Below are 144179 nucleotides of genomic sequence, written 5' to 3'. Positions count from 1 at the left end.
CCTGATCTCCTCAATGTGGATGTTCCCTTCGATGATACAGATTGCAACCCATCCGTGCCTACATATCCTCTGTGACTCTTTTCCATGTTCTCTTAAAAGCTCACCACAAGGTACTCCACCAAATGTACAATGGCCTTCCTTGGTTTCTCTTGACGTTACACATACCAATGGTTCACATGGGTTGTCCACCTGTTAGCAGTTGACACATGACCAGCCCACATCTTTTTCAGTGTCACATATCACTGACACCACCCTTTATTCTAGTTCTTCTTTTTTACTTCTTCATTTATTACGTGAAGCCGACTACACAAGAATCTCATTTCCCTAGCCCTGTAAAAACTGGAAAAATATTTGGCATTTGCTGATAGGCCAGCAGGGTGCAGTGTGACCTTATAGATAGAGCCCTGGATTGAGCCAAGAGATGGCAGAACTTTGCTCCCAGGACTTTGAGAGAGTAAACCACTTGACCCTGCACAGTTCATGTCAACTCTGTATGCTACCACCCTCCTGTGACCAGAATACTAGCCTCCTAATCAGGGCAGTTCTTAGACAGCCTCGCAGAATGACAGTGCTGTATTCTGAATTTTCTAAAACAGTCCAATTTTAAGAAAAGCCAGTGTACTTTTTAAAGGCTTTGCAAAAAGCATGTCTTTCATCAAACCATGGGTTCTGATCTTTGGTTGGGAAATTTTGGTCACTGCATATAGAGAGGAAAGGCCCTGTTCAGGGAAACCCCTTGTCTGACTGTTTCGCTGCTCTATGTTTGTCTGATGGACAAACCATTTTTATGAGCTTATTAACAAAAATATTCTTGCACCTTACCCCTCAGGGATGTTTTTATTCTTGGTTTTGGTTTGCAGCCTACCCACTTCACCTGCCAAAAAAAACCCCATGGTCCCTAGAGTTTTCTGGCATTGTCTACTTCCCCTTTGGCAATGCAGAAACAACTCAACTCTTTTCTGAAACGAATTAGTTTTCCTTCACAAAAATTTACCAATAGATTTATGACAAATAGAAAACAAAATGACATTTTTGTATAAACATTTTGTATAAAAAAAATATTGCCTATAGGCCTATAGGTCCCAAGAAACACTCCAGGAGTTGGACCCCTTCCAGTCATATGACTTGGAGCTGGGTCCCTTCTGGTCCCAAGCTTCCTGATTCATTACTGAAAGGTTTGGTACTTCGGAATGACCTAGAAATCTCTCAATTCCTATGATCGCATCAGGGAAGGATACCAAAGAAAATTAGCACCCAGGCAGGAAAAGCCACCTCCTCAGTAGATTTTAAAAGGAGCTCTAGCTCCTCATGAATATCACAGAATCTGAACTGGCAGCCACCTCAGAGACCAGTTAGTCTAACCTCTGGCTGAAAAGAAATCCAGCTTTACAACATTGTGGGATGACCAATTTTGATAGACTTAGTTCTTCTCAGCAATCCAAGGATCTAAGTCAACTCCAAAACACTCATGATGGAAAATTTGAATGCAGATTGAAGCATACTATTTTCTCTTTTTTTTTATTGTTTTTTGTTTTTTTCTTTCTCATGGTTTTTCCCTTTTGTTCTGATTCTTCTTTCACATGACTAATGTGGAAATATGTTTAATATGATTGTATGTGTATAGCCTATATCAGATTGCATGCCATCTTGCGGGGAGGAGGTAATAGGAAGAGGAAAATTTAGAACTCAAAATCTTATAAAAATGAATATTGAAAGCTAAAAATAAAATAATTAATTAATTAAAATGTTGAGATAAAAAAAAAAGAAATCTTGCTTTATACAACATCTCTTACCAAGTCATTTAGTCTCTACTTAATGACCTCCAATGATGGAGAACTCACTACCTCTTTGGCTATCTCTAACTATGAAGTAGGTTTTTTTCCTTACATCCTGGGTTGTGGTGGTAAACGGTTAACAACCAGCTCTCAGTGGGATAGAGAGTATACATTCAACACAATTTTAAGTTTAAACTGCATTACTAATTTTTTTCCTATCACTTTCTTAAATCCAGACTGGGGCCAAATCAGGCTTATTGTTAGTTTGTATGGCCAGGTAGTTAAGAATGGTTTTGACATTTGTTAATAAAGTTTTATTGCATTTCAAAATGTCAGAACCATTCTTATTTCCCCAGGCTGTACAAAAACAGATGGCTGGATTTGAACCCATGGGTTATTCTTTGCCAACCCCTGGTCTAGACAATCAACAAAACAATGAATCAAGCCCTGACTTGTAGCATTTGGCTATTTCTGAGATGGAAATGTTTATACCAAAAAAGTTTAACAATCAGCTAGTTCAGCTGGCTCCAGCATACCTCTTCTGCTGACATCTTATTTAAAAATGCACCTATAACTTCTACCACCTGCTTCCACTTCTGCCTTCTGGGACCAAATGAAAAAAGCCTCTTGCTCTTTTCATAACAGAGCCCATTAAATACTTGAAAACAACTGGCACATTTTCCATTCCTTTTCCCCATCCTGGCTTCCCTATCCTTTGACGCTGAGTATTCTTCGTCTTGGTTGCTTGGAAACCATGTTAGCATGGTGGCCGACTGGTATACTTTCTTGGGGAAGGGTCATATGCTCAAGGATGTAGAGCTAGGAGAGACACCAGGGCCCAGACAGGCCAAACCCTCCCTCTTACAAATGAGATAACTGAGGTTCAGAGAGGCTCTGTAACTTCTTAAGGTCACACAGGCAAGTGTGGAAGTTTATAGCCCTGAGACTGTAGTTGAGTTATAAAAATTAGGATTCATAGTATAGTCTTGATCTGAAGTCTTGTCTTATGGTCTCCTGAAGTAGAACAATTAATCAAAATGAGGGATGTAGTTAATTCTCCAAAGGAGAATCTGAAGAGGTTGGTTAATTAGAGTGGTTAGAGGTCAAGTGATTTGATCTGGGTCACACAGCTAGTAAGGGCCTAAGGCCAGACTGGAACTCAGGTCTAACCTTAATTCTAGGTCCAAGGCTCTATCCACTGCACCACCTTGCTGCCTCACGAATGCAAATGTACGTGTTAATGTAAGTTATGTCTATTTCCTAGGCTGGGTTTTTTTTATGAATTCTGTACAACTTCTATTTTTCTAGGATTCTTTTAGAGACTGTAGTATTAGCTGAAGTTAGTAGACTTTCCCCTTTGGGAAGCTAGTACTACTTATTATCTTAGATATTTAGAGGGTGTTAATATTCTCCTAAGTCTTTTAGGAAGATGAAGCAGACAATAATTATAATGATAATTATTATCATCATTAATTATAATAATCATTATAGTTATATTATACTATCATATAGTATATTACATTGTGTTATATAATTATCATTAACTATAATTATATAATGATGATGATAAATATCATATAACAGTTAGCATTTATATAGCACTTACTATGTGTCAGACTGTGCTAAATGTTTTGCAAATATCATTTCATCTGGTCCTCATAACAACCTCTGGAGGTAAGTACTATTATTATCCCCATTTTACAGATGAGGAAAGTAAGGCAAACAGAGGTTAAGTCACTTGCCCAGGGTCATACAGCCAATAAATGCCCTGAGGCCAAATTTGAACTCGGGACTTCCTAACTCCAGGCCCCAGTCTCTGTTCTGTGTACTTTCCTAGAGTCTTAGAATTTGGGGTGAATGAAGGGGGAAAGTGAAACTATTTTCTGGCACCACATATGGCTCAAGCCCTGATGCCAGTGTGAAACTAGGTGTCTCTAGAATCAATTTGGTTCTAGATATTCAGTTATTGCAAAAAAGAAAATTAAAAAATCAGAAACAACCTCAACAATGTTCTCCAAATTTACAATTCGCCTCCTCAAGGCAAGAAGCCTGTTCACATCTCTGCTGAAATTTGATTCTCCATCTTTGGTAATACTGCCAGCCCTCTGCTTGTCTAGTCACTTCTGGTCTTTGCCACAAAATGGGTCCCCTTGACGTGTCTGCCCCATGGTCACCCCTCACCCATGATAGTATTTTCTCAGCACCAGCAGTATTTCATAAAGTTAGGCCCCCTAATTTTGCCATCAAGCCCAATTCTTGGGACCTGGGGACTCGAAGGAAAGATGGGTCCTGGTTAGCTTTGTGTGGGCACCTTTTGTCTCATCATTTCTTTTCATCTTCACTTCTTGAGAAGTATAGAGTCCCCCTCATGTGATTCTTGTGACAAAAAAAGTGACACTTAACAGAGAAAGAGGAAATAGCTTTAAGGGACAATACTTTCCATAGACCTTCATTTCCCCTATGCAAAATGAATGACATAGGTGTATTAGATTCTAGACTAGATTATGGGTGGACAGATTCCTAATCTAGGATACTACAAACTTGTCAAGGAAAACAGAGGGAATATTTGGTAAATAATTATACCATCCTATTGAAATATTCAAAAAGTTGGTGGGAGAAAATATTATATACCAAATAAAATTTTGTGAAAAATTAATCTCCATTTTCATGTGCATGGTAAATTCTAGAATATATTTCCTTTCATATTGAATAGGAGGTAGGGGAAAGAATATAGGGACTGAAAAAGTTTGATGACCCTTAAACTAGATGATTTCTCTGAAGCTCCTTCCAGGTTGTACATTCTATCCCTTCAAATGTAAGCTTTTATAAAGGAAGATAGTAATAGGGAAATCGTTTCACAGTTCTTAAAGTAAGAATTGAAACATGAGGAGCTTGGTCATGAATGCTGAACCCCCATCTTCCTTCACAACCCCTTTATGATTGAGCTTCCCCAAAGAGTTGAGGGAGATATAAATTTTTATCATTGGACAACAGATATAGAACTGAAAGGGTTCTTAAAGGCCAGGGAGTCAAATCCCCTGTTTTTACAGATAAGGAATTCGAGACACAAAAAGATTAAGTGTCTTGCCCCACATCACACAGCTAGTAAGTATCTGAGGTAGGATCTGAACCCGGGACTTCCCAACTCTCTCCTTATTATTCTATGAACAAGACAGGAACCTCAGTTCCAGGAATTCTCTCTGGTTGTTCCTCATGCCTGGAATGTTTTGCTTCATCTACTGGCTTCCCTGTTTCCTTAAATTTGCAACTAAAATCCTATCTTCTACAGGAAGTCTTTCTCAGCCCCTCTTAATTCTACTGCATTTCCCTCTCTTATTTCATATTTATTCTGTGTATAGCTTGCTTCGTATTTATTTGTTTGCTTGTTGAGATTATAATCTCCTTAAGGGTAGGGACTGTCTTTTTGCCTCTTTTTTATCCCCAGAACTTGGCACAATGCCTGGCACATAGCAGGTTCTTAATGTTTGTTGACTGACTAACTGACTTACAATCCCCTGGTCTAACAACTACTGCAAACCATCTCTCCTTAAAAATGCTTTTTCATAATTCATCTTTGTTTGACTTACTTGTAGTGCTGTTCTCATTAGTGTTATTGTGGTTCTAATGTTCCAGTTCTGTGAACTTTGCTCTCAGGTGCGTCACCTACTGCTTTCCTGAATTTCTCATATTTGTCATTTTTTACGGTACATTTACATATCATAGTCTGTTCAACCATCCCCCCCAACTGATGTGTAACCACTTCGTCTCTACCTTTTTACTACCAAAAAAGTGTGTTACTGTGCATATTTTAGCTTATATGGAATCTTTCTTTGTATCTTTGCCCTCTTTGGACTATATTCCCAGTAGTAATAATAAGAACTAGCTTTTATATGGGACTTTAAGATTTACAAAGCACTCTTACGTGTGTTGTTCCATTTGCCTCTCACAACAACCCTATGAAGTAGAGCTATAATTATTATTATTCCCATTTTACAGATGGGGAAATTGAGTAATTTGCCCAAAGTCTTGCACCTGGAAAGTGTCTGTGGGAGGTATTGAACTTAATTCTTTGTAACTCCAAGTACAGTTCTCTATCTCCTGCAATACCTCGCTGCCTCAATAGTAATTCCTGCTTTCTTAGAATTACCCTAAGCATGGTAAATTTTATCGTAGCCTCTAAAAAAAGTTCTAATCTGTATCAGTGAGCAGGACCAAGCCAGTTTCTCTGTAGAAATACACTTTACTGTTGCTTATTCAATTAGTTGTGTCCGACTCTTTGTGACCCCACTTGGAGTTTTCTGGGCAAAGATGCTGGAATGGTTTGCTATTTCCTTCTCCTGCTCATTTCACAGATGAGGAAACTGAGGCAAACAGGGTGAAGTGACTTGCCCGAGGTCACCCAGCTAATAAGTGCCTGAGGTCAAATTTGAACTCATGCCCTTCTGACTTTAGGGCCAGCACTCATCCCCTGCACCACCTAACTGCCCACAAACGTACTTCACTACTGTACTAAAAAAGGTGCATACCAAACATATTTTTTCAGGGATTAGAGTGAAAAATCTACTTGAGAAGATGTTTTATTTCTTCCCTCCACCTAAAAAAAGTCAGCATTTATGGGTTTAACCAATATTCTTGTGCCCAGGGACAGTCCTGTTGCATTGGCCAAATCTTTAGATTGTTATTCTGGCATGCGATGAGAGAAATAGAGCTTAGGGAAAGAGGAGATAGAAAAGGGAGCAGGGAGGAAAAAATGTGTAAAAAGAGAAAAGGAAACAAGAGAAGGGGAAAGAAAAATTAAAGGAGATACAGAGAAGAGGAGGGGGAAAATAAAAAGGAGGGAGAAAAAGAGGAAAGGTCATGAGAAAAAAAGTGCTATCCTTAGAATCAGCACACAATACCCCTTTTTCCCACCCTTCATCACGCTACCCCTTACCAACTTTGTATTCCTGTTCAGGACCAAAAATGACTCAAACCAGGTCATTGATTCAAGCTCAAAACAGAAACAAAATAAAATACATATATACCATAAACCATTTTTTAAAAAGAATCTTAGCTTTAGAATTAGAATGGAAAGGATATTTAGCAAAGATACTGCATGGAATCAAATGAGTGTAACTCCTGGTGCCTCTGCATTTGCCATGATGGTAGGTCCAATCAGGAGAGTGCATTGACTCATAGGGCAGCTGTCAAAACTGACTTGATGAACAGCAGAGAGACCCTTGAGCCTTAGTCCCCTGGATTAAATGAATCTCCTGAATGAGTGGTTTCATTACCTTCTTTAGGGAAAAACAAAACCTAGCCTATGGGGCAAGAATTTTCTAGTCTTAGTATGTGTCATTCCTACTTTAATACCTAATTATGGAGTTGTCCAACCAGATGGCAGCTGGCTGACATCAGGCTAAACCCAAAAACTTGTCCAGACTCCAAATAGAAACTCCCCCTGGTTCCACCCTCTCATTCACATCTCCACGTCTTCTTGAGTTACGATTTGTGAAATAAACATTGAACAGTCTCTAACAGTTGGGTCAACTTTACTGTTAAAAGAAATCGCTTTGAGGTCAGGAAGTGTTTTAATTTTTATATCCTAGGAGCCTAATAGAATGCCTGAAACATGGTAACTACTTAGTAAGTGCTTGTTAAATTGAGTTGAACTGTTTTCTAATAACAGTTCACAGAGCAACAGGCACTTTGGACTTTTTGGACCCTGATTTCCTTTTTATGCTGAATTAGTAATCAGTATCAATAAATATAGCATAGTATAGTAGAAAAAGCACTGGATTTGAAATCAAAAGATGTAGGTTGAAATGCTGGCTCTTCCAACTTACTTTCTGTGTGGCAGGTAAGTGGCACAGTCGATAAAGTGCTGGGCTTAGATTCAAGAAGTTCTGAGTTCAGATCCAGCCTCAGACACTTACTAATTGTATGACCCTCTGGGCAAGTCACTTGACATCTATCTTCCTCAGTTTCCTACTGTAAAATAGGGATAATAAGAGCACCCACCTCACAAGGTTGTTGTGAGGGTCAGTCAAATGAGATAATATCTATAAAGTGGCTGGCACGTTGTTGTTTAGTCATATCCAACTCTTTGTGACCCCACGGACCATACATTTCTTGGCAAAGATACTGGAATGATTTGCATTTCCTTCTCTAGTGAATTAAGGCTAACAAAGGTTAAGTTACTTGCCCAAGTTACTTACAGCTAGTAAGTGTCTGAGGTCAGATTTAACTCAGGTCTTCCTGACTTCAGACCCAGCACTCTGTTCACTGAGCCATCTAGCTGCCTCTATGACACCTAGTAGGTGTTTAATAAATGTTTACTCTCTTCTCCTTAGGCAATCACCTAATCTCTCTGGACCTCAGTTTCCCAATCTATAAAAAGGAGAAGTTAGATTAGATGATTTTTAAGGTTCTTTCCAGGTCTAAATCTATAATCCTATACTCTTCCAGTGTGTTTGCCATCCTCTGTCACTCATTGACTGAGAGGTCAGTTAGCAATAGCCAACCAATTAAAACTTGCTTTGATTGACCTGATACTGATTACCAGTTTCAACAGTCACTGATATTTAAGGGGAAGGTGTTAGGGCATTATCTTTTCCATTTATGTTTTTAGGTGCCCCATAATAATTTCTGGGGTTTCATTAGAAAAAGAATTCCTACATCCATCCCTGGTTTGTCCCATCCTACTCTTAGAGGAGTTGGGGTTTCTTAGCCTACTCATAGATGAGTGCTAACAATAATAATTTGAAGCTAACAATAATAATTTGAAGCTTAATAATAATAATTTGAAGACACAAAGGATGTAGAATTTTTTCAGCAAAGGGAAATTCAGAACTCCCTCTACCAATGCAGGTTGCAACCCAATATAACAACACCCAAGATAACCACTGACCCGTCTTCAAATTTATTTGAAATGCTTGATAACTAGTCAGCTCCTATTTACAGATTTTTTTCAAGCCCTGCAACGCAATACGACTCAAACATTTCTTAGAACCCTCGAATTTTAAAGTTGGAAAGGACCTTAGTGGTAATCTAGTCCAGCCTCTCCATCCAGTACAGAAATGCTTTCTAGGCCATCCCTGACCTTCTCAAAAAGTTAATTTTGCTTGTGGGAAGAATCTTGAACATTCCCTCCTCACTATGGTCATAGCTCCATTCTCAGCAGCTCCAAACTATATAAAACTCTCCCTCTTTAATACTATCTACTCTGGAATCCATGCCTCTGCTTATTGGAGAGTCTGTCATGTGAACAGAATACAGATGTTCAGATGAAATGATTTGACTTTATTCTTGGCTGATGGCACATCTGGCTATACTTTAACAGCTTTTGCTGAAATTATGCACCATGGTTATAGCTTCTTTAATTAATGTTTCATGCTGCCAGATGGATTTGAAAAACACTCAATGTATGAAAAATCTGTGAAGATGCTAATATTTTTACTTTAAGCTAAAAATAAAATTTAGCTTTGACCCAGCAATAGCACTTCTAGGGATGTATCCCAAAGAGATCATACAAATGGGAAAAGGACCCACATGTACAAAAATATTTATAGCAGCTCTTTTTGTGGTGGCAAAGAATTGGAAACTGAGAGAATGCCCATCAATTGGAGAATGGCTGAACAAGTTGTGGTATATGCATGCAATGGAATACTATTGTGCTATAAGAAATGATGAGCAGGCAGACTTCAGAAAAACCTGGAAAGTCTTGTATAGACTGATGCTGAGTGAAGTGAGCAGAACCAGCAGAACATTGTACACAGTAATAGCCACGTTGTGCAATGACTAACATTGATAGACTTAACCCTTTTCAGCAATGCAAGGATCTAAGACATCTCCAGAAGTCTCATGATAGAAAATGCTATCCACATCCATAGAAAGAACTATGGAGTTTGAATGCAGATCGAAGCATACTATTTGCTGTTTTTTCTTCTGTTGTGTTTTTATCCTCTTTCTTGTATTTCCTCCTATTGGTTCTAATTCTTCCTTACAACATCACTAATGTGAAAATATGTTTAATAGGAATGTATATGTATAGCCTATATCAGATTGCATGCCATCTTGAGGAGGGAGGTGGTGAGGGAGGGGGAGAAAAAAATTTTAAACTCAAAAGCTTATGGAAGTGATTGTTGATAAATCAAAATAAATTAATAAAAAAGATACAGAAAAAAATAAATCCATCAATCAATCCAAAACACAAAATAAAATAAAATTCAGATCCTCAAATACAAATGTCTCTGCAAAAAATTGGACAAGACAAATTTTTGTTTTGTTTTGCTTTTCTAAGAAAGCCAGATAAATGTTATAAGACCAGACTTCTAGGGGGTGAGGTTTCACAAGATCTACACTGCCCTGTAAAATTGAAATAGATCAGATTTGCAAATAATTTTTAAAAAACTACCCAGCCAACTTCCAGCAAGGTACCAAGAGGTTCTATACAAGACCATCCTGCCTTTTATCAATTCAAAACAGATAGAAATGTGCTAAATAAACTTAAACAACCTCAACAATATGGGAGGAAATGGCAGGAATCCCCTAGATATGATTGGGTTCTCAGAGGTCAGAACTCTGCAAAAAAACTAAGGAAATGATCAGATGAAAAAAAGCTCATGACATAAGCAAGCAATTCTATGGGGTAAGAGAATGCCAGCATAAAACTTCAAAAAAAGAAACAATTTTGTTATAACCACATCTGAAAAGTGACTAGAATGAACATAAGAACCCCCAAAGTTATTGGAAGTCCTAATGAAATAACTGAACAAAGAGATGAGGAGTAGAGTGAGAGCTATTAATCAACCAATATGTGAACACACATTTATTAAATGTTTACTCTATGCCCAGCACTGTGTTAAGCAAGGAGGATACAAAGAAAAGGCCAAAAACAGTTCCTGCCTTCAGGGTGCTTACATTCTAACGGAAAAGATAAACCTAATATATAAGTAAGTATGTATAAGACACAAAGTGAATGAAAGGAAACCTTACAGGGTAATAATGTACTAGTATCTGGGGAGACTGGGAAAGGTCTCTTGCAGAAAATAGCATTTCAATCTTGAAGGAAGCCAAGGATTCTAGGACATGAAAAGGGAGGCTGTTGCAGAAATGTGGGGCTGCCAATGCAAAGGCACAGAAATGTGAGATCAAACATTATGCATGAGAAACAGCATATTCACCTTGACCTCTTAAAATCCCTGGACTCTTTGAAGATTCAGCTCTACCACCACCTTCTATAAGAGGTCTTTCTCACTGTCCCCAGCTGCTAGAGCTCCAAAGTCACCTTCCATCTACTGTGTATCCATCTTTGACATATCTAGCTATTTTCATGTTGTCCCCTCCATTAGGTTGTAAGCTCCCCGAGAGTAGTCATGCTTTTTGCCTTTCTTTGTATCTTCAGTGCTTAGCATAGTGCCTGGGACATAGTAAGTGCTTAATAAATGCTTGTAGGTTGGTTGATTGATTGAAAGTAGGCCAATACTGTTTGGAATACATGGAGGGGAGTAATGTGTTAAAAGACTATAAAGATAGGAAGGGGCCAGGTTGTGATACATTGAAATAGCAAATACAGGTGTTTATTCAATCCCAGAGGAAACAGGAGTCATAGCAGTTAGCAAATAGGAGAGTGACATGTTCAGATCTGTATCTTAGAAAGATCATTTAAGCTACTGTGTAGAAGACAGATTGATGTGAGGAGATATTTGAGGTGTAGGGATCAACTAGAAATCTTTTACAATAGTCCAGACAAGAGTTGTTGAGGGTCTGAACTAGGGAAGTGGCTGTAGGAGTAGAGAAAATATGTGTGAGACAGATTTTGGACAAATGTTTTGAGATTTGATTTGAGATTTGTCAAAAAGATTTGACGGCTGATTGGATACGAGGGGTGAATAAGAGGAAGGAGGAAACGATAACATCAAGGTTCCAAATCTGGATGACTGGAAAGATGGTGGATCCCTCAACAACAATAGGGAAATTTGGAAGAGTAGGTTTAGGATGGAAGATAATGATTTCGGTTTTGGACATGTTGAGTTTGAGATGCCTATGAGCCATCCAGTTCTAAATATCCAACAGATAGTTGATGACGTGGTCCCAGAACTCAGGTGATGAAATAGGATTGATAAATAGACCTAGGAACCATCTGCATAGAAATAATAATTGAACCCATGGGAGCTGATGGAATCACAATGTAAGATAGTATATAGATAAAAGAGAATAGACACTAGAAACAAATAAGTGGTACAGTGGGATAGAGTGCTGGATGTGGGGCAGGAAAATACAAGTTCAAATTCAGCTACAGACACTAGCTTTGTGACCTTTGGTAAATCACTAAATCTCTGTTAGCTTCAGTTTCTTCATCTGCAAAATAGGGGTAATAGTAGCACCTACTTCTCACAGTAAAATGTTTTGAAAAATTTCAAATGCTATATAAATGCTACATTATTATTGTTATTGTTATGATTTCAGGGCTTTGGGGAATATCTACAATTAGTGGGTTTGACATGGATGAAGATGTAGTAAAGACTAAAAAGCAATTCAATGGATAGAAGGAGAACGAATAAAGAGTTGTATCATTAAAGCCGAGAAGAGAGAACGGTCAGGAGGAGCAGATCAACTTGCTTTAGAGAGGTTAAGAAACATGCGGATTGATTTTTAAAAGGCTATTAGAGTTAGCAATTAAGAGATCATTGGTAACTTTGGTGAGAGCAGAAAGTTGAATGAAGTCAGAAGCCAGACTGCTGGCTTTAAGAAGGTTATAAGGGTTATAAGAGGGTCATAAGACAATGATAGGAGAGAAGTAGAGGTACCTAGAATAAATTATTTTTTAAAAAAACACAGGAGAAGATGAAATAATTTGAAATTTTCAGTTTAGGACAAAAGGCAGAAAATCTTAGAAAAGCAGTGAACACCCTAGGAAAAATATTGGAGGAGTTAGAACTAAAATATTCAATCATACAACAACAAAATTATCACAAAGTAAAAAAAAATTAGAAGAACATATGTAATATGTAATAACAGAAAACAATTGACATAGAAAACAGGACTCAGAAAGCTATTCTAAGAATCATTGACATTTCAGAAAAAAAATATAGAGGTTATTGTTGTTTGCTTTTTGTTCTCGAGGAATATGGAATTAGGGAGGTGATACCATGACATGCAAGTGAACTGGATTTAAGTGAGGGAGGGTTGTGCGAAGTCACCAGCCTCACTTTCGCCCCAAGAGTCATCTGGGTCCAGTGGTGAGATACAGATCAGGATGACTGGAGATGGCCCAGGATGAAGTGGGAGACCTTGGCCTTTTTAAGCTAAAGTCTTTAACAGGTCTCAGTCTGACTGAGGTATATCAGGAAAAAATTAGGAAACAAAAAAAATCAGAATGCCGTATTTCAGGAAAACAGAAAAGAAAGTTCCTCACAAGTTCTAGAACTTGCAGGTATAGTTTAGCAAAATTCATAGGGTGCCACAGAGAGGAACACCAGGTTTAGTTCACTCAGAAAGGTGATTGACTATCAGATACCAGCGTTTCCAGATCAAATTGGTGCTATTTTAGGTCCATGGGGGTGAATAAAAAGAAGTGATCTATTTTCCCATTCATATTTCCCTACCATTTAGTAACAAAGGTTCTAAATTAATTATTATTATAAGTATGATAAAGAGATGTCCACATTAGATAAGGAAAAAGTACAAACTTACAAATTTAAATGAGGTTATTGAAGGATATTCTTTGCAGATGACCAAAGTCTCATGAGGGCTGGAGACAAAAGATGCTACAAGTCTTCACACCTTTGCCTCTGCTCTGACCTCCACTTACTTTTTTTTTTTGGCGAGACAATTGAGGTTGAGTGACTTGCCCAGGGTCACATAGCTAGTTAAGCATCAAGTGTCTGAGTCTGGATTTGAACTCAGGTCCTCCTGAATCCAGGGCCAGTGCTCTATCCATTGTGCCACCTAGCTGCCCCTTGACCTCTACTAACTTACTAGAGGATTGTTAATAGTGTCAGACCAGCTTGTGGTAGGAAGGAGAAGAGGAAGATGATGGTGGGATAAAACCAAGGTAGTTTAACAGCTTCCTCTTTTTATACAGAAAAGGTCCTGATCTCTGATGTGTGTCAATAATGACTTACTAGTTTTTACTCATTTTCTAGGGGTTCTAAGGTGCAAGAGTTATTGGTGGAAAGAGAAGCTGTATCTGTTATCTCAATTCCCAGATCTATGCTTTGGGATCTTTGAAAATTGCAATTGGTTGAAAGGGTGAAGAAAAAGAAAGTGGGAAAGAGTCTAACTTACCTTATGGCTAATTCTGCTAATTGATTTGTCTTGCCTCGGTGAGATAGCATTCACCCAGAACTAGAAGAAGCCCTGTAACATAAGAGAAAATATTACAAGTAGCTAGGATGCAGCTAACTTAGTCCTTTGAGTTAAATTTGTTTCCTGAAGACTTATTAACACAAGAGAAAGATGAACAGCATACATCTAAAAAAAATCTAAAATCAACAAACTAATAATCCTCTAAAAAGCACAAAGGTATGAATTTTAAAAATCAAAGTCAAGATTTAAAAAATGGAAAACCAAAAAAAAAACCCCACAAAACAAAACTTAAGCTGATCAACAAAACAAAGGTATTTTTAACTAAAAAAGACCAACAAAATAGATAAACAATTAGTTGCTTTATGAATAAGAGAGAGATAAACTAAATTGTCATGATAAAAAACAATAGTTAGCATGTATATGGTGGTTAAGGTTTGCAAAACACAATTATGCCTGCTACCTCATGTAGCTCTCAAAACAACCCTGAGAAAAAAGTACTATTATCCTTATTTTACAGATGAGGAAACTGAGTCAGACAGAGGTTAAGTGACTTGCCCAGGAAAGGGGAGAATTTCACAATGATGCAAAAGGAAATGAAGAAATTTTTTAGAAATTACAATCCCCAATTAAATGCCAACAAAACTAAAAGTTTAAATTAAAATGGACACATATTTTAAAAAAATAATAATACAGGATGTCCCAAAAGTCTTAATGCAGATTTAAGCCATTAAACCCTGTATTTTTATAAATATTTATCCATTTCAATTTTCATTTTTATTGGTTTTAATAGATTAAAATTACACTAAGACTTTTGGGACACCCTATATAAAATACCCAAATTAGCAATGCAGGAAATAGAAAATCTCTCAAAAAAAAAAAAAAAAGAAACTGAGTAAACCATAAGTGAACTCCCAAAAGAGAAAAAAAAAATCAACATTAGTCCAGATAAATTTAAAAGTACATCCTAGCTAGGGAGGTAATAGCACAGTCTCTTCTACTGTGAAGACTACGGCTGCTAGATCACTAGAGTTCAAGAGTTCTGAACCGAAGTAGTGCTAATGCCGATCAGCTGTCCACATGAAGGCTGACACCAATACGATGAGCTCTCAGGACTGGGAAGCTATTGTGCTGCCTCAGGAGAAGTGAACTAGCCCAGGTCAGAATGGATCAGGTCAAATTTTCTGTGCCAATCAGGCCTATGAGTGGTCACTGCACTTCCAGCCTAGGCAAGATTGGGGAACTCAGTCAGAAAGAAAGAAAAGGAAAAGGAAGAAAAGAAAAAAAAAGAAAGAAAAATGTATCAAGCATTGAAAGAACAAGCAATTCCTATTCTACATAAACTTTTCCCAAAGATAAAGAAGGCCCCTTACCAAATTCCTTCAGTGAAATAAATGTGGTCCTGATTCCCAAACTAGCAAGAGATAAAAACAAAGTGGAGGGAGAAAACTGTATACCAAAAGCAATAGTAATTTTTTTCTTCTGCTCTATACCTGTGATTTCATTAGTTTAGAGCAAAGGTATCAAATTTGTAGTCTGCCCCAACAAAATTCCCCAGTGCAACCTAAGCTAGATTAAAATGTAATTGGAATCTGTTTAACAAAATAAATAAAAATAGAATACAACATAGATGATGTTAATTTGTGATTTTCTAAATCAGTAGGCAGGGTTAGGGATCCTCTTTTATTTAAGTTGACACCAGTGGTTTAGGGAAATCTTGGTGCAGAAACTATTCACTAATAAAGATGTCTCTCTGTTCTATACTTAAATTGATGTTGAAACAAAGTTCACTCTATGGCTAATGACTTTAACATGTGTTTGGGAAATGTCTTATCTGAGGAGGTTCCTCAAGGTTGTCCTTTGCTCTCTGAAGTTACATTATTTATTATGTTAAATAAACAATGAATACAAGCAGATCTTTCATTCGTCACACCTGCCCACCTACAATGACCATGAAGATGCGGTCTGTTATAAAAAGTTTTTTGGAAAAACCTGTCTTTTTCTATCTCTTTTTTTTCATCAGAGATGCATTCAGTGTGAGTGTAGACCATTCTCATACAAATGAGAGAGTAGGTATTTGGATCAGTAGCTGCTGATTTCTTCTCAGGCCTCTGTTGTTCATTATCTCTTACATTCTTTTGGAGTCTTCACCTCTTTTAAACATCCTCAGAATCACTTCCCAAATGCCTTTAAAATTGTGTTGCTTCCTAAATGGACTTCTTTGGTAAACATTTTTTTTTTTTGGTTCCAGCTGCCTTTATCTTCTCATGTGCCATTTCCACTTCAACACACATTCAGTTGTGGTGATTCCACTGACACTAACGATGAGAATAAATTGCCATAGACATTTGGGCTGACCTGTTTCATTTCACGTCTATTTGTTCTCCACTGATGCTCTCCACAATCCCAGGATGCTTAGGCTTAGTTGACATGCCAAGCTTTCTTGAGGCTCATTTTTCACTTCACTGCTTTTAGCTGCTTTCAGCTGCTTTCTAAGGTAAAGCAATTTATAATTTTCCAAAATCCTCCTCCCTCTCTAGTGTTTTATAAATGAGATCACACTCTAGTCTCATGCTGCTCATTGACATTTGGCAAGAAAATCTGAAGACTCCACCTCAGGAACCAATAATTTGCTTCTAATAGTTTAATATCATGAATTAAATTTTTAAAATAGATTTGATTTTTTGTTTTTCAGATAGATTTGATTTTTAGGATATAGTCAATTTGATTTTTCATAGCATTGTGATGCTATTCTGTCTATAAGCAGTCCCTCCAATTCATGATATGCATTTCCTATTTCCAAAAATTTTCCAACATATTTTGCTCTGTCCTTTATCCTTCCATTTTCAATCTCCCATTCACCAAGTATGAAGGCATATATTGACTTGCATGCTGTTGTGGTAGAAGCAACATCTACTAGTTCCTTGACTATTACGATGAGCTACTTTTCCCTACAGGGTGGGAAAGCCATCCTTGTGATTTGATTTGTCGAAGGGACTAGGGCTTAAGTCAATGACACAGCTACCTGTTGGCCTAAGGCCTGAAGTCCAACTTATGAGGTATCAGGGCCCCCCAGACATAAAAGATGTTTCACTTCTATTCAAGCCAGCACACATTAGTCATCTATGAGTGAGCCTATGTCAACCTAAACCAGAACCGTATCTTTGCTGTACGTCATGTCCATGCTCTTGCTAAGCAAGCTTCTTTTTTGTTCAATGTTAGATCCTGTATAAGTGTCTCATTTCATTCTAGTCCCAAAGCTGAACAACTAAACCAGCCCAGCCCAGAACACTCTCGTAGCTAGAGTGCTACGTCCTACGGTCCTTCCTAGCTGTGTGACCCTGTGGGAGTCATTTAATTTCTCTGATCCTCACTTTCCTTATCTGTAAAAATATGGATAATAACACAAGGGTGTTTGGGGGACTAATGGAGAAAATTTTTGCAAAATGCTTTGTAATCTTTAAAGCAACAGTAATTATTATTGTTGATTTGAAGGATCATTGCAGGTTCTTCATAGATTGTCTACTTTTTAATATTTTGAAATAAATATTGTTAAATACACCTCAATTGTTTTGCTTATATTCAATTTTGTTTGCTTATACTCAGGAACAGTGCAAAGCAAAATTATCAAGTCCCCATGAAAAAAATGTTTCATGTTACCTCCATGTACATTCATGAAAACCAACCCTTTCACCAACATCCTTTATTCACTTCTTTTAGAAGAACATGGAACCATCCTTCCATTTAGCATGAATTTCTCTATGTCTTCTGGCTTCATTCCTACCAAGAACGTTAGTATAAATGTATTTCCATTCTTCTAGATCAAGATTCTTCACCTTTTTTGTGTCATGGGTCCATTTGGGCAGTCTAGTGAAACTTATGGACTCCTTCTCAGAATGCATGTTTCAAATGCATGAAATAAAATAAATAAGATTATAAAGGAAATTAATCTGAAATAGTTATCAAAATATTTTTTTAAAAAAAGGTCATGGACACGAGGGAAAAGACTCCTGGCAGTCTAGTGTCAACTAAGCTGTTCATTGGACAAAGATTTTGGATTAAGACTACTACTAGTTAAATTAATGTTAGAAGGTATTCTAAAAACCATGTTATTTGTGGTCCTCTACCCTCTTTTTGTCACCATTCCTGCAGAAGTGAAAAGGATTTATGTAGGCCTCAGGATCTTGCATTTTTGTCTTTACTCTAACAAGTCTATGTGAGAGCAATATTTCAGAATTTTTTTAAAAGTTTTCATAGAATTTTAATAGACTATTAAACAAAGAGCTGTTAGCAAGCAAAACCACAAGATTCTTTACCTGGTGGCCACGCTGTGGTGATGCCTCTGTACCGAACTGTGCTGGTTCTCCAGCAGCAGACACAGTCTGTTGTTAGGATTACAGTTATCCCTTCCACATCACAACTTTCCCCATTGCAGTTTCAATATATTACGGGCCGGCATAAGACATTAAGTAGGAATTTGGGGGGAGTTTTGAAGAAGCCACAGATGACACATGAAGGCCAGCAAATGACATGGAAAAAGTTTGAAAACTCAGAACTGCATAAAATATATGTATAGTATTATATAATATCAACATATTTTATTTTTTAATACCATAAAAACATACAATTTCTTTTTTAAAGTTAAAAGATGACCAAATAACCCAAATTTTACAATAAACACCCATAAAAGAAAAAGAAAAGATTCAGACTTCTTCTTTGGTACAAAGGGAGAGCCAAAAAATTTTACACAGATTTTCCAGATCGTAATTCCTGCAATTTGGAAGGGATATGTATACTCAAAGCCTTTCCAGGTAAGCTGAACCTCCCGGAACTCATGACCCACTAGCACAGCCTCTAACAATTGCAGGGTCACCTCCACGCCACGATGAGACATCAGAGTCTCATTACTTCGCAGTGCCCAGTTAAAAATCTTTTTATTATTCTATTTCTGTAACTTAATACAAATTAGCAACTTTATAATTCTCTCATATCTGAAAATAGTCTGAACTTTTAGGGAAAGTATGGCCTACATTGTCAGGGTCCCCAGAAGATGTCAACCAGTCCTTCTCTATATTTGCTCCAGAAAGTTGACCCCTGAGAAGGACGCCAAAGGTACTGCGTTTGAATATGCTGTGGCTATCTTTGGTACTTCCCCTCTGAGTGGGGATCAGTCTTCTAGTACTGAATAAATGTGTAATGATAAAGCCTTCCTCAGACAATTTAAAACTGAGTTTCTGATATGGCACCAGTCTAAGACTGCACGTATCAACATCATGGGTTGTTAGCAAGCCCCAGATATGACATCTAGTCCTGGAACCTCTGCCTTTGTGGTAGCTACCCAAGACCCTATGCCAAAGCTCTTAACCCATACCTGCTTGCCTGGACCTCTGCCAACTGCCTGTCTCTGGACTTCTCATGCCATGCCTCTGCCTGCCTGTCAGCAAACCAGTATGCTTCCAGGTCTCCTTGATTCTTTTGCATCTTCCTACCGAGCTGGCGGGTCACTTTGACTACCTAATGTTGAATTTCCCTGATGCCTACTAGCTGCCTTCTAACTTTTCTAACATCTCACAGACCTGTCTATACCTCCTTATTTTAACCATGGCGAGGACATTCATTCCTTCACTGACTGTCTTACTACTCTGATGTTTTTTATCTGGTCTTAAATTCTAGTCATCCCAAATCTGGTCCATCCTACTTCCATCCAATATATTCTATAGTATAGGATTACACAGTAATAATACATTATAACATAATTTATCTATTAAGAATATTAATAAAAGGATTTGTTCTGTGAAATTAAGGGCCACACTTAAGGACTTGGAGGGTTACATGTGGCCTCAAGGCCACAGGTTCCCTACCCTTGTGACCTATACTGACATTAATAAACTCAAATAAAGGGAGGCTAAATTAGGCAAAGGAAGGCTCAAGTTGTTGGGGGTTTTTTATAATGATGAGGCACAGGGTTGAGAGGGTTATACATGCTAATAAGCTAAGTCTATTGATAGAAACAGTTGAATGGTCTGTTAAAACAGGACTTTACTGTAAAGATGAGAATATTCTCTCTCATTTGTTTGCTTTTCTTCTTTTTTCTTAATGTTCAAATTTCACTTGTTATAATAATTATTTGTCTTTAAGGGTTCATGGTTTCATGCCAGATAACATCCCTAGCAGCTAGCACACACACACACACAGGGCAAGTGCTTAATAAATATTTGTTGAATTGTTACGTTTGCAGGTTGTAGCCCTCACCCTTCAATAGGCATGACTATACTGCCACCTGGTGTCACAGAGTATATATTACAGGTGCAGATCGTTCCAAATCCAAATTGCAAGAACCCAGAAATCCAAAATTGCATTGCAGATTAACCCACCGGCCACTTTTGACAAACAGAAACCACCACAGCAAATTAGAGCTAAATATGGGGTGAATGTATGTGAGATTTAGGATAAAGTCGGCTTTATACATACCCAAAGAGTTTCCCTTACTGGTTTTAAACTCTGTAGGAGACAGAGGCAGCTAGATGGCTCAGTGGATGGATAGGGCTCTGGCCCTGGAGACAAGATGACGTGAGTTTAAACCCAAGTTCAGGCATTTACTAGATATGTGACCACAAGCAAGTCACTTAACTTCTGTTTGCTTTAATCCACTGGAGAAGGAAATGGCAAACCACTCCAGTATCTTTGCCAAGTGAACCTGATGGACGGCATCAGTGTGTTGTGGTCCACAGGGTCACAAAGAGTTGTACACAACTGAACAACAATAATAACAAGGGAACAGTCAAGAAGACCTGAATTCAAATTCTGCCTTAGACACTTATTGGCTGTATGAGTGTGGGCAAATAATTTAATCTCTCTAAGCCTACATTTCCTCATTTATAAAATGAGGAAACTGTACTCAATGACCTCAGAAGTTCCTTCCAATTCTAAATCTATGATTCAATGATCCAATGGTATCTAAAATTTCATTAGGCCTTTTTTCTTCTTCAGGGATTAAGGAATTGCTCTTTATTAAAATGCAAAGCTCTCAGGAAAGGGTTACATAGTAAGTATGATGGTTCAATGATACCTTAGGTCCTTAGTTTAAAGTAGGGTTGTATGTCATAGAGAAGATAGTGGAGAATATACCTATGCATTATCCATCTTGGGAAGAATTGCACCATAGTAAGGGAGAAAAGATCATTTTATGGGGGTTGCAGGGCACACCATCCCTCTACTCCACAATGTTGTTTTGGGCAGTCCTTGTTGGATAGTCTAGGCTGGCCTATTCTCTATTCTCTATTTTAACCATTGACCATCATATGAAGACAGCACCGTAGATCCTTAGAGCACAGAAAGAGGTTTGCCCTAAGACATATCAGAATCAGGAAGCCATAGAATTTCAGGGTTGGAAAGGGAACTTAGAGACCATCTAATCCAACCCCCTTGTTTTATACCAAAGGAAACTGAGGCCCAGAGAATCCGAGCACTTTGTCCAAGGTTATACCTAGTGGCATATCTCCTGATTCCTAGTTGAAAAGTGTTTCAATTATGCAAATCCAGTCTAAAAATTTTAATCTTAAAGAGTTCCCTAGGATACTGAGAAATTAAGTGACTTGCTCAGAGCCACGTGGCCAGCATGTGTCAGAGGCAGGATTTCATCCCAGGCTGAAATCAGCTCTCTATTTATTATTACCACACTGGTGAAAGAAAGAAAGAAAGAGAGAAAGAGAGAAAGAAAGAAAGAAAGAAAGAAAGAAGAAAGAAGAAAGAAAGAAAGAAAGAAAGAAAAGAAAGAAGAAAGAAAGAAAGAAAAGAAAGAAGGAAGGAAGGAAGAAGGAAGGAAGGAAGGAAGGAAGGAAGGAAGGAAGGAAGGAAGAAGGAAGGAAGGAAGGAGAGGAGAGAGAGAGAAAGAAAGAGAAGAAAGAAGAAAGAGAAGAAAGAGAAAGAAAGAAAGAAAGAAAGAAAGAAAGAAAGAAAGAAAGAAAGAAAGAAAGAAAGAAAGAAAGAAAGAAAGAAAGAAAGAAAGAAAGAAAGAAAGAAAGAAAGAAAGGAAGGAAGGAGGAAGGAAGAAAGAAAGAAAGGAAGGAAGAAAGAAAGAGAAGGGAGGGAGGGAAGGAGGGAGGAAGGAAGGAAGGAAGGAAGGAAGGAAGGAAGGAAGGAAGGAAGGAAAGAAGGAAGGAAGGAAGGAAGAAAAAAGAAAGAAGGAGAAGGAGGAGGAAGAGGAGGAGGAGGAGGAGGAGGAAGAAGAAGAGAAGAAGAAGAAGAAGAAAGAAGAAGAAGAAGAAGAAGAAGAAGAAGAGGAGGAGGAGGAGGAGGAGGAGGAGGAGGAGGAGGAGGAGGAGGAGGAGAAGAAGAAGAAGGAAAGAAGGAAAAAACACACATAAATGTGTGTCTTTTGTTGTTTTTGTTTAGGTCTAGACCTTTGATTTCATCAGTATAGAAATTCTCTCCACTGATGCAGATCAATTGTTCATCTGTGTTACTTACAGTCTTAGAGACTGGCACAGGGTACTTAGAAGTGACCTGCCCATGGTAAGGTAGCTAGTATGTCCCAGAGACAAGACTTGAATCCTCTGGTCTTACCGACTCCAAAGCCAACCCTGTGTCCCCTAACTCTACATCATCACATGCATTACACATAGACAATTTAATAAATGGAATTGAATTGACTCATTCACATACAAATTTTCATGAATTTATCTCAATTTTTAGCTTATATTTTGCTCCCACCTGGAATTTCTTCCAGAAAAATCTTCAAATAAAGCTAGCTATTTCTTACTGAAAGAATATTTTACTCTTACCAAGAGAACTAACAAGTCCCTCCAGGGAGCATTAGGAATTTCCCCCACTCCTCCTTCTATTTCACAGTCATGGAAGGGTAGAGTATATCACCCTCCTGGCTTTAGGTAATTCATCAGAGGAGTCAGGGTCAGGAGCCAAGATATTTCTCTCCAGAATCTCTGTTCAGTGGCCAGTCATACCATTTCCACTGCTCTTCCTTTTAGACTAAGTTCCAGCAAGTAAGTCTATGTGTCTCCATCTCTTTCTCTCTCTGTCTCTCACTGTTTTTCTGTGTGTCTCTCTCTTTCCCTCTCTCCCTTTTCTCATCTTTATCTGTCTGTCTGTCTGTCTCTCTCTCTCTCTCTCTCTCTCTCTCTCTCTCTCTCTCTCTCTCTCTCTTCCTTCTCCCCTTCTCTGCTCTCTCTCCCTCTCACACATACATCCTTGGTGGCCATGACCTCCAACTCCAAGATATTCAAGAGAAGAATAAGGAGCTTGTCTAGCAAGTAAAGTGACCTCTGCCCAATGGCCTCTCTCCCATGACAAGTCAAGTGGTTTGGTGTGACTGACTCTCTGTACTCTTATCCCACATTGTGGTCTGGGTGGCTTGACCCCACCAAGGAGTAAAGTCCTTCTTTTTAATTATTTCTGCTTAATATGGCAACTTTTCACTTCTAGGTACTTCTTCACCCTCTGATTACACTCCAGAGTGTAGAGGTCCAAACTAGCAAGGAAAGCCTGACATGTTCCAGGTACTGTGCTGAGCTCTGGCCCAGACGGAAACCAGAGGGATACAGACAACCATAACACATGGGGGCTACATCTACAACATAGACACTATAAAGTACACACATTGATTGCAATAAAAGCTAAGTGCTAGGAGCAGGACTAGAACCCAGTTCTCCCATCCCCTCATCTAGTGGCCTATAAGCCACTGTGGTGGCTCAGCTGACATTTTTATTTCAGTCCTTAAGAGCTTTTTATGTTCTGACAGCTTGACAGGACATCAGGAAATTTATAGGCAGCTTCAATTCCCTCACAGTTCAAAGAAAGGATGCCCAGCATGACATGAGCAGAGGTAAGAGTGTGGATATGTGCTCCTGTCACTTCATCAAGCCTCTTTCCTTTCCCCTAAGGACTATGTGGTTAATCTGACTGTGTACCAGTAAAGTAGATTGTGTGGGGGAAGGAGAAAGAGGGGGAGAGAAGAGAGGGAGGCGAGAGAAGCAAAGGAGGAAGGGGAGAGACTGACAGTCAGACTGACTGACTGATAGAGAATTAGCTTAGTTTATTAAAAGGGTTTGTCTTACACCAAAAATGTGAACGTAAAAAGAAAGCCTTTCCAAAAGTTTACAAAAGCAAGAAATTAAATATTTTAACTGCTAAATGATTTCATCCTAATGTTGTGAAACTACCCATCTTCATAATGCTCCTTAGGCAACCATAACTCGTTTCGTGTGTATATATGTGTTCTGACTTTTTTTAAATTTTATTTTTTTTTTTTTATATTTTTTCCATATGCTTTTGAGTTGAAAATTTTTCTCCCTTTTCCTCCCCCCCCTTCCCAAGACGGCGCACAATCTGATATAGGCTTTACATTTACATACCCATTAAACATATTTTCACATTAGTGAAGTTGTAAGTAAAAATTAAAACCAATAGGAGGAACCATCAGAAAGATGAAACAAAACTCAACAGAAGGTAAAAATAAGTGACAGCGATTCTTTCTTTGGATGTGGACAGCATTTTCCATCCTGAGGCCTCTGGAGATGTCTTAGATCCTTGTAATGCTGAGAAGGGTTCAGTTTAACAATATTAGTCATCACATAACGTGGCTGTTATTGTGTACAAAGTGCTCTTGGTTCTGCTCACTTCACTCAGCATCAGACCATATAAGTCTTTCCAGGTTTTTCTGAAGTCAGCCTGTTCATCATTTCTTATAGCAATGTGTTCTGACTTTTTAACCAAATAGAAAACTCTTCAAGTGAAGTCAGCATCTCCTATTTTTTCCAATACTCCCACAGTGCCTAGGATAGTGTTCAGCAAACAGAAGGAGCTCAACAAACATATGACCAATTGTCTTTGGCCATACAAAAAATTTCCCTTGGTAGCCTGGCACCACGGTCCACTTTGTGTAGGTGATCAATGCTAAGGCTTTCTCAGGAGAGAAGGATAGTCCTGGGTCTCAGTGTATAGAAAGAGATAGTGATATATGACTTGCTCACCCTGTCACTTCCCTTCCTGACCAAAACCAAATTGAGTATTCATTTCTCTTTTCACTGCTCTGAGCAAAGGCATAGAAAACATTGTGTCAAAATCATAAGTCATAGAACTTATATTGGGGTCACCCTGCGGGTTATATCCACAGCCTAAATTCCCTTTTCCAAATCCTTTACTGATCTAAGAAAATTTGCAGTTAGGCGATTACTGGTCCACACTTGGTGTGGGTGAGTTCCTAGAACACCTATGGAAGGTAGCATGTGGGATAGAGAAAGACACCTGAGACATTAAGAGAATCTAAAAAGATGAAATTTTAAAGGTTTAACATAAAGTCACACACAAAGTGTAAAAAATCGTCTGTACAAGCAAGTCCAGGTTAAGGAAGGTATGTCTTTTCCACTTAACAACTCAATAACCACTTATTAAGCACCTAGAAAATGGAGAGCCTTCTCCAATGATTCCTCATTGTGGTATAATAATAACTAGACCTTCTATAGTATTTTAACATGCTGTCAAAATGATTTATATATATATATATATATACAATCTTATATGATCTTCATAGAAACTCTTATCATCTATGCTCTTATCATCCCCATTTTACAGATGAAAAAACAAAAAGGTTAAGTGACTTGTCCAAGGTCATGCAGCCAGGAAGTAGCTGAGGCTGGATTTGAACTCAGGTCTTCCTGATTCCTGACCCAAAAGTATCTCCACTGTGCCACCAGCTGTCCCCATGGAAATGGCACTGAGTTCTCTAAGACTATGCCAGCAGAGTGCAAAGTATGCCAGGTTCCAACACACCTTAAAGGCTTTGAGAACAGGCTTAGCAATAGACTGAGTCTGATTTCTTTAGGACCAACTCACTAAGTAAAGACAGACTCCTCACCACTAGTCTATCCATGTGCTGATGAATTCTTTAGCCCTACCAACCCTTAAAAGAAAGAAAATCCTCAATGGTTCTCAGTCCTGTGCACCCCTTTCTGGCTGATGCAGTGAGGGAAGGGTAGTAGAAAGTGGTCTGAGGATACTAAGATTCACACAGTCTTTAGACCATCTATAATGTTTATCTTAGCTGTTGGTGTTTAAATGTGAGTCATCTTCCAATGGCCAAGTGGACTTAGTCCTGGAGGAATTGAATCGTATGAAACTTGACATTCTCCCCACAAATGAAATAAGAAGAAGGAACTTACTACTAAATGGGGGGGGGGGGAATGGCACACAAGCTCTCCTCAAAGAGACAAAGAAAGGGGCTGGCAAAGTTGTCTTTATCAGGAATCTAAAGACAAGAAAGGTCATTTTGTGTGGCATTGGGTCACTTTGTATGGTAGTGAACATGTTAAGTATTTTCAACAAGACCACCTTGAAAATAATTGTGGCTTATGCACAGACTTCTGTTGTGGAGGATTAAGAGGGGTAGAAATTGTCTGAGGACCCTGGTGAGACCCTCCAGATTACATTGACAGATACTTTGATACTTGGGGTCTCCAATGCAAGGGTAGGAATAGGGAAATGTGTGGGAAAATATGGATCAGGAAAATGGAGTGAGAGACGGCCAAGACTCACTGGCTACACAGAAGCCTATACATCATGAGTACTTTCTTCAAGAAAAAAAGTCAGTAGGTGCCAGACAGCAAAAATCAAATAGCATCACACAGAAAAATGAAATTGATTCTTTTTTAACTGGCAGGAAATGTCTAATTACTTATACGGGAACCTTCTCAATCAGTTCTCTATAAATCAGGGCACTGACTTGTTAGACCAAAGATCAAAATTAGTAGAGAGCTAGAATACAAATGAGGATGCTAGGCAATTAAAACAATTCCAATCTGACCTATTTAAATGCTGTTGATTTTGAAAATGGGATATAGACAGAAGAAAAAACATAGAAGGGGAAGGAAAAAGCATTTGTTAACCATCGGCTATTAGCCAGGTACTATACTAAGTATATTTTACAAATATTATCTCATTTGATCCTCACAAAAAACCATGGGAAGTAGGTGCCATTATTCTCCCCATTTTACAATTGAAGAAACTAGAGGCAGAAAGAGGTTAAATGACTTGCCCAGGGTCACACAGCTAGGAAGTGTCTGAGGCTGGATCTGAACTCAGAACTCCCTGACTCCAGGCCCAGTGTTCTCTCTACTCTCTGTGCGACCTAGCTGCCTGTAATAGACACTGTTGTTATTGTTATTGTGTCGTTCAGTTGTGCCCAACTCTTAGTGACCTCATATGGGGTTTTCTTGGCAAAGATAACAGAGCAGTTTGCCATTTCCTTCTCTAGCAGATTAAGGCAAACAGAGGTTAAGTGACTTACCCGGGGTCACAAAGCTAGTAAGAGTCTAAGGTTGATTTGAACTAGGTCTTCCTGACTCCAGGCTCAGCGCACTATCCATTAAGCCATAGAGCTGTGCCTCTCTAATAGACACTACTAAATGACAAATACAAGAATTGTGTGTAGAAGTTTAAAAAGAATAAATCAATTGTCACAATTAGAAAACCAAAAGCCCTAAAAAATGCTTCAGTCACTAAACACTTAACTTTCCCAACACTTAATAAATTGTTTCCATTACCCCCCCCAAAAAAAAACCCCAACAGTATAATGTATACTCTCCATATGTCTCTCAGACACAAATCACAGGAGAGACTATATACATGTAGGTTATATGTGGGATGCAAGCATGGAGGAACATCTCTTGTCTCAGATAAAACAGGGCATCTGAGTAATGGTGTTGCTCTTTTCCCACCAGACCTCCCTCCCAGTAATGACTCAGGTATGCAGTCTCTTTCAAGCCCCCTCTACCCTTCTGTTCAGGGACCTGCAGTCCAAGACATAATTTGTGGTGAGAAAGGGGGGCCCTCTACCAAAAGAGCCCTCACACCGGAAACTCTAAGTTACTCTATGTTCATGAGACAGCATAAGAAGAAGAAAGTTAAGTGGCTCTGAGCAATGCACTTAACCTCTCTCAACCTCAATTTTCTCATCAGAAAAATGGGAATAATGATAGCATCTCCTTCACAGGGTTATTGTGAAAATCAAATGATATAGCATATGTAAAGTTCTTTGTAAACCTTAAAGTGCTATATAAATGCTAGCTAGTAATTATATAGATGAGTATAGTATATAGATATATATTGTTATATATGTAGATTAGTATAGTATATTGTGTATATATAGATTGGTATATATACAATCCAAATAGTATATGATGGTGATGATATAACTACTAATTTATATGCTATATATCTATATAGTATATATAGCATATATATACACTATATATAGGTATATATACTATATATAGTATATATACTATATATTTATATAGTATATATACTATATATAGATATACATACTATATACTATATAGGAAGTATATATATACAGTATATACAATATAGATATATAGTATATATACTATATACTATGTAGATATATAGTATATATACTATATACTATGTAGATATATAGTATATAGATCAGTAGTTATCATCATCATCATCTCTGGGCAGATAGAGGAAGTCAAAGTGTTTAGGAGACAGGACAATGTAATTGCTAATCTATATGAGTTTTCTTAGGCCAAAATTTCCTTCCATTCAAGATTTCCTACTAAGGTGCCTTGGGAAGATGGCACACAGCAAATGATCATTACAATCCCTACTTCAAGGGACAGCTGGGACAGAAGTGGATAGAGCACTAGCCCTGGAGTCAGGAGGACCTGAGTTCAAATGAGGCCTCAGACACTTGACACTTACTAGCTGTGTGACCTTGGGCAAGTCACTTAACCCCGATGGCACCCCCCCAAAAAAAAAACCCTACCTCAGACATTGTCTTCATAAAGAGACTGACCCATTTCCCAGATGGGAAAAAAGGAAAAATTAACATAACATAACATAACAATTGTCCCTCCAACTCACAACATAGTCATGTCAGCAGAAGTATAGGCACAAGATCCTGTCCAGACTCTGAGATGGATCTTACAACTGCATCCTGAGTGGACTGATCCCCTATTGAAAGTTGCTTTTATTCACAGGAGATGTTATGGCCTTAGAAGGAGAAGAAAAATTTGAACTCTGGCTAGCACGTGCCACTAAGATGCTTTTGGAGTGGCAGATGTCAGAAACACAGATGCAAAAATGACTGCTGGAGAGTCGCACTGGGCCTGTATTTGATGAACATGAGACGTCTGCTCTCTACCCAGGGCATGTAGCCAGCATGTGACAGGACTTTCTTAACCTGTCAAACCTGATAACCTCTACCTACCTCCAGTGATTCATGTGGACAAATGATACAACCAGAAGAAACCTAGAGAGTATTGCTAAGGATTATGAAGTCGAAGGTGGGGAGGGAAGGGGAAAACAACTGAAGACTTGGAGGGCATAGATAGTGTTTTTATCACTATTGCTAGTTGAAAGAGAGAAATTCAGAAGAGAAAGGCAGATGCAGGAAGTGAAAAGCTGATTAAGAAACTGGTACCTGAGAATAGGATTTGGATTTCTAGACCAGAGCTTAAAATACTGTGGGGAGGGGGTCTTGGCAAAGGATAGAGTATTTCTTTCAAGGGTGAATTAAAACATATTTCCCAGAGCTTGGTGAACTAAAATAGAAGGCTTTAAACTGAAAGTGGAGTGGGAAACAGAAAACTTCCCACATAGATGAATGAATGAATGAAAAAGCATTTATTGAGTGCTTACTATGGGCCAGGTACGCACTGAAGATGCAAATACGAGGAAATAGTCCCTGCCTTCAAGGAGCTTATACTCTAAGAGGAGGAGACAACACATGTAATGGCAATGGTGGCCAGGGAAAGGAGATTTGTTTGAGGGAATTGTAGGGCTGGTGAATTGATGAGAAAGGCAGTCAGGCAGCATAGTGGATAGAGCACTGGGCCCAGAATCAGGAAGAACTGAGTTCAAATCTAGCCTCAGATACTTATCTGTGTAACTGTAGGCAAGTCACTCACCCTCTATCTGCCTCCATTTCCTCAACTGTAAAATGGGAATAGAAATAATAGTACCTAACCCCCAAGGTTGTTATGAGGGAAAAATGAGATATCTGCAAAGCACTTAGCACAATATCTAGCATATAGTAGGTGCTTAATAAATGCTTGTTTCCTTCCTCTCAACTGGTATGACCTTTCTTGAAGCAACTGTAATATTGATTAGATAACTATCACCAGAGCAAGAGAGAGAAAGCTAGGAGGAAAGGGGAAGTAGAAGGCAAGATGGCCCGGGGGGGGGGGGGAGAGATACCTGAACGGATTGTGAAGCCTAGTGCGGTTGTGAGCTAGTTCAATTTGTATTTACTGAGTCCCCAATCAAAATGGCTCAGTCCCAGGGCAAGAGCTCCAAAGAGAGGGAAATCCTTCCATTTCTGGACATCTCCAGTTGTCAGGAAGTTCTTCCTGACATCAAGCCTAAACTTGCCTCCTTACAACTTCCTCCCACAGCCGCTGGTTTTTCCTATTGTAGTTCAAATATCTGAATCCAACTATCACAGCCTCCCAAAGTCTTTGCTTCAAAAGTCTGCACATCCCCAGACCCTTTAACCAAGCCCTCATAGGACACAAACTTTCCAACTTAGTAATGTTCTTCTTAAACTGTGGTGCCCAGCACTTAGCACAGTGCCTGGCACATAATAGGCACTTAACAAATGTTTAATGACTGACTCACTGCCCACCCATGTTTGAACACAATACTCCAGAGCACAATGGAACTATCACATCCATATTTTCAGGAGCTTTTTTGGCTATCACAGACTGCTGGTTCCTATTGAGCTTACAGGCCACTAAGACCCCTGATTTTCACCTGAGCAACTGCTGTTTAACCATGCCTCCCCCATCTTGGACACAATCAAATTTAGCACACCTAGAAATGTGATTGCCAAACTCCAGGTCTACCAGGTGAAAGAAAAATTACTGCAGGCAAAAAGTCTAGATTTGTGGATGGTGGGAACACCAAGACAATGAGAGCAACAATGTAGTAGCAAAAAGAATTTCATTAAAGCAATTGAAAAGTATAATGAGAGAAGGGAAGCTTGTGCTTTAAATACCAGGGGAAAGCCTGGGTAAAACTCATCCTCTGCAGCCAGTGAGGGCCTTCCAGTGTCATGAGCTTGATTTGGGTAGAGGCTTCCCTGAGTCAGGGAAGACAGGCCCTTTTATGGGAATCTGAGCTCTTTGTCAAGAAACCGGACAATGCATCAGTATCTGGGTATCCCATAAGACCTAAATATAAATCAGGAAGTTTTGCTTCTTAGGTTAAGGTAGTGATCACTAAATGCATGAAACCAAGAGACTCCCTTATTTCAGCCCTTTTTTTCATAGGAAGCTCTCCATAAACTCCCTTTCTCCTGCAATCCATCACCCAGAACAAAGGACTCTAATAATTGGTTGCAGGGGGAGTTTTCAGTCCCCTGAGAGAGGGTAAAAGGATCCCCAAAACAACATATGGGCATCTATACATGCAAAGAAGCAAAAATACAAGTACCAAAGGTTTTTTTCCACCTTTGTATCCCCATCAGTGCAGACTCAGGAATGCATGATGATAGAGAGATATTCATCTCAGATATGTGAATTCTCCTGGCCCAATCAAAAGAATCTGTTGTGAAAAGAGAGATATGGCTGTAACATCTGTCAGGTTTGGTTTTGAAAATCATAGATTAGCCTATGATAGGTATGACGAGACAAGATTCCCTCACCTCTGTTTAATACTACGTAAGAGGTTCTAAGGAGTTTTGGGATCATCCAATTGATGCATGAGAATTCCATGTGTTCCAGGATTGTTCTAGACAGATGATTTTACAGGAGGGAAATTTTCCCATTCAAAAGGGAAACAGAAAAATTGAAAAATGATTCAAGATGGCCCTGCTGGTGCCTACACACAGCTGCCAATCCCAATCTTCCCAGAAAATTATATTCACCTCATTCCTTACGGACAGGTGTTGGCATTTTTTTCTTGCATAATGGATTGTAGCTTCAGTAGTATAAATACTTTAACCTGTATTCACCTGTGAATCTAGGCTTTTTCATGACTCCAAACCAAGGTTAGACCAAATTTAAAGTTCCAAGAAATTCACCTCACAAAGTGTCACAGCTTACAATTAAAGTACAATGCAGTTACTTCCTGCAAGTTAACTTTTATATCAACAGGTATTATCATTGGTTTATGACTATAGCTTAATATATGAAATTAATTACAGAACTTTCATCTATATACCCATTAAGCTCATAAAGTTTTTTTTCCTAAAAGGTTTCATCTTTCATCCTTTCTTCTTAGTTTAATACATTCTGACACAAATAATGGTACAAATTATTGATCATAATAAATAAAACAATCATGCTGTGTGGTTTGTTTTTAGGGGGAAAAAGTTTAGCTTCATACTTGAGTAAATATTAGCCCCAAAATCATGACAAATTTAGAGCAATTATACAGTTTTTATCTGAAGGACAGACTTATACAAATTTTCTTTTTTCTTAAGTTTTTGTTTTTTTAAACTTCATATAAACTCTTGGCCATGACTCAGTCTTTTCAATAACCATGGCTTTCTAATGAATATGAAGTCATCAACACCAAACAGCAAAACCTTTTCCATTCTAATCCTTTCATCACGTTCTATGTGTTTTCAGTTAGAATTAAGTGTCCAGTGGGTACCCTCCACTGTTGATTGGCAAAGTAAACCACAGCAAGGAGCCTGCTGTATGACACTGAAAATTAATTGGCAAATTAATATGACTTTACCAAGAAATCATAGGGGCTTGCTTGGGAGTAGTTAGGTGGTTCAGTGGATAAAGTGCTAGTTCTGAAGTCAGGAAGACTTATCTTCCTGGGTTCAAATCTGGACTCAGACACTTACTATCTGTATGACCCTGGGCAAATCACTTAACTCTGTTTGCCTCAATTTCCTCATCTGTAAAATAGCCTGGAGAAGGAAGTGGCAAACCACTCCAGTATCTTTGCCAAGAAAACTCCAAATGGGGTCAAAGTGTCAGACGTGACTAAAAAAAATGACTGAATAGGGGATTACTTAGGACAATAATGGCACCTTCTAAGGTTAGCCTAAATGGCTAAATATCTCTGATATTGGGATCTGTGGGATCTGTGGATCCAAAGTTGAAGGTTCTGATGTCTAGCAGCAATGCCAAGAATTGTGGGTATCTAACAAAGTCTTCTTTTCAGCAAGTTTCAGAGCATTTCCCTTCTTGATAGCCTGGAAGAGAGAGGCTAGGCCTGGAAAGGAAAGTCTTTACACGGATCATCAATACCTCCCAACAACTGAAACTTTTCTCATACACAAAGTTGTAAAAATTGTCTCTTCCATCATTCTTCCCTACTCTTCAACTTTATATGACTAGCAAATAGGCAAGGAAGAGAGTTTTGAGTATACTGATTTGTGCCACCATCTGAGAAAAATGATTTTGACATAAAATAAATAAGGATGCAATAATTATCCAATTATTATCTGATGAATCAATAATAATCTAAAATCAGTAAGCATGATAAGCCACTAACTACAGTAATTGGTAGTCAACAATCTAGTATTAAGGCATCAATAGAAATGGTGACAATTTACCAAATAAAGTCATTTATGTTCTGTACAGCCAACCTTTCCACAATTTAATTGCATTCTAAATACGCATATACTTATAAGCTATACTACTTTTAAGCTAAGCATTATTTCTTATGCATTAGTTTATGTGTCCTAAAAAAAGGTCCTGCCTACTTACTATTACAAATTTGAAGACAAAAAAAATTATTAAAAGATTTGAACAAATATAAGATAAAATTAACAATTAATAAACTGCCATAAAATTGGCATCTTCTCACTTTGGGAGATTGAGGGGGTGGTGTTAGAAGGGACTGGGGTGACGCCTATGGGGGCGTGTGAGACATCTCTTAGGTATTCTATATGGAAGGAAATTGTTCAAAAAGTCAGACTCACAACCTGATATAAACACTCATCAAAATTCATGTAGCCTTTTTGGAACAATCAATCTGAAACCTTAAAATCACCAAACCAATTTTCTAATTATCCATTTTTCTCAGACTAAAATTCATAAAAAGCTTTCTTGTTTCCACACACATTCCAACAGAAGCTGATAGATAGTCTTTTTTTTCCCACAGTTTAAAATCCATGGAAATTTTTTTCCCCTCATAGAAGCTGTTTCACAAATATCTCCCTAGACACAGTCAGGGTCTAATAAGGTTGTATAATTTTTATCCAAGGCCAAAAATTCATGAAGGTTGACCTGCTCTCACAGAAACTCCTTCACAGACATTCAAATTTCCCAAGGTCTTTGTACTTTTATAGAAATAAGTTGTAACTCTTGACACACATGGACATTTTCCAGGAGAAAGGGAGAAACCACATGTGGAGGATTTAAAATCACAGAATTTTATGATATTAAACATAAAAATCATCAAACAGCTCCCTAAATCTCTGGTCCTTCACTAGACTTTTTTTTTAAATTGTAAATAGTTTGTTTACATATTGTCTCCCCCTATTAGAATGCAAGTTTCCTTGAGGGCAAGCATTGTATTTTTGCCTTTTCCCAGTACTTAGCACAATGTCTGGCACTCAGTTATTGGTGAATGTTTGTTGAAGACTTAAAAATACAGGAAAAATCTAGACAGCAATTTATCTTCAACAAAATGAGTTTAGGGGATTACAAATATTCCTGTACGTTCAATTTCTTTTCCCTCCATCTTCCAAACCACCCTTTCCAACTGCCCTTCACCAGAACTGTGAGTATGCGTTACTGAATATGCTCTTTTAATATTTAATAGTCAACAGACCTGGGTAAGATTTAGCTCAACCCCTTCCAAAAGGGAGGAAAGAGCAGAAAAGATCTAGTACTTTCTTCAGAGCCACACATCAATGTTGCAAAAGGGTCACTGATTTTAAGACTGGAAGAAACCCTGAGGGACATTTTGTCAAAACTCCTTATTTAACAGATGAGGAAACTGAAACACAGAAAGAGTTAAGTAACTTGCCCAAAGTCATTCAGAGAGTAAATATCAGAGGCAGGATTTGAACCTAGAACTTCCTTATTCCCAGTCCAACAGTACTCTATTTACTCTACCATATCACATCATCTGGGATCACATAAGAAGAGAAATTAGATTTGTTCCACTTGGCCTTAGACAGCAGAACTGGGAGCAAGGAGAAGAAATTGCAAAGAAGCAAATGTAGGCTTACTATGAGAGAAAACCCCCTAAGAATTAGATATCCAAAAGTAGCTTTAGTAGGTCAAAATAGTTCCTCCTTGCCAGAGATCTTTAAGTAAATACTAGATGGTCATCTATCATGTATGATATAATGAGAATCTCCAATCAGGTTATAGGTTGGACTAGATAACCTCTAAGGTTCCTTCCAACTTTGAAACTCCGTGATTCTATTATTCTTTGATCAATGAAACCACAGTACTAAGTAATTTTGTTCGGTGGTACTCATTGCATCAATATTGAGCAAGGTTTAAAACAAGAACACATTGCTATAAGAAAGAATGAGTAGGCAGGTTTCAGATAAACCTGGAAAAATTTACATGAATTGATGCTGAGGGAAGTAAGCAGAACAAGGAGAACATTGTAAACAGTAATAGCAATATTGTGCGATGATCAACTATGAATGATTTAGCTCTTCTCAGCAATACAATGATCCAAGAAAATTCCAAAAGATTCGTGATGAAAGACATTACCCACATCCAGAGAAAGAACTGATGGAGTTTGAACGCAGGTTGAAGCATACTATTTTCACTTTCTTTGGGGTTTTTGTGTTTTTTCTTTTGTTCTGTTTCTTTTTTTACAACATAACTAACGTGGAAATACGTTTTACATGATTGTACATGTATAACATATCAGATTGCTTGTCATCTTGGGAAAGGGCAAGGGAGGAAGAGAGGGAGCAAGAAAAATTTGAAATTCAAAATCTTATCAACAAATAAACGTTGAAAATTGTCTTTACATGTAATTGGAAAAAATAAAATACTATTTTAAAAAAAAGAAGACAATCTCACCAAAGGTGTTTAACAGTGTCATAGAGAATGTAATTTCCAAAACAAGAGGAAGTCCTGACCTATAGTGAGGTTTTTCTAGATGCTTGTAATTGTAGATGACATTCTGATTATTTCAAGCCCCAGAATACTTGTGATCTTCTTAGGAACAACTGTCACTCAGAAGAAGTATATTTAAGTCTATTCAAGAATGGATAAAGTACATATGCTGCCCAGATTATTGACCTGCATTTGGATAGACGGTCCAGAGAGTTAATCCATCAGTAACTATATCACTTACTACAGACACTACCCTTGGACAGTGAAGTGGGCTCAAATCTGAATAGAAGTTTGACTTATATTTACAGCAGGAAATTACATGGCTTTTTCAATAATCCCTAAATGCTCCCTGATACAAAAATCCATCTTTTTTTTTTTTACCACTATATTCTTTCTAGCTTTACACGAAGGTGGTGCTTATAGAGCCAATGGTATGTGAGGAAGATGTGTTGGGCATATTCCTCCAGATTTAGGGTTCTGGTTGTGATGGCATCAATGATATTGGGTGCAAGCTTGTTGATCAAGGTAAAAAGCCAGAACCAGGACAGTCTGGTGCAATCCAGAAGCTAGCAATAGGAAATGAGGATGCTAGCAGGGCAGGTACAGATCTCCAGATTCAGAGGAGCCCAAGCAGCAGCAGTAGCCAAGAAGACTTCCAGACAGCCCTGGTGTCAGCAAACCCAAAAGACACTATACATCAAGGGGTCAGAAATCAGGGCAGTCCAAAGTCCAAAGCAGGTGGTCAGGGGATAGGGAAGCCAGTGGGAATTGAAGAAACACAATAACAGACAGCTGGCACACAGTGTTTTGTAAACCTTAAAGCCTTACACAAATGTCAGTTATGGATGCATGTATTATGTATGTATGCCAATGTCAGGGAGACTTGTTCACTGAAGCAGTCTCCTGCTCTGCTTCTGGGCTTTTCTATGGTTCCTGTAGGCCAGGAGCCAATCCCAGAGGAATTAGTCTAAGAGAGAGAAGTGTAGGTGAGAATAGACAATTGTTGGCACCTGGCTGAGGTGCAGGAGCAGAGAAACCATTCCTGGTGGCTGAAGTAGAACCCTTTCTTTAAATAAAAAAAATCACCTTTATTCATATCTTTTGTTTTTTCATCATCTTAATTTCTGAACATATTCTCTCCCCCAACCTTCACCACTACCAGCAAGCCAACTCTTGTAACAAATAAAGAGAAACAGGTTCGTTTTTACAGTTCAGCAAACCTAACCAACTTATCAACTGACCCTGACAATATTGCAGTATTCCACACTCACCTCTGCAAAAAAAGGAGGGAGGTATATTTTCTTCTCTCTTCTTTGGCCAAGATTTGTCAAAGAGTATTTGTTGTTCTTTTGATTTATGTTGCTGTCATCAGTGTTTTCCTGGTTCTGATTACCCTAACCTATGTCAATTCATATGTCTTCCCAGCCTTCTCTAAATTCATTATATTCTTCATTCGTTCAGACATAATAACATTCCATTACATTCACAAGTCTAAGCCTTTCTCAAGGAGTAAAGCCCACATAACAGAAGCAGATCATCGGAGAGTCATAAGAACATGGGACTAAGATTCAGAAGAGCTGAATTCAAGGTCTACCTTCAATCTCTACTACCTATTCAACCCTTGGCATGTTGCTTGCCATTTGTGAGCCTCAGTTTGCTAGCCTCTAAATTAGAGATCATGGCCTTAGAAATGGAAGGGAACTTAGAGATCAAAACTCATTTTACAAATGATGAAACTGAGACCCAGAGATACTGCCATAAACCCAATGTCACACAGGTAGAAAGAGCCAGAGCCAGGATTCAAACTTGTGACCTCCAACTCCAAATCCAGCACTCTTTCCCAGGCTCCAGACTGCCCTCACAGGATGAGAATATTTGTGCTGCCTAGGGCCAATGATAAAATTGTTTCATAGGGTTGTTAAAATGATCAAATGAGATAATACAAGTGAAAGTACTTTGGAACCTATAGAATTCTATGAAAAACCAGTTCAACGAACATTAAGCACTCACCACGTGTGAGGCACTGAGTTAAGCACTGGAGATACAAAGACTAAATAAATGAAAAAATAAACAAATTAAAAAATCATCCATAGATTTGGCTATTTCACTCCCCTGCTCAATGAAGTCCTGTGGCTCCCTATCTTCTCTAGAATCAGATGCAAATGTTGTTTGGTATTTAAAGTACTTAATAACCAGGCACCAACCTATCTTTAGTGTGTTATTGTATCTTACTCTCCTTCACACCTTTTATAGTCCAGTCATACCAACTTTATTTCTATTCTTTACATGACATTCCATCGCCTATATCCTTGCCTTTATGTAGGCTATTTCCCATGCCTAGAATGTGCTCCCATTCTCACATCTGCCTCTTGCAATTCCTAATTTCTGCCGAAGCTAAGCTCAAATAGAACATCCTCATATGAGGCCTCTCATGATCCCCGCAGCTTATTGCCTTCCCCTCCTTCTAGCCACACTGCACTTATCTGGCAAGTAAATACAGATATAGATGTATGTATATTTCAGAGGCATACAAGCATTTATTAAGCACCTACTAGGCACTGTGCTAGGTACAGAAATACAAATGCCAAGAATGAAACAATCCCTATTCTCATAGAGCTTATATTCTAATGGGGGATACAGCAAATACATCATTTGTTCATTGTTGTCCTTTACAATCAAAGATAAGCAAAATAACATCATGATGTTGGGGTCAATATACAGTGTGTCCAACTGTGGCCATTCAGACCAATACAAATTCCGAAGGCTTTACCACAGTTAGGGAACGAGTAGTTTCGTATGAACATTTGGGAAGGAGATGTCTCTACGTTTGCCCATCTCGAATTTCTTTTGAGTTACTACATATATAAGGATGGAATGGGGGAAATTCCATTTCAGGTGATCTTGGTATGCACCAGATCCTAAATACAACCATAGGCGGAATAAACAAAAAGAGAAAAAATCCAAGGTACTGTTGTTAAGGAAAGTGAGTACTAGCAGTTGGGGGGAATCAGCAAAATCTCCACATAGAAGCTGGTGCTTGAGCTGCGTATTAAAGGAAGAGAGGGATTCTATCAGGTGGAAGTGAGAAAGAGAATGAAGTTTTGGGCATAGGAAAGAGAGATGGAGTGTCTGTGTGTGAGTAACAGAAAGAAATCCAGGTCAGCCGATGGAATGATGTATAATGAGAGTGGAAAGATAGCCTACTTATGTCTACCATCAAGATGTCAAACACACAATCTGAGTATGGCCTAAACCAGATTAAAATGTAATTGGGAAATATTTAACAAAATAAATAAAAATATAATAAAATGTAATTATAACATATTAACAATAATTAACACATAACAAGAATAAAAATTTTGCATTTTAAAATGAAGCCTATGTATAGCCCGCAGGGATCACGATGTTCAGAATAGCAGCCCCATTTCTATTTGAGTTGGCACCAGTAGGTACACAGTATGTGCCATTTTGCCTAACAGGACGTAAGACCCTTGATGTCAGAAACTGTTTCATTTCTGTCTTTGAATCCCCAGCAATCAGTAGAAGGCCTGGCATATACTAGGTGCTTAATAAATGCCTGTTGTTGATTATAGGGGCTTACATTCTCCTGGGGGGGAAGACCATCAATACACCAATATGTAAATACAAAGTATACACCAAGCAAATACAAAGTGATATCAGGAGGCAGAGGATACTACAATTTGGGGGAATCCGGAAAGGTTCCATGTGGGAGCTGTCATTTAAGCTGAGTCTTACAGGAAGCTGATGATTCCAAGAGGTCAATGTAAAGAGGGAGTAGTTCTAGCCAAGGCAAAGGCACTGAGGTGGGAAATGGTATATTTCTGGAAAGGCAAGGAAGAGCCAAGGCAGATTGTGCAGAGTTTTAAATGTCAAACACAGGAGTCTGTATTTTATTCTAGAAGCAAAACACGGCTATTGAAGGGGAATGGCATGGTCAGACCTGTGATTTAGGAAGATTATTTTGGCAGCTGTGTGGAAAACGGGTTAGAGGGAAGGAACAAATTGGAAGCAAGGAGACCAATTAAGAGGCTATTGTGATAGGTAAGAAGAGAGGAGGGCCTAAATGAGGGTGGTAGTGGTGTGAGTGTAGAGATGTGGATGGATGGGAGAGCTGTCATGGAGGCCTAATTAACAAACTTCCGTAACTAAACAGACATGGGGTGTGAAGGAGAGGGAAGACTAGAGCATGAGCCCAGCTGCAAACCCAGGTTACTGAAAGGATGGTGAGACCCTCAGCAGACATAGTGAAGGTGGGAGGAGGGGCACGTTGAAGGGGAAAGATGAGTTCTGTTTTGGACATACTGAGTTTGATATAATGATACGACTCATCAGTGGAGATTTCCAGCAGGCACCGAGTCATGTTGAGAGAAATGAGGGATTGCTGCTTATAGATAAACATCTGGGATTTAGCCATAGATTGTCCAGCCTCTAGGTCAAAGGAGCTACTTGGGCATTTAATACAAAGTGTTCATTACAGGTCAGCGTTTGCCCTGAATGCTATTTTTCAAGTTTGAGAAATTACCTCTGTCAATAACATACTATACGAGGCAAAAGTCACCAAATAGTTGCACACATATATATTATTACAAAGAAAAATGGAACAGCAAACACAAAATAAATTGTTTCACCCAACTACAGAAGTAAACTGATAAACAGTTGCTTCATAGGTCTTTGACTGTACAGTGACTTCTCCCTCACCCTGTATTTTAACTCCTTATACTCTTAATGAAAGTTCATGGAACCAGAGAAATTTAAAGCTGTCAGGAATCCTAGAAATCACAAAGGTTAGAACTCTAATATACAGGGGTTTTTTTAAGAATACCTACTCCATGTATGTTGGAGATAGACAAATGGGCTTTTCATGACTAATTGCAAAGCTGTAAGCCTACCCACTGGAGGGAGGGGGTTGGACACCCCCCTCCCCCAGTAACCCTATTATTTCCCTCTAAACCTTTTCTAGATGATGGGATACTGATAAGAGGAAAGGCAAGTATAGACCAAGATCTTTTCCTGAGGTTGTCCTTTCTCAATGTGGTCTGTCCTTTCTCACTCATATTCTGCATTCTGACCCATCTTCAATGTTAATTTAATTGGGAATTGGAACTGCAGTCTGATTTCCTTTCCTTTCCTTCTCTGTGACATGGGCAAGTGGTCCCAGTACCCCCTTCAGGACAGAGTCTGTCTGAAAGGAAAGAAATCCTACAAACAATAAACGTTCTAAGCCTGAGCCAGCTCCACAGGGGAGGTGGAGGAGGTGGGGGTGGGAGGGAGGGGGGAGAGTGTCGGGGCCTCTTCTGCTGTGCTGTGGCTCCCTGGGATTCAGCTGCCGTGCTGAGCTGCAAGCTATTTGGTGGAGTTTGTGCTAATTCTCCATGATGAAATGCCGCCTGCCTCATGGGAACAGCCTCCAGCCTTCAGCCATTGTCAGGCCTGGCAGTTTTATCATACACACTGAGGGAAGACATAATCAATTCCCCAGTTGGCACTTTACACTGAATACCCACTTTTTCAGCTTGATAGCAGGACTAAATTAGTTATTTAGCAACTAGACCCTAATTTAAAGTGAGCAAGTGCCTTGACAAGAATCATTGTTCAAGGCCTTCCCCCCTTTGCCTTCAGATAGGAGGCCCACAAATCCCTGGAAGGTGATAAATAGACAATTAGAAAATAGATATATTTGGTTGTATCTACAAGGCTCCCCAGCACTGTCAGGCTCACAATAAAGGGGGTTCCAGTAAATTGGTGGACAATGAAAGCCAGCTGTATGACCATCACTCCTACAGACACAAAGCCATATGTGGCCATTTACAGGCCTTCCTGGAGAATAGATTGGACCAATAAGACCAGAGGGAACTAAAAATACTTGACAAAGTTGGCTGCTCTTCATTTAACAAGAATAAAATATCTAATGGAGTATAATGGGGAACATCAATCACTTCCTGCTAGGCGTCCCTTTAATACCACACTTTTTAACTATTCATCTAACTTTTCACCACCATAAGTCAGAAGCGCACACCCTCTCTTTGTGCGCTGCCATCATGCTCTGTAAGTAGTAATAAATGGTGTGTGTACCTGAGGAGAGTGGCAGAAAATGAACGCCATCTCGAAAGCACACAGGAAAAGCAAGGGAGAGTCTATAAGAAAGGATAAATGACAGGGCTGTTCTGTGCATTTTCAGTGACTAAAGAATACTCATTCCATGAGGGAAATTCTTGTTTTAATGCTTTTTGAGAGGTGAAGTTTTTCATCCATCTATTTTATTCTCTCTGTATCTGTAGCATGTATGTATGTGCAACTAGGTACACGCAAATATGTTTGCATGCATGCATATGAGAAAAAAAAGAGAAAAGAGAGAAAGGGAGAGAAAGAGGAAATAGTTTTAAAATTGTCCATTTCCTACAACATTTAGGTTGATTTGTAACGTTCCAAGGTAGGACTCTATCTTTGGAGAACAATTGTGTTTTTCTCCATTTTCTCTGACTATTCTGCAATACTTCCACTCTTGATAAAGACACAGAGCCAGAACCTATTTACCTTTATTATCTAACTTCCCGGATTGGATTATGAAGTGAGGAAAGAGTCCAGAGTGTGCTGGTAAATGGTTAACAACCAGTTCAGAAGAAGAAAAAAACACCATACACAAAAAAAGGGAAAAGGATCTATCTGTACCAAAATATTTATAGTAGCTCTTTTAGTGGTGGCAAATAATCGGAAATTGAGGGGATGCCCATCAATTGGGGAATGGCTGAACAAATTGTGGTATAAAAATGTAATGGAATACTATTGTGCTATAAGAAATGATGAACAGGCTAACTTCAGAAAAACCTGGAAAGATTTACATGAACTGATGCAAAGTGAAGTGAGTAGAACCGAGACAACTTGTGCAGAGTAACAGCAATATTGTGTAACAATCACCTGTGAATGACTTAGCTATTCTCAGCAATGATTCAAGACAATTCCAAAGGACTCATGATGAAAAATGCTATCCATATCCAGAGAAAGAATTGATGGAGTCTGAATGCAGATCAAAACATACGATTTTTCACTTTTTTTTTTCATTTTTTTCCTTTTGGTCTGTTTCTTCTTTCACAACATATCTAATACGGAAAAACGTTTTGCATGATCGCGTATGTATAACTTATAACAAATTGCTTACCATCTCAGGGAGGTAAAGGAAGGAGGGAGAAAATTTGGAACTCAAGAAATTTTTAAGCAAATGTTAAAAAATTGTCTTTACGCAAAATTGGGAAAAAATAAAATATTATTTTAAAAAGAAAAGAAATGGCACAGCATGCACTATAGTAATTTTTAAAATAATTCCCCTCAAACCTGAGTCATATTTTCCACAAATACACATAGCATCACTGGGAAAGGGTGAGTACACACAGAGAGTACTCTAGCAGAAGCTTCATGTAGGGAATACACATGGCCCAGGCAACTCCCATTTCTGGCACTGAAGGGCCCTGATGTCCTTTCTCTTCTTGTGGTACCCTCACAATGATCATTCGGGGAACAGCCATTCTGCTGGGCCGGATCCTCCATTAAATTCAAGAGCCCACCTCCAGGATTGACTCTCTCTCCATACCCAGATACAACTCCCTCAACTCACTTCTCAGATCTTGATTGTGCCTGTGGTACAGAAAAGCTAAACTCTCCAATAAAATGGAAGAGAGGGCCTGATTGGATTAGGGGGAAAGCCCAACAATGGTTTTGTGCATATACCAGAGTGGCAAGGATAACTATGTGCCTTGGTCCCTTCTGTTGAGCCATAAGCTTAGGAACCCTGATGAAGGACATACATCCCCATGACTGAGGGCTTTGCCAAAGATGATCGGTGACTGAGCCGGTAAAAGCTATCCCCTCAGAAAGTCATAAGGGCTGAGGAGAGATGGCTGCCAGCCTCATCGTTAGAATGTGGCCAGTGCTGGCTTTTCTTTGAACTTCCAGTGGGATGAGATTTTCCTCCTCCTGCCAGTGCCATGTCAGATACAAGCATGTGGCAGTGAAACATATCCTTATCTACATGATCCTGAGACCATATCCCAGGTCCCTGGATACCTCTTATGCTTTGTGTTTCTTTCCCTAGCCCAGGTTACTCAAGTACAATCCTGAGAGATGGAGGCTTCCAACCTTGACAACTACATCATTATTTTGAAGGGTCTGGAGTCCCTGAGTCAGTACTGGTTTCTGAGTAGGAGATAATTCCTGGTATTATACTGCTTCTTGGAGGTAAAGATGAGCAGTGCCAAGAAGATACTGTATTTGAAAGGACTAAGAAAGCACAAGCTTCTCAGGAGATTTGGACTTTTTGTGTTGGTTGGATGTTATATATCTGAGATGAATGCAAAATATATTTTCAGTAGTCCCACAAAGTGCTTTCACCTTTCAGTAAATTATAACAGATGATATATTATCATTTCATCTTTTATCTGTTAATGCATATTTATATGACATTTGAGTTTTAAGCATTTCTTTTGTAGCAGAGGTAATAAATTAGCCTTAAACTATAAAACTGATCAATAAAACTAAAATCTTTTTTAAAAAAACTAATAACTAATAAAATCTCAGCCAACCTGGTTAAAAAATAAAATGGAGAAAAATTAAATTCACAAACTAAAAAATAAACAAAGTGAAATCGACAGGATGATCCCTGTAGCAGGATGGGAACAGGAGGCTTCCATTGTTGGATAGAAATGGTACATCCAAGATCATGTGTGTCTGCGCTCCTCAGATGCTAGTGCCATTCACAAACAGGTTGTGGCTTTGCCAGAGGCTGAGACCTACAATCCCAGCCCCAGTACTTTGCCTCCTCTGATACCACAATGGGGGGTATTTGGAGAAATGCCATTTTGCCTTGTCCACCACTGGTTCTGCCCTTATTATAAGATGTCTACACAATTGGACCTTGACAGCCATTGATACAGTAACAAGGAACACATTGAGGACTGAGATACCTGGCAAGTCCTCTCAGTAGGCTGACCTACAAGCTGTAGAGCTGGTGAGTAAAAGAGCTTTGAGGGACAGGGCAGACAAAATTTTTATTTATATACTGATATCTGAGGGGTGGCCATGAATCCGAATGAATGGACTTGAGCCTAGAAAGAACACAACTGGACAATTATCTCCATTTTGCTGTCAGGACCAATGGAAGAGTTCACTCCTATGCTGGACTGAATAAACAGATTGATGCTCTTGCGAAAACAGTAGAGACCAGGGGCTGGTCCCATCCTCAGTCTGGATGTAGGATCTATGATGCTATTTTCTGATGGGTCCATAACCACATTATCCCCTGCAGCTACTTCTGCTTATACTATTTGATGGATCCACTTTTGAAAGATCAGTATGGTATGATCCCTGTGGTTTATGCTGATCCTCTTCCTTCATTCCAGAGCAAGAGGTTTTCCCTCTATGTAAATGATAGTATCAGGATACGGGACTGAAGTGACCATTAAATCCACTATCATCCCACAGCTACCAACAAAGCCCTTACACAACACTTCCTTCCTAATGGGCTCCCCTGGCCTATTGTGTCTGATTGAGATACCATTTTACTGAAATTGAACTAGTCACTATCACATTCACTAGATTTTCCATCTTCCACATCATTTTCAAATAATCAGTATCATTGAATGCTGGAACATACTTTTAAAACAACAGCTTTGTCATCTCACCCCTAATTATTAGCATTGGGTATTCCAAAGAGACACTCTTAATCAGAGCTACCCCAAGAACGGAGAAGACTTCCAGTCCAGTGGTTTCCTGAATCCAGCCATCAGAAAGACTTACGTGATAAGGATGATTTTTTTAACCTTCTTCTCTAGCACTTCTTTATTCCATCCTCAATATAGAATCTCCCAGGCCTAAAGGTTTCTGCTCCCTCAGAAGGTTCTATACAACCTGGCAAAACAGTTCAAGTCCCTTTTAATTTCTTCTGCCTTGGGATGATCTGGACAACTCCTTCCTAGAGAGGATTTGGAGGACCAAAGGGTAAAAGAATTGGAAAGTGCTTTACTTTCAAATGGTATTTGAGAGGTAAAAGTGTCTTTTTATAATCACAGTGAACAAGAATTCATCTTAAAGAATGGGAATCTTTTAGTTGACTTGGTGGTAATCTTGAGTTCCTATATGAAGATGAAGGAAAGTCTTTATCTAATTCCCATAGAAGAAAGAGGCAATTCCCCAGCAGAAGTCTCTAAAGGGGTCAAAATTTGGCACCATTTCCATGATAAAACTTTGAGAGAGGTAGAGGTTTTGTGTGGTAAGCCAGGGAACACTGAAAGGGTACTAGTATTGTTTGGATTAAGTTTTTCCTCTCATGCTATTTATTTTAGGATTGTTTTAATATTATTTCAGTGGTATATAGTATCCTGGCAATTTGGAGCACCTCGCCACCAAAAAGTAAGATGTAATAAAATCAGTAGCTGCTTTACATAGACTCATCTGGTTTCCCTTAAAGGGGAGGCAAGGTGACGATTCTTGGGATCACAATTGGTTTGGTTTCTTTGCTTCTTGAAGTATAAACAACCCAACCTATAGGGAGTTAGTGTCAGAAGTCATAGTGGAATTCCCATTGCCCTGCAGGAATATCTTTCTGACCTAATTTGGCTTCTTACCAAGGTGAATGAAGAGGCAGAAGAGAATAATCAAGTTATCAGAATTTCTATATCTTTAACCTTGGTAATCATATGCTTTCTGTGCCTTGTTATTAGTGAAGCCACTTTTATTTCATTTAATGACCCATTAACATTTCATTGCATTCTAACCCCAAGCCTAACTCACTAGACTGACCTGAGTTAGGCCTGGTCCAAAATAACTTGCCAAGGTAATTTGTCTGAAAGGCTGATTGGGCAGTACGTTATAGTCCTTAAAAAGACCATGGAGGGCAGGTAGGTGATGCAGTGTATAGAGCACCAGCCCTGGAGTCTGGAGGACCCGAGTTCAAATCCGGCCTCAGACACTTACTAGCTATGTGACCCTGGGCAAGTCACTTAACCCCAGTTGCCTAAAGGAAGAAAAAGACCATGGAATAGCCAGAAATCTTCAACTAGTTACAGAAATGCTAGATTTCAGTGGTCAAATATACTACTCATGACCAGAGAAAAACATTTTTCTTTGTCATGTGTTTAAGCTACTGCTATTAGAGAGAAACAATTTATTTGTAATTGGCTAAGTATACAGTGTGGAACATTTGGAGGAAAGCTAGGAATTCCTCCATGTCTCTGTCCTGGTTTTCTTAACAAAATGTCAAGTCCTATCACCATACAGAGGGATGTTGAATTGAATCAGTCATAAAAGCCTGGGAGCTGGGGTGAGTCTAACTCCTCCTAAGAGGAGGGGAAAGTCAGCGAAAAGAGAGCCATTGCCAGGAGAGAAAGCTGAGGGAACAGGGACAAAGGGCATGATACAAGCGCAACAGAAATGACTCCTGGAGGTGGGCATGAGCTCTGGCCCTTTTGTGGGACACTTGCTCTAGCCCTCTGCCAAAGGATATACATGGTAAAGAATTGGAAATTGAGGAGATGCCCACTAACTGGCGAATGGCTGAACAAATTGTGGTATATGATTGTGATGGAATACTATTGTGCTATAAGAAATGACAAAGCACTTTACTTTTCGGGATGGATTATAATGATGGTGATAGGTTATTAATTTACAATTCATTTATAAATGCATAGTTGAGTCTTTTGTGTTTTAAAAATGTTTTGTGGCATACATAATAAATAGCTGTCCTACACCTGATATATATGCTGCAGGTATATTTCCTTTTGGGGGAAATTCTAGACATTAGCCATAACTAAATTTTGCTGTAGAGATTTTCCCTGGAATTCTATTCCAGGGTAGGGGCATGAGAGAAAGAGACAGAAGAAAGAGAGAGGAAAAAAATGAGAGAGAGAGAAAGAAGAGAGAAAAGGGGAAAAGAGATCTTGGAAGAGTAAGGCAGCCCCCATGAAAAATCAAGATTCTGTTGCCTGCAAAGCAAGAACTTACCATGGGAAAAGGACCCTGTGGCACAGGTCCCAAAGATCAGATCAAAATAAGATTAACACAATGGCCAAAATGTAAGTGAAATATGTGATGGGAGATTAGGGACAAAAACTATCACTCAAAAAATTAGAAAATACTTAATAGTGCACGAAACTTGGGAAATCACAAGGAAGACTAGAATCTCTTGTCCAGTTTCCTTTTTACAGTGAGCTGGAATGTGTGGTCCACACTTCCACTTGTATCTTTAAGGAATTGCTCCCTGTACCCCTAGGAACCAGGAAATGTGGGAACTATTGTCATAAACACCATCTCTGTTTATTGTCTCTTCATCCAGCCTTCAAGTCAGGAAAGAAGGAAAGGGGAAAAAAAACCTAAAAACTAAATTTTCTCTTCCAACTCAGGCTCAGCAGAAGGGTTTTCAAATTAAGACAAATCATCCTCCCCCAAAGAAAAGGTGAATTACAGGGTCAGTAAGTTTAGAGGCTTTTGCTTCTGCTTTTTGGGGCCAAGAAATACAAATCTCATCACTGCTCTATGTTAAAGGATAACCCTTTAAATACTTGAAGATTGCTATCATTCCTCTCCAACTCGTTCCCACGCCCAAAGTCTCTTCTTCTGCAGGCTAAACATCTCCAGTTACTTCCAATGAGTCCCACAGCATGGTCTCAATGTCCTTCACCATTCTCTTCTGATGCTCTCCAGCTTCTTAATGACCTTCCTAACATGTGTCACTTCTCAGTGGCATCTCTCGCACTTAAGACCTCCTCTTTTATCACAGCAAACAAACCAACATTGGCCACGTCTGACAATATGTAGTCCATCACCACTCTACCAAGAAAACATGGTTCATCACATCAGGTGGTCAACTGCACTAATCAGAATTCTAATGTCCTTCAATTTTTCTTTTAAGTTATTATTTCTGTAGGTTTTTTTTAGGTTCTGTTTACTTTGCTCTATAACAGTTCATCCAAGTCTTCCCAAGCTCTCTGAATTCTTCATAATCATTAATTCCTATGGTGCAATTACATTCAATTCTGTTTAACACTATAACAAGATCTTTTTGAATTTGGTTGTCATTCCAGGTAACTTGTGTCACATGCAGATTTGACAAGTGTATGATCCATGATTCAATCGAAGGCATTGATAAAAATGTCATTTTTTAAGCACAGGGCTATAATACAAATCCATTAAAAGGTCTCCTTTGAAACTGATTTCAAACCATTAATAACTACTCTTTGCACTTGGCTAATCAACCAGTGCCAGTTGCACTTAACTGTGTTCTTATCTAGCCTACATTTCTCCAACTTGTCCACAAGAATAGAATAAGAGACTTTGTGGAATGTTTTGGCAAAATCTAGGCAAACGTTATCTACAGCATTCCCTGCCTTACAACATAAAACACACAACCCAAAGAGCCCATCATGCAAATAGTAAACAGAATCCTATATGCTTGATAAAAATCACAGCCCCAAGCAAAGGTAGTTAATCACATTGGAATGAGTAAGCAGCAGCTATAGTTACACAATTAAAATGGGTTCTCATTCTATGCTACTTCTCACACTCTTCTTAAAAGCAATTAGCTATACGAACCAACAGTATCAATGCCCTGATGCCAGGGGTCAGTTAAGGTAGAGAGGTATAAACTGGACCTGTAATTGCACTGATGTAGCCCCAGATAAAGTGCCTTTACCAATGTAGGTTGGCACCTCCTCTGCAACTAATAATTTGAGAGGTTTGCAAAGAGCCCTGAAAGATTAAGTGAGTTGTGGTCACACAAGCCAACACGTGTTAGAAGCAGGACCAAAAAGCAGCCCACTTTCCACTCCACCACTCTGCCTCACCTGGCTCCCAGCTAAGGTGAGGCAGCTTATTATTAATTATGTAAAAGACTTGAAGGTTTTCCCACTCGGAAACGTGCAGGATCCTGTGACCCAGAAGGACTCCTGGATCACAAAGTTAACATTCTGTCTCCTATTTTCCAGTAAGTAGCGTGACTTGAAATGTCTTCCTGGATAATCACCCATTCAGGTATGAGCGTAGTGAGTCGAGACTTGACTATATGTTCCCGGGACAGTGGAACTTTTCAGGAAGAGCCTCATTGGTATGTGTCCATCCATAAGAAATCGTGTAACAACAGAAAAAAGTAATCTTTTTTTTTAAACTGTGGTACAGTGATGGAGAGAAATCACAGCATCAGAACAAAGGTCAGAAGATTCACTCTAAGTCAAGTTTTCCTGATGATAAGTAGTTGGGACTTTTCTCTCCATTCTGCAGTGTTGTTGGTTTTTTGTATTTTAAATTATCATTTTTCTTTTAACTTCTAATTCTGCATCACTGTCCTTTGTTCATTCTCCTGTTTCACTTTATAATGAGAACAGATATAATACAAACTTAAACCCACTTGCCCTGGGTCATTGCCAGCGCTTAATAAAAGTGTATTAGTATTTGTAGTAATGATGATAACCCACAGATAATGATGTGGCTAAAAACCAAAGTGTCCCCTTGGAAATTCAGCCTCCACTCATAATCTCCTTGCTTTGCTGGATTTAATGGAGACCTTGAATGTTTCAGAGTCATTTCCCTTTTTAAATTACCGTTATTTCACAGAGACAAACATCCTTCAATTAAGATTTCCCAGACTGCCTAATGTGCAGGTCTGTAGATAACCTTGTTCCTGTAAAACTATAAGTCACACTGCCTTCCTAAGACTGTACTTTGTTATTTGTGGTCCCTATATACTGAAAGAGAAGCTAAACAAGCCCTCTTTCTTCTAAAATTTTAAAACAACAAATGTATGTGTGCATTGACACACACTCATATATACATGTAAATGTATATACATGCATATATATGCATATGTTATATTTATATTATTATTTTGAAAGTAAGAATCTTGGTGGTAGGAACTAGTGGAACAGTGGTGTTTGTTTGATGGTTACATCCATGGTCCTTTGCATCAAGGTGTGGCTTTTTGTTCACTATCAATCTCCTTTGTCAGGGTGCCTGACCTGGTTGTCATTTGTATATTATTAGCACCAGTCACAGCAGAACCTATATGCCAGACACTGTGCTAAGTGGTTTTTCTAAAGATCTCATTTGCTACTATAAACATGATTTTTATATATAACATATACATAAACACATATATACATATGTATATGAATATCCACATATGTGCGTGTGTCAGTAACTGTCCTCCTTGGGAGTGTTAGTGAGATCATTATATTAAGGAGTCTAACGTTTTGTAATGCCTCAAATAATTCCAAAACTATTTCCAGAATAGTTGGATCAATACACAATTCCACCAACAGTGTATTAGTGTGCCTATGTTCCCACAGTCCCTTGAACTCTATTTCCTTTTTTATTATTTGTCAGTTTAATGTATATCCTCCGTTTTTAATATGTCTCATAAATTTGCCTATTAAAAACGCTTTATTTTTTAACAAACATGTTTTTACATTGTTGAAGTCTTGATGAATCCAGTTTTTCATGAATAAAGGTTATCATATATTAATAACAATTTACTTTTAATGGTAGAAATATTTTAGTCCAGGAACAAAATATAGTGTTTAATTGACACCAGAATTCGAGTTTTAAAATAGGCAGATTATTTTTGTTTCAGTCAGCTGTAATACGGCAATATGGAATTAGATACAGCGTGAACTATTTCTTTGGTTTAATGTAAGGGTTGTGCTTCATTAGGAGATATAAAATAATCCACTGTCATTTTTGTTTCCATCATATTCATTTTTGGCAGAGAATTTATTCAATCACTAGTATCTAGTTATTTACGTGAGGCAAACCAGCAGTTTTGCATTCCCTAGAGAAAGCTCTATTAAAACTCTTAATGTGACACCACATATTTTTAGTAGACTAGAAAATAGTTAAAATTTTAATTTAAATTGAAATGACTATGTAATAGCTGGACAAATCAGTTTGAGATCCCCAGAGCTCTTAATTGTAATTCTCCATTGTTTTCTATGCATAAATTTATATTCCAAGTGTGTGTTCAGAAATATTCACTAATTTTTTCAAATGTCTCATACTCAATTTAAAACTCACTTATTTAATAATTTTTTATGGCTAACAACTTCATGATTAAACTTTAATGTTAAATATAAATAGCTGAAATAATAAGCCTATTAGAGTATTTAAAAAAGGAAGTGTACTGCACATTAACATGAGCACAATTTAGGGAGCCATATTTAAGAAGAAAATGCTATCAGTGAAGGAACAAAGCGGAGAGTTTTTAATGGTTTTGTTTAAAAGAAAAACGACACTTTAAAGTCAAAAAATGTCAAATCAAATCCTAGCTTTGCTATTTCACTATCTGTGTAAACACGGATATATCACTTCTCTGCCTCAGTTTCCTAATATGCAAAATGAAATTATTAGCTTCAATAGTACCTAAGTTCCTTTCTACTGAGGCAGCTGGTGGCTCTGTGCATAGAGTGCCGCGCCTGGAGTCAGGAAGACCCGAGTTCAACAACAGCCTCAGACACTGACCAGTTGTGTGACCCTAGGCAAGTCCCTTAATCTTGGTCCTCCTCAGTTTCCTCAACAGTAAAATAGAGATATTAGCACCTACCTCACAGTTGTGAGGATCAAATGAAGTATTTACAAAAAGCACTTAGCACAGTGCCTGGAGCATTGTAAGTATTTAATAAAATGCTTGCTGAATTGAATTACATCCAGGTATAAAATGTCTGACAGCTCATTTTTCCCACTAGCAATACTCGATCACCAGCAACCTACCAAAGCATCAGATATTTAATTTTTTTTAAATCTACCAAACTTATTTCTGTGGAAAACTAGTTTTGCTCAACTATATGTATTTTCTACAAAGATTTTTTTCTTTTTTTCCATTGGAGGGAGGGAGAAAAAATAGATTTTTAATTAAAAAATAATAAAATAATTTAAATTTCCTTTTAAAAATCTAATACAAACCTGCCTAAAAATCATAGGCCCCTTAATTCAAAATCTGGGAAGGTGCTTCTTGAAGGAACTCCTGGAGAGTACAGCAGGGACTGACAACTGCACTGCTTGAGTCACTGGGGTAAGGTCTACTCTTTTTCCTTGGACACTTTTTTTCCTGGCGAATAAGATGATATAGTTTTGGGTAAGAACTGGAGAATACAGGACAAGAGGCACTAAATGGATACTGTTTGATAGCCTCATCTCTTTTATGGGACAGCAAAAAAACACTAGGACTATAAGCTACCAAGTTCTCCACAAAATTCTTCAACTTTGCCATACTGTGTCCCTTTTTCTCTTGGTCTCTTGGTTTCTTTCTTAGCTCCATGTGCTATATTCTGGGACATCACCAGTCATCTTGACCTATGTCTTGCCATTGGACTCCAAAGACTCTGGAGGAGAGAGTGAGGCTGACAACTTTGGGCAGCCCTGCCTCACTTAAATCCAAGTCACTGGAAAGTGAAGATATCACCCTCCTGATGTCACTGGTCCTCTTCCAGAACAAAGAAATGAGTAGTAGTAGCTGCTCCCTGGAGACCCAACTGGCCAGTTTAAGTTGGGCAAAGCTGCTATTTCTTCTCATTCTCCTTCTCCTCCTCCTCCTCCTCCTCCTTCTGTCTCTCTGTCCACATAAAGAATCATACCCTTACATGTGGATGCTCTGTCTCTGTCTGAAAAAATATAAATTTTGATCCCTCATACTTCGCAAGGTATCTTGGGATTTGAGGGCTAGATTTTTTTCTTCCTTATTTATTCCATCATTATTTTTTTCAAAAAGTGGGGACAATAAATTTTTTTGTCTCTTGTAGTTTTATGATTTAAATAGCACTCTTCAAATATAAAAATAAATAAAATATATTGAATAAAATGTATATTTGAATATAAAAATATAAAAACAGTCTTTGAAAAAGCCCATTGTGATTCAAATGGAGCTACTTGACTATGCCTTTAAACCCAAATCACTCTTTCACTGATTGGCCAATAACAGATACTTGCCCAAGCCTCACTTGCTCTTTTTTTGGGTTTTGATCAAGGTAGTGCAAATAGTTTCCATTCTGGACAAAAACTCTGAGGGTCTTCCCCTCCCAGACTGATTCTTTTGGGAAGGCAAACTAGGCCATCTTTTGCCCCAATTTTTATCTAGCCTTTTTAACCAACGAATGGACATTACCTCAGACAAACTGAGACTTGGGAAAGACCTTGGCTTAAAAAGGCCAAGGTCTCCCACTGAATCCTGGGCCATTACCACTCATCTTGACTTATGTCTCCCAGGACATGGGACTTGACTTAGGACTCCCACGACTGTGGAGCAGAGAGTGAGGCTGATAATTTGGCACAGCAAGGTCTCACTTAAATCCAATTCACTTACAAAACAAGACTTCACCCTCCTGATGTCATCAGTGCTCTTCGAGAATGAAGGACAAACAACAATAATGCTGTATTGTGGACTCCGCTTCTCCTTGTCTCCACTCCACAAGTATTTCTTCCAATCTCTCATTCTCAAGGTATCCTTCCTTTTTTGTCTTCAAGAGGTCACTCTGTCTGAGAAAAGACCTATGGCACTCCTTCCAGATTCTCCCCAATCTTTGGTCAACTGTTCTTTGTCAAATTCCTGGAAATGATGGTGTTACACTTAAAACCTCTGCTTTCTCTCAATTCAATGTCTTATTAACAACTCACTTCTATATAATCCTTTCCCTTGCTTCTACCCCAACAGTGTTGGTGCTCAATAGTTGGCTACTGAATGATTTCTTGCATACATATTTTAAGGAGGAAAGACACATACTAATTATACTATGAACCAGTTACCAACACACTGGAAACAAGCTTCTACTGACAATCGGTATTCATTGCACCCTTGAGTAAACGTTTGGGTCATGTGTTCCTGGTAGGTAATAATTCTCTACACTCTGGAAATACTGTGAATACAGAAAATGTAACAGACTCACATTTACTTACACCGAGAAGAGAAAGCAATAGTGATTTTCAAGTAGTGCTCTAAATGCCTGACAGAGGTTGAGCTGTCTTCTATACTCACTGATAAGAACAAAGCTCAATTGCTAGCCCAGCTGAATCCAATGATCCCAATTAAGGCAAAACACAAACATGAAAACCCAGATTACAGTTTGAGCTAGGATTCCTGAGGGTTGCTACTATCTTCTCACCTCCCAAAGAAAGGACTCTGCAGACACAAGAGGATGGGTTCAATTTAAAGCTACTTATCAGGTACATATTAACATAAGCTACACAAGTCAGTCCACAAAGTAATCTCAGCAACTAACAATATTTACAAACAGATAAGGAATATGAATTTTAAGTCTTCTTTTAAGTTAAAGCACTGGGGGAAGCAACCCAAGAAACAAAAAATAGATTAGCAACAACCCTATTCTAAAATAAATATTGCCAGACATTTCCTCCCTTTACTTGCAGAATTAAGTTTTAGCTAAGAAGAATTTACTGACTCTAAAATGACTGGGCCAGGCTAGATTCATTTTCTTCTTTAAAAAGGCTTTTGTTTTTGTTGATGTTGAAGACTGTAAAGAGATCATGGAGGAACAGCAAGAGATGCAGAAGGGATCTGGACCCAATCCCTGCTGACTCTATTCTGGAGCATGCCATGATGCTTCTCAAATTACTTTAATGTTTCCATGCATCTGTGATCTCCTCAATATGGCTATTCCTTTCAATGATGCAGATTTGCACCCATCCAGGCCTTCTCATCCTGTGTGACTCTTGCTCATCTCCTCCCACAAATGGTCCACCTCACCATGGAGATCAATGGAACTGTAATGCAATCGTGCAGTTACAGTACTTATTTTGTTAGATCCAAAATGACTAGTAGCAGAATCTCTAACAACGGTGATTCTAAACTCATAATGATCCTGCAGTTAACTGAAAGTGAAAAAATCCAGTTGAGAAGGAAATTAGTATAATGAAATGTTCGCTATTGCTTAGGAAAAGTAGCTATTCATTCTTCAGACAGTTCAGTCCAGTAAAAGCTATATTAAAAAAGTCCAGTAATTCTAGTGCTAACCTTCAAGGCCAATATTAAAGTTAAACATAAATATAAAGGTTAGTCAAATATTTATGCATTCCTACAAGCTTTATTATGTACCTACTATGTGTAAGGCCCTGTGGTAAGATTTAGGGAGATTATCATATTGTAATATAATATGTAAATTCATAGTTCAAACACTACAATTGTAGGCTTAATATATTTATTGATGACAATTCTATTTTATTCAACATATTGAGCATGTTGTTTAACTCTGATAACCACAGCTGTGACTTAGTTAACGATCTCCATAAATCCTACTTAGAACAGATATAGGAAACAATTATGCAAATTAATTCTTATCTGTTTTTCTGCCCAAGGCATACTTGATAACTGATAAAACATACCAAAAATGGTCTTTACTTAAGAGTTAGAAAGACATTCAATGTTTTATTCAGATGATAATCTCAAGTACAAAAAAAAAGAGCTATATGCTTTATTCATTAAGTTGTTTTATTCCAGAAAGAAACTGCACATCAAAGGCATAGTTACAGGCTCACATTCACAAAAGGAAGTGAAAATAACAAAGTCAACAGTTATTAATATGCAAAGGTACATGATTAAAAAAGACAGTAATGTATAACAACAGATGGGATTGCCTTAAATTCATACATAAAATGTCTTACGTTTAAAAAGAAAAAAGACATTGGTTCTTACAACAATCCTTTTTGGATACATTTTTGGCTCCAATGGACTAAAATTCAAACTGATCAAGCCATGGTCTCAGTGGAGTAGTCTAACATCCACATTTAGCCCGCAGGCTATACAAACCATGCATCAATTACACCTTGCAGCTAGAAAGGATGTCTTCGACTAATCTCTTGTAAACCCAAGCATCACCCTTAAGCCTTTGCCTCCTGATACCCACCACCTCAGGTTTGCTAAGTTGGCATACTTCTAGCTCAAACTGCATTGTCACTTTGCCAAAATCTGACTGTGTCTGACACTTCAGTGTATAGCTGTGAAAAACAAGATAAGAAAGTAGTTAATAGGAGAGCCATGAACAGTCTGGGTGACATATAAGACAATTCTGAGCCTTTATGAGGCTAATGGATAAAACAGAGAATCGTTTCACATCAAGTAACACATATTAAGGTTGTACAGTTTCAAGCCAACATGGTTATTATGATTCACAAATGTGACTGGGGCTTCTGCTGGAAACTGAATAAGGATACTAAGGAGGAATTAAAAAAAAGCTTTACTAGAATTCTGCCTTCCTCCAAATAAAATAGCTTCTTTTACATTATAATACTGGTAGGTTTATTTTTTGCATTTTTTTTAAATATAACCACATACCAGGCTATTTTCACACATTCTTCTAGTTTCACCCAAACAAATCTTTCAGTAGAGTCAACTTTAAATGTTATGCCACATTCACTATGGAATCAAGTACATGAAAAGCCATTTTGTCTTGTTGTTTTGTGAATAGCTGTCCTTTGCATATTAGGATATTATTGACCTCTTAATAGGAATTTTTTTTTACTTTTCCCCACAAAAGGGTTATGTTTATCACAACACATAATGAGAATGGTCCATTTCTAAGGATCCGCTTAGCTTCAGACAAAAAAACCCTCACCCTCATTTATTGGAAGATTGGTGAACTCATTTTGTGATGAGGTTAAAAAAGAATTTCAAGCAATAATTATGACACTATTTGACCTGGCATATATTCCTAGTGTTTGCTATTACAGTGTTCGTTTTAGACTTAACATATCTTATTTTAAGCAACAGTTGAGTTGCAAAAGGTATAAACAGAACTTATGTAAACCAAATCATGTTTTGCAATCATTGAAAGTGCACGAATGCTTTATCTACACTTATGACTGAACCTCCAAAGTTCTAAAATTCAGTCTCTCTTAGTCCAATTTATCCCATATTCTTATGTAAAAGTAACCTTTCCAATACATAACCCTCATCATGTCACTTCACTGCTCAAAGGTTTTCAATGGTTCCTTATCATCTCTGGCATAAAATCCAAATTCCTTAGCCATATACTCAAGGCCCTACATAAAGTATAGCTTCTACCTGCTTCTCTAGTTTTAACTCATCCTACCCCCTTTCAATAACCCTATACTTCCATCCAACTGACCTACTCATTATTTCCCCCAGACCCTATACCAGTGTTTCCTTTACCAAGTATATGTGAGAAGTAAAAAAGTCCTTCAGAGGAAGGACAGCTGACTTTTGGATGGGGGGATCCAGGAAACCTCCTTAAGAAGGTAGCTTTTGAGTTGAGCTATAAACAATAGAGTAGTGTTTCTGCAGAGCAGAAGCAGTAGAAGTAAAGTATTTAAAATTAAAAGTAAAATAGAATAAACTAGAAATAAACTATGAAAAACTGCAGCTTTTTTTTTATAAAATGGTTTGACTTTATCATCTAATGTAACTTAAATTTATGTAATATTTTATGGTTTATTAAGCAAGTATTATCATCCCCATTTTCTGGATAAGGAAATTGAGACTCAGAAAAATTAGGTAAGAAGTATCAGGGCTGCGATTCAAACCCAAGTGTACAGAGTCCCTTCACACTCCATCATGAGTTTGGTACTTACCCCTTCTGCACAAAGTCAACATGCTTTTTTGGAAGGACAGAAATTATTTCAGCCAAGAGTTGATCTGGATTCACTAATCTGGTTGTGGTCACATTATAGTGAACCTAAAAGAACCAACAGCAAACAGAGGCCTCATTATCACCACTATTATTATCCTGTAATAATTCCTGTCCACTCATAACATCGGACTTAGAGATCCACAGGCTCGCCTTTCAAATACTACCATAAAAATCCCAACATAATATGTAGACAAGGGTAGCTTGGTGAAATCCCAAAATGTAGTTTTTGGTTTTAACATTCTCTCCTATTAAATGTATTATTTTGTTTTATTTTTTAATCAGAAATGCTAACTCATAGCCAAGTTACCAGATCTAACTTTCCTTCTGTCCTTCCCATACTATAGTAATAATACTAACAAGTACTGAAACATAAATAGAAGAAAACCAAAGCAAACGGTCTGGATAATTCATAATGGTATATACCTCTTCTGGACAACTGATGGTGTCAGAGATCCAAAAATTAGGCAAAAGAATCTATAGTGATACTAAAAGAGCTATGTTGCATAACAGGTATTCCAGTTACACATAATAAATCCAATTATTTCTCCACAGACTTGATCATAAATTTAGAAGTGTTTATCTTCACTTTCTAATTCGTATTCAATAAGAGTAGTTCCTAACTCTTTAGCTTTAAGCTTCTATACTACTCACCTTCTATTACAGTTAATAACCTGAAAATAAGACATATAAAAAGGTTTGCCATTTAAAGGAATCTTTACAAAATCAAGAATTTATCTGATTTTAAATTCATATGTTTACATGTAAAAATAATAATTGCTGACATTTACACAGCAGTTTGTAGTTTGCAAGGGTACTTCCATATATGATCTCTCACAACAGATCTGAAAGGTAAGTACTACAGGTATTTTCATCTCCATTTCACAGAGGACGGAACAGAGGCTCTTGCTCAGAGTATAGCTACCAAGTGTCACAGAGAGATAAGTCTCCGGGCTCCTAGCCTAGGCTCTTCCACTCACAGCACAGCTTCGTGGAGCAGTAGCCTGAGTACTAGTTCCAGATTGGCTATAAAAAGCTGGACTAAATAACTAACTAGCCAGCTACAAAAAGCTGATAATTAAATAACCCCCTTCCTTCTAGTTTTAAAATGATTCTGATTAAAACAAGGCATTGCTGCACATGATGTACTTTTTGAAATAACTTCTAAGACAAACTTATGAAAGAAAATACCTTAGATCGACAAAAAAAAGGGGAAAAAAAGGAAAAACTGAGGGTAAAAGTATTGACTATATTAAATATTCAAAGCTGAATCAGTGAAGTTTTTTGTCAGAATGGTTAAATGGCAATGAATTCTGTATACAACCCTAATGGGTACAACAGGTCATCCTTGTATCACTTTTATAACTACTTTTTTAAAGTACACAAGTATCATGAACATAAATGAAGAGACATTGAAATTTGACAATCACAAGCAAGAAATTATAAATTTCTACTCCTATTTTTTGGCTCCTTTCAAAGAATGTTAGAACCACAAATGGCCCAGGAAGTCATCCAGTCCAACTCTTATTTTATAGATGAGAAAACTGAGGTCCTAAGAAGGGAAATGATTTGCCTAAAGTAACCCAGGTAATTGATAGCAGAGACTGAACTAGAAAACCAGTTCTACAGATTCCCAGGCCAGGGGTCTCTCCTATACACCAAGCCAGATTAACAGCATCTATAATCAAGTTACCTTAATTCTTCTTAGATAAGGTTAGAATTTAAGGAATTTCTACTTAAGAGAAAAAAGTATTTCGTAACACCTTGGTGAGGATAAAGAGAGGTATTAATAAGTAAATCCCTAAAAACTTCAGTGACTAATTATAAGATCATAAGACTTACATGCTTCAGATTAAGAAGGAGACATGAAAAGTCCTAGGGGAACCCAGTTCTCCAACAAAAATTCTAAGCATAGTACAGTTCTAAAAATGTACCATAGGAACGATGATGAAGAAAACTAAAGAAAAATAGCAGTAAGCTCCTCTCTCCAGTCCAGAGCTGTCTAAGAATGTCAGAAGCCTGTCAGCATTTGGGAGAGGAGAAAGCCAGAGATGGGACATGGGCCATTCAGAAGCAGGATGCTTGCCCTATAGCGTAGAAGCAGGACACAGAGCCATGTCCATACGGGTCACTACACAGGGAGAATGGGCTGGGCAGTAGGTGTACACCAGGGTCCTGGCAGACTGAACCACAAAAGAAGGCAAAACCCGAACAGCACTCAGGGAGCTCCAGTGCTACAGCAGAAGATGGGCCAGTAGGGTGCCCAGTAAGCACCAGCAAAGGGCCTTGCAAGGAGTCTTGTAACCAGTACAATCAATGCCATCTGGCTAGGGTCTATCAGGACCATAACAGGGGATACAACTTATTTTAGGCAGGAGACTGTGCAAGGAATAAATAGACAAAGACTTAAGCCAAAACCGTTGCTGGGTACCAGGAGATAGACCCAGAAGCCAAGGATTCCAGGAGAAGGTGGGACCTCACCCCAGACACCCAATCCAAAACCACGGTGGCAAGAGCATTCAGACCATATGGGTCAAAATCAAACAGGACCTAACATCCAAGAGTATAGGAGGAAACAGAATCTGGCCCTGGCATAAAGTCTCAATCCAGAAACTGAGGCTGGCAATATAATTAAACAAAAGGAAATGCTGAACACAACAGAGAAATATTGTGGGTTAACAGATGACCAAGAAGCAAACAGATTAACTCCACATGTAAGGAAAAAAAAGAGAGGAAGAAAGATGTAACAGAAAAAGAAGATATAAGAAAGAAGGAAGAAATCAATATTTTTACAAACTTGGGGTAAGCGAGAAGATATATATATAGAGAGAGATATATATAGATATATATATATAAAAGCACAGAGGAAAGGTTTGGGGGAAAGAGCATCTCATGAACTCCATTCTTATCTGAACCAAAGAAGGGTTGACTTCCCCCTCCCCCCAACATGGAAATTTGGGGTAGAAATACATTAAACTCAATGGTAATTAAGCTCAATGTATATTTTCTTTGCTTTTTGAAAGTAAATTTACCCTTAGCCTTCTTGGCCCATCTCTAGAAGATCCTTTCTTCTTGTTTGGAGTGAGCATTGTAATCATTTTATCCAATCCCCTTTCAAGACTTCCAAACATCTTGGTTCCTTTTCTCTTTTGAGGACTGTCTCTATGTGCTTGATTAAGATCCAATTCCACTGAACGGCATCTTAAAAAGAAAAATTTAGCCAGAAAATTAGTTATTGGCCTAACATTATTCAACATACTATCCTTTATATAACAAGTTTATGTCAACTTTCTGCAAAAATCTCCATAATGGCAGACCCTCTCACTTGAAACAAAGTTTCAGCAAAACCTTTATGGCAAGACCTTTTTAAAATTAAGTGTTTAATAACTATGAAGAGTATAAAAAAAAGCTAGTTGTTGAAACATTTACATTTTTGGATTAATTTTACTCCTAAATCTAACAACACACAAACAACATACTCAATAAGAAGAACGTGGTTGTTTGTAAAGTGTTCCCAATTACACAACAATACTGGCTGCAAAAATCCTCCTGTTAAGATGCTTCCCAACAATTTATTTTGTTTATTTATGTAAGCTGGCATTTTTAGTTTACTTAAAAATTGAGTTTTGTTTGTCAAATTGTTGGCAAAGTGGATAGACCACTGGGCCTGGAATCAGGAAGACCTGAGTCCAAATCCAACCTCTGACACTTGCTTACTGTTTGACCCTGGGCAATTCACTTAACCTCTGCCTTGGTTTCTTCATCTGTAAGATGGAGATAACAATAGCATCTATGTCCAGGTTGTTGTGAGGAAAAAATGACATAATAATTATAAACCATTTAGCACAACACCAGGCACATAGTAAGTGCTATATAAATGTTAGCTATCATTATTATTATATGTCTTTGTAATCTTGAGATAATCAACAAAACTATCTATGGACAAACACAGTGAACAGTAAAACAGGTCCAAAGTGGTGAAAGTTATTCGTGTCTCTTCAGTGCCCAGATGTGGTATCAAAGTAGGGTTGCATAGCACAGAATTTAGAGCTGAAAGGAACCTCAAGGGTTCAGACTCAAACCCATCTTATTGTAGATAAGGAAACTGAGGCTCAGGGAGCTTAAAAGATTCATACGCTCACAGGGATATAGAGCTAGGGCTAAAAGGAACCTCTGCAGATCATCTAGTTTTCATTTTACAGGAGGAAGAAACAGAGACTCAGAGAGGTCACACAAGCATCAAAGGCAAGATTTAAATCCAGTCTTGTAATCTTCACCTCACAGGAAATGCACAATGAACTCAATCATTATTTCATAGAATCAAACATCTGGAGTGAATCTGAGAAATAATCTAACCCAGGGGTGGGGAACCTGCGCCCTTGAAGCCACATGTGGCTTCTCTGAACTACAAGGATTTTCCCCCTCCTTTCTGAAATATTAGGGGGAATTAGGTTAGAATCAGGGGTGGGGAACCTGTGTCCTCGAGGCCCCATGTGGCCCTCTAGGTCCTCAAGTGCAGCCCTTTGACTGAATCCAGACTTCACAGAACAAATCCTTTTATTAAGGGCCATGTGTGGCCTCGAGGCCACAGGTTCCCTACCCCAATTCTAAACTAATCCCCTAATTTTACAGAAAGGAGGGAGAAAACCCTATAGTTCAGAAAAGTGATTAACAGCTGCTTTTAGTGTCAGAGCCAGGATTAGAACCAAAGGCTCTTGCCCCTATCCCAGGGTTCTTTGCACAATACACTCAGCTGCTTCATACACTAATTCAGTAATGTCAGACTAGATTTGGTCCAGCAGCACTTAGAAGGATTTTGTAATCTAGAGAATAACTTATTTTTTTCTTTTTCTTCTTTTTCCCGATTTTATTAATTTATTGCTTTATTAACGATCACTTCCATATACTTTTGAGCTGAAAATTTTTCTCCCCCTTCCTCCCCACAACTCTCCCCAAGACGGCGCACAATCTGATATAGGTTTTACATTTATAATCCTATTAAACATATTTTCACGTTAGTGAAGTTGTAAGTAAAAATTAAAACCAATAGGAGGAACCATCAGAAAGATGAAACAAAACTCAACAGAAGGTAAAAATAAGTGAGAGCAATTCGACTTCCATAGTTCTTTCTTTGGATATGGACATCATTTTCCATCCCAAGGCCTTTGGAGATGTCTTAGATCCTTGTAATGCTGAGAAGGGTTCAGTTTAACAATATTAGTCATCACATAACATGGCTGTTATTGTGTACAAAGTCCCCTTGGTTCTCCTCACTTCACTCAGCATCAGACCATATACATCTTTCCATATTTTTCTGAAGTCAGCCTGTTCATCATTTCTTATAGCACAATAGTATTCCATTACATTCATATACCACAACTTGCTCAGCCATTCCCCAATTGATGGGCATCCTCTCAATTCCCAATTCTTTGCCACCACAAAAAGAGCTGCTATGTATATTTTTGTACATGTGGGTCCTTTTCCCATTTGTTTGATCTCTTTGGGATATAGCCCTAGAAGTGCTATTGCTGGATCAAAGGGTAAGCACATTTTTGTAAGCCCTCTGGGCATAGTTCCAAATTGTTCTCCAAAATGGCTGGATCATTTCACAACTCCACCAACAATGTATTAGTGTTCCAATTTTCCCACATTCTCTCCAACATTTATCATTTTCCTGTTTTGTCATGTTGGCCAATCTGATAGGTGTGATGTGATACCTCAGAGCTGTTTTGATTTACATTTCTCCAGAGAATAATTTAAACAGATAACAGATAAATTGATAACATATCATTGTGTGCACATGCGTGTGTGTGTGTGTGTGTGTGTGTGTGTGTGTGTGTGTGTGTGTGTGTGTAGGTGTGTGTATAACATATCAAGCATATATTACATGAGGAAATCTGGTCACATCTTAGGTGAACTCAGCATTTAAGTAACTAAACACCTACCGTCTCTCAGGACTAATAACGGCTGTTGGTAATTCCTTTGTTCTCTCTGTGTTTATAGTTCTAATCTGTATTTCTTCCTTGCACTGATTTCTCTCTGATGGATAAAAAAATTACATAAAATTTAAGTTGTAGGCATATTTTGAAAATGGAAAATTTTATCAATATCTTGAATAGTTTTTTCTCAGAAATTTCATATAATATTATTTGTCCAAATAGAGCTCTCTTCCACCATAATTACTCAATAGAATTAGTCAAAATTTAACAATTAGTACATATTGCCATTGTTTCCCTTTCGTGTTGATGGCATAGATGCAGATCAAAAAATATGTAAAACCAGAGGTAATCAGGTAATACAGTGATTGCTGGCTTTTAAGTGATGGGACCAGTGGGGAGTAGTTAGAATCTGCTCAAATGTCTCATTCTTCCTGACTCATGCTGCCATCAAGGCAAGGCAGGAGGTTGGAGAAGACATCTCTTATGTACTTACAGAAATTAAAGGGAAAGTAAGATCAGCTTTATAAGCAACTTTAGAAAGGTACACATTCTACAAAGCAAAGCACATTTAACCTTAAACCACCTTTATAGGATTCATAGTAATGACGAAGTGGGGTCTGGAAAAGAAACACAGGAAAGAGCTATGATTTCATTAGTATAAACTCCCAGTGTGAGAACTTCCTCTCCAACACTAATTACAATCCATATATGACTTGATAAACAAGTCCTAGGGAATTGCTTAACACACCCAGAGATTAAAGTACTTGCCATGGTCACACAGCCAATAAGAGGCAGTGCGGCAGCACTGCCACGGACCCTATGCCAAACTGACTCAATGCTTTATCCTGCTGAATATCCTTTTCAAGGTACACTTAAGTAAAATTCCTTTTGTTAGCTGTTGGCTGATCTACAAGTGTCTCGTTTCATTCCAATCCTGTACCTGGACTACAAGGCTGAACTAAGCCAGACCTGGCCTACAACAGAGGTGGGAAGGAAGGAAGTGCATGCTAGTAATCAAGTGGAACCATCAGCAGACTGGGATGCAACAGCCATAGATGGAGAGGGGAAGAAGGTCGTGTGTACTCATCAGTTCTTAATAACTAATAAGGTCAACCATAACAAGAGAATGGGTAAAAGAAAAAAAATCTAAGTATGTTTATATAATCTTTAAGAATATTTATTCATAACCTGAGTGAGAGGATAGGAAAAATTATATTATTTAACACATTTTTCTAAGTTGAACCATATGGCTCACTTTTATATTACAGTGTTTCAAAGATCATGCCAGCCTTTTTCCTGCTTTCAATTTTCACAGATCTAGCTAGAAGCAAAATGGAAAAACCCTAGATTTTCAATCAGAGAACTTGGGTTCAGATCCCTGCTCTGCCATCCCCTGAGTGACCTTAAGGCTACCACTTCAGCTCTCTGGGCCTCAGCTTCCTTGTCTGGAAAATGGAAGGGGGGGGGGGGAATTGCCCTTAATGGTCTTAAAAGTCCCTTCTAACCCAATCTATAAGCTTATGATGTTAAACTATTCTTTACAGAAGACCAGAACTAGAAGTGACCTCAATTTGTACTAAGAAGCCCCTTTGCAACATTCTGAACAAGTAGATGAAGATGCTTGAAGTCTTCCAATAAAGGGGAAGTCACCAACTACTAAAGCAGCCAATTTGACTACTGGATAGCACTGATGGTCAGAAAATTGTCCTTACATTACACTGATTCTAAGCTTACCTCTCTGAAATTTCCACTTACTGCTTCTAGATCTGTTCTCTGGGGCAAACAGGACAAGCCTAACCCTCTTCCACATTATAGACTTTCAGACTCTTGAAGAAAGGTACTATGCTCCCAGTTTCCCAAATCATCTCCTAGAAAGGCTTCTTTCTTTAAAAGTTTTACACATACACATACATACACACACACACACACACACACACACACACATTAGATGGAGAATATCAGTATGGATGTAGTTAAGTTCCTTCCATAAACTCAATGGTTGAATAAGAATCTCATATTTAGAGTCTAAAGTCTGTAAATCATTCAACTGGAGGAAAGTAACTAATCCATATTAATATTATCAATGTAATGGCTAATATGGAAATGTGTTTTTGCATGACTTTACATGTATAATTGATATACAGCTTGCTTTCTCAATGGGTGAAGGAAGGGCTGGAGGGAGGGAGAGAATCTGTAACTCAAAATTCAAAAGAACAAAAATAACTCACATACTAAATAAATAAATTTAAATTACAGAATAAATATTTTTAAAATTCTTAATGTAAATAGGGATAAGGGGGAGACAGGGAGACAAAAAAGTTAAAGACCGTCTCTAGATTCTCCTTACACTCAAGGACACCAAGAAAAGTCTTTACGTGAGACACTTGGTCATCATCCTGTCTTATATGATAAGCATAACACAGGAATTACTGCCATGCAGATAGCTGTAGCTTTTACTCCAACATGTGTTGCAGGGGATAAAGAAATATATAAATTAGTCATATGAAAAAATGCTCTAAATCACTATTGATTAGAGAAATGCAAATCAAAAGAACGCAGAAAAGTGACTAACAGCTGCTTTTAGTGTCAGAGCCAGGATTAGAACCCAAGGCTCTTGCCCCTATCCCAGGGTGCTTTGGGGTACCACAACACACCTATCAGATTGGCCAACATAACAAAACAAGAAAATGATAAAAATTGGAACACTAATGCATTGTTGGTGGAGTTGTGAAATGATCCAACCATTTTGGAGAGCAATTTGGAACTATGCCCAAAGGGCTATAAAAACGTGCTTACCCTTTGACCCAGCAATAGCACTTCTTATGTATCTCAAAAAGATCATAAAAATGGAAAAAGGACTCACATGTACAAAACTATTTATAGCAGTTCTTTTCGTGGTAGCAAAGAATTGGAAATTGAGAGGATGCCCATTGATTGGGGAATGACTGAATAAGTTGTGGTATATGAATTTAAGGGAATACTATTGTGCTATAAGAAATGATGAGCAGGCAGATTTCAGAAAAACCTGGAAAGACTTATATGGACTGATGCTGAGTGAAGTGAGCAGAACCAGGAGAACGTTGTACACGCTTGTGCGATGACTAACGTTGACAGACTTAGCCCTTCTCAGCAATACAAGGATCTAAGACATCTCCAAAGGTCTCATGATGGAAAATGCTATCCATATCCAAAGAAAGAACTATGGAGTTTTAATTGCAGCTTTTTCTTCTGTTTTCTCTTCCTTGTAGTTCCTCCTATTGGTTCTAATTCTTCCTTACAACATCACTAATGTGAAAATATGTTTAATAGGAATGTATATGTAGAGCCTATACCAGATTGCACGTCATCGTGGGGAGGGAGGGGGAGAAAAATTTAAAACTCAAAAGCTTATGGAAGTGATTGTTGATAAATCACAATAAATTAATTAAAAAAAAGAAATACAGAAATTCTATAAAGAACTTCACAAAATTCTCAAAGGTCAAATCAATATGCAACTTGATTACTTGGTGACTTCAAAGTGAAGAAAGTATAGGAAAGGACAATTAATAAAGCATTTATTGCACCCATGTGTCAGACACTGTGCAGGGCCCTGGAAGTAAAAGATAAAACAATCTCTGCCCTCAAGAAGCTTATATTCTGTAAGGGGAGACAAAATGTATACATACATATTACAAAATAAATACAAGTCAGTTTGGAGGGGGAGGCAGTTGGGGGATCAGGAAGGCCTTAAGTCAGAGGTAATATTTGAGCCAAGTTCAAATTAGTGACTCCAGAAACAAACATGAGTGCAAAGGCACATAAACAGAAGACAGAACGTTAGGTACGAAGAACGGCAAGTGGGTGAGTTTGACTGAAACATGGAGCACATGAAAGGGTATGGTGTAGAATAAGACTGAAGGAAGGTTGGAGATAGATTGTAAAAGACTTTAAATGGAGTTTGTAAAACATGATTCATGACTAAGAAATTAAATAAAAATTACTTAGATGCCTCATGCCTACACGTGAATATTTTCTTCAAGAAATAAGTCAGAAGGCACTGCACATGGAAAACACCAAACATTACCACAAAAAATTAAACTGTTTATATAAACACAGCGCAGTAGAAAGCACTGGATTTGGAGTCAAAGGAATCTGGTTCAAATTCCACCTGACCATGTGGAAGCAAGCAATTTAATTGGTAAGGATCTCAGTTTCCTGGACTGTAAAATGGATTAAATGATATTTAAGGTCTCTCTGTTACATTTCGCTAGGGACTGGAATGGTAGCATAAACTCCTGAACAAGACAGGTTAAAAAGTCTGATAATGCTAAGGGAAGCTGTGAGGGCTACCCTTCCTTTGCCCCTTGCTTGGCAGTAGATTTAGCCACATATCTTAGGATGAATGACTAGATGTCTGGAAAACGTGATAGAAATCAAAGGGGGGGTGGGGAAGAAGGGATGTCGAAGGTCGGTATTTAGGAAGAAAATGACTGAAAGAAACTAACTTTTGTCCAGAGACATGCACATTGATGCAGGTTAACGACTGTATAATGGGCATAAACAATTAAGGACTGATGATTGTATGACATTTGGGAAGGAACAGAAACAGAGCTACAGTTCTGAAAGCCATAAAGATGGGAGGAGAAGGGAACATGCCTCGTTGAATGTGAAGCCTTATAATTCTCAGAAAAGAAGAAATTTTTAGCTATGTTTTCTGTCACAAGCTTGTTCCCTATAGCTTTTGGCCAATAAAGTACCACAATAAATCCAAGTCTCCTCTAAACCTGAGAAGGCCATGATGACAGAGGCAGGGCTGGGAGGAACCTTTCCAATTTTGCATTGTATGATTTTGTAAATGGCTTGCTATGAGGGTGTGAATAATAAGCAGCAGAGCTGGGCTTCAAATCCAGGTCCTCAGACTCTGAATCCTGAGTACTTTGCACTGCCCTAACTACTCTGCAACCTTTAATGTAACATAATAGGAGTATAAATAGATTGAGTACCTAATTTCAGCCCTGAGCCACAGGGAATTTTGTTTTTACTCTAAGATTTTTTTGAAAGTGTTAAGTATCTATCAACAGACATCTGTTATTTGCATTTAAAGGAGGCACTGATCTCTTCAAAAGATACAATCCTCCTTCCAATGACACCAGGGATGCTTTTCTGTTCTCACCAATAAGTTTGCCTGCGCCAGGTAAAGGCCTGGCACTGGAGGAGCTGTAATTCTCCAGCAGTAATGTTTTATAGAAAACAGAAAATAAGCAGATGTCTGCCTCAATGGCCCCAAATATTAGATGTGGATTAAGTGGGAGTTGACTATATTTACTTTCTAAGTAACAGAAACCATGGAAGATTAAAAGAAGTTTAGATTCTTGTAGAAGATCTTTTTGGAAAGGTTGGTCATCCATCTCTTAACTACCATACAGGCATTTGACTTACTTGATGTAAGGCTAGTATTCAAAAATACCACTATTTTCTCACTACTACTTAATCCAAACTTCCAATATGCACACAATCTATACCTTTGCAAGGAGCAGGAGGATTTGGTACAGTTAATATTCCTCTTTCATGCATGCTCTTGCTAACAGGAGTCTTTGGAACAGGCAGCACAAAGTGTTCTTCATCCTTCACAGCAGACTTAGGCATGCACACATTTTCTTTGTTCTCCAATTTCTTTGTGGCTGCTCTGCACAATATTGGAGTTAATGGCTTAGATTCCACATCGTTTGATTCCGTCCATTGCTTTGTGAGCTACAAAAAAAGTTATTGGATGAAAACTCATTGCAGTAGAGAAAAAGTTAATGTTTTATATCACACTCTAATCATTTAAAAATTATCATCCAACACATTTTTAAAAATTCAACAGAACCAAAAGGAATTAACAATGCCTGTATGTTTAAGGACATGTAGATTCAGCTGACATTAGTAAATGTCAATCACCTTAAGTTAAGGTTCAAAGTCTTTTCTTTGGTCCCCATATCAATAGACTTGTTGATTAATCAATCAATAAACATTTATTAAGCACCTACTGATGGGGTGATGGGACCTGGACCCCAAAAGGAAAAGACCTAATCACCTACTATGTGCCAAGTACTGTGCTAAGCAGGGGCACTGAGGCAAAAGACAGTCCAAAGGAGAAGATAAATAAATAAAAATAAATTAACAAAATAAATAAAAAGTAAGCTTTATACAGGATAAATAGGAAATAATTAAAAGAGGGAAAGCTCTGGAATTAATTGGGGCTAGGGAATACAACAGAAAATATGACAGATTTTTTTTTTAAATAAGAAAAAAAAAATCAATCATTAATTCAAAGGAAAATCCCTAGGAGAGGAAAGAATCTATGACAAAAAGGTATATGGTACCTAAAATTAAAGCTTGTGTTTATGGAACCAGGACACTGCTAGATTTTCCTTCATGCATGATCTCTGGCTTGAAATGAGTTACACACTTTGTTTTTTTTCTTTTCTTGTTATTCTGAACTCGATAAACACCAACCAAAATGAGTACTTCTATATACATTGTAGAAGAGGAAATGATTGTACGTAAAACTGCAAATCTCTACACAATATATTTTCAATATTAGCTTCCTACTTCATCAATGTGTTTAAGTTGAACAGTTTACATATAATTTTAAATTAATTTGTATTTAAGATAAATTCCCTGTATGATTTTGGGAGTCTTTAAAGATATCTCTGCAGATGAAATATCCTCATATAGTTCATAAATAAGTAGGAATTTTAAGATTTCAAATACAATACTATCATTATCGTGAGCCACATGTTCAAACTCAGATTCTTTTAACTATTCAGTGTCTGAGGCAAGGGAGGTGAAGAATAGTTAAATGGATTATCTATAAAAACTAGTTTGAAAATTAGATACACTCCTGGAGGGAAGGAGGGAGGGGTGGCCCTTTGTGAATCAACCACTTTTTCAAACTGTAAGACATATTTCCACATCCCATGAAATCTTAAAGCTGGGAACTCATACCTGAAAATAAATCTCTTCTGCAGCATCCCTCACAAGCAGTCACCTCGCCTCTATTTGAAGGCTTCTCATGACAAAGAAACCTCTACCTCATGAAGAAGCCCATCCTACTTCTAATTAACTTTATGGGAAGTCTGTAACTGCACCAAGCCTAAATCTGTCTTCCTTGCAAATTCTACCCGCTGCTTCTAGTTATGCCCTCTAGAACTAAAGTAGAACAAGTCTAATCAGTCTTCCACATAACAGTCCTTCAAATACTTAAGTACAGCGATCATGTCTCTCCCAAATCTCTTTTCCAAGCTACATATCCCCAGTTCCTTCACCCAATCCTGTTGACAGAGCATCTGTTTGCACCATCCTGAGTTTTCTTATGAATGAGCTCTAGAACATCAACGTCCTTCCCAAAACATAGTTTACAGAGCTGAACACAACATTCCAGACATAGTCTGGATGCAGTACAAATGAAACTATCACCGCCCTTGTTCTGAACATCACACCTCTATGACACACCACCTCCGGTAGTGCACTGGATAGAATGCAGGGCCTGGAGTCAGGAACACCTAAGTTCAAATCCATTCTCAGACACTTAACTAGCTGAGTGACTTTGGGCAAGTCACTTAAACCTGTTTGCCTCAGTTTCCTCATCTATAAAATAGGGATGATAATAATAGCATTCAATTTGAAGAACTGTGGTGAAGATCAAAAGAAATAAAATTTGTAAAGTGCTTGTCACAATGCCTGGAACATAGCAGACACTATACAAAAGCATATTTCCTTCCCTTTCCCTATTACTAACACTTCATTTTATTAGTTTTTTGGTTGTCATTACCACTCTATGGCCTCATATTATTGAGTTTCAGAGTTCACTAACATCACCATATCTCTTTCACACAAACTATCATCTATCTAGACACACCTTCCATATCCTATAACTCTGTAGAGTACTTCTGGAAACTAACTGAGAGCTCCAATCAGACTGATTAACATGACAAAAAAGGAAAAAGACAAATGCTGGAAGGGATGTAGAAAAATAGAGACTGCTAATGCACTGTTAGCGGAGTTGTGAACTAGTCCAACTATTCTGTTTTGTTTTGTTTTGTTTTGTGGTGAAGCAGTCGGAGTTAAGTGATTTGCCCAGGGTCACACAGCTAGTCAGTGTCATGTGTCTGAGACTGGATTTGAACTCATGTCCTTCTGACTTCAAGGCCAGAGCTCTATCCACTGCACCACCTAGCTGCCCTAGTCCAACTATTCTGAAGAACAATTTGGAACTATGACCAAAGGGCTATAAACTGTGCATCCCCTTTGATACAGCAATACCAGTACTAGGTCTGTATCCCAAGGAGATCAAAGAAAAAGGAAAATATTTTTGTACAAAAATATTTATAGCAGCTCTTTTTATGGTAACAAAAAATTGGAAATTGAGGGGATACTCAGAAACTGGCGAATGGCTGAACAAGGTGTAGTATATGATTATGATGGAATACTCTTATGCTATAAGAAATGACAAGGAGGACGGTTTCAGAAAAACCTGGGAAGACTTATATGAACTGATGCAAAGTGAAGTGAACAGAACCAGGAGAACATCGTACACAGTTACAGCAGTATTGTAATGATGATCAATTGCAAAAGACTTAGCAACTCTGATCAATACAATGAATCAAGACAATTCCAAAGGACTCATGATGAAAAATGCTATCTACCTACAGAGAGAGAACTAGAGCTTAAGTTCAGATTGAAACATATTTTTCATTTTCTTTACTTTTCTTGCAGTTTTTTGTTTTTGCTTTTTGCAACATAGCTAATATGAAATATGTTTTGCATGACCTCACATATATAATCAGGATCATATTGCTTGCCTTGGTGAGGGAGAGGCTGGAAGCAAAACAAGAATTAAGAACTCAAAAAAACCTTTTAAGTGAATGTTAAAAATATTAAAAAAACAAAAAAGAAAAGAAAGAAACTAGCTGTGAAAGGTAGCATAGCATAGTGGACAGAATGGTGATATGTTAGTCGGGAGGACCTGGGTTCCAATTCTGCCCTTTACTCCAACTATATAACCATGTACAGATCACTTAACTTCTCTGAACCTCAATTTCCTTATCTGTAAATTGAGCATAACAATATCTGTAGTATCTCCCTCCTAGAATGCTCAGGGTTCAAATGTGGCAATGTCCTTTGCAAACTGCCAAGTGATATAAAAAGTCAGTTATCACAATGATTGTCCTATGTCCCTATTCAATTTCATCTTATTAGATTCAGATCCTTTTGTATACTATTTCCGTCACCTAACGTGTTAAAATCCCTCCCAACTTTGACTTACCTAAAAATCTGATAAACACAGCATCAATGTTTTCATATAAGTCAATAATGAGACAGAACTTTCATTGCTTACTATTACTATTACTATTATTGCTGACCACTGGGCTGTACACAAGGAATCAGGATTGTACGCTCTATAAAGGAAGATCACATATGGTGGGGTGAGGGGAGCATGCTAGGAAGCAGGGGGCTGGGGAGGACAAGGTGGACAGACTGCAGGGGAACATTGAGGAGACCCAGTTCTCAGCTAAATCAGTCAAAAGGCTCAACTGCAAAAGTCAGGGGCAGTCAAAGACAGAGTCCAAGTTTCTGATGGGGTGGGAAGGATGGTTGGAGAGCAGGAAAAGTGAAAGAAATATAGGCCCTCCTCACCTCTTGCTTGGACCGATGCCATAAGCCTTCTAACCAGCCTCCCTACCTCCAATCTCTCCCACTCCAATCCATCCTCCACTCCAACTCAAAAGCTCTTTCTTGCTATCAGGATCAAACATAAAATTCTCTCGCTCTTCCTACTCTTCCAATCTCCTTACACTTCATTCGACATACTCTACGATCCAGAGACACTGGCCTTGTTGGTCCTCACATGCCACATTCCATATTCTGGTGACTTCACACCTTTTCACAGCTATCTCCCATGCCTAGAATGCTCTTTCTCTTCCCTTCTGCCTCCACAGCTCAATTCTCACTTTCTATAGGTCATTCCTGGCTGCTGTGCCACCCCTCCAGCCCAAAACCAATCTCCAGTTCCACTGCCTTCTACTTCCCCGGTATGATATATCTTGCAGGTACAGTTTTTGCATGTTGTTTCTCCCATTAGAGTGTGAGCTCCCTGGGGGCAGGACCTGGTTTTCTGCCTTTCTCTGTATCCACAATTGTTTAGCACACCCTCTGGCACATAGTTAACATTTAATAACTGTGCTTCTTGACTCACTGCTTGGCCCCAAGGGAGACCTCAGACTAAAGACTGAAAGTCACAGGGATTTCAGGTCAATCTAAAGAACTTCCTAACAAATGGATTTATTACAAAAATTCAAAAGCGTTTCAATAGACAGTGAGATCCTAACTATTGGCTGTATTCAAGAAGTGACTTGCGATTGCTTGCTACGGATACTATAGAAGAGATTCAACCATTAGGTTGGGTATTGTATTCGATGACTTCTAACATTTCTTCCAATTCTATAATTCTGTCATTTCATGTCTGGTCAGCCCTTTCTTTGTAATATCATTCATATCTGACCCTTTATTCTTTCCAGTTACCACCCAGTTCAGGCTCACACCATCTCATACTGGACTAATCTCCCAGCCTAACTTCTAAGTTGTTTATTTTTCTACCCAAAGCTCCCCTTGTTAAGAATTTTTAGTAATATGTTTTGAAATAGCTCTATTCTGGCTTCTTCTCACTGGCAAAGCTGGCTTTTCAAACACTACAACTGTCTCATAACAGTGAGAATTAAGAACCAACCACATTATGAATGAATTGCAGACTACCACATTATACAACAAAAAGACCTCAAATTTACCTGTAGTTCTTTGAAGGAAGGAGCACTTGTTTGTTCTCCACTGACAGATGGAAGCCTTAATCGAACTGGTTTTCCATGAGATTTCTTAGCAAGAAGTAGGTGATAAGTAGCTGTAAGTTGATCATATTGCCACTGGGGAAAAACAAAACACACAACTGTTTGGAATACTAATTATACTGGTTTCTGAAACAAGTTATTACTAGAACTGTGTAACTCTTGACCCTACCATAAATTTGCACTCTATATGAAGGGCCAGAAAACTTCAGCCCACTTTGAAAATAGAAAAACCATTCTTAGCGCAACAGGTATACGAAATCAGGTGGTCAGGGGGAATTTGGCCTGTAGGCTGTAGTTTGCCAACCCCTGCTTCATATCGTGATAGTTTCTGGTCATGACTTGTGATTTGATCTGTGTAGGAAATGCCCCCAAGAGTAACGCCCCCTTATCAAAGCAATTTATCATCTTAGAGAATTGTCTGGGGGAGATAAGAAATAAAAACAGTAAATAAGTATTTATAAAGCACTTACTATGTGCCAGACCCTGTGCTAGGAGCTGGGCATAGAAAGAAAGGCAAAAGACAAAAAGTCCCTGAAGTGGAGGAACTTGTAACCTAATAGGGGACCCACCATGTAAACAACCACGTACCAACAAGCTGTACACAGGATAAAGAGGAAGTAATCAACAGAGAGTAGGGACTATTCGGACTGGAAAAAGGGAGATTTTAGTTGGGACTTGAAGGAAGCTAGAGAAGTCAGTAGGGGAGATGAGAAAGGAGAATATTCTCGGCATGACAGACAGACAGAGAAAACGTCTGGAACTGAGAGATGGGAGTGTCTTATCCAAGAAACAGTAAGGCAGCTAGTGTCACTGGATTGAAGAGTATATGTCAGGTAGTAAGGTGTGAGAAGATGGAAACGGAGAGGGGTATAGGTTATGAAGGACTTTGTATATGATCCTGTAGATGAGGGGGGACCACTAGAGTAGGAGGGTGACATAGTCAGATCTATACTTTGGGAAAATCACATTAGTAGATGAATAGCAGATGATGGAATGGAATGGGGAGAGACTTGAGACAGGCAGATGCACCAGCCAGCTGTTGCAATAGTGCAGACATGAGAAGATGAGAGCATGCATGAGAGTGGTGGAAGTATCAGAGATAATGATATTAAATCTATTTACCTCTAATCTTAAACCTGTCACTGTCTGCCTTCTATACTACATAATATATTTACTGTACCTCTTAGAATGTTGATATGTGATGGATACATTAAATTGGTCAGATACAATGGTTAAACAAGAAACAATTACTTTCATATTTGTAAGAGCTGAAAACTGTCCTTTTTCCCAGGCAAAACAGACTGAAAACTTTTGCATAAGTTAGACAACAAATTAAATTTCCTATTGTTATAAATTGAACAAGCTATTTTGACAGCTCTCAATTGTATTGTTGAGGTTATTTTAGTTCATAAAGACTAATTTGACATATGGTCTTCTTTCCTTGTCATTTATATCACACAAATATGGTATGAAGGATGGACTGAAGGAAGAAGGGAGTATAGAGAAGTTAAAGTTGGAATAGATTTGGGAAGAAAGGTAATTTTTGGACATGCTGAGTTCAAATTGCCTAGGTTGAATCTTACAGATAACTAGAGATAGAAGACTGGAGCCTGAGCAAATATCAAGGCCAAGAGATATAGTACTGGGAGTCATTTGAGTAGAAGTGAAAATTAAAGCTGAGAGAATGAATGAAAATACCAAAAGAGAAAATAGAGAGCCAGAAGGGGAAAAAAAATAAAGGCTGAGGACAAAATCTTAACAAACAACAAAATCAAAGGGTCAAGAAGAAGAGCCAGTAAAGGAGAAGTGTGAGGGGAGCCAGGCCTGTGGTAACACAGAAGCCAGAGAAAAAATATCTGTCAACAATCCAGTACATATTTATTACGCACTATGTGCCATGCACTGTTCTAGGAAGTGGGGATCCAAATGCAAATAATGAAATAATCCCTACTTCCAATGAAATTACATTCTACGGGGGGAGACAACTACAAACAGAAATGTCAAAGTACAAGTACATGCAAAAGTATATGAAGTATAAAGAAGTTAATACTTACAAATATAAACAAAGCATTTCACTCCAATTGAGTAGGAGAGCAACATGATCATATCTGCACTTAAGGAAAATTACTTTGGCATCATTGTGTAATATGGAGTGGAGTGGTAAAAGTCTTAAGGAGGGAGACCAATTAGGAAGTGACTATAATAATCCTGGCTAGAGGTGATAAGGGACCGAACTGAAAGGACAGAGAGAATCAGGCAGATGTAAGAGATGCTGTGGTGCAGCATGCATAAAGCTCACAGCCGAGAGTCAAGACCTAAGTTCAAATATAGCCTTAGACACTTATGAGATGTATGACCCTGGGCAAGTCACTTAATCTGTCTGTCCAGTTTCCTCAACTGTAAAATGGGGATAAAAATAGCATCTACCATCTATCTACTGAGGATCAAATGAGCTAACATTTGTAAAAGCACTTAGCATAGTACCTGGCACATAGTAGTGCCTAATAAATATTTATTCCTTTCTCTTATTCCCTTATTTGTGTGGTGAGGGAGAATAAGGAAGATGAGGATAACGCCAAAATTCAAACCTGAGACACTGGAAAGATGGTGGTGCCTTCAAAAGAAATAGGGAAGTTTAGAAGAGGTGAAGGTAAATTCAGCTCTAGACATGTTGAATTTGAGATGTCTCTGGGATACCCAGTTTGAAATATCCAATAGGCAATTGATGAAATGGGACTGAAACTCAGGGAAGAGCCTGGGTCTGTATATGTATATCTGCATAGAGTTGAGAGAGTTTAGAGGTAGAAGAGAAGATGGCACAAGGCAGAAGGAGTAACTGACAGTATCGAATACTGAAAAAAATCAAAGAGAATGAAGAGTGAGAAGAAGTCTTTGGATTACCAACAATGCAAAAGCAGAATTGCAGAATATAGGGGGTAAGGAGTGAGTAGGTGATGGGGATGTGAAGGTACGGCATGCAGCCTAGCTTAAGAAAGATAAGGCAGTAGTTCAGTGAGAAAGAAGAATCAAAAGAATCAGGTTTTTAGAATTAACAAGACCTAAACATGTTCATAGGTAGAAGGAAGGGAACCAATATAAAAATGAGATATTACATATTCAGGAAAGAATTCTTCATTACAAGGGAGATGGTAAAAGAAGGATATAGGGAAATGGCAATATCGTTTAAAAAGTATCAACAATTTTTAAGATGTTTGAGAGAGGGGGACTTGATGGAATCAGGTCTTAGAGGGGAGAAGGAAGTGGTCAGAGAGCACAGGTAAAGGGAATCAGCCCTGTACACCAAAGGGCACTGGTAAGGAAAAGCAATGCCTTTTCCTTTAAAAAAAGGAAAATAGGTAAACACGCCAAGAAGTTTTTAGATATGGAGGAAGACAGCTGGGCAAGCTCCCAGAATTTAATGTCAGGTTTTGTTTTTTCAGTTAAGTAGGAAACTGGGTCATCTGCTTTATATGTTGGGGGATGAGGTTTGAAAGTTTGAAGAATAAGACAAGGATTTACAACAGCCACTGTAGGGAATAAGGAATGGTATATGTGAGACAAAAAGTGCTCAGCAGTAAGAGCTCAAGAGAGGTTTAGTGCCTCATAACTGGATACCAATGACTTTCTTTAGTGATGTTCAGCAATTGTAGTCAGGAATGGAAGAACCAAATGGAGGAAGCTACACACGAATCATAAGTTGGGAATAAAAGACAAAGCAAAAGATTCTAGAATGGTAGCCAGTGAATTATTAAAGCATCTGAACCTAGAGTCCAGGCTGAGTAGTAGAGACAAAGAGAAAAGGGAGAGGCTGACGACTAGAGATCAAAATAAAAACAAAGAATATGGCATAGTAGATAAACCACTAGACCTGAGGTCAAGAACACATAAGTTCAAATCCCATTTCTGAAACTTAAAACTAGCTGTGTGACAATATGAAAGTCACAGCCTCTCTAGGCTTCATTTGTAAAATGGGAAAAATATCTTTAGTACCTACACCTTACAGGATTAGTTATTAAGAGGCTCAAATGAAATAATGCATGAAATAATGACAAATATCAGTCATTATTAATGGTGTAAATGAATGAGTGGGAGAGCAGAATTTCAAAAGTCAGGATTTTGAAGCTAATATAGTAGTTCCATGTGACAAGGGCTGCAAGGTGACCACTGTGTATCTGAAGTAGGCTGGAGGTCACTGGAACAGCAGAGATCAAGAAATATATGGTCAGGGAGGGAAAAGGAACATCAAGATGGATACTAAAGGCTCAAAAGACAACAGCAGCAGGTGTTTAATGCCATTGGATCACAGGATCACAGACTAGAAAGATATAGACTAGACTAGACTAGACCAGACTAGAGCTGGAAGGAACTTTAGAGGTCGTTTGGTCCAACCTTTCACTCTACAAATGAAAAAACTAAGACTTAGAGAGGTTAAGACACTTGGCCAAGGTCATACTGGTAGTACATGGCAGAGCTCAGATTCAAACTTTGGTCTGTTACTCCAAGTTCAGCACTCTTTCTATTGCATCTTACTGCTTCCTCATAGTCACAGTTCAGTAAAAATATTTATTTGGTAAATTCCTTACCTTGCAAGTTATAAAAAACGAAAAGAATTTTTTTTTTCATTTGCCTAGGCAATGGGGTTAAGTGACTTGCCCAGGGTCACACAGTTAGTGGGTATTATGTGTCTGAGGCCGGATTTGAACTCAGGTCCTCCTGACTCCAGGGCCAGTGCTCTATTCACTGCGCCACTAGCTGACCCCCCCAAAAAAATTTTTTAAACACTTTTTAAAAATATTGAATAAGAAAGTTTTGTGAATCTATACTACAATTCCCTTTCATTCAATATGTAAGTACAAATATATCTATTTCAAGAAAAGATCACTGAGAGGACAATCACATTATATAAAGGTAGAAAGTTTAAGGTAGGGTGCAAGATGGTGCAGTGGATAGAGCACCTGCCCTGAAGTCAGGAGGGACCTGAATTCAAATCCGGCCTCAGACCAAACACTTGACACGTGATTAGCTGTATGACCCTGGGCAAGTCACTTAACCCCAACTGTCTAAAAAAAGAAAAAGAAAGTTTAAGGTAACTAAACAGCAGAAAACACTAAAATTTCATGATTAAATGATTCATAAAAATGGGCATGAGCATTACATGTAGGGTAAGAATAAAACAGTATGACAATAGTTAAATTAGAAGTTCTACTTTAGATAAGTGTGAAATAAAAGACAGCAAAGGTTAAGGAGTGAGAGGACAGAAAGTAGAGATAATTTTCTATAAGTATGGTTGAGAAAAGGGGGAAAGACAAAGAGCAACAGCTTCAAGATTTTTTTGAGGATGGGAGACACTTGGGAATGTCTGAAGGATCCAGTATAGGGAGAGGATGAAAGGACATCTGCTGTGGGACAAGGGAGGGCATGAAATCAAGAAGGGTCACATCATTATCAGAGATTGAAGTGAGAGGGGAAGCTGGTGTCAAGAGGTTTTTAGAAGAAGAGGGAACTTATGGCAAATGGTCTTAATTTTCTCAGTAAAATAAGAGGTAAGGTCCTTAGGTGAGAGAATGTTAGAAGCTTGAGGAAATAAAATATGGTTTAGAATAGCTTCTCTAGGAATAAACTAGGGAATCAACTGGGGAAGAACAAAAGGACTGCCTTGCTGCAGTGAGAGCCCAGTTGAAGACAGATAACATGAATTTATAGTGTATCCAGTTAGCACAATTGTATGACTTATTCTCTAGCTCTGTTTAGTAGCACGTAAGCAGAAGCAGAGGAAGCATCAGATAGGGGAAGTAATCCAAATTAACTGGAGAGTAAAGGAGAATATAGGGATGATTTGCTTACCTACAGGGAAAATAGCTTAGAGAACACTGTCACCACAATCCTATCTCAAATCAGCATCACTGGCATAGTATTCTACTTTTACTGAAGGCCAGAAAACATCAGAAAAATTATAAGTAGGAATAGTGCTGAAATTTAAAATGAGTTCATTTTCAATATAAGTTTGCAATAAAGACAATCAGTAAGCTTTCATATTGTGCTCATAAAAACAGGAAAAACATTTTAAATAAAGTAGACAGAAAAAAAACATGTAACAAATCATTGTTCTTACCAATGAAATTAAGTCTTCCATTAATTGTCTGTTGTGTTTATAATATACTGAAAGTTCTACAACACAGTCTTCATCAAGACGTCCACACTATAATGGCAACATGAATAATTAGATTAACAAAAATTCTGTTGGAAATTAAAATAGAACACTAGTTTTATTCATTAATACTTAGCATCACTACATAAAAACAATGTGGGACATAGCTATGTTGAGGTCACAGTTTATCACTGCTCAGTGTCTCTATTCTAGAAAACAAGAAGGGAAAAACAGCAGTAAGGCTATGGTTTAATCGTCATAACTAGTTATTCCATCACCTGCAACGTACTTAGATAAGGGGGGAGGCAAACAGAAGGAGAAGCAGGTCTCCAGATGAAATGGCTGAAGAAGCTTAAAGAAAGAAAAATCAGTACAGGACATGAGAGCTGCAGAACAGAGAGGCATGATGTGTGAACAAGGCAAGGGTTAAGATGGAGAAGAATGTAACTGTGGTACAAAATTTACTGGGAGGGAGAGAGTGTGATCTAACATCCATAGATGACAGCAACAAGGATCTAGACAGGAAGGAGTGAATTTTAAAGGCAGAGAGGTATTTGCTGAATGATGGTGGCAGAAAGAAAAACTGAAAGTAGCAGCTAGAAACAAGAAACATTTTGCTAATTCCTAGTCCTGGTCAGGAGACATCAGTGAAGGAAGAGTCAGTCTTAGAGAGGGTGTCAAAAGAATTTGGCATCTTTAAGAAAAGACCAGATATCAATGAAATGACGGAAGGAAAAGAAAAAGAAGAGATTTAGGTCAAAGGAAAGTTTGTTAGCAAGGCAGTTAAATTCCAGAGGAAACAGTAGAAAGGGAAGACAGAGGAAGATAAGGATTGGAGAACACCAGGGAAGTATTTACTGATTCCCTTTCTGAACCCAAGAGGCCTGTGGATCCCCAAGCAAGGTGACACTCTGAGAGAAATAGGCTCCACTAGGAACACGGATATGAGATCCTAGTGAGGGATCAAGGCCTGGCAGCATCATGTTAATTCCAGCTCTGTGACTCAAGTATAGTAACTAGATAAAAGGGAACTGCAAGTGTTAGAAGCAGATTTTTTTTTAATCACAGAACTCACCATATTTCAGATAATGTATACATTTAGGTAAGAACTGCTACTGTTCCATTAAAAGATAAAGTTTATATTCTTTCTCATAATAGCTAAATTTTCTAAGATACTTATTCTTTCTACTATAGTCCTAAATTAGGGGAAAAAATTTTTAGAATAGATAAGGAAAATATACACCTGCTCTTTTTCATCTAACATGTCATCTTTATTTTATTTCGTGTTGTTATAACACATTTTTTCATGAGGTTTATGGGTGTGACTAGAAACTGAGATTCCATGAAAAAACCTTACATGGAGAAGTGACGACACCCAATGGCCACGTGTAGGCATTTTACATTGTCTACTCTCTTAATGTCATTAGATCATCATAGAAGCATAGGATTTTAGAACTGAAAGGGATTAAACTAAGAGATTTACATTAAATTTAAAAGATTACAATTACTAAAGTCCAAAAAAAGGAAATAATCATATTTGCTATAGATAACTGCAACCATATGACAAATTGTTGCACTTACATAATTGCAATTAATAGCTCTTGAAATCAAGTTTAAGCTGTGATGCTCATAGTTCATATATTGATAAGACAAAAGAAGAATGAGCTAAGTTTAGCTGGGCTAGTGGGGAGGGAATAGGGTCAATCTGGAATCCAGTTGCAGAATTATAAAAATAGTCAAGCAACAGTGAGAGTGGCATATTCTGCTCTGTATTTCCAAGGATTTCTTGGGGCTAACAATGGTACAGTCCTATCAACTGAGGATAAGAAGAATACAAAGGTAAAGAACCAAGTAGAACATCATGAAAATCATCATCTAGCATTTTAAAGCATCCTAATTTTTGATGAGGATTAGACCAAAAAACACAAAACAGTATAAACAATATTTCCATTATACTCACTGGATATTTACTCTGCCATTCAACAGGACACAAGTTATCTTGCATGATCCAGGGGTGGCTCAGCAGATGTTTCACAGAAATCCGTTTCTTTGGGTCCACCTAGTGGCCATTGAGAATTGGCCAGAGATTACCTTTTTCAAATGGATAGAATACTTTTTCTCCTAAGGGCTCAAACTTCATTCGAACAGTTAAAAACTTTATAATCACGAAAATGCCATGTTGCAGTGGTCTTGGTATAAGATATTCTGAAATGTGAATCCAGGCAAAAAACAAAACAAAATCCTATAGCAATCAATACTGGCTTTTAAGTTAAGTGCCAAGCAGAATTAACTTTATTGACATAGACATTATTCATAAAGTTCAGCCAGTAAATCTATTATAACATATTTTTGCCAAAAAACATAACCTTAGGAAATAAATATTTAGTAATTTAAGATGTAAGCAGTCACAACACTGGGTGCCGTATTAAATATACAACATGCCTTTTCCAAAAAACTTACAATCAAATAAAATACTTCAAAAAGGATACTCTTTCATTAAATCCATATAGTTTTCAGATGTAAGGATGATGGGAAGAAAAAAAAATCAATCAGCAAGTATTTATTAAGCATCTATTGTGTGCCTAAAATTGTGCTAGATACAAAGACAAAAATCAAACACTCCTTGTCCACGAAGAACATATATTGCAATCCAAGGGAATGAACGCCTGATACATGGAAAAGTACAAAGTAAAATGGGATACTCTAATAGTCGCTAGGGGGAAAGAGGTGGTTTGGAAAGGCCTCTCCTCAGGGCTCAGCTTTGAAGGAAGTAGGGCTTCCAAGAAGCAGAGGAGGAGAACAAGAGGGACAGCTTGGACAAAGGCATGGAGAAAGACGAGGAACACCAAGGAAGCCATTTTAGCTGTAATATAAAGTGCAAGAAGGGAAGTCAGGCGTAATAAGTCTGGTAAGGTAGGCTGGAATCAGACTGCACAGGGCTTTCAATGAGGCACCAAGGAACAAACGAAGCTTTTTCAGCAGAAAGGTGACATCGTCAAGGATTAGATGTTGCCAATCTTGCTCTGGACAATTAATTGCATATGCCCTACTTAACCAAGGCAGATGAACCAGAATTGGATTTTGACAAAGAAAGGAAATGGTAAATGAAAATGGGTTCCAGATATATAGCAATAGTAACCCATATTGCATTAACATACTATAATATTAGATTTTCAGTATTTCAAATGTTGAATTTTCCCAGTCCTAGAATGGTAACGATGGAAGGATCATCAAATCTAGCTTCCTGACCTAATGCTTAACTGTGAGTCCTTCCTGATTTTTGTTGGGATAAACAAAACCTATACTTTATTCGATTACCCTGAGTACTTGAATGGGAACTGCAGGTCCTTTAATCAAACAAACCAAATACTGATTCCTAAGGGCAAATCTATATAGTGGCAAAAACAAGCCCAAAAAAATTACCAAACAGCTTCCAAGACTGAACAAAACCCATGTGAGCCCACAGTTACAGTTCTTGAGCATCGGCTTACTTTTCAGAAAGCTTACTTGTAAGTATACAGAGTAGACAGAAGCCCAGCAGAGAGAGAAGTATATGTGTATCTTAGTCATAGGCTCAAGTACAAGTACTTTGTGTTTCTTGTTAGGTAAAATAAAATATACCCTATATTCAGTGCCTAAGAGGGTCAAGTTGAAGCTCAACTTTTAGACATGAGTAAGAATTTTACTTTCCCAGAGGAAACCCCAGAATAAACCAAGGGGAATTTAGAGAGAGGCTTCCAAAACTGTCTTCCAGAGCTTTGGTTTGGAGTCATAAATTTTATTTTTGTTGACAAGAAAGAAATTAAGATTCTGAGAAATATCTTATTCACAATCTACTAAATATTTAATTGAATTCTCACAACAACCCTTAAAGATTATCATCTCCACTGCATATGTGAGAAGGTGCAAGAGATGTTAAATGACTTGACTAAGGTAGTCAATGGCAGGAAGGAGGTGAGAACCTAGGTCTCCCTTCTTCCAGACCAAGTTTCTCTTTATTACATTAAACTATTCCCTCCATTTCATGCCATATGCCAAATAGACAAATATAAGGCTATGAGAGAGAAAAGAGTGCTTGGGTCAATTAGAAAGTAGAAAAAAGAACCAGAGATTTTTTTAAAGTATAGATACAGGTAGTACATATGACAGAGCCCTCAAAAACCTAGCATATGTAATTTAATTCAATGAAGGAATCCAATGAAGTTTTTTGTTTTTAATGAAGGATGATATAGTAGAAATAAGGAAGGAGTCATTATTTGGAGGTAAGGGAGAAAAGTGTTGGTCCTTTTAAGTTCTAATCAAGGAAAAGACTTAATACAACTTGAAAAATTTTCAGAAAAGCAGAAAGTAGTGATTTCACTAGACAAAAATTACTTAAAAGTAAATTTTACCTGCAGCATTTGTTGAAGAAGTAGAATACTGCCAGGAGACAACCATTTTGGAATATCATATTTTCCTCGCTAAAGAAAAAAGAGTTAAAGTAGGTTAGATTAAATTATTCTTGACAGGTTTCCTGATCAATAATATATTGATGTGGTAAAAGTTAACAGAAACATGGGTGAAGCAATTTTCTAAAATAATATCTTATTTTCCCCAATTACATGTTAAAACAATTTTTAATACTTTTTTTTAAGTTTTGAGTTCCAAATTCTATTCTTTCCTCTTTCCCTTTCTTCCCTCCCTTCTCCCTGAGACTGCAAGCAATTCGATATAGGTTATGCATGTACAATTATGTAAAACATTTCCATATTAGTCATTTTGTAGAAGAAGACTCAAACAAACAAAAGAATGAAAGAAAGAAAGTGAAAAATAGTATGCTTCAGTCTTTATTCAGAGAATATTCTCTGAAGGCAGATAGTATGTTTCATCATGAGTCTTTCGGGATTGTCATAGATCATTGTATTGCTGAGAATGGCTGTTATTCATAGCTGTTCATCATGCAATATTGTTGTTACTGCATATAATGTTCTCCTGGTTCTGTTCACTTCACTTTGCCTGAGTTCACATAAGTCTTTCCAGGTTTTTCTGAAAATATCCTGCTCATCATTTCTTACAGCACAGTAATATTCCATCCCAATCATATACCACAATTTGTTCAATCATACCCAGTTGATGAGCATACCCTCAATTTCCAATTCCTAGCCACCACAAAAAGAGCTGCTATAAATAGTTTTGTACAAATAGGTCCTTCCCTCCCCTGCTCTTTTGTATTGCTTGATCAAAGGATATACATGGCTTTATAGCCCTTTGGACATAGTTCAAAATTGCTCTCCAGAATGGATGGATCCATTCACAACTCCACCAACAGTACATTAGTGTCCCAGTTTTCCCACAACCCTTCAAACATTTATTATTTTCTTTTTTTATCATATTAACCAATCTGATGGGTGTGAAGCGGTACCTCAGAGTTGTTTTAATTTGCATTTCTCTAATTTTATATAATCAAAATTATCTATTTTACATTTCATAATGCTCTCTATACCTTGTTTGGTTCTAAATCCTTTCCTTATCCATAGATTTGAGAGGTAAACTATTCCATGCTCTCCTAATGTGCTCATGGTATCACCCTTTAAGTATAAATCATATACCAATTTTGACCTTATCTTGGTATATGGTGTGAGATGTGGGTCTATACCTAGTTTCTGCCATACTGTTTTCTAGTTGGGAAGCAATTTTTTACTTTAAGGAATAGGAATATTTACAGTATACTTCAGAGTCAATCCTCAAATTATACTAATAGAAGAAAGGAGCGGTAGAGCACTGACAGTGAAAAGATTAGGTTTATTTGGCTTTGTAATGTATCACATGATTTTTACATTAAATTATAAATTTCAGTATTACTTTTTTTTAAATTTGTAAATCTGTAATACACATCAATTAATAGTGAGAAAAAAATGGCTTAGAAGTAAACTTGATGGCAGAGAAAAATAAGCCAGAATTTTAAAATAATAGTGGCTAATCCACAAAGCAGAACATAATTATCTGCATGCATGCTGACTACAGGGGCATGTTGTGACACAAGAAAACTCCTGAACGTAACTTCCTAGAATCCATCTCTCCCTTTTGAGAATGGATGAGACTTATTATAGATAAGATACAGGTATGATAGATAGATAGATAGATAGATAGATAGATAGATAGATAGATAGATAGATAGATAGATAGATAGATAGATACAGGAGTGTGTGTGTGTGTGTGTGTGTGTGTGTGTGTGTGTGTGTATTCTATTACACTAAAACATTCTGGCTACAAGTTAAAATCAGAATTTGGAGTCTGCCATTCAAGAAAGGATGGACAAAACATTAATTCACTGTAGTACAGGTCTACACAGTAGACCTCTGATTTCAGAAGTGCAGAGAGTTCTCTGTAAGTTTCTTGAACAAAGGGCAGGTCAGCGCCTTCTGGGCAACTTACAGTCACAGGGCGTTGCCCAGAGCACTGAGATGTTAAGTGACTTACCTACAGTCACATAACCAGTAGGGATCTCTGGGAGCTGGAACCTGAGCCCAGGTCTCACCAGTTCTGAAGTCAGCTCTCTATCCAATATGCCATGCTCGTTTCATTATAATACAACATTAAATTGTGGACAAGAATAGGATATATTATCTATCCAACTCCCCTCCCAACTTCTAAGGAGCTAATAAAAAATTTCTCCCATAGTAAACTGCCACTGTGTGGTTGCTTGCAGAGTTGACTACTCCAAAACATATCAGATGCCATTTAATCATCTATCAATATGATTGGAAGAACATGTATGTATGTTTAGAGACTCAATCTAACCCCAGATCTAATTCTGGTAGATCACCCAGAAGAGCTCTGGGTCTGGGGACCTAGGCTAATCATTTCTGTGACTCATATTGTCCCGGTCATCTATGGTTCCAGGGTTAGGAAGACACAAAACAGAACTGAGATAAGGTAAGCAAGCAGGCAAACTATAACAATCCACAGGGATGGATTCAGGGAAGATCCACAGGGATGGGACAGGGAGCTACCAAGATCCATAAATATGAGAGATATGCTTGTCAATAAAAACCAGGTTTAACTAAAATTTAATGAATATGGTGATCTTGACTGTGAAGGAGAAATACTACTCCTATATATTATTAATATTAATTTGTCTCAGAGCAGCAGGGGCACCACACTTTCAGCAAAGTAGTCCCAACAACAATAATAGCTGCTGGCATTTATATAGGACTCTACATTTTGCCAACCACTTTTCTCACAACACTCTTATAGAATAAATAATGTATTATTACTGCCCTTTTGTAGATGAGGAAGGAGAGGTTCATGGAGGGTAAGTGATTTGCCCATGGGCACACTAAGAATAAATAGGAAAGAAGGAACCTGAACCCAGATCTTCTAATCCCATGTTCCATTGAGGGAGAGGGAGGGGAAAGGAGCAAGGAGGAGGAGAAGCATGTTAAAGAGTAGGGTAGGGGGTGGATGAAAAAAATCATTAAGATCTCAAGCATACGGTGGTAAAAACAGAGGAAGGTAGAGAGCCTAGCACAATAAAAGAAATAAGGATCCAGTGCTGTAACACATATTGTGAGTCCATCTTGAATTTCTAATGAATATGCTTACCCCTAAGTATGTAAGCAACTTGATTGTATAGATATGAGAACCATATGCTTCTAAGGAGCATTTCTGGTTATCAGATCTACAAAATCAAATTATTTGCACACTTAGGAGCTTTGAATGATGAGCAAACTTATTAAACGTCCAAGACGGAGTCACTCATGACCACAGCATTCCTATGACATATGTATATTGAGGGTACCAACATTTTTTCTGAATTGTACAGCTCAAACACAGAATGGTGGGGAAACCTAGAGCTGTTCTGAGCACAAATAAACAAGCAACTCCATGTGACCCTCTAGTGGATATCTGCTGCACTGTAGAATTCCTGCCTGTAACCAACCCCAGCCTTCTTTCCAGGTAATGATGGGATATTACTAATCGATCAAAATCAATCAGTAATCACTGAGCACCTATGTACCAGCTCTAGTACTGGGAGGGAGAGGATCAATTTTTGCAAAGCTAGATAAGAGAGTTCCACCAAGGACCTAAAATGTAGATGTAGGGAAGGGCAAGTAGGACAAGCCCACAAACAGATATAACATGAGGCAGAGTCTAAGTTTCAGGGAGAAGATTACATCTATTTTGAAAGAGGGAAATGAAGTCAGAAAGGATTCATGAAAACAGTCACATCTGAACTGGACCTTGAAGGATGGGTAGGATTTTAAAAGACGGAAACTGGTGGGAGAGTTGGTGTGAATGGTGACTATTCCAAGAAAAAGAAATAATGTGCGCCAAGTGCTGAGGCAGGAAAACAGTCTGGGTTCAAATATCATAGTCTAGTTTAGCTGTATGTAGGTTTTTTGGTCTTATCTTTCTTGCATCAAGCTGTCTCTATGCTAGACATGTCCCTTCCTCCTTCCTTGTATCTACACAACCTGCCCCTTTTTTCTGGAACCCCCCAATACCCAGAAACTTGCATGCTGGAAACTTCCTTATGTAATCTAATTAGCATCTCTCCACCTGTAACAAGGGGTAGGAAAATAATCAGACACACCTGATCAAGACCATCCCTATAAAATATCTGGCCCTCCACATAAAAGAGCAGCCTCCTTGAATGGAACTCCAGATGGGAGAAATGGCAAGTCCCTGACACAAGCTGGGCCACATCAGAAGGGCCACCTCTTCCTCAGTCATTAATCTCTTCTTCCTCCTGAGGTGACATGAAGATCATTTCATCTGAGACCTAGATGCCCTGAGCTGGCCAAGTACCACTAAGACTGGATTCACAGCCCAGGTCAAATTGAAGATTTGACTCCAGAAGGGTTTGTTTCTCTCTTAAACTACTGTCCCAGCTTGGAGTTGCTCCAAGAAAAAAACCTCCTGATAGACTCAGGTGTTACCCAAAAGTGAGCAATAGGGTCCCTAGCTCCTGTTGAAGCATGTAAGATACCAACAGCATATTACAACCAGAAAATACAGGGCACACATCCAGTTATATTCTCGTCTCAAGTGACTATGATGCATCTGGGTGTTTCAAGTTAGACACTTTTTGTTAAGTTAAAATGCACTTGAGATAAAAGCCTATTGCTTTTTTAGCACTAATAGCTGATCTGCATCATCTGCGAAATTATCAAAGTTTTGCAAAAAAGTGGTAGCAACCAGAGTGGAGGCACCAGGCTCTTGGAGATCAAGGCCTCACCTCCAGGAGTGGTGACCAACTAATTGAGAGGATGAGAAGATAGGTTACAACTTACTTTCATATAGCCAGTCAATCATGCGGCTTGTTTTCAAAGAAACCACAACTATTCTTTTTACCCAACACCCCCCCCCATTTCTCAGCTTCCACCGTTCTGAACTACAGGTTGGTCCCTCAGAACCTAACTAGTACCCAGACACCTACAGCGGTGCTGGTGACAATGGAAAATTCTGATCACCTCCCTACATTATCTCCACCCGGCCCATCAGGTCTCTTCATGGCTATGACAGGTGGCCCTCAGAAGTCAAGTCATAAAAAATGTTTGTTGACAACTCCAAAGATAGGCTCTGGGCTGTGAGGGCAGTGACCTGTAAGATCCCCGCCCCTTTTTGTTTGGGGTTGGACAGAATGAGTCACACAGGATAAGCAGGAATAGGTAGGTTGTAACAAGAGCGAAAATCTTAGTACATTATCTTTCCTCCTGTTCTAAATTTCCTTATTTCTGTCAAGGACATCATCTTCTTCCCATTTCTTCCATGGTCACAAGGCCAGTGTCATCTTTAATTCCTCACACTCTCTCACCTCATATGTCCAAGTCTTGTCATTTCTACCTCCACATCTCTCCTATATGTCTCCTTCCTTCTCCTCACAGGGCCACTCACTTAGTTCAGGCCCCCATCACCTCTTCCATAGATTTCTGTAATAGCACCTTACTTAAATCTCCGCTTCTAGTCTCTCCCTATTCACATCCAAAGTAAACTGGACTCTACACAACAGCCTCACACCTTGAATCAAGTGGTGCTTTCTTCACTTGCCATGTCCTTTTTAATTTTGACTAAGTTTGGTACTGGGCGATCACTAGTCCACAGCAGTAGGAGAGGGACAGACTATACCTATGATTTCATTGCTACAGGGAGGTCCCAAGAGAGGAAACTCTTTCTATCAATGCAGGGCTGTACCTTTTCTGCAATATTTTTTTTAGGGAGAAGGGAGAGAACAGGTCACCCTCTCTATCTCCCAAGCTGGAAGTGCAGCAGATACTCAGGATAGGATCCCACTGTTGACCAACAAAGAAGTTCTGGCCTGCTTTGAGCTCCCAGGAGCGCTCATCATGGAAGTGCTAGACTTAACGCAGATGGCCCAAGAACAAGCATACGCTACAATGGCGGCTTTCTTAGACCCAAGAGATGCCTAGAGCAGAAAGAAGTTAAAAGACTTAGCTATCCTCACATACCCAGTATGTGGCAAAGACAGGACTAGAACCCAGGTCTTCCTAGCTTCCAAGTCAGCTGCTATTCAATAAAAGTGTTGGGAGACCTGATAGCTGGCATCTAGAAAATTCAACCCATAACATGAAGTAAGGCCATGGCTATTACATGGAAAACCCTGAACTGCAACCACACCTCCAGCTCCTCTGGCATTCTTAGCTACAGGCAGCTTAGACATTAGGGTCTTCACTCACAGAACCCCAGTTTTGCTGAAACACAAGGCATAGCCTAAAACTAAACACATGCTAAAGCTGTGGCCCTAACTTCCAGTTTAAACTGAACAAGCACAGCAAACACATTAAATACAGGGAAGTCTACATTAGGAGTGTAATTGTTCATTTTATATCACTGAAAAAGGTGTGGGACTCTCTGAGGGGTATATAATCTTCCCCATTAGTATTAGTATTAGACTAAGTATATTTTATAATTTTTAAATATCTTACAGAAACCAACATGTTCATTTTATTTTAAATTGTAATTCAGAGTTGTTAGAAAGCAACTATACTCTTAAGCTATCTTACTTTACTTTCATTAAACGAGTCATTTAAAGACTTTGCTAATATTTGAGTGCCTAGAACCGCAGTGTATCAATGCTCGTCTCTGAACAGTTATGGTACATGAATATAGGTGAAATTAATAAGATTACTACTCAATCTAATTTATTAGTAGTCATGCTACAAATTGCAGTTGAGCTTTTAGGTTAAAAATGCAGAAGATAAACAAAATAAGTCTGCCTCAAACCAGACTTCCATACAGGATGTCAAGTTTTGGTGGGTTTTCAATCAAACCAGGAAGCATTGAGTGAAGTGTTATTCCCAAGTGAGGAATTTGAGCACATTCTAGGCAAGGAAACATACTGCATGCAAGTGATACGACACCTTAATTAGATTCAACCAGCAGACTGTATTACATTGCGACTCGGAACAATAGTTCTCAGCTGAGATTACAATAAATTTCAAAATCTATAATGTGTGAAATTAAATTCCACAATAATGCATAAAAGTCCTAATTTGAATCAATTTTCAACCTGCAAAAACATGAAAACCTAAAAAACAAAATTCAAGACAGTAGAAACAAAGAATATGTAGTATTGGCAAATAATATTGATTAGGAAGGTTATATTTCTTCTGAACACATTCATCTCACTGCACAGAGTTAAAAATGAAAGGCCAAAATAAAATTAACTCAACTTTTTAATGACCAGATGACCAGAATCTACCAAAAACTACTATGTTTTAGGGGGTTTTTTTGTTCTTTTAAGGCAAAGAACTTGAAATTTGCATATGGATAATAATTTACCATAAACAGATATTACTGTCATAGCTGCTATTTTCAAAGACAATTAATACACAAAAGTGGGTGTGTTAGAAGTCAAAAATTACTGCACAAAACATATTCCATTGGCAAAATAGAGGCATAAGAATTTTTTTTAAAATCTAGATAGGTAGAAAAGCTATTACTAGCCACTATCAGTTAGTAACCACCAAGTTGGTAACTTGGGGAATATCAGCAGACACAGATTCATAGAATTTAGAGCTGAGAGGCACCTAAGAGATCATCTAATCCAAACCCCTCATTTCATAAATAAGGAAACAAACCCGATGAAATTGATGAAGTATTTATTATGTGTGCACATTCCACACATTGTGTTAAGTGGTGACACAGCCCCTGAACTCAAGGAACATACATACATTCTATCAGGAGAGACAAACATGTACATATCTATGTGTATACACAAAACAGATCTGAGGTAAGGGTGTGGGGAAGGCACCAGCAGCTGGGGAAAGGGGGGGTGGAGGTGGGTTTGATTTAGCCTTTGCAGTTATCCCTGGTTGTTTTGCTTATTGCTATGACTTTACAGCAGGTTCCTCTGAAATAGTAAAGAGCTCTTCATCAGGTCTACAAAGCTTTCATGGGACAAAGTACTGAATTTCCTCATATGCATTACCATAAGGCCTCAAAATCAGAGGTTTCATGTAACAGACATATAAGTTATCTACCACAATGCAAAGCAGTAAGTTAGGTCCTAGGGAGATTAAAGACATGGTTCCTGCCTGCATGAAGATTATAATCTAGGAGATGACCTGAACAATCTATCATAACCAAAATCATAGCCATTCCAATCATTGTATTCTATGATTGAATTATTATCACATGAATTGGAATGACCATAATCACTATATTTATTGATATGGCATATAATCTCAAACTATCATAGCAACCTGATTAATTTTTGCTCTTAGATAGAGGACCACCTCCCCTCCATTCACTTTAAAGATCATACTCCTTTTTACTGAGAATGATCCCTTGATGATATAATATCAGAAAGTGGCCTAAAAGTCAAGAAGCCAAGATTCTAGTATGACAAATGTAATCATTGATGTGACCTTGGGCAAAACCTCTAGTGATCCTTCAGTCCTCTCTCCTTCCCCATCTCCCATCCTACCACTCTTTAGAACAAGAAGGGAGTAGTACATGGCTCTCAACTACTACTTTTAAATGATGTTGGTATGCTTGTCCTATTTAAACTGCCTTTCCACTTTCTATTCATGTCTTTTGTAGTGCTCTTCTAATCTCACAAGTGACAAAAGTAAATCATCTGGATTTAGTAACTTCATGATCTTTAATCAAAACAATGTCCTTCAATTTTGGTCTTAAACAAAAATGACTTTTCAAGGAACATGTGTTGGAGGGCAACCAGGTCCTTTTGATTCTATTCTAATATGCTACTGGGAACATTCCTCTTCCCTAAATGATACTCTCTTCTCTGTTCATTCAGTTTCCTATCTAAAATATTCCCAATGTTTTCTTCCTTCCTACCCTAACATGCTCACCGACATTTAACAAAAAGAATCAAGGAAATGCTTCCTCATCAAAATATTACTTTTTCTACTTTGAAACAAACATTAAAAGACTCGTAATAGCAGCTTTTTGAAGCAAAATATCCTGGGGTTGGGGAGGGGGTGTCAATAAAGGTATGTCTTAAAGAGCTTTCCTCTCTTCACACTGCTTAGACCCATAGCTAGAATTACCAATGCTGTAAACAATTGGAAAGCTGTAAGCTACTACTGTAAGACACAATATGCTTCAAGTCCATGAACAAAACAGGATTCAAAAATGTTCAATTTCCCCTTATTAGTCATATTGGCCTCTAAGTTATAGCTCAAAAATTAAATATGAATGAATAATATATCCCATTAGCTGCTCTATGTCCTTTCTCATTTCCAACTCCTTCCCTAACTAGAAACATACTAAGCTTTCCATTACCTCCAAAACACAAAAATAAACCCAAAATTATCCCCCAGACCTGCTATTCCCACCTTCAACCTACCATCTTCACTTTTTCTACCTCTTCACTTCCAAATTTCTAGAAAGAATAATCTATACTTGTTATCACAATTTCTTCATTTTGCTTCTGAAATTTCTCTGCATCAATAATTAACGAATATCTAAATCCAATATCCAATATAAATCCCACTATTGGAAAAACTTGGTTTTCTATATAATACCAAATCATGCAGATTATGTATAGAACATATAAATAAAGCAATTTTATAGCTATTACCTTTCAAAACTCTGAGAGAAAATAGAAAAAAAAAGTTGGCAAATGTGCAGAAACAGGTACCCACACCATTGTTAGAACTATGAAAGGGTAAACAAATTTTGGAGCAAAATATGGAAATTCACTGCAAGAGCTATATCTTAAGCATCACATTGCTAGGGCTATATCCTAAATGTATCCCAAAAAAGTAACATTTGTATAAATATTCATAACTGCTTTACTTGTAATACCAAAAAAATGGAAACAATCTATATGTTTATAAGGACTGGAGAGTACCTAAATCAACTATGGCATATTAATTTAATAAAATATTATAGTGCCACAAAAAAATTATAGATATGAAGCCTATGCAAGGAAATCAGAAATTACCTACATAATGATACAAAATTAGTCAAATGACAAGCATTTTATTATGCACCCACAGTGCTAAGTACTTGGTATACAAAGAATGAAATAAGCCCTCCTCACAAGTGCTTTATATGCCAAACAAGACCAGCAGGAGCAGCAGCATGATACACACATAGACCATAACTATATAAACATAACGTAAAGAGGGTCAAACGCAGAGGAACTTTAGATAAAGTTGGAAAGGGGCACAGAGCAAACATTTTTCTGATACCTACGAACACATTTGGTCTTTCTTTGTTATTTGTTAAGGGCTGTACAGAAAACCTCCATCTTTAATCTACGTGTCTGTCTTTGTTAATGGTTATTAAGTTTATAATAAATAACAGCTCTGCAATGTAAAGAGTACTAGATTTAGTATTAAAAGGTATCCTTCCACCATTAATTAGCTCTAACCAAAGAATGGCTCCCCATAGGCGGTGGCACCTGAGATAAGCCTTAAAGGGAACTAGGGATACTGAGATGTGGAGGGAAAGGAGGGCATTCTAGGCAAGCGAGATCTGTGCAGAATCTTGGAGGAAGGAAGAGATGGAATTCCAAGACTGAGAGACAACAAGTAAGTCAGCTTGGGGTCAAACTGTAAGGGGCTCTAAATGCCAAGTGAAGAATGGGTTGGAAAGACTGGAAGCTAATCAGAAGGCTATTGCAATAGTACAGTTGAGTGGTTAAAGAGGAGACAAATTCAAGACATTTTTTGGAGGTGGAAGAGATTGAATAGATTAGCTATGAGTTTGAGAAGAGTGAAGAAATAAGGCCAATACTCAGGCTGCAAACTCCAGTGGCTGAATGGTGGTGCCCTCAAGAGAAAAAGGGAAATTTGGAGGACAGCATGTTTAAAGGGAGAAGAGAATGAGTTCTGTTTTGGACACACTGAGTTGGAGATGCTGGACTAAAGAGTGAAATGAGACCTGGATACAGGATCTGACGAGATTATCAAGAGAATATACACAGAGAAGAAGCACCACAGTTTGAGAACAGGACATAAATTGGGGGATGGGGGGAGTGTCCATTCAGGCAGAAGAACAAGATAGAACAGTGACCCAAAAATCCGGGAAAGTAAGAATATTCAAGAGGGGGCTGTCAATAGTCAAAATGCTGCAAAGTTCAAAAAGGATGAAGACTAAGAAAAGGGCATCAGAGTTAGCAGTTAAGAAATCATTGGTAACCTCTGAAAGGCAAGTTTCAGTTGAATGTAAAGTCAGGAGCCTAAATGCAAAAACTGAAAAGTAGATGGAAGGAAAGGAAGTAGAAACAACTCTTTTTCTAAAAGTCTGACCATGAAAGGAAGGTGAGATATAAGACACTGAAGAGATGTGGGGTCAAACGAAGGTTTTTTAAAAGAGTGGTGATACCTGGGAAAGTTTGTTGGTAAAAGGGAAGGAGCCAGTGGAGGAAGAATGGAGACCAAAAAGGAAAAAATATAATTGGAGGGGTAAGCTCCCAAAGGTGATAGAGGAAAATGGTATCAAAGGCACAAGTAAAGGGCCTGTCCTTGACAAGGACCATCTTTTTGCCAAAGACTAGAATAAAGGAGTGAAAGAAAAGTGAGGATGATGTCAAGGCATTCTGAAATACAGATTAAGGAGAAAGAAAGCGCTCACAACTGTGGCCTCTGTTTTATTGGTAAAGTAGGGTGGCAGGGGGTGTATCAGCTGAGTAGCAAGAAACCATTTAGCACAAAAAACTAATGTAATTACATACCATACACATTAGATACTGTCAAACTATGTTGAATTTTAAATAATATCACCTATTTGTCTTCATCATTCCCTAAGCTTAAAAAAAGAGTAGATACTATTTTTACCAATTCATCAATACTTCTTTACATGAGCTTACTCTTTTGACATTTTACTATCCCCTTTTCCCCAAAGATGACATTCTCATAATCCATACTATCTGTGAGCCAAATAAGTATCAAGAGCGGACCACAACAGGGGCAGCTAGGTGGCACAGTAGATAGAGCACTGGCCCCGGGGTCAGGAGGACCTGAGTTCAAATCCAGCCTCAGACGAAATACTTGACACTTACTAGCTGTGTGACCCTAGGCAAGTCACTTAACTCCAATTACCTTAAAAAAAAAAGAAGAAGAAGAGTGGACCACAAATCTGAAGTAGCCCATTCTACCTTTGGCCATGGTGGTAGAGTTGTAATATTTCTTGTTTCCCATTGTTACCTCCAGACTCTCTCTCTACCTCCATCACTCAGCAACCTCCCCTCTTATGAAATCCAAATGTCTGTATCTCCCTATCCAGATGCTAACTGATACCTGCCAATCCAAAGGACATTCTCCTTCCTTTCTTAATGAGTTCAGTTCTTGGCTCACAGCTGTCTACTCCACCCTAATGCCTGCCCTCATTCTAGGCAAATATAACATACATGTTAAATGTTCCATCAAGTATCTTAACTTTGAAATTTCTCAATCTACTCAGCTCCTATGACCTACTCCTCCATTCTACCCAATCTATACAGCTAGGTCCCAATTAGTAGGAATAATGAATCTTATGAAGTGGTCAAGTACTCAAAATCACAATATTTGAAGTCATTGTTTACAGTCCAATGGAAATATGCATTGCTTCCAACCTCATCATAACGAAAACCACTCTCTCTAAACTTACCAAGACGGCCTAATTGCCAAATCTCATGTATTTTCTCAGTTCTCATTCTGACCTCTCCTCCCTTAGAATGTAAGTTGCTGGCAGGAAGGACTGCTTCATTAACTATATCTGTGCCCTCAGATATGCCTGGAATATAGTAGACACTTAACAAACACTTGATGGAGTGGTTCTCGACCTCTCATCTCTACTGGTGGAGCTGCTTTCTCCTGGTTCTCCTCCTACCTGGCTGACCACTTCTTAGACTCCTTGGCTGGATCTTGATCCACATCATGCCCACTAACTCCCTAGCTGTGTGAGCCCACGTAAGCCACTTTGCCTCCTACTGCTTCAGTTTCTTCATCCGCAAAATGAAGATAATAATAGTTCCTACCTCCCAGAGTTGTTGTAAGGATCAAATAGCTACATAATTAATTATCCAGCCCTGGTCTCTCTCCTGAGCTCTAATCCCACATCACCAATTGCCTATAGGACACCTCATCTGAAATGTCTAAAATTCCTCTCAAATTCAACGTACCCAAAGCAGAAGTCATCATCTTTCCCTAAAAAGTCACCCTCTCTTTCAAATTTCCCTATGATTCTCAAGAGCAACAACAACCTTCCAGTTACCTAGTGCTATCCTCAACTCCTTTTTTTTTTTTAATTTTTAGGCAATTGGGGTTAAGTGACTTGCCCAGGGTCACACAGCTAGTCAGTGTCAAGTGTTTGGTCTGAGTCTATATTTGAACTCAGATCCTCTTGACTTCAGGGCCGGTGCTCTATCCACTGTGCCACCTAGCTGCCTCTCAATTCTTCTTTCTTGATCATCCCACATATCCAATCAGTTGCCAAATCCTGTAACTTCTTTAAGTGTAGGTCTTACTACTTGATAAATCCCAATGACTCTCTATTTCCTCTAGGATCAAAAATAAATTTCTGTTTGGTGATTAACGTTCTTCACTAAAGTTCCGGCCCCTTCCTATCTTCCTAATCTTAACACTTTACTCCCTTCTATGTATCCTATGGTCTATCCATATTAGCCAACCTTTTTTTTTGGGGGGGGGTGAGGCAATCAGGGTTAAGTGACTTGCCCAGGGTCACACAGCTAGTGAGTGTTATGTGTCTTGGGCCAGATATGAATTCAGGTCCTCCTGACTCCAGGGCCAGTGTTCTATCCATTGCGCCACCTAACGGACCCCCATATTAGCCAACTTTTAATCAATCAACAAGCATTTATCAAGTACTTATGACATGCCAAGCACTACACCAAGTGATACAATAAAATGTAAAAACAGTTCCTTGCCCTACAGGAGTTTGTGTTCTAAAAGAAATACAAAATTTAAACAAATTGGTACATACTTGATACATAAAGAGTAGATGGGAGGGTACTTTCAAGGGAGTTTGAATAGAAGGAGATGTTTCCCATACATGACACTCCATCTCACATCTCCAGGGCTTAGCCCTGCCCATCCCTCATGACTGATTCTTCAAATCCCTGGCTTACTCTAAGATTTAACTAAAATATCAAGTACTCAAGGAGGCTTTTCCCAGGCCCACTTCCAAACCCCAAGCTGGTAGGGCCTTCACCTCTAAGACTATTTACTATTTGTCTACTTGGTAATTATCTTGAAGTAATGAATTATGTATGGTGGTCCCTCCCGTTACAATGGAAGCTCCTTCACACAGTGCATGTCACAGAGTAAGCCCTTAATAAATGCTCGCTGATTGACTGGATGGCTCTAATTGTTAATATTTCTTTAGATCAAACCTAAATATGCCTCTCTACAATTTCTACTCAATCCCCAGAAAAATGTGATCTTGAGAACCAAGTCTGTCTCACATCTGCAGTCTATATTCCCAGCACCCAGCACAGAGCAGATCCTTGGGCCAAGCAGGACAAGTCTAATCTCTTCTCCAAATAACAGCTCATCAAATACTCGAACATGAGCTATCATGTCTCATCCAACACCCCAAGTGTTCTCTTCTCCTAGGTAAATATGCCTAGTTCCTTGAACCAATCCTCATACGGTATGATCTCAAGTCACTTTGGTATCCTAATTTCCCTACTCTGGAAAAAAGGAGAAAAGAAAACCAGAAAGACTTGAATGTGATTCAGAACCTAAAAGTTCCTAAAAGAAAATTAAAGTAGAAAGGAACATCAAGCCATTTTCCTTTCATTGTTGTTCTAAAGCTCAGCCCACTTCAATGTTTAGAGGACAAATGAAGACACCTCACACTAAAAAAAAAGGGAGAGTATTAAGTATGGGAAACAGCAGGGCCAGGATTAAGGATCTCATGCAGAGTTCCCTCCTACAAAGCTGGACAGGGCCAAAAGTCTGCCTCTCTCCTCCTCGCCCAAGAGCACTTTCTGCAGAGGTATATCACAGTTCTGGAAAGCTCTACTCACAAAACAAAGGATGAAAAATAAACTCTTCCCATGTGGTGCTTCTACAGTCATAATATGATTTAATAATGCCTTAGAGACCCCCATAATAAAATGCCAGCTATCCCAACTAACTAGGATAATTTTAATCATAAGCTTATGATATTCAGAAATGGAAGGGAACTTTAAGATCAACTACAATACAATCTAGTCATTTTACAGATTAGGACACCAAGGCCAAGAGGATCTAAAAGTCTAAATATTTAAAGTTAATAAGTAGAAGAGCTAGGATTTGAACCCAGCTCCTCTGATGCCAAATCCAGGGCTCATTCCACTAAAGCGCAATGCCTAAAGAAATCCATCAGCTTGTCCATTTCCTCGGAATGCCAATGCTTTTTATGCAAAGGACAAAAAAGAAAAATGTGTCAGAAGGTTTAAAGTATTGGAATAGCTTTTTGGGACCAATAAACACTTTGCCAATAAGAAAATATACACAGAGAGGGATAAAGACGATTGCTTGATATTTATGAAACTGCAGTAGAGTCCACATGAAAGGGAAAACTGTCCTGACTTTCAGAAACAATGCGTTGTCCCTCTCCCTTTACTGAGCATGAAGCATAAAAGTGAAACCGATGATCATAATGCTTCTCCTTCCTATATCATTCTATCCACACAACAGCATCTGGTTTTTTTGTAAGGCTTAAAATTGGCATCACCTGGAATCAGACATTACAGAAGTAGCTACAGCAGCCACCAATTCTTTGCGGAAGTCTCCAGTCCCTGCTGCTGTTTCTCTAGAGGAACTGGAAGGGATTAAGGGACTTGGTTGCCTCTGGAACACTACCAGATGTCAAGAGTCTCTCCTCCACCCGTCCTCCACCCAACCTCCACCCCCTTTTCAAGAATCAAGAAGCCAGGCACAGAGGGATTTAACAAAGAAACAGTAGCAGATGTTGCTGCTGCTATCCCTATAGCTTCCCAGCTGTGAGGATGTTGAGCTCCCCAGCCTTACTGACACTATTCCAACTCTGGCTTCTCCCACATTTTGTAGTTTTAATTTGCATTAACTGTATTAATTTCAAACCTCACTGTAATGACTGAGAAACCAATAAGACAAGTGAAAAACCAAGGTTAGGATCTTAGTACCACATGTTAACTGAGCAGGAGGTCAGCAGGTTGCAAATCTGACCATCTGGGTCTGCCACCTCCCATGCTACCTTTCTGCTTCCTGAAAGCAGGGTTTTTCTAAGTCAAATCTTCCCTGCCATAACTAAATGGAAAACTGGGGCCTGGCCTAGCAAAAGTAATAGGAATACAGACAGAGCCAGAGCAAGCACAGGAAGGGAACAACAGGAATGATTCCCTCTGCTTCAAATTCCATCTTTTCCAGGAAGAATAAAACACAAATACACTAACACAGACATTGATACCAGAGGCATTATTAATGCACCAGCCTTAGATGAAGTTCTGCGCTCCATGTTTCAATCCTATGCCCAGGGCAACTGCCCTGCTTGCTTGATCCTTTTATGCTACCAGAAAGGATCTTTCTCCCTTCTAAATCTTGCTGGTTTTCTGGCTTGAGTATGAAGAGAATCACAGATGCTTAGATAACACCTTCTCATTTAACAGATGAAGAAACTGAAGTGTAATGAAGTTTAGGTGTTCAAGGTCAATTACTATAATCTACTACCAATTAGTAGCAGAACCAGGACTCTCTACTCCCTATGCCCATGGCATACTTCATTTTTTTCCCTTAACTATCATATAGGCATACCTTAAAGATACTGCAGGTTCAGTTCCAGATCATTGAAATAAAGTGAATATCACAAATAAAGTCACAGAATTTTTTTTGTTTCATAGTGCATATAAAAGTTATGTTTACACTATACTGTAGCCTATTAAGTGTGCAATAGTATTATGTCTAAAAAAATGTATATACCTTAATTTAAAAATACTTTATTGCTAACAAATGCTAACCATCATCTATACCTTCAGCAGGTCATAATCTTTTTGCTGATGGAAGGTCTTGCCTCAAAAATGATGGCTGCTGATTGATCAGAGTGGTAGTTTCTGAAGGCTGGGGTGACTGTGAAAATTTCTTAAAGTAAGATGACAGTGAAGTTGGCCACATTAATTGACTCTTCCACATTTTACCCACAGAGGAACTTCTTTCAAAATTGAAGTCAATCCTCTCAAATGCCGCTGCTGCTTTTTCAACTAAGTTTATGTCTTATCCACCAATATTGTTGTGTCTCAGAATAGGGATGCCTAAGGACAAGGAGACAGACTGGGGAATGGTAAGTCAGTGGAACAGTCAGAACACACATAATATTTATCAATTAAGTGCAATTCATGGTGCCCAAAATAATTACAACAGTAACATCAAAAATCACTAACCACAGATCACCAAAACAGATATTATAATAATAATAATGAAAAAACTTGAAATTTTGTGAGAATTATCAAAATATGACACAAACATGATGTGAGCACATGCTGTTGGAAAAATGGAGCCAGTAGACCTGTTAAATTCAGGGTTGCCAAAAACCTTCCATGCGTTAAAAAAAAAAAAAACCCTCGATATCTGTGAAGTACAATAAAACAAAACAAACAAAAAAAAACAATAAAATGAGGTATGCCTGTACTTCAATGGATCAATCATCTCATTAGCACTCCTTCCACCAGTACTGATCCACATCCACATCATGAGAATTTTGCTCATATGCTCCCATAATAAAACCTCTGTAGAGAATCTATCTAATAAGCTAAAGGCCTTCTAAGTCTCTTAGGTCTTTTAGTATTTCCTGGGGACCTGTAGAACAATCAGGCTGTCCATCTATGATTCCTCCCTCTCATTATATGGTAAGCCACACTATTTTTCTGACCACACCTAGGAATACAACAATCTTTTCAAAAATTACATTATCTAAATAAGAATTGATATAAAGAAATCACCAAGGAAATTTATGACCTTAATCACACCTAGCAGCTAATAATAATAATTTTTAATGGCAATCACTTTGACTTGATCATTTTCATGATCTAAAAACTTGACATTCTACTTTCTTACCACAACCTATTATCCCATCTTTACACATGTCTTACCTCTCCTATTCTTCATCGTCATAAAAATATTTCAGCTCCTTAGTAACCTTTGCTTCTAATTCACTTTCATCCGTTCCCAATACCTACCCTACAGTTAACTGGTTCAATTCCACATTTTCCTCAACTTCCAAATCCCTTACTGCCCCTCACCAACTCCATCTTATTGCAGCTTGTGATTTTTAAAAAACACTATCCACTTTTTCTGCACCTTTGCACATGGTAAAATGAACTGACTACATCTACCACATCAACTGGACCCTCATTGAAACAAGACAATCCTTTTATGCCTCCCTAAATGATACTCTTACTCCCCAAAAAGATTGCTTGAAACCTTTATCCCCTCAAATCTCCCTAAACACTCATCCCTCACCCTCTTAACTGAGAATCTGTCCCATACTTTACACAATAAAGGAGCCAAAAGAATTTAGAAAGCAGCTTAACTTTAAACACTTGGAACCCCTGGTTAAACAGAACGATCTGGGAGCCAAGGGAAACATCCAACTAGAATATAAAATAATTTAAATTCTTACAAAGGATTGTGAAAGATTATAAACAATATCACCTCACAAGAAGCAGCAGAGGTAGGGGCAGCTAGGTGGTGCAGTGGATAGAGCACCAGCCCTGAATTCAGGAGTACCTGAGTTCAAATGCGGCCTCAGACACACAACTTACTAGCTGTGTGACTCTGGGCAAGTCACTTAACCCCATTGCCTAACCAAAAAAAAAAAAGAAGAAGAAGCAACAGAGGTAAAGACAAGTTTCCAGAAAGTTTTGCAAGATTATTAATTAAAGTTCATTCCAAAAGCATTCAGGTAAGTGGCCCAAGCACAAAATTCCAATCCAAGAACTGAAGCTGAAAGTTTGAATAAATAGAATAACACCAAACAATGAAAAAATGAGTCGAGAAGTCTAAGAGACAAACCCAAAAAAGATTAAACTGACAACAACTATAAGGGCCTCAGGGGGAAAAAAAAAGGTTGGACATAAGAACAAGAGCTACTTGATGATATGAATCAAGATACAAAAAAATAAAATGGCAAATGAAATGAGAGTTCTATGTGAAAAATTGAAAGAACAAACAGCTTAGAACAGAAGGTGGGAAAATCTTATACAAGTGGATTCTCTGAACAATGGAAGAGGAAACAGAGAGCAATAAGAAATACCAGAACATAATCAAAAGACTGAAAAAAATTTCTTATATGAAATATCTACTACAAAAACAACACAAAAAAAAGTCAAGGAAAGAGAATTTAAGAATCACCTGATCCCCAGAAAGACATGACCAAAGAAAAAACTTAGACAACAAAAATGTAACAAAAGAAAATTCACTAGATTTAGAATCAGAGACCAAAGTGAAAACAGAAAGAATCAGGCAATGACCTCTTGAAAAACAGTCCAAAGTGAAAACAATGTCACTGCCAAAATCCAAAGCTAACAGATTGCTCCTATGAGACATATGTGGTCCTAATACCTAAAATACAAAGAGAGAAAGCACAGAAATATAGTTATAGAGCAATTAATCCTTAATAAATGTCAAAAATATTGAATAAAAATTAGCAAAAAAGGTACATATTAAAAACGAGCATACAGTATGACCAGGTTTGATTTGTACCATGAATGTAAGTTTGGTTAATATTAGCAAAACTACAAATATAATACATGATATTAATCCCCAAACAATAAAAATTGATAGATGCAGAAAAGCCTTTTGACAAGATACCATGCAGCTTCATGCTAAAAATAACTAAAATAAGTGGTCCATTTTAGTACAATAAATAATATCTATTAAAAAAAAAGACGTAGGAACACTAGAAGGGTAAAAGAAGAATGTTTATTGTCTCCATTATTTGACATAGTTCTAAAAATGCTAGCTATAGCAACCAAAAAAAGAAAAAGAAAAAAATTGAGGAAGTATTGGTAAAGAGGAAATAAAAGTATCAGTTTTTACAGATGACGAATTTAAAAAACCCTCTAGAGTTGTCATAACTGGAAATTAACTGAAACAATAACTTCAGTAAAGTAGCAGGAGACTAAAAAAAAAGTACACAAAATAATGAAGCTGATCAAAACTCAGAAGGAAGAAACAGAAAAAGAAATGTCATTCAAAGCTTGTACAAAATATCTGGAGCTACTACTGTAGAAATTATGACTACAGTTACAAAAATAAATACTGGGGTAAGAATTCACAATTCAACAAAAACTGCTGGGAAAACTGAAAAGCAGTCTAAAAGAAATCAGTTAGTCCAACAGCTCACACAGACAACAATAAGCTCCAAATGGAAACATGACCTGTATATAAAAGGTACTATCATAAATCAAATATAGAAGGAAAGGATGAATCCTGAACAACTATGGATAGGAAAGAGTTCTTGAACCAATAAAAGATCGCTATCCTCTCCTGTACCACAGGAGACAAGATAGGCAACTGAGATGACATCAATTTGAAAAATGTGCCAACAAAAGCAAAGCAGAGAGAATTAGAAGGGAAACAGCTGACTTAGAAAAAAAAACTTTTAACCAATTTTTTATTATGTCTGATAATCAACATATATATACATATATATATGTGGAATTGTTAAAAAATATATATGAAGGAATCAGTTCCCAATAAAACAAATGGTCAAAAGATATGAACATGTAACTTTCAAAAAAAAAAGCAAACTATCAAGAATCATGTGAAAAAATAGTCCAAGCACTAATAATAAAAGAAAATAAGATTCAATCAATCAATAAATATTTATTAGGCATCTACTATGTACCAAGTTCTGTGCTAAGGACTGGGGATACAAAAAAAAAGCAAAAGGCCATCTTTGCCCTCAAGGTGCTTACAATATAAAGGAGGAGATAACACAAATATATACATAGCAAGCCATATAGAGGAAAAATAGGAAATAATTAGTAAAGGAAAGGCACTAGAATTAAGAGTTGGAACAGGCTTCCTGTAAAAGATGAGATTTAATCAGGACTTAATGGAAGCCAGGGAATCCAGTAGGTGGAGTTGAGGACAGAGAGCATTCTAGGCATGGGGGACAGCCAGAGAAAATGCCCAGAGCTGAGAGATGGAGTGTCTTGCTTGTGGAAAAAAAAAACAAGAGACCAGTATCACTGGATCAAAGAGTACGTGGCAGGGAGTAAAGCGTAAAAATGCAGGATGGACTAAGTTACGAAAGACTTTGAATGTCAAATAAAGTATTGTGCATTTGAACCTGGAGACAATGGAGAGCCACTGGAGTTCATTGAATAGGGAAGTAACATGGCAGGACATGTGTTTTAGGAAAATCACTTTGGTGGCTGAATGGAGGATGGAATGAAGTGGGGAAGAGACTTGAGGCAGGCCAATCTACCAGCAGCCATTGCAGTAGCCTAGGTGTGAGGTGATGAGTGGAAGAAAGGGGGGTGTGTGTGTGTGTGTGTGTGTGTGTGTGTGTGTGTGTGTGTGTCTGTTGGGGGGGAGTACAGATTAAAGCTTAGGGGGAAAGATAATAAGTTCTGTTTTGGATATGCTGAGTTTCAGATGTCTACTGGACGTCCTGTTTGAAATGTCTGAATGGCAGCCAGAGAAGCAAAATTTGAGGCCAGCAGAGTTTTGGACAAGATAAGCAGATCTGAGAATTATTAGCATAGAGATGGTAATTAAATCCATGGGAGCTAATGATCACCAAGTGAAGCGGTATAACCGGAGAAGAGAGCCCAGTGCTGAACTCTGAAGGGCATCTATCATTAGAAGGTGTGATCTAGAAGAGGATCCAGCAAAGGAGACAGAGAAGAAGTCAGATAAGTAAGAGGAGAACTAGAAGAAAGGGATGTCTCAAAAACCTACAGAGAAGAGAGTATTAAGGAAGAGAGGGGGTCAGCAGCATCAAAGGCTACAGAGGGAGAATGAGGAATGACAACAGGACATCGGAGTTAGCAACTAAGAGATCAATGGTAACTCTGGAGAGAGTAATTTCATTGGAATGATGAGGTCAGAAGCCAGATCATATGGTGTTAAGAAGAGAGTGAAAGGAGAGAAAGTGGAGACATCTATTATAGATGGCCTTTTTGAGGAGGTTAGCTACAAAGGGCAGAAGAAATATAGGATGGTAGTGAGGATGAAAAGTTCAAGTGAGGGTTTTTTCAGGAGGAGGGAGACATGAGCAAGCAATAAGCCAGTAGAGAGGGAGAAACTGAAAATAAGTAAGAGTGGGATGACAGAGGGAACAATCTGCTGGAAGAGATGGGATGGAATTGGGTACCTTGAACAAGCAGAGAGGTTAGCCTTGGTAAGGAATAAGGCCACATCATTTTGTGAGATGGGGTTAAGGAAAGAGTGAATGTACTACCTGAAAGCACCTAAGCGATAGGGGGTGAGGAAGAGTAGAGAAAAGGGAGAAAAAAAGGAGCTCATGGTGAATGAATGGTCTCAATTGTTTCTGTGAATCACCAGGCAAGGTTCTCAGCTGAGGGCAGGAGGAGCCAAGGAAGGTTTGAGGCAGGATGAAAAGATTTAGAAAAGTTTAAGTGGGATGCTAAGTTGATAAGGGAGGTTTAGTAGGATTACCTAATAGCATCAAGGGTTCATTTGAAGTTCCCCAGAAACCCATAAAACTAGTAAAACTGAGGGGGGAAAAAATGAAAATTGTTAGAGAAGCAAACAGAGGAAATACTAATGCACAGTTTGCGAACTATGAAGTGATCCAACTCCTCTTGAAAGCAATTTGTATCTATAACCAAAATATCACTAAATTGTGCCTATGCTTTGGACAAGCAATACCACAACTTTGGTTTATACTCCATAGAGATCAAAGAAAAATAGAAAGATTTCATATTCATAAAAACATTTAGAGTAGCACTTTTTTTGTAGCAAAGTTCTGGAAATAAAGCAAGCACACATTATTTGGAAATGGCCAAATTATAGTACATAAACATGTGGAACACCAGTGTTCTGTAAGAAATGATAAACCCAGGAGTATTTGTATGAACTGATTCAGAATGAAAGGAGTAGAACCAGAAAAATGATTTACACAATGACCACAACATTGTAGAGGAAAACGAGCAAAGTCTTAAAAACTCTGATTAATGTAATTAGTAATTATGACCCCAACAGTCTGATGATGAAGTAGAACTCTGCATGGCTAATACAGAGGTCTTTTTCCAATGGAAGGTTTTTACGGTTTTTATTTTTTCTTGGAGGTGGATGCTTTGGGAAGAAGCTTACATGGGAAGAGGCAGAGGAAAGGTACTAACAGTGATATTAAAGAAAAAGAAAGGAATGCCAGTGAATCAGCAAAAATACACAGAGGGAAGCAGAGAGATGTTTAAGGGGGAAATGTGGACAAGCAGGGAAGTATTGGAACTGCCATGTTACATTTGAAACATAAAAAATAAATTATGTTGTGCATGATGGAGATGTGGATGTCATATACAATCCTCTTTTCCTGCTCTTTGTGTGGAGAAAGGTTTTAGTCTGTCAAGTTCATAATAATAAGTAAAAAAATTAAATTACAAATAAAAACAGATACAAGGATGCCGGACAATATAAGCAAAATTTTGCACACACAGGTAGTCTTTCATCACTTTACCACAATAAAAAAGGAATGACAATTGTTCTCCAAGATCAAAACTGGTGAATTCAATTACTCAGAATTTGGCTTCCTTTTGGTGTTCTTTTCCTTTATGTTACTGAGGTCAATGTGTATGTTATTCTCCTGGTTCTGCTTATTTCATTTTACATCAGTTCATACAAGTCTTACCATGTTTCTATAAATTCTTTACTTTCATCATTTCTTATTTCACGTATCCATATGTTTTACTCAATCATTCCCCAATTGGGGGACATCCATTTTGTTTTGAGTTCTTTACTACCAAAAAGCAAGTATATCGCATTTCTATAGTAACACATCTGACTGAAAAGTGAAAAATATACAAGATTCCATTGTACTTATTTTGTGTTGATTTTTTTAAGCACTTGATTCTGTGGAGCAAAACGCTATCTTAATGGCTCTCACTCCAAAAGGCGTCTCCTATGTACATATTAAAATCATGTAAGATTCCATTAAAACTGTAATAGAGATAACTGTTTTCAGCAATCCCCAAATTAATATCCATAAAGCAAGCAGAAACATGTTTGACAAAGGTATTTGCCACCATTATGGAGGTCAGTGTAAAGTCCAAATTGAATCAAACTCCTCTAGATGGTGGGATCTTCTAGATACTCCTGCTTGCAGAAGGAACCGTGCTGATGGCATCAAGGCTAGGAACTTTCTAAATGAGATCCATTTTCACTCAAGAGTTAGAACTGTACACACAAAAAAACGACAAATAAGTAAAGAATGCCAACCGTCCAAACTAGGAACTGCATTTGGATCAACAATGTATAGAGCTGATATATGATTGTGGGTGTGGGTGTGTAATATATGTGTGTACATATGTATATATAAATATAAAAATATATACATATGCATGTATGTATACACACATATATGTGTGCGTTCTATATCCTGTTCAGTCATTGCAGATGGACAATGAAATAGTTCCAGAATTGAATAGGAAAAAGAGAGTAAGATGGATTACATTTAGGAAGTGTACCCTATTTTTAAAAGGCTTTATCTTCTCAATATCAACATCCTTGATTTGTGGAATTGATGGATTCACTGAAGTTATAGAATGCCATAATCTCTGAGGAATTAAAAATTGCTCAAAAGGCAATGGGGAGTGTCCACCAAAATATCTGTATAACTTTTTGTGGTAATGAAGAACCACAAAGTAGATGCTCATCAACTAAATAAAATGTAATGCATTCGTGGAAGGAAATGTTACTATGTTTTATTTTTTAAAAAAAATGAACGTGGGCAGCTAGGTGGCACAGTGGATGGAGCACTGGCTCTGGAGTCAGGAAGACCCGAGTTCAAATACAGCCTCTGAGACTTGACACTTACTAGCTGTGTGACCCTGGGCAAGTCACTTGACCCCACTGCCTAGCCAACAAAAAAAAACCACAAACAATGAACGTGATAAATATAGAGAAGCCTGGAAACACTTAAATGAACCAATGCAAAGTGAAGCAGAGCAAGGAAAACAATATTCACAATGACTACAACAACAAACTGAAGTCACAACAGAAAATGAATATTGCAAAATTACAACAAATAAGCATAAGTCCAAAGAAGAGACATAAAAAGACACCTCTCCCAAATCCTTTACAGAGGTGGGGAAAGGGAGAGTCAACTGCATATGTTGTCAGATTTTTTTTCAATGTACTGATTGACTGTTGAATTTTTTTTCCTTCCTCTTCTTTTAAAAAAAAAATCCTTCATTCTAAGGAATGGTATTTTGGAAGGAAAAAGGAAGAGGGATATGGAGGAAATCTAGGCGATATAAACAAAAGATATCAATATAAATATATTTTTAAACCAGTGAAAAAAGAAAAATGGAGAGGCACAAGACAAGTAATACAAAGGCTAATATTAAAGCGACATATGATTGAAAAAAGAGATTGTTAAGCCAGTATGTATGGAAAGGAAGGGATAAATGATGGAAAGTCTGTCCAGTCCATTGGTACAGCAACAAGAAAGCTTAAGGAAGGTCCCTGGCATGCTGGTGGAATGTCTACTGAAGATTTGCGGAGTGATATGGACAAGAGTCACAGAGGACGAGAAGGCATACAAGGATCACATCTGTTCCATGTGGATGTGATCACAGATCCCTCAAAGTGTACACAATCTACGTGATAAACCACTTTCCACTTGCACTCAATGTTAAACAATTGCCTAAAATGCAAAATATTCATTTAAATTTCACCATATAATACTTACAGTGATCTTCTTATATAAAGCCATGACATTATCATCATCAAATGGTAGAAATCCACATAGTAGTGCATATAAGAGAATTCCCATGCTCCAAACATCTGCCTAAGGGAGAAAACACCCAAACTGCATTAAAGACAAATTTTAGACTAATACTAAGTCTTCTTATGTACCATAAAATAATTTCTTATTCACTGAACTGTTTGGATAATGGGAAGGATAGAGTTGGGACTACAAATTTCAAGCAAATTCCTACATCTTGTAGGTTTCTGACGACATAAAGTCTCTACTCTGTCAAAAGCATGTTAAAAAATCAAACAAGGCTTAAATATGTACTACTGTTAATCTGAGATGATCCTAGTAATTATAGGACCAGTTTCAAATTAATACCTGGGGAGATACTATAACAAATCATTAGCAATCATCTAGAAAATCACAATATAAACCTAAAAGCCATTTTCTTTTTCAGCAAAAGCAGCAATTAGGCAGTCTAGACTTAGAGCTGGAAGATCACTGAGATGATTATTTCAAATCTCTCATTTTTTAAATGAAGAAACTGAGGCCTTAAGGGTCTAAGAGTCAGATTTTTAAACAATGTTAAGTTCAGGAAATAGTATCTAAAAGCAAAAGAATAAGTGAAAAAACATTTATTAAGCACTTACTATATGTCAGGCACAAGGGATACAAATACAAGCAAGCAAACTAATCACTGCCCTCAAGGAGTTTACAATCTAATGGAGGAAACAATATATATATAAGAGGGTGGCATCCAAGGAGGGGTGTTTGGAACAAAGCTATCACAGGGAAAGGTGACTGCAGACATAAGACAATGGACTGACCCAGCCAAAAGACAGTCTTTAAATCCATCTAGTGTAAAAATGTCTACAGATTCACATGAGGATTTTTAAAAACAATTTACTCTGGCCTTGGAGTCAGGAGGAGCTGAGTTCAAATCTGATCTCAGACACTTGACACTTACTAGCTGTGTGACCCTGGGCAGGTCACTTAACCCCGAATGACCCACCAAAAAGGAAAAAAAAAAAGTTAGCTCTAAGTATAATCTACAAACACAAAAAGGTAAACATAAAAATAAGCCTAAAAAAAAGCCTAGTGTTGGATAAACACAAAGACCACTACCACTGGGATAAGAATTCGCCACTGATAAAAACTGTTGGGAAACCTGGAAAACAGTCTGGCAGAAATTAGGTTTTGACCAATACCTCACACCTGATACCAAGGCAAGCTCCAAAAAGGACATGTGACCTAGATATAAAAGGTCACATCCAAATAAACTGGAAAAAAGAGGAATTGATTATCCATCAGATCTATGAATGACAATTCAACATCCATTTATAAAGTCAATGTGCCCTTAGATACTAAAGACATAAAAAACAAACCAGTCCTTGGCCTTTATAGTTTACTGGAAGAGCTTACATTATTACTAGCTCCTGTCTTCTATAATAGGCCAACTTGTAAAATAGCTACAATATCACATTTGTCATTGAACTTCCAAAGTTTTCTCTTCACTATCTCCCTCCCATGTTAAAAAAAACAACAACACAATAACGAAGCTGGTTTCTTCATATACAGGAAGGACAATAACCCAGTGTCATTACAACGAACATTCTGAACTTTCCTCCCTGTGGTGGTAACGATCTGTTTACATACTCTTGGCCAATCTTCCTCTGTAAATACTTAATGGCAGCCATTTATAAAACAGATGGCAAGGCCATGGCCATAGAGCAGTCCTTCTCTCTGCTCTGAGCTAAGTAGCTCATAGAGGGCCTGTGTCCTCTTGGCATCCTGCTGTAGCCAGCTGAGCTAACCCAACCCAGGATAGTGCATTAACCTTCAACACAAAAACAACTGCAACAAGAATACATACATACCTCTGATCCAATATAGGATTTGCCTTGAATTAGTTCAGGGGCTGCATAAGCTGGACTCCCACAACATGTCTGTAGATGGTAATCCTTGTTACCCTGCAGAAGAGATTGAATATAAAGGATTCAACAGACAGCAGAAATTAGAACACACTGTAAACTAGTGGGCATGAAGGGGAAGAAAAATAGTCAGGCTTCTACTTAATGACAAGTGCATCCTAACTGGACAGATGCCTCTTAGTCCATGACTAAGGGGAATCACAGAAATTATGCCACTTTCACCCACTCAGAGTTAAAGTGGTTCTTCCTGGTACATAAAGGGAGGGGCACAGAGTTAAAGTAACTGTCTAGGGTCTCAATAAACAGAAACCTCACTGTTTCAAACAGCTCTACAACCTCAGGCTAGCACTAGACTAGAAACCAGGAAACCTGAAATCAGACCTCTCCTCTGCCACTACCTGTGTATACTTGGACAAGCCACCTGCCTCAGCCTCAGTTCCTTAATCTATAAAATGAAAAGGCTGCACGACATCAGAGATATCAAACACAAGACCAACAGCAGTCCCAAGTGCCTCCTGGGCCAGATTAAAATGTAACTGGGAAATATTTAACAAAACAAATAATACAATAAAACAATTTTAAAACTAAGTCAGTATGTGGCCTGCAGGGATTCTTATGCCCACTTCAATGAGCCCTTAAGGTTCAGATAACCCAGGCACGCAGGAAAATTAATATTAAAATCACCCAAGGGATGGTTGCAGTTCATTATTTAAAGTCAAACTTAAATATAACAATTTTTAAAGTGGACACATGTTGAACTCCAAATAGTCTTAGGTGAGTATATACAGAATACATCAAAGTCTTCCAGAGATCAGCTACTCGATAGGCTTGCTATACATAAGTCACTGCTAAGATAAATGTTGGTTTTGAATACGAAGAATTTCAGTCTTATTTGACAAGACTAGACTTAAGTAACTCAGAAGAAAGAGGTCAATTTTAATAATCATTGCATTTAATAAGACGTGCTTCACTCATCATTATCAGCAGTTTGGCCACACCAACTTAAATACTTAGAAACATTAATGGATCCATTATCTCAACCATAGACACTAAAACACATCCATACCTCATTTTGTGCAATTCTTGCCCCTCTCATTCTAAAATCCTCTTCCACAGGCTCTACCCATCATAACTTTCTCTGGACCTCATAACAGTATGCGGGTTGATGATGTGGTATAGCACCTGGGCTCTCCATCTCTTAACCCTTGCTATTGCTTCATAGCCAGCTCACCTCCTGTAAATCATGTTTACTGCATGACATCTTTCATGTCACATTTTGCAGTCACCCTGCATGCTAACAGACAATAAAATAATGTTTGTTCAATTGAATCACTGAAAATAAACCAAAACCTACTTACATGGGTCTCTCTCCACTGCCCTTTCAGTCATCTGTGATGGCACTGCATACATGATTTGTGAACATTTAATATCTCCAGCAAAATACCGATATTAAAAAAAAGCTTTCTTAGCCTAAAATAACACGCCAGACCCTGAGCTCCAATAGTACAGCATTCGAGAACTCAAGTCACTTGAGACCACATTTAGGCATGCAAATACAAGTGCAAAATGGCCTAAGTCTTTTGCATAGTTAAGGTCTGCAGAAAATTCTAAGACAAGTACGATTTTTACAAATATTATTTTAAATTTTAGAATTTTGTCCAGCAACAAATTGCTATACTTCTAAGGAGAGCACTCTACATTCATACTGACATATTTGCTTAACTCTTACTCATGGAGTGGACAAGTCAGCCTCAGTGAAGCAGCAAGGCATCATGGGGAGAGACAGGAGTCTGAATGTGCTGGACAGGTCCAGCCACCACCATCTCCCCTCAGACCCTCACGGAGCAGCCCAGCCTCCAGCCCAGGCCCCACAGTTATCATCCTGGGAAGCAGCCCCTGTGGAGGGGCAGCCTGGCCACTGTTCCTGTGGGGCTACAGCCTCGGCTCCTGAAGGAAAGTAGTACTACCAGGAAAGAAAGTTATCAACAAAGCCCTTGCATCGACCAATGGTTCAACATCAGACACTTATGATTTTAACAGTGAAAGTGGCATGAAAATAGTGTCACTACCATCTGCTTTGCTGCTGCCCCCATGGGACCTTTCCATCTGACTTGTAGCTGAAGCCTTCCATTTGTGTTATGGCCCCCATTAGGATGTGATCTTCTTGAGAATAGGGACGGTTTTACTTTTCTCTTTGTATCTCTAGTTCTTAACACAATGCTCTACATATAGAGGTGATTAATAAACGTTTCATTCACTTATTCAAATCAAATAGACAATGTAAGTTGCAGCTAAACATAAGAAACGCTGGTTCTTTTCGAAGATGAAACTAAAGGAGCTGATTTCATTACATGCCCAAAGGTAACAAGAAACACTGTTTTATGGGATCCTCATTCTTCTGTTCCTCTTATCTTACAGTATCAGTGATTAACATAAGCAAAAAGACTACCATAGGTCAATGTCTGTTGTAAAATATAAAGTGGCAAAATTCTACTGAAGAACCTGAGAACATGGGCGGGGCAGGGGACAGGGAGAAGCACCACTTTAGAATTAGAGAACCAAGGCTCCAATTCTGCATCAGATGCTTTTTACTGTGTGACCTCGGGCAGGTCACTTACCCTTCCTGTGCCTCAGTTTCCTCCTGTGTAAAATAAGGGGATGGAACTAGATGGTCTCTGACACCCCTTCTATCTCAAGATCTATGATCCTGTGAGACCATTCAATGTAAACCTTGGCATTTGATAGACACAGGATAGGAAATGGAAAAAAGAGGTGGGCAAAAAATTTGAGAACTAACAAAAAGGAAAGAGAATAACATCATGCACATTACTCAAACTTCATTCCTAAATATCGTGAATCTTTTCTTTAAGAAGACAGTTGGAGGATCAGCTAGGTGGCACAATGGCTAGAGCACAGGCCCTGGAGTCAGGAGGACCTGAGTTCAAATCCAGCATCAGACACTTGCCACTTACTAGCTGTGTGACCCTGGGCAAGTCACTTAACCCCAACCGCCTCACAAAAAAAAAAAGAGTTGGAAAGCATTCACCATGACAAACACTAAATACCATGAAAAAAGAAATGGACTAAATACTGATAGGAAACCAGTTACTTAGTAGTGGGAAATGGGTCATTATCAGCTGTTGGTACACAATCAGGTCATCAACTGATTAGTTATCAAAGGTCAAAATTGCCACCATCTAATGAGGAAAATAAAAGCGAGAAAACATTTTGTTTAATAACAACAGTTCTAAATTGATCTATTTAAATAAGCTGCTGCCTCTGGAAAATTGTAACTAGATAAAATTAAAGCCTGACCATGATTATCACCATTATTTAGAGATGCTTTATTAACTGAAAACAAATGCTATGATTTGATGACCAAAAATACCCAGAAATCACCTCAGCCAGCAAACACTAACCTCTTAACCAAGTAAAGAAACATGAAGGCCAAAGGCCATACTATTTAAAATATAAGATGATTTGTAAAACACGACAGAAAATGGCAGAAGAATATGGTCAGTATTGTCTCACAAAGTAAAATCTAATAGAGGGGAAAATACAACCCCACAGAAAGCTTTATACAATGTATTCTGAGCTAGATTTGCCCCAGGAATGTTTATAGACAAAACCAGTAGTGAAATGGACTAGACTGCCCAGTGTTTCTATAGCAACTGATCTTCATAATCAATGACAGCATAACCACATTATTTGGACTTGACCATCTCAGTACCCAGAGTGCTATATGAGGAGGTAGCAACAGCACTTAAAATGACAAAGCAAAGAACAACTGAGTCTGACTACAAAGGAAAGCCACACTGGCACTGCTGCAAGTTTAAAGACACTCCTATCCTGACTTAACTTTTTCAGGTTCTCAAAAAGGAATTAAAAAAAAAAAATTATGGGAAGCCATGTGGCAGAGCAGGAAGGGTGCCGGATTTGGAGTCACAATACCTATTTCTCTTACTTACTGTGTGACCTTTAACAAATCACTTAACTCTGGGCTTCAATTCCTCATCAATGATCCTTTTCAGCTCTACATCTGTGATCCTGTGTTTTAATGGGGAAACTTGAAAGACTCCTAATCTTCCTGCCACACCTTCCTCCCCCCACCCCAAGGCCATGCTGATTGGCAAGAAGTCATCTGGTCAGCCACAGTGATCCACCGTACTCTCTCCCTGTCATCCACCCTGCCCACTGCTATGCCCTGGAACCATATGAAGCTGGTCTCAGCAAATTAAAGGATTTAGAGAAGAAGGTTTCTAGTTGGGAGATTGGAGTGAAAAGGTCTTATATGAAGGATCACAGGAAAGACACAGACTAGAATTCACATGACAAGAAAATAGGGCAAAGTTGTGATCTGAACTTGTGGAAGGAATCTCATTCACAAACAGATCACAGATCCATCAAAGGATATTTAGTTTCTTTGAAAGCTGATTATACTAAAATCAGAGTTATTAAAAATGTTCCTCTCTCCAGCTGATACAACTACTAAATTTAGACTCCTCTTAATAGGCCAAAGAGCGGTCAATGAAAACAAGGTAGGAATAAACTCAAAGTAGCATATCAGTCTTAAAAGTACAAAGAACAGCACAGTTTTTTAAGTCCCTTTCAATCATATCTTCTTTAACTCCAAAATTCAGTGATTATATGGGATGCTACCCATTAAACATTTTAATATTGAAAAACAAAAGAGCAGTGCTTATAAGTAAAATAAATAAACTCATCATACATACTTTGGGCTTTGCACAAAGACCAAAGTCAATCAACTTCAATTTATGGTATTCATCAATCAGCAAGTTTTCCTGAAGGGAAAAAAAAAAGACTTCCATTAACTAAGTTTCCTTGATCAAAGTACATTAACATAATTTTCCTCTTTATTAGTTATGTCTAAATGATAAATTTTGCAGAAGTTAATTCTAAGGGAGGGGTGACCTTACTGGCATTAATTACTAAGGGGATGAGACTTGTAAACAAAGGGAGAGAGAAACTGAGAATCTGGATCAGATAAAAGAATCACATCAAGTTCTGGTCAAGGACTGGGCTTCTAGGATTGCTCCTACCTCACTCCATCTCAGCCCCAAGAGGGAGAGGCTAGATACCAAAGGAAAAAGACTAATTAAAGAGTGAGAAATCAATCTTCATTCAAACCACTAAGGGCCTGTCCCTTCTACCTAAGCCTCAAATCTAACCAGAGTACGAGTGCTGCTACAACCCAACAATGCTGCTCTTAAGTTAATGAGAACACTGCCTCCTTTACTGAAGATTAAAATCTGTCTCACTTAGAGCTATAAACTCCAACCCAGAGCAGGAATTCTTAACATAGGATCTGTTTTTTTCAAAAATATTTTGATAAGTGTATTTGAATATAATCGGTTTCCTTTGTAACCCTATGTATTTTATGCTATGCACTTCAAAACATTATTCTGAGAAAGAGTCCATGGGCTACACTATGCATCCTAACTGCATAAGATTAGGCAGAGACAGGGGCTGAGTTCTGGGTTTTGGGGTCCAGTGAATGGAAGATAAGGCCCTTGGAAGGGGGTCTGTGAGAACCAAGTGAATTAATTGAAATGGGGATTTAAAAAAGTAGTCTAAAGTTAGTCAGTGAGGAACATAGCTGAGGTGAAAGGAATTGAAACTAAGCATAAAGATTCCCTCTATTACTAAGTTCTCAAGACTCTGTTCCTTCCATTCAAGTGCCTTCCTTTTGGTCTTAACTTTGTTCCATTCTGAATATATATTACATTTCTATTCCCTTCCTTCTACATCCTCCTTGTATCTTTTATTAGGTTCTTTAGGTGCATCTGACATATGAATGGGTCTATTTCTAATGTTCATCTCTGCCCTTTGTGCATTCAAACCAGTCATTCCCCGTACCTGGAACATACTTCTCCATCTCTTCCTCTAAGAATCTTCCTTCAAGGCTCAGTTGCCACCTACTCTGTGAAATATTTCCTCATCTCAATTGTGCCCTTCCTCCTGCTTATATCTACTAATCTCTTTATAGGCTGTAATCCCCCAGTAGAACAGGAGCTCCATATAGGCAGGGACTAGGTTTTCATTTGGTCTTCGTGTCCCCCAGGGCCTCACACAGTACCTTGCATGGTAGGAAATCAAGGTTAATTGAAATGAATTCTGTCTGTCCATGTGCATTCACTAAAAACTTGAATATGCCCAGCATTCTTCAGTGTATACAAGATGCTGAGGAGCGGAATAAACTAAATAAATAGTTATTGTGTCTGGGAAACAACAATGACTTGACTGGAAGGAGCAACAGAATATTTGAAAACCATAGGCAAATGAAATTTTGAAGCTCAATGTCAAACTCACTGTAAAACAGCCACTTACTGGTTTAAGGTCCCTATGAGCATAACCCTGACTATGTACATAAGCAACAGCTGACACAATCTGACGGAAGAAGATACGTGTTTCCTCCTCCGAGAGACGATCTTTGGCAATTATATAATCAAACAGCTCTCCTCCAGGGCAATACTGCAACAAGAACAAAACAATATGCATTTAGTCAGTGCTTTCTCTCTAAACAACACAGAACAATTTACGGACGTTCTCCTTTTTCCCCCTTTATGAGTATTTTTAAATGTTTTGTCTTTAATTCAATCAACAAACACATTTCAACATAGGAAGGAAAAGGAAAGACAATTAAAATAAACTTTCTACCACAGAGCTTCCACTTGTACATACAAGTGCATACATACACACACTGGTGCATATGTTGTATATATAGACACACACATATATGCAGACATGTATAGATACACATGTGTGTATATTTATATGAGTTTATGTAGGTAGTAACAAACTACTGTTTGACTTCTTCTGTGCCTCCACTCCCATACTTCTGCACAACTTTTTAAATGTTTTATTGATTTTTCCCCCACATCTATCATTGCCCACCAAGTCACCTCCTTCCTCTGTTGACAACAGACACCCTCCTTGACAACAAATTTGTATAGACAAGTAAAACAAATCAAGGTCCTGCCTACATATGAGAATGCATGTCTGTTTCTGTACATCTAGGCCCAGAGCTCTTAACTTTGTGTGGGTCATTGAACACTTAGGCAGTCTGAGGAAGCCTTCTCAGAATGCTCTTAAATGCATAAAATAAAATCAGAAGATTACAAAGGAAACCAACTATACTAAAATAGTTATCAAAATATTTTTAAAACAAGTTCATAGACCGCAGGAGAAGAACTTCTGCTCTACTCCATCACCTCTCTACTGAACAATGAAAGATATCCTTTGATATCAGTCTTTTAAAGACATGATTTTATATTCTCACACAAGCTTTTGTTTTTGCTTTTTGGTTGTGCTGGTTTACTGAAGCATGTTCCTACCCAATGCCTCAAAATAAATTAGAAATAGGACCAAGATCTCTTGGATCTGAATTGTTTAACCATGATTAAGTATTTTAAATAAATATGTCCAAGCATGTATGACTACATAAACAAAATTAATAGTCCCTACCCTCTAGGGGTTTAGTCATCCAGAATAACAGAACATTGGTGCTAAAAGAGAAAGCAGAGATAATCTAATTCAACTCCACTATTTTAGAGGTAAAGAAACTAAAAACAAGAGGGGTGAAATAACCTGCCCGAGGTGGCATGATTGGCTGGTAGCAGCCCCCACACTAAGGTCCCCAAACTTTGTTCACTGAGTATTCACAAAATCCTCTCTCTATCCATCTTGGGGGAAGGGATTAAGCACTTATATAGCACCTACCCTGCGTCAGGCACTATGCTATAAGCACTTTTCAAACACTGTCTCATTAGATCCCTACTCTGCGAGGTAGGTGCCATTATTATCCCCATTTTATAGTTAATGAAACTGAGGCAAATAGAGATTAAGTGACTTGTGCAGGGTCACAAAGCTAGTAAGTGCCTAAGGCTGGATTTGAACTCAGGTCTTCCTGACTTCAGGGTCAGTGTTTAATCCACTAGTGGCCTCACCTGGTCATTCATCCATTCATTCAAAAAACACAAGTACCTTCTGTGTGTAGGGCAGTGTGCCTGGTGGTAGGGGAGATACAAAGTTCAGATAAATCATAGTTCCTGCCTTCACAGAGCTTATAAGTAGAGGGGAAAAACACACAGAAAACTATTATTTATATATCATAGTTTTCTGTATATTTTTGTTAATGACTGCATTTTTGTTAATATTACAATAACTCATATTAATATAGTTCTTCAGAGTTTCCAGAACTCTTTTCAGAACCACACTGGAGAGTACATTACACCCTGGCTCAAAACCTCTGCATTCTCCCTCAGCCCCTAGACCTAACCAGATGCCAAATCCAATCAATTCTTCCAAGACATTATTTCTTCCTTCTGTCTCCTCTCCACTTGCACTGCCACCACTAGAGTCTAGACTGTCATTATCTCTGCCTATCACCACCATTCCTCACTAGTCTTAGTGCCTCTAGTCTCTTGCCTCCACCCTTCAGAGTTGCCAAAATAATCTTGCCAAGCACAGCAGGTCTTGATCACGTCACTCTTCTGCTCAAAAACCTCCCATGGTCCCCTCCTATCTCTGAAATAAGATACAAACTATTCAGCCTGACATTTATGGCCCTCACAATTTGCTTCAAGCAACCCCACCATATTCAATTTTACCATGTTCCCCTTTTCACATTCTGCTTTCCAGCCAAAGTGGACTTGTCACTGTTCCCCAAATTCATGCTGTATTCCACTTGTGTAAATGCACAAACATTATCCTCAATGCCTGGAATTCATAACTCCTCCCCCCTACATTTAAGAATCTTTACCTTCATTCAAGGCTTGCATTGGCACAACAGCCTGTGAACCAATCCCTGATGAACCTTCATCTCCCCACATACAATCCCCGGTGGGAAGAATTTTCTCTGTCCTCAAACTTTCACAGAGCATTTTGTCTTGATCTCTTTCACTCCTAATCTTCCATCATGGTTATACTTACACTAACAATGTCCAGTGCTGGCACTGTGATTTTTTTTCACCTTTATATGTCTACAGGCTGGCATAGTGCCTTGCACATTGACAGACACATAGTAAACATCTGTTAAGTGAAAGCACATTAGAAAGGTGAGCAAAAGTAAGGCCCAAGAAGCCATGGCTCAATGAAGGCTTCACGGAGAAGGCAGTGTGGTACTTGTACTCAAAGGAGAGATGGGAATGTAGCAGGTAGTAAAGGGAGGAGAGAAAACAGAGCAGCAGGAGCAGAGCAGAGAACCCACATCGAGTTCAGCAGACAGAGAGAGTCAGTGTGGCTGGAGTACAGAGTACATGGAGCAGGACACAACATGCTCCAGCAGGGGAAGGCCTTGAATGTTAGTCAAAAGAGCTTCAATCTGACTTGGTGGAGCAACAGGACCATTGAATCTTTTTTTTTATCAAAAGGTCTTGAATTTAGAACTGAAAGTGACCTCAGATATTACCTAATCTAATCCCTTTACTTCACCAAGGAGGAAACCAAGGATCAAAAAGTGAATTTAATACCCGAAGTCATACAGGTAACAAGAGCCCCACCTAGATCTACGTGTGCAGAAGATAAATCTGTAGGAAAAGAGGGTTAGAGGTGGCAGAGTACAGGGGCAAGAGGCTGCTAGTAGAACAAAACAGGAATGGGCTAATGAGGCATGAACATGGCAGCCATGCAAAAAGAGGAGGCCACACAAGTAAGAAATGCCAGGAACACAGAAGCCCTGGGGCTTGATAAGGGAATGAATATGAGAGGTGATGGAAAAGTAAAAAGTCAAGTACATGAATTATGGTACCAGTGACACAAACTGTTAAGTCAAGAAGACAAAGAAATTTCAGGGCAGAGACAGGTTGAGTATGACATGCCAGGAGGACATTTAGGAATAAGAAGCTGGGAGGGGAAGCAGAGTGAAGTAGAGAGAATGATCGATTTGGGGTAGGATGAGCTAAACTCACATCCTCACTCTCCATGAATAGAGTCATTTCCCTTTACCTCTCTGGGCCAATAACTGCAAAACAAGGGAATTGAGCTAGATTACCTGTTAAGGCCTCTACCCACACTTTATCTATAATGCTACATGGATATACAGGTCAGAAGAGAGGTCAGAGTGTAAAATCAGGAGAGGAAATAAGATTGCCAATGAGGGGAAAATACAATCAAAAGAAAAGAGAGTCTAGGATAAAATGAAAAAATGTGAAAAAATCACTCCCATGTAATACTGTGTCCCTGACATCTCAGACTGGTTGCCCTGCTGTTGAATCAAAATAAACATGAAAATATAGAGCAGCTTCGGGCAATTCTATTTTGACAAAACAGCAATCAAGAAATCTTAGAGACATCTTTGACTCATCACTATTCCTTGCTGCCTACGTTCTCAATCTACTGCTAGAACTGTTGCACCTTCATAATATTTTCTATTCTGTACTCCTTCTTCCTATCCTTATTAACAGAGCCTTACTCCAGACCCATGCTTATTTCTCACCCAAACTATTATAACCCTTTTCTCACCTTACTTCCTCCATCTCTACAGGCTCACACAATCAGAACTGGAAAGGACCCCAAAAAGTCATCTAGTCCAATCCCCCCCACCTGTAGCATGAGAACTCTCAATCCTATCCAACTCACTTACTCTCACTGCTACTGTCAAAAGGTATCTTTTTCACCATCCTCCTTAACACCCTGCAAGTGTCCTAATGTCACACTATAAATCAGTTCAATCACCTTGCCCTGGATTTCAAGTCTTCACAATGAGGCCATCTTCAATTGTCCTGATCTATATCTGGCCACTGGACCCAGATGGCTCCAGAGAAAAAGTAAAGCTGGTAACTTTGCATAGCGCTCCCTCACTTAAATCCAATTCACCTGCAAGTCATAGCATCTCCTTCCTGATGTCATAGCCCTCTTCGAGAATGAAGAACAAACAACAGGAAACAGGAACAAGTCTCCAGAACAAGGCACACCAGGATTATCTCCAACAGCCCCATTTTGTTTCTGGAGGCCCATCTCAGACACATCTGCTTCAAGTCCTCTTCAACTACTCAGGTAACAGGCTCTGCACTGAGCCACATTACATGGCTGAAACATCCCAGCCCAGCAGTCTGCTTAGTTATTTCATTATTCAAATATCCTCTGAAGTTACACATTATCCCTAAAGGCTTCCAAATTCATCAAGGAGATATCTTCCTCTAGCAACATGAACTATAAGCAGAGAAACTCCCCAGCTAACTTCTCTATCTCCTACTCCCACACATATCCACTCTACAACTTGCATCCACAGTGTCTATGTAAGTGTCTGTATCTTCACTTGTTTTCATTCTATTGCCCCCAAGTCCTTATCTTTTGTCATTAGTGTTCTAAGCCAAGGAGCACAAACTCTTACTATGCAGGGAACAATCTTGGGACAGCTCTAAGCACAGAACCACAATAGGGACTTAAATACTTTGATAACACAGACACATCACTGAAACTTAATATGTGATGCACATTCATAATGAATATTCACTTTCAAGATGCAGTATTTTAAATTTTGCAAATTAATGGTACGTATATCTTATTTAGCAAATACGTTTAAGTTTTGAGAACGTACTAACCGAGCCAAGATGGCGGAGTAAAAAGGTAGTCGCTCTCACCCTCCCCTATCAACCTCTGAAAACCCAGAAAATATCACCCCAGAAAAAAAAAATCCTGAACAGCTGAACTATAAGAAAGATGGAAGCAGCACTACAAAGGGCCCCAGGCAGATAAGCACCTTGCAGCATTCTTCTAAAAGGAGCTGAAGAAAACAACCTACAGTCTTCCTAAAGTCCCAGGCTTGCTGATTTCAACCCAACACCAGATAAGCTGTCAAAACCCTACAACCTCCAACTGTCAACCAGGAGGAGATCCTGAAGCCCAGGAGGTAGAGCAGACAAACACCAACACCTGGACCTCCCAGGGCCTCAATGAGGGCGAGGGGGTGGGTGGGAGACACACACCAGTGGAAACCAGTTCAGAAAACCACCAGGTGCCTTGGCACTCTACTGCAAAGGAATCTCCCAGTGCATTAGCAGAAATGAGGGAGGCAGCATTGCAAGGGGCCCCAGGCAGATAAACACCCTGCACTACCCATCTAAAAGGAGCTGAAGAAAGCTAAAGGAAAGGAAAAGCAGGCAACCTAGAATTGCCTGAAGGTTCCAGCCTTGCTGATTCCAGCCCAACACAAGGTAAGCTGCCAAAACTCTACAGCCTCCAATTGCCAACATAAGAGGCCCCAGCACACAAAGCCAGTGACTAAGACTTAGGCTCCCAACACAAGAAGCTTGGGTCACTGCCCTCTGTTCCCCAGCAGGAGAGCTCAATCTCTTTAAAGGCCAGGGAATAAGGAAACACCATGAGTAAAAAGAAACGTACCATAGATTCATATTGTGAGAAGAGTAAAGATCAAGACAGAAATTCTGAAGAGGACAACATTGTCAACAAACCCATATCTGCAACATCAAAAGGGAATATGAACTGGTCTGAAGCCCAAAAAGCCTTCTTAGAAGATCTCAAGAAGGATCTTAAAAGTCTAATGAGACAGGTAGAAGAGTCCTTAAAAAATACAATTGGCCAACTGGAAAAAAAGTACACTGAAGAAAACAAGTCCCTAAAAAACACAACTGGCAAACTGGAAAAAAAGTACACTAAAGGAAACAAATCCCTTAAAAATACAATAGGCCAACTGAAGAAGGAAGTACAAAAACTAACAGAAGAAAACAATCTGTTAAAAACTAGAATTGGACAAATGGAAACTAATGACTCTATGAGAGACCAAAAATCAGTTAAAAAGAAACAAAAAAATTAAAAAATAGATGAAAACATAAAATATCTCATCAGTAAAACAACCGACCTGGAAAATCGATACAGGAGAGACAATTTAAAAATTATTGGTATACCTGAAAATCATGATGAAAAAAGAGCCTGGACAGTATCTTTCAGGAAATCATAAAGGAAAACTCCCCGTAAGTCCTAGAGCCAGAGGTAAAATAACCATAGAAAGAATACACCACTCACCACCTGAAAGAGATCCCAAATTGACAACGCCGAGGATTATAACAGCAAAATTCCAAAATTACCAGATGAAAGAGAAGTGCTGCAAGCAGCCAGAAAGAAACAATTTAAATATCATGGAACCACAGTCAGGATTACACAGAACCTTGCAGCTTCTACATTAAAAGACCACAGGGCGTGGAACATGATATTCTGTAAGGCAAAGGAGCTTGGATTGCAGCCAAGGATCAACTACCCTGCAAAAATGAGCATGATTTTTCAAGGGAGGAGATGGATATTCAACAAAATAGGGGACTTCCAAACCTTCCTGATAAAAAGACCAGAGCTCAACAAAAAATTTGATCTTCAAGTACAAGATTCAAGAAAGACATAAAAAGGTAAATGGGACAGAAAGATACAAAATGTTGTTAATAAGGGAGGGCTGTTTACATCCCTACAAGAGAAGATGACACTTGCAACTCTTGAGAACTGTATTGTTATTACACCATGTTAAAGAGTATACATAAAGGGGTGGATATTAGTTGACTTTGATGTAATGATAAAAAAAAATCTAATCAAGTGGGTTAAATGGATCCAAGTAAGTGGATTAGTCTGATCTTAGAAAATGTACTGAGAAAGGAGGAGGCAGACAAGGGTAAATTACATTACAGGAAGAGACATAAAATCCTATTACAGCAGAGGGAAAGAAGGGAGGGGGGTGAGCATTGTTTGAACCTTACTCTCATCAGATTTGGCTCAAGAGGGAATAACATAATCAGTTAGGTATAGAAATCTAACTTCCCATAGGCAGTAGGAGGGAAAAGGGGAAAGAAAAGGGAGGGGGGAATAGATGGGAGGGAGGAAGCAGTAAGGCTAAAGGGGAAGAAAAGAGAAAGGGAGGGAGGGACTGAGGGAGGGAGTGGTCAAAAGCAAACCACTAGTGAGGAGGGAAAAGGAGAAAGGAGAAAGAAAAGCATAAGCAGGGAAAAAAGGATGGAGAAAAAGACACAGATAGTAATCATAACTGTGAAAGTTGAATCACTATCTTTTTTTTTCTCTTCTGTTGAGTTTTGTTTCCTCTTTCTGATGGTTCCTCCTATTGGTTTTAATTTTTACTTACAACTTCACTCATGTGAAAATATGTTTAATAGGAATGTAAATGTATAGCCTCTATCAGATTGTGTGCCGTCTTGGGGAGGGTGGTGGGGAGGAAGGGGGAGAAAAATTTTAAACTCAAAAGCATATGGAAGTGATTGTTGATAAATCAAAATTAATTAATAAAATGGAAAAAAAAAAAAGAGAACCTACTAACCTCCATAACCATAAATATTTTGTTGTCAGTCTCAAGTACATGGTAAAGACGACAAATATGTTGATGACTTAGGTTCTTCATAGCATCAATCTCTGTTTTCACACGAGGCAAATCATTCTACAACAAAAATTACAATGCTAAAGCAATCTGAAGCATGTTACAAAACATCTGTATCATAACAATGATGATGGTTTCCAGGCTTTCTAGGAGGGACAGAGACTATTTAGTCATCTTTAAATAGTGAATGAACATTATGTTCTCTACATTTCTAAAGAGTCTTATTTTCTAATCTACAGGTGAGAGCAGTAGTGCCAAACTCAAATAGAAACAGATCCCTGCAGGCTATATATTGACTAAGACAACCACAAATTAATATTATCTATGTTGTATTGCATTTTTACTTATTCTGTTAAACATTTCCCAATTTCACTTTAATCTGGTTTCCATTGACACTCTGGAGTTTGGCAGGCTTGTGAGGTTGGCACTTCTGGCCCAAAGAATATGTAGGCTTGTACAAAACTTCAAAAGAAAATCAGTAATGAGTTTATTTGGTTGGGGAAGGTGAAAAAGAAAAGAAGGTATTCTGTCTGCTCCTCCTCTCCTTGTGCAGGTCATAAACAACAGCATTATGCACACAAAGCACATGGCACAGTCCTATACAATCCCTAACAAATTTTTTTTGTTTGTTTAATAAGTATCTTCTTTGAACACCGTTCTTGTCCTTAGGAAACCCATATACATATTCTTATTCCATTTCAGGCTATGAAACTGGGAGTTAAATGGAAGGAAGGTCCTGTATCCTTCAGGACTTCTGAGGAAAGCCCATTTGTGTTCCCCCTACAGATAAAAATTCTTAAGCAAAGTGTTTATACTTAGACTTAAAGCAAGCACAAAAAGATTTCAACTGAAGAAATAAACCATTAAACTTACTATCACAGTTTTCACATTTTTAAATCCAACAAGTTGAATAGAAATCATTGAACAATTTTAATTTTCAAGCTTCCAAGTTAAATCAAACTTTTCAATATTAGAACTTTATGAAAACAGAGCTTATAAACACAGATAGGTAGATGCATTCAAATACATTATGCACATAAAATATAACTAGAGAGAGTAAAAGCCCAATATTAACAGCTAAATTCATAAGACAATCTTGTCCCCCCAACACTGGAATAAGAAATTCTCTAACAAGGTCCCAAAAAGTCTTCCAAACCTCCTCAAATAAAAACCTCACCCCTTGGAAAGAAAACAGATGTCTAGACCATACCTCAGAACACAGAGTATAAGTCTTGTCTGATATACTTGATACTCCCATCCCTACTATCTCAAACTCTTCTGCCCTTTAGAGTTAAACTCCTTGAGAAGACAATCTGTAACAAGGGCCTCCACTCCATCTCCTCTCACTAGCTTCTTAATCCTTTATAATCTGGTTTCTGATTTCATTATTCCATCAAAACTGCTCTCTCCAAAGTTACCAATGACCTCTTTACTGCCAAATCCAATGGCCTCTTCTCAATTCGCATCCTTCTTGACCTTTACGCAGCCTTTAACACTGTTAATCACCTTCTTCTCCTTGATACTCTCTTGTCTTTAGGAAACTGCACTCTTCTGGCTCTCCTCTGGCCTATATGACTGTTCCTTCTCACTCTCCTTTGCTGGATCTCCATCCAAGTCAAGCCTGCTAAATGTGGGTTAGCCCATAGGGTTCTAAACTACTCTCTTTTCTTCTCCCTCTATACTCCTTCACATGGATTTAATTATCTTTATGCAAATAATTCTCAAATCTACTTACCCAGACTTAACCTCTCTGCTAATCTCCAGCCTCATTTCTAAGTGCCTATTAGACATCTCTAACCAGATGTCCTGTAGACACCTTAAACTCAATATATTGCAAACTGAATTCATTTTCCCTCATATCCTCTCCCCTTCCAAATTTCTCTGTTACTGTTGAGAGCACCGCCATTCTCCTAGTCCTCCAGGCTTACAACCTAGGTGTCATCCTCAACTCATCATTGTCTGCTTCCCCCATATTCAATCTGTTGATGGAAGCCTGTTGATTTAACCTTTGTAACTTCTCTCCCTTCACTTTTCTGTTAACGACATCATCCTAGTACAGGCCCTCATCATCTCATATCTGAACTACTACAATAGCCTGCTGGGTCATCAGCCACAAATCTCTCCCGTACTCCAGTCTATCCTCTATTTAGCCACCAAAATGATTTTCCTAAAGCATAAGTCTGACTATGACACCCCCTACTCTAGTGTGTCCCAATCACCTATAAGATTATATACAAAATCTTGTGTTTGCTATTCAAAGCTTTTCATAACCTAGGCCCACCTCCCCCCAACCCTCTTCACCATTCCAATATTCTTACACCAGCCACTCCATCCAAGTATTCTTCAATCCAGTGATGCTGTCCTCCTTGCTGGGCCTCAAACGAGACACTCCTTCTCAGCTCCAGGGATTTTCTCTGGCTGTCCTCCCAGCCTGAAATGTTCTCCCTCTTCATCTCTGCCTCCTGACTTCCCTGGCTTCCTTCAAGTCCCAGAAAAGATCCCAGCTGGGTGGCACAAGAGATAGAGGGCTGGGACTGGAGTGAGGAAGACCTGAGTTCAAATCCAGCCTCAGACATTTACTAGCTATGTTGTCCTGGGCAAGTCACTTACCCTGGATTTGTCTCAGTTACCTCAACTGTACAGAGATAATAACAGTATCTACCCTTGCAGGGCTGTTGTGAGGACTTAATGAGATATTTGTAAAAAGCACTTAGCATGGTGCCTAGCACATGGTAGTTGCTATATAAATGCTTATTCCCTTCCCCTAATTCTACAGGAAGCTTTGCCCAGTCCCTCTTAATTCTGGTGCCTTCTCTCTGTTGATTATTTCCTATCTATCCTGTATGTATAGCATGTTTGCACATGTTTGGTCACTTGGCACCCCCATTAGATTGTGAACCTCTCAACAGCGGACTGGCTTTCTTTGTGTCCTCAGTGCTCAGCACAGTGCCTGGCACACAGCAAATACTTTATAAATGCTTATTAACTGACTGACTGACACTGAGCAGTAGAAGCAACAGCTATTGCTTCCACCATACCCAGTCGGGCCCATCCCTTCAGCCCAGGCAAACTTGAACATCACAGAATCTTAGAGCTGAAAGGGGCCTTAGAGATCATCTAATCTAAACTCTTCATTTTACAAATGTGGAAGCCAAGATGCAAAAATTTAAAGAACAAGATTAGACAGGAAGTTGGACACTAAGGAATCAGGACACAAACAATCCCAGGGCTCCTTGACTCTCATGATCTTTCACTATCCCAGCATTTACTACTCACAGGGACCATCGGGAAGGGATTCTCTCTTATAGAAAGCATTTGTAAGATCTATCTCCCACCAATACGCCTCTCTTCCATCCTACCAAAAAAAAGCCTCCATTTTTCATTTGAACAGGGAAAAGAACTTCTATCTAAGACCAAGAACACTAGCTAGATACTCTTAGTATTTCCAAAAAACATTCCTTACTCCAATTCAGCTTCCAAACCCCATACTGAGGAGCGTTAATTCTTCTGCTAGCAAAATGTATAACAGGCCTTCGGAAACCAGGGCTACCAGCTGGAATTTCTCTCTAACTTCAATATCACTCAGTGGAATATGAATACATCTTCTAGAAAGAAGGCTAGTTGTTAGAGAACCAATTCAAGAGGTTGAATAAACTTTCAGAAAATATAGAAGGATATGGGAGACTTTTTAAAAATGTAAGGAATTAAAACATGTTAGCAAATAGAACTATATATACTACCAAAGAAAGACTAAATGGAACTAGAGCATCAATTTAGAAAAGCATCCAAGCAAGAGAGGTTAACTGATTTCGAAGCAAGGTCATTATGCTTTGGTGTTCTACAAAACCATATTTGAAAGAATTAGCTGACTTACAAAAGCATCCCCATTGCCCCAACGTACCTTATATTTAACTAACTCTCTCTGTAGCTTCTCGTAATATAGATTAACAATTTAGGGGAGAAATCATAAATTGGGCCAAATACAACCTTAATGAAGTAAGTACACCTCAAGGAGCTTTAGTGAAAGAATTAGAGCCCTGTGCTCTATCATGAAAAAATTGATCTGAAACACTGTCCTGGAATAATGTTCTACACTTTAAATATCATAAAATGATCCAGTATGTATTATGGCCAGTTTGTAAACAGGATCCTGTCTAACTTCACGGCAAAATCAGAAACTCAAACTCTGGGCTTCTGTCTAAAGCTCACAAACCTCTAGTTCATGTTGGCATTTGATTAAATCTATTTTCAATAAATCGTAATTTCACAAAATACACAATGACAGTAAAATGTTCCATTTTAGTTGAAATGGAAAAACATATCAAAAGCTCATGGTCTTAGCACCATCTTGTCATTTCCACTCCACCATAACAGCCAAGTTAAGAAGAAGTAAATACACAGGCTGAAAGGCAAGTGGAAAAAGATGAGACAGAGGTCTAACTAGACTGACTGTATTGACCACAAAAACCACAAGTGCAGGGTTATGGAATGCCAGACCCCTGGTCACAACTGGCTGAAACTTTCAGGAGATATCACCCTATGGAGGACTGTAGCAGCATTCCCATCTTATTCAGAATTCTTATTTCTATCATCTGATACAGGATTCTTGCCATCATTTGACTGCTCTCTGACAAAGTTGGATGCCACAGACCCTCAACATTCTAGATAGATTATTTTCTTTTTTGCACCTGAATAATAAATTTTTACTTTTTTGATTGGGAAAAAAAAACATCAATATCACTCTGCTATCTATACTACAATAGTTGTATTGCAGCACTTTTAGAGTCTTGCAAGATTCAAGCTGAAAAAAACCTGTGCTTGAAAGAAATATTTTTTTCAGTGTCAAGACCTTCTTTTAACAAATAGTCTCCTTCAAGTCTAGAAAACACTATCATTGAATACAAGTGCATTTGCCATTTCTATCTCCATAAAATCTCTCAAATCTGACCCTTTTTTCTACTCCCAAAACTACCACCTTAGTTCAGGCCCTCATAACTTCTCACCTAAATTATTGCAATGACCTCCCAATCATCTTTCTGCCTCTTTTCACTCTAGGCCGTTCTACAAACGGTTGCCTCAGTGATTTTCTTTAAGTGCAGATCTAACCGCATCAATTACCTATTCAATAAACTCCAAGGGTTCCCTATTGCCTCTAGGATAAAAATATACATTTCATTGTTGAACTTATAAAGCCCTTCACAACCTGGCCCTAACATATTACAGCTTCAATATACATTTCTCCTCCTCCAACACTATGCAATCCAACCAAACTAAAAGATTGTTCCTCCAACACATTAGTCTATCTCCCATCCCCATGCTCTTCCACTGATTGTTCCCCACACCTACATAATGAACTCTCTCCTCACCTCTTCCTCAAAAAATCCCTCTCTTCCTTCAAGTCACAACTCAAGGGCCACCTTTTACATGGTCTTTCCTAATTGCCCCAACTGCTAGTACCCTCCCTCCCAAACTACCTTATGCAGAAATACTTCGTAATTATTTGTGTTTTTCCATATATATAAAATTATATATGTATTTTTAATCTCCCTCATTAGAAATCAAGAGTAGGGATTGGTCCATTGTTTCATCCTTTGTATTTCTATGCCTAAAATCTTGCATAGTACCTGTTCAAAGGCACTTAACAAATGCTTCTTGATTGACTGATTGAAGTGATGGGTTGCAACAACGCTTTTATCCTCATTTTACCAGGGCAAAATAGACACAGCTAAAATGAAATATTTTATTTCCCACAATAAACTAAATCCTACTGAATTCATGAACCCATCTTATGAAACACATAGGTAACGTGGCAATAATTAAGGCAGTCAAAGAAACTGTCAAATACATGCTCAGAAAATCTAGAAACTAGATTTAGTTAAGTGACTAATGGATTATACAGAGCTCATACAAGCATCCTTACTTAGCCTGTTGTCAAATTCATGAACCAGGTGACCCTTACCTCCTCTAAAGTAATGTCTAATGTCATAAATCCCTACACTATGAGTTCTAGAAATCGGATTTTGATTTATGAGGTTGATTTAACATTAAATTTGAAAACAAAAACAAAAAAATAACACTTACCCCTAGAGTATTCTTGTCCATGATTTTTATCGCTACCTTTTCTCCAGTGAGAATATGGCGGGCAAGCTTAACCTTTGCAAAGCCACCTGAGTTTAAGGAAAAGTAACATTTCAAAATAAACATATTTAGAAAGAGACTAGGTAAATATAATCTCCAGAATTAAGGGCTTAGGCGACAAGCCAAGTCATTTTCCAATGGCTTGGATGTATGTACATTTTCCCCACTATATCCTGATTCTTTCTTCACAGTTGGCTGCATAGTGGGTACTATCTTAAACTCTTCTTCATTAAAAAAAAAATTAGTGGACTGTTTTTCAAGGTACTAGATAGAATTCATTTTAAAGAAAATTGCTGTAGAGCTAATGCTGCAGAAGTATATTTTTTACATATAGAAAAGGATACTCCTGTGTGTATATAAACACATATATGTTTTGTTGAACCCGATGCAGAAATAAACAAAACTGAACATTATGTATTTATAATAACCAAGCTTGGTCCCAGATAAGAGATGAGAATATAGATTTCATTCCCTTTTTTGAAGAGGCAAAAGACTATGGAAGTAAAAGACTACATGTGCTGTCAGATTTCATCAATCCATTGGTTAGTTTTGCTGAACTGCTTTTTTCTCTTTGTTTTATTCTTTGTTACAAAAGATAGTGAAAAGATATAATTGGAAATGAAAATTATATAAACACAAAAGAAATCAATAAAATTTTATTAAAAAGGGGGGGTAGTCTGTGAATAATCTGCCAGTGACAAAAGATTAATAACACTTTCAACATCAATTCACCTCTTAATAAAGCTGTAAATATAACCAACAATCTTTCAAAACACACCAAAAGCCTTATCAATATTTTGTGCAGGCCAGTTAAACAAATAAAGACAGTTATCCAAATCAAAGAGAGTAGGAGAACCATGAATTTCCCTATTCCCTTACTATTTATAAATAGTCCTACAAACACTATCACTAAAGAAAAGGAGAGTTCAAGCTCCATATATACCAAAATTAGATTTTAAATAAGGTTTCCTATCGTACCACACTATGTAAGTGATATACCTTGGTCCTATATTATTTCACTAGTTAAAAATTATTGATATTAGTCCAACCATTTAGTAGTGAAATAGTGACTGTTTACTCTCATCAGGACTTTACCTAAAATGGAAACCTAGAGGAAAAAGATCATATACATGACCCTCAGCAATTTTTCTACCAAAGACTCAAGCCAAGCCCCACAAATAATAATCGATGCAAGCAGAGAATATAGTAATTCCATTCTATCTACTGGAAGCCCACATCATGCAATCCCATATCAACTACAAGATTTTCAGAGACCTAATACATATTCAAATACTTGCAACTGATTACTATTGCTACCAGAGATGTCATTAAAGTAATATTTAAGTATTCATCTTACTAAAAATATTCCTGCCTTTCTACAAATAATTTCCATTTGGGAAATAATCTATCTTGTTCAGTGAAGGCTACCTGAAACAACATAACAGACATTCTCTTCAACACAAAATTTATTATATTTATTATATCAATTCATTATATTTATTAAATCAGAATTAAGACTGCTATTCTACCTAAAGCATGTAAATTAAGAAAAATGAGAAATTATGGATTAAAATATGTTACATATAATCAAAGAAGTGAGTGTGGCAATGATTATAGTATCAAAAAGTGATTACTCATATTCATAAGACTGATACTGTGAAACAGAACTAAACTAAATTAACCCTACTGAATAGAAACTGTGCCCAAACAGAAGGATTTAAGTTACAAAACAGTGTAGAAGGTGGCACAGATGCATGGACGCCACCAAGAGCAGCAGAGTAAGAAAGGTAAAATGTGAGGAATTAAAGGTAAATTAAGAAAATATTGTACAACATTGGGCTTGTCTGAGAAACAATCAGAGCACCTATCAAAGTGTCAAGATCCAGGTGCTCCAGGATTGACTATGACCATCCTGGGCAGTGAACAAGCTTAAGTGACATGATTAGGCAAACATACAAAAATAACTCTTGCTATCTAGAAACAAAAATATATAAAGACCAACCTAAAGTTTTGAAGTGTTCCATCAAAACTAAGATTGAAATAAGACTGTCAAATAACTATCTCCACTTCATTAAGGGTTGACCACTCCAATCAACAGGTAATTGACTATGTGTGCATATGCAAAAGTATGGCCAAGTAATTGAAAATTTGTGATTGATTAAAATCTTAAAAGTCTGAACTCCATCTAGCAACATTTATCTTAACATGGGCTTCTTCTGATCTCATGAAGGATATGCAGTAGTGCTGATTGCTAAACAATATTGCTTATTTGACAGAGTGACATAGGTTAGGAATCAGCAAGAACTCATGGGCTAAAAACTCAAATAGCCATTAGACCTCTTGCTACCAAAAAAAAAAAAGGAGCAAGGCTTACCTGTCCCAATAGTTTCATATAATTCATAATATTTGAGAAGTTCATCATAGTCTCCCACAGCCATGGTGAAAGCTTGTTTCAAAATACCAAAAAATATAAAACAAGCACACAATCTGTTGGGTAGAAACAACACAAAAAGATTATAATCTAGTATTAAAAATTAAGGATGATCTAAATGGTTGATAGGAACTTTTAAATCTAAAGGTTCTTAAGAGATTAAAATATCCTGTTTTCTCAAAGCCTACAACAATCCTTTACACATATTGAATATTCAACAAATATATGATGATCTAATCACAGTTACCTATGATGAAATCAGATGTCTGACAAGCATCAACAATGCACACGGTTAATACAAACACATATAAGTCAATGTCCGTCTGTAGAACTGATCATGAAATAAACATTCAGGCCCAGAGCTTCTCTTCTTCCTACTGAACCTACCTTTTGATCATTTCCACATATTAGCATCTCTGCCAACAGGTGAGTTGGGAAAATAAAAGGAAACAAAGGGTTGGTTTTGTTTCTTGTTTCTCCCAGCTAATGATGGGAGAAGAGAAAGCCAAAATGAAAACTAAGTTAAGATTCTGGGTTAAGATGCAATTGTTTGAACTCTTAGGTACCACACATCACACCTATCAGGTTGGCTAACATGACAAGACAGGAAAATTATAAATGCTGGAGAAGACATGGGAAAATTAGAACACTAATGCATTGTTGGCAGAGTTTTGAACTAATTCAACCATTCTGGAGAAAAATTTGGAACTATGCCCCAAGGGCTATAAAAACCACATCCTTTGACCTAGCAATACTATTTCTAGGTCTGTATCTCAAAGAGATCATAAAAATGGGAAAAGGACTCACATGTACAAAAATATTTATAGCAGTTTTTTTGTGGTGGCAAAGAATTGGAAATTGAGGGGCTGAACAAGTTGTGTATGTGAATAGAATGGAATACCATTGTGCTATAAGAAATGATGAGCAGGTGGACTTCAGAAAAACCTGCAAAGACATATATGAACTGATGCTGAGTGAAGTGAGCAGAACTTGGAAAACATTGTACACAGTAACAGCCACAGTGTGTGATGACTAACTGATAGACTTACCTCTTCTCAGCAATGCAAGGATCTAAGACAACTCCGAAAGACTCACAATGGAAAAGGCTATCCACATCCAGAGAAAGAATTTTGGAGCCTGAATGCAGATCAAAGCATACTATTTGCTCCCTTTTTGTTTTGTTTTGTTTCTTCTTTCTCATGGCTCCTCCCATTAGTTCTAATTCTTCTTTACAGCATGACTAACGTGAATAAGTTTAATATGAATGTATATGTAGAGCCCATAACAGATTGCATACCATATTGGAGGGGGGGAGGGGGAGAAAATTTAAAACTCAAAAGCTTATGGAAGTGAATGTTAAAAACTAAAAATTAACAAATAATTTTTTTAAAAAGTGATTCAATTGTTTGATTATCTATGGAATTTAACCACCACATGTCCCCTCTAAGAAATCAGAGAGAAACAAAAGTTATTTATAGTAAGCTGCTTCTTCAACAAGATAAATCTTGCTATGACATTGCCTCTAGACAAATATCTATCATGTACGATAAACCACCATAATACAAGATACTTGGCAGAATTCCGAATTGCATTCCCAGATTCTTGGAATTATTCTGTAACACTTTAAAGTAGATTCTAAGCCTGGCTCTGCCAACTTATTGGTCATATGAGCTTGGCCAAGTAATTTACTTAGCTTCTCTTGGTCTGAGTTTTCTCATGATCATCAAGTTAACTTTTCAGCTTCAAAATCCTATTAAAAAATTGATTCCAATACTGCATGTCTATGTGTCTGTGTGCATGAGACTTTGTTGACAGTGAAAGGGAAGAACAATTCAAGAACAGAGCAAAGGAGCACAAGGCAAGTTCATACAAAATCAGAAGGCTTGAGGGAGGTCATAAGATTAGAGACAGAGAAAGACATGAAGCTGATTTGAGAGCTAGAATTAATGAAGCAGATGAGACAGTGAGTGCAGGGCAGGAAGGGGAGGAAGAAGCTAGGAAGTAGATACGATGCTCTAAAACAGTCCCTTGCCTGCAGAAATAAGCCTACATACAAGACTGAAGCTCATTTCCTTCATGATTCACAGGGCCCTGGATGTAGTAGTAACTCAAAAGTTTGAGGTAATGAAAGAAACCAACTTTTTTCCCCTGTACTTCTTGGGCCCCCTTCATTCCACCCTGTTAGAGAAAGACAAATACCTCTATCTGATTCATTAAAAGTAGCCCAAGTGCCTGCCTAAGCTGCTACAGGCAGAACAGGGAGCTAATCATATAATCATCATTGAGTCATTTCAGACTCCTCGTGACCACATTTGCAGTTTTCTCAGCAAAGATGTTTCTTTAACTGGAGTGGTTTGCCATTTCCTTCTCCAGCTCATTTTACAGATGAGGAACTGAGACAAAAAGGTTAAGTGACTTGCCCAGGGTCACACAGCTATTAAGTGTATGAAGCCACATCTGAATCCATGAGGATGAGTCTTCCTGATTCCAAGCCCAGTGCTCTATCCACTTCGCCTCCTAGCTGTCAATCATATAATCTGGAAGAGCTAATACAGACCTCCCACCCCCAGAGATTACAATGAAAAGACCTAGGATCAAACCCTGGCATTGCCACTTATTGCCAGTGTCACCTTGGTTGGGTCACTTGACCTCTCTGGGACTCAGTTTCCTCACCTGCAAAATGAGAGGGTTGGAGTAAATGGATCTCAAACGTCCCTTTCCAGGTCCAAACTTAGGAGCTCCAAAGGAAATTATTATTATTCCCATTTTACAGATGATAAAAATGTCTCAGAGAGACAAAGCTGCCACAGAAATAAAATTCAAAATTGTATTGCTACAGGCTGCAGGCACAAGATATTAAATAAATCTCTTATGGCACCTTTCTGTAAAACATGAAAAAAAAAGTCTGAGCTGGATGACAGGTCTGGCAATCAAATCTGCAGCTGGCTACACCATCAAAAGAGTATTACCCAAAAAGTACAAAAGGAAATCTCCAGTAATATGCCCGAAGTCTCTATCTCTAGCCATCAACACTTTTATCAATGGCTTGGACAAGGACATGTTTATCAGCCAAGCGGATGGCAATTCTTCAGTAGAGAGCTAATTGACTTAGTGACAAAGACAATATTTTAAATGATCCCTGTAGACTGGAACAAGGCCAAAACTAACAAAATGAAATTCGATAGGGACAAAAATAAAGTCTTATATGTACGTTCAACAAAATCAATCACAGCCCTTCAGAATGGAGGATACCTGGCTTAAAAGGAATTTATGTGAAATATTTTAGCAGAGTACAAGCTCAAAAAAACACTGAAACAAGGTGATGTGCCTATCAAAAACAGCAAATGCAATCTTAGAAGTCCTTTAAATACAGTATAGTATCCAGAACAAAAGAGGTAAGGACTCCACTATACTATGTCAGACTTCAAGTACTGTGTTCCAGTCACATTTTAAGAAGCTAAAAGCATATCCAGAGGACCATGACAATAGGGGTCATGGGCATAAAAACTAGATCACATGAGGAACAAAGACTAGTTAGCCTAGACAAAAAGACTAACCAGAAACACAATCATGGGACTTCAAATAACTGCAAAGTCTTTACATGGAAGGAAAAACATCTATTCCTCGTTGCTCCAAAAGGCAGAAGTAGGAGTGATGAGTACAAAGGAGGGAGATTTGTAAAAGAAGAGTTTCCTAACAAACACTTTTGTCATAGGATTCAGAGCTAGAAGGACCCTTGGAGATCACCTAAATTCCCTTATTCACAACTGTTTCCCCGAACATGTTCAAAACGAGGCTGAATGTCCACTAGACAACTTCTAACGATACATGAATTTGAGGGGCAAAATGGGGCCTAGAACCCAGCCTCCTTTCTTATAGGACTGTTTCCCTTTCAGCTATCACATTAAAGGTTGCTCTGCAAGTCTTCTTGCCTTTCTTCTTGGTTAGGCCTGGAATCAGGAAAGCTTGAGTTAAAATCCAGCCTCGGACACTTCCTTGCTATGTGACCGAAGGCAAGTCACTTAATCTCTGTCTGCCTCATAAAATGGGGATAATAATAGCACTTACCTCTCAGGACTGTTGTAAGAATCTAATAAAATAACTGTAAAGTGCTTCCCAGTACCTGGCATATAGTAAGCACTACATAAATGTTAACTATTGCTATTAGTACTTTTTTTTATTATTATTACTACTAGCTAAGTAGCTCAGAACATGCAGGCCTATGTCAGAAAAACCTGAGTTCAAATTCTGCTTCAGACAGACTTAGCTGTACAACCTGGGACAAGTCACTGAATGTCTCTCAGCCTCCATTTCATCACACATAAAATGAGGATGATTAATATCACATGCTCTATCTACTTCCCCAGTTGTTGTGAGGATAAAACAGGATAATATTTGGAAAGCACTTAAATGCTCTCTATAAAACATATAAATGCTAGGTATTATTATTAAATTAAACATGTAAAAGAGATTTGCAAAATTCAAGCAATTAGGGGGAGCTAGCTGACACAGTGGATAGAGCACCAGTGCTGGAATCAGGAGGACTCCGAGTTCAAATATGACCTCAGAGGTGTAATAATAACTGTGTGACTCTGGGCAAATCATTTAATTTCCACTGCCTCAAAAAAAAAAAGAATTAAGCAACTGCATAATTGCTAGCTTATTATTATTAAATCACAATGCAGCTATGTAATTGCTAGCTATTAGTAAATCAGAATGCAAAGCGCTTTGCAAATCTTAAAGCCCTCTAGAAATGCTAGCAATTATTATTAAACCAGAGAATATATGTTAAAGCCCTCTGCAAACCTTAAAGAGCTATAAATTTAATTATTAAATCAGACACGTAAAGCGCTTTGAAAACCTTAAAGCCTTCTATAAATGTCAGCTATTAAGCCAGATAACATGTTAAAGCACTCTACAAACCTTAAATTATATGTTATACGTATATGCCATAAAATATATAAATGCTAGCTATAATTATTGAATCAGACAATACGTAAAGCTCTTTGCAAACCATTAAGCCCTCTAGAAATGTTAGCTATCATTATTATTATTACATCAGATAACAAAAAGTGTTTTGCTAACCGTAGAGCCGTACATAAATGCTAGCAATCATTATTTCGTGTGCCTGCGTCCCGGATTCCTCTGGCCATCTGGCCAAGCCTGGGGACCCCCTCTCAGAATGCGCTGCTGCTCACACACCCCTTCTCAGAATAACGCCTCGTTGCCCACAGTCATACGGAAAATGGTAATTTTCACTTAAGGATTAGTGAGGAAAAAAAACTTTTTTAATGTATTCTTCCCCACCCAGGTTCGCGGACCTCCTGGGATGCCCCCAAGGACCCCTGTCCGCCCCAGCCCGGAGAGGCGGCGCGGCGGGTCCGGGTGACCCCGACGCCCCGGAGCCGGCTCTGCCCGCGACCCGCAGGTGGGAGTTGCCGCTCGGCGCCCAGTCTCCTCCGTCCCGCCGCGCCGCGCCAGGACGTCTCCCAGGGCTCCGCGCCCAGCCTCCCGACCCCGGGAGGCCACTCACCCGCGACGAGGAAGACGGGGAGTGCACGGAGCGGCGGGCAGGCCGAAGCGAACAGGCCGAACCGTTGAACGGGCCTAGGGGACGCGAAACGAAGCGAAGCGAACAGCGGAGGCGCATGTAGCCGCACCTCCCCGACGAGCGTTCAAACTTCCCGGCTCCCCGCCTCTCTTCCGCCCGCCAATAGAATCAAACCTTGGAGACCGGAAGGGGCGTGGAGGAGAGCGGGTCCGGAGGGGGCGGGACAAGATGGGGCGGGGCTTTTCCTGGAACTGGACCCAACCACGTGGGAGGCGGGGGCAGGAGGCGTTCCCTCTTCCTTCCTTTGCCCTCCCGGCGTGGACGTTCTTGGGCCGCCAGTTACTTCCCTTTCCCGTTCTTTCTTGCATTGGAGAGGCAGTCCGACCCGAAGGGTGGACGGGGCTCCCCATCCCAGGTCCTCTTCTGTTTCCTGCTTCGCTCACATCAACCCCAAAGGTTACCGTAGTCATAGGACCATAGATTTGGACCTGGAAGGACTAAAAGTGGCCCGTCCTATAGAATACTGCCATTGTACAGATGAGAAAACTAAGGCCTAGGGAGTTTAAGTAGTCAAAATCACAGAGGGAATAAAGAGCAAAACCGAAATTTGAGTTTAAGCCTACCTCCAAACCCAGCCTCTAATCAATCGGGTTTTTGATTAACAAGCAGGGTTGCTTTTTTTTTTCAGCTTATGAAAACTCACCTTCCCAGTCAAAAAAAGAAAGAAAATAAAAACCTTTGTAACAAACATGCATAGTAAAGCGAAACAAATTCATACATTGGCCATGTTCAAAAAATATCTTTCAATCCGCACCCTGAATCTTCTCTTGTCAGGAGATTACTGGTAACATGTTTCATTAGGGGTCAGTCCTCTGGAATCCTAGTGGTCATTTCTCAACAAGAATGTACTGAGGGCTCATTCTATGTTACACATTGTGCTAAGTGCTGAGGATATAAATAAAAAGCAAAAGCAGTGTCTGCCCTCAAAGAGCTTACATTCTAGGGAGACAACATAAATAAGTACATATAAAATTAATACAGAATAGATGAAAGACGACCTTAGAGGGGCTGGCAGTAGCAGCTAGGAGACCAGGGAAGTCTTCCTGGAGAAGATGGATTTTGAGCTGAAGCCCTCCAAGGGCATCAACCGCTCAATCTGCAATTGATGAACTGCAGCAAACAGGACCTTGAAAACTGGCTGAGGATGTACTTATCAGCTCTGTAATATGATGCTCCTTATACTTAGTCCTTGCACAAATAGTCCCCTGTATCTAGAATATACTCCTTCTCTCCCTCTCCTAGAGTCTCTAGCTTCCTTAAAAGCATAGCTCAGTTGACAACTTCTACATGAAGCATCTCTTGATCCCCTGAATTTTTAGCCCTCTTTTCCTCAATAGGACTTTGCATTACTGTACATTAAGTTTATTTACCTTGCACACTTGTATTCCACCCACAGAATATAAGTTCTTTGCAAGCAGGGATTTGTTTCATTTCTTGTCTTTGCAAACCCAAGTAGAAACTGAACCAGCTACTGTTACACTCATTTGCCTAGTGAAACACCAGTAAATGTATTCTCTTTTTCCTGGAAAGATGTAAAAATGAATCAAGTACTGTCTTCTCTGCCTTTGAGACCCCCATATTCTAGCAAAATATTTTGCTTTTTAATCTCTCCATCTCCCCTCCCAAGTTTCCAATTACCTCTCTCTGCTGCACACCATTTAGCAATGTGGGTGGTTAACAACTTTTCCATATTTTC

General features: G+C 38.4%; 1 protein-coding gene across 1 annotated transcript; it reads right to left on the bottom strand.

Annotated features, from left to right (window-relative positions):
• Window positions 1-56502: 56502 nt before the first annotated feature.
• Window positions 56503-142566, bottom strand: MELK (maternal embryonic leucine zipper kinase). Its single transcript, XM_021004634.2, has 17 exons — window positions 142406-142566; window positions 136816-136928; window positions 134385-134470; window positions 128247-128363; window positions 120302-120445; window positions 118687-118755; window positions 113900-113992; window positions 112017-112115; window positions 86084-86152; window positions 83653-83751; window positions 81657-81743; window positions 75488-75619; window positions 70181-70409; window positions 64686-64779; window positions 61773-61941; window positions 58685-58788; window positions 56503-57091 (listed from the first exon to the last, which is right to left on the bottom strand). The coding sequence occupies exons 2-17, from the start codon at window positions 136877-136879 to the stop codon at window positions 56914-56916; spliced, it is 1833 nt and encodes a 610-aa protein (XP_020860293.1). The 5' UTR covers window positions 136880-136928; window positions 142406-142566; the 3' UTR covers window positions 56503-56913.
• Between the last annotated feature and the right edge of the window lie 1613 nt (window positions 142567-144179).

Source organism: Phascolarctos cinereus, unplaced genomic scaffold (genome assembly GCF_003287225.1).
Source record: "Phascolarctos cinereus isolate Bilbo 61053 unplaced genomic scaffold, phaCin_HiC Scaffold_4;HRSCAF=312, whole genome shotgun sequence".
In the NCBI taxonomy this organism is placed as follows: domain Eukaryota; kingdom Metazoa; phylum Chordata; class Mammalia; order Diprotodontia; family Phascolarctidae; genus Phascolarctos; species Phascolarctos cinereus.
The sequence above is the reverse complement of the archived record's forward strand: the minus strand, read 5'-3'. Positions and strand labels throughout refer to the sequence as shown.

Bases quoted from the DNA above. Each gene is read 5' to 3' on its own strand.
- MELK (XM_021004634.2), bottom strand. From the start codon at position 136,879: ATGGCTGTGGGAGACTATGATGAACTTCTCAAATATTATGAATTATAT. The intron at 118,756-120,301 runs GTAAGTGGCTGT...TTTTCCCTTCAG, and splicing joins CTCATAGGGACCTTAAACCA to GAAAACTTGCTGATTGATGA. The intron at 86,153-112,016 runs GTAAGTATTATA...TTTTTTCTTTAG, and splicing joins CTTTATATAAGAAGATCACT to CGAGGAAAATATGATATTCC.